This window comes from Phacochoerus africanus, chromosome 4 (genome assembly GCF_016906955.1).
Source record: "Phacochoerus africanus isolate WHEZ1 chromosome 4, ROS_Pafr_v1, whole genome shotgun sequence".
NCBI classification, from domain to species: Eukaryota; Metazoa; Chordata; class Mammalia; order Artiodactyla; family Suidae; genus Phacochoerus; species Phacochoerus africanus.
In genome coordinates, this window is record NC_062547.1 from 106,754,747 (window position 1) to 106,898,925 (window position 144,179).

Consider the following 144,179-nt stretch of genomic DNA (forward strand, 5'->3'; position numbering starts at 1 on the left):
GCACATGCCTCTCCTGCTGTCATGGCTCCTTCCTAATGCTTGCAACAGGCTCTCAGAAACCTGTGTGGTATGAAAATGATTTCACCAACTGTTTCTTGTTTTGGCTTTTCTTCTTACATAAACCTGTGGGGAAATAATTTGGGCTTCTTCACTTTTAGTTCTTCCTTGAATGTCAAACTTCATAACAGATTGGGTGTTGGTGATGGAAGGAGTGAAATAGACATAAGAAGAAAAAGTAAACAAGGGAATAGTTCTGAAAGATTGTTATCAGTCAGCACTTCAACAGATATCTGTAAAAAACAGCCCACCAAGGAAATACAATAATGAGAATGCAATGTCAAAATGATTGTAATTTTATGCCTAAATATACTCAACATGATAAGGAATTTTCTTAATCTTAATTAGAAGAGGTAGGGGCATTTAAGTTTTTCCCCACTAACGGCATAGTGCCTGGAACTAATTGCCTTCCAAGAGCAATAGATAATAGAGAAAACATGATTGCATCATATGTTCTTGAGAACATAAATAGCATCACACTGATTTCTTGACCCCCTGACTGGAGCAGTTTCTCCATCTAGCTGGTAGTAATTAAAATGCCATATATTGGAGTTCCCATTGTGGCATAGCAGAGACGAATCCAACTAGGACCCATGAGGTTGTGGGTTTGATCCCTGGCTTCGCTCAGTAGGCTAAAGATCCGGCTTTGCTGTGAGCTGTGGTGTAAGTTGCAGATGCGGCTCAGATCTGATGCTGCTGTGGCTGCGCTTCCAATTGGACCCCTAGCCTGGGAACCTCCATATGCCATGGGTGTGGCCCTAAAAATCAAACAAAACAAAACATATAGCCACCTATCTTAAGGGACAGTTTTACATTTTACATATATAACTGTATAATCACTTCCTATGAATGAATTCCATGTGCAAATGGCAAAGCAAATTTGAAGAACTGATTTGGATAATTTCTTTTCCATCTATATTATCCCTGAATGAAAGCTTCAATGAAATTGTGTGCAGCTTAACATTATAAGCATTTCTGTAAATTGGCAAAACAAATACATCTTCTTGTGTGGATATGCTTGTCTGGGACTAACCTATTGTAGTAAAACCTGCCTCCTGCCCTACTCCTGCGCTCCCTTTTTAATTGATTCACAGAACCACTTAGCATCCAGCCAGGGATGGCTGAGCAAGCTTGATTAAACTTAAACTCTTCTCCACTCACCTGAAACTCACAGAACTCCGGCCCCCACCTCAAAATCTCCTAGACCTTCCCTGAAACTAGGCCTTATATGAAGAAAATGTATTTTCTAGAAAAAAGTAAAAAAGTAAAATTCCCTTTCCTCTTCTTACTTGATTTTTCTCTATTCTAATATTTTTTCCTTATTCTTAATTTTTCAGTTACACACTGTAACTGAAATTCAATTGAGCCATGAAAATTATGTTCATAATCAGATCTGGTCGAAAACATTGAATTTTATCTATATTTGGTGAAAACATATGAAGGTCTTTGATAGCAAAATCTTAAAAATCCGGAGTAATAAGTTTAAAACTAGAAAAGAAGCATGGCCAAAAACCATCAGTGTGGGCAAGGTGTTATCTTCCAGATCTGAGAAGTACACCTATGTTCCACCCTTCAGTGGATGAATTATTTTATTTTGTTATTTTCTAAATTTATTTATTTTTTGGCTCCACCCATGGTGCATGGAAGATCCTGGGCCAGGGACTGAACGAACCTGCACCACAGCAGTGACCAGAGCTGCAGCAGTGACAACGATGGATCCTTAGCCCACTGGGCCATGTGGGAACTCCTAGAAAACCCATTATAAAAAGCAAAAAGACTTCTAAGTCTTAGGGCTTCTTAGAGGAGCATATCTGACATTATAAATGAGGGAAACATAGGCAATGCCAAGGTAAACAACTGTATTTGGTCTTATTTGCGTAGTGAAGTTCTGTAAGGTCAAAAAGTCTATGTTTCCTGTTTGTTGCTGTTTTATTTTAAAAGATGACCTATCATAAGCCTAACTGACTTATAGTGCCATAAAGTTGTTGAGAATGCTTGCCACAGAGGAAGAATTTTATAAACCTCTATTAATAGGGTAAACAAGTGAGTGAAAGATACCTTAAATTTAATGTATGATTATGGTATGAGAAATCTATGAAAATGAAAAGGGTGAGCTCAACCTTTAAAATTTACAGCTTTAGATACTTTTAAAAATCAATACTCATGGGAGTTTCCTAGTGGTCTAGTGGTTAGGATTCTGCCACTGCTGTGGTCCAGGTTCAAGCCCTGGTCTGGAAACTGAGATCCCATCAAACTGCTACATGCCGTGGCCAAAAAACCGAACAAATGAACTCAGTCCTCAGTTGCACAGAATTACATTGCACAAAATTATGTTTTATTCATAAATAATGGGTTTGTGGAATTAGACATAGGATGTTTTCCTACCTTAATCTCTTTTTGGCCATCAAATTATATGGTAACCACCTAGGTAATCCTGCATCTTCAAATATTTTTTCACTGTTTCTTTTTCTCAAAAACCATTTTGAACTCCAACTATGTGCCAGATACTGTCTTAAATGCTACGAATAGAGAAGGGAATAATCAAAGCAACACCAACATCTCAATGCTTTCTAGTAAAGGGAAGTAGGTGAGGTGTAAGAAGGAACATGTAGATGGTGGATGCTGATGTGTGTTGGAGAAAAAAATGAAACAGGAAAAGGAGATGGGTATGAATTAATATAATGTAACTAGGAAAAGGACACTGAGACTGTGACATTTGGAAAAAGAACAAATGATGAAGAAAAGTGCCATGGAGATATCCCAGGGGAGAGGGAACACTAGTACAGGAAGAGGGTGCATTAGTAGGAGGCTCAGCAGCAGAAACGCTCCTCATGATGTGCGGGGAGGTCAGTGTGACTGGCCTGAGTGAGGCACAGGAATGGTGTGTGTGAGAGATCAGTGCTGTAGATCGTGATGTGCCTCCGTTAGGCCTGGCTTGGCATCTGAGTGAGATGGGAAGATTGACACTGTCACTCTAAAATGTCCACTACTTAGGTATACACATTTTATTTTAGCTTCAAGCTTGATTTGAGAGTTACTCTTTTGGAACCTGAGTTCAAAACAAGACGAATCCCCAGGGCTTCAGCTTTCTCCCAGAGTTAGGAAGGCAGGTTTTGTATTTTTTTCACATAATTGTCCATGTTGTCAAGTTCTATAGGAGTGAACATTTGACACAAGGAAGTGGGATTAAAGCAAGGTATTTTAGGTCTAAATTGGACCCAAAAGACCTAGATGCATTTCCCATAGTGATGATCATCCTGAAAATCCCAAGACAGATTCCTTGGTGCAGGGGACTCACCACAAGGATGGGGTAAAGAAGAGGGCAGGAGTCATGTCCCTGTGTCCAGGCCTTCTTCCCAGAGCCAAGATCAGGGCTCATCACCTGCTATCTGACTTTTCAGAATTGTCTGGAGTCCAAGGGAAGGAGCACTTGCTTGGCTCTGACAGCACAGAACAAAGAGACCAGCACCTCCTGCCCTCTGAGCCCTGGAGGTCTGTATTCTAGAACAAGGCACTGACAGGGTCCACTGTGTCCTGGTACAGCTACAAAGTCATATGGGCAAGCAGTTTGTGCCTCAAAAAGAGTATATACCTCCTTCCCTTCAGATGCAATGATATTCATGCTGGAGCAGTTGCAGGTAGTTTCTAGTGCATTTCTTACTCATAATTGCAAATAAGAGTTGAAGTTTAAGCACACAGTGAAACATTTTCTGTCCTTTCTGACAGAAAGACAGACTATTTAAAGCCTGAGAGTTGGAGAAAATGCTGGATTACTCAATAAGAAGACAGCCAGTCTCATGGAAACACATTTTTTTTTTAAGGATTGGATAACTGATTTAAAAAAATATCAACTCATCTTGGAGACTTATCTTAATTTTTTCATATTTTTTTATTATATAGTAGTGTTTCTATTTTTGTTTATTCGTTTGTTTTTTAGTGCCATACCCTGGGCATATGGAATTGGAGCTGCAGCTGCCTGCCTACACCACAGCCACAGCAATGCCAGATCCAAGTCATGTCTGAGCTATACCACAGCTCATGGCAAAGCTGGCTCCTTAACCCAATGAGGAAGGCCAGGGATCGAGCCCTCATCGTCATGGATACCAGTTGGTTTTGTAACCCACTGAGACACAATGGTAACTCTTCTATTTTTTATTCTATATGGAAGGACACCATACATTTTTTTAGTGTTAGGTTCTATAAAGAATGTATCTCCCGCCTGGCAAGAGCTAATGCCTGCAGTTTTGAGCTGCAGCAAGTTGCTGGTATGAGAAGAAGCTAATGCTGTATGAAAGAAAGAGTTAAGTTGAGAATGCAAAGGTGACAGTAAGGATCTGGTCAACAATGATGGATGGCTAATAATTAACTCATTTTTACATTACTAGTGTCCTTACTATTTATTAAATGTCAAACTCTACAGTGAGAAGATAATTTCAAACTTCTAGCATTTCCATCATTAACTATCATTTTTTTTTTTTTTTTTGTAGAATCAAATACATCCTCAATTGTAAGACTACAGTTTTAGGTGAAGTTAAAATAAAACAAAACTTACAATTAATCTATAAACACCACAAATGCTAAAAAAATACTCTGACTTCAGAGATGTTAAAATATTAAAATAAGCATGACTTGGAATCAAGGAAACATAGTAATTAAATTATTTGTCCAACTCAAAGTATCAATGAACCTACTCTGTGCCAGGTACTGGGAGAGGCACTCTAGTCGTATCACACAGAACTAATACCAGACAATCTCTGCCCCCAATCTGTCAACAGTTTAGCAAATTCAATAAGTAATAACAATAAAATTTGGAGAGTACTTGGATATGGGAAATAGAGTTTGAGCTGTGACCCAAATGATAAATAGATGCTAGTCAGATAGTATGTAGTTGGAGCCAGGAAGGGGGTTCTAGCTAAGAGGATTAAACCAGAGCAAACTGAAAAGAAGATGGTGCTGAGAAAATTCAGTATGGCTAAAACATATGTTTGGCCCATAAAGTTTAAGTATCAGGAATGTGGTTAAAGAGACAAGTTCGTGAAGGAGTGATAAGGAAAGAGTAATGGAAAATCACATTTAGATCTGTAATAGCTATCATTTAATACAATCAGGATCCTAGTCACTGTGCATGTACCTTCTCTTTGAGATACTTTTTTCCCTTTGGGTTGAATGGAATTAAATGTTTGTGGTCAGGGAAATATTTACATGGAGGATTAACCTGTAATTAACACAACTTTTTTTTTTGGAAGTTCCAAGGCCAGGGATCAAACCTGCACCACAGCAGTGGCATGAGCCACTTCAGTGACAAAGTGACAATGCTGAATCCTTAACCTGCCATACCACAAGGGAACTCGATTAACAGAAGTTTTTGACTTGAGACTTATGGGTGTGCAGGTGGCGTACATCTTGACACATGCAGGGAAATTTCAGCTTTGTACCTGGAAAGCTAGAGGCAGGATGTCATCTGAAAACTATTCTTTCATTGGAGTATTCCAATAGAATATTTTAAAATTTACATTCATACAATATAGAATACTAAGTAGTGGAAAATAGCTGAAATAATGCTACATGTATCAACATAAATATAACCCAAATATATCATGCTTAGAGAAAAATCTGTGGGTAAAATGATATGTAAAGTATGATTCTACTTTTACTGAGAGTAAAACCATGCACAACAAATTATTTATGATTCAATGATATAAACATGGTAAAATTATCATGGAAAATCAAGGGTTTGATATTCTTTTTTTAATGACTGTATGTTAATATATATGTTAAGTTTTCTATTAACAAATAAGGTCTACTAGAATAATAATAGTATTCTATTCCATTATACTATCTCTTTCTAATATCTAATGCCCTCAGTGCACAGTACCCCACAAATTATTTTCGCCATTACAATTATTTTCTAGTAATTATCACATCCTTACATATCTAAGTATCATACTCTATGAGGGTGTTATCCTCTCTAGTTAACAGGTAGTTTGAAAATCAGAGATTTCATAGCAAATAAGCTCAGGAGAGGCAGGACAGACCAAGCCTTTGTCTGTAGCCCTGGGATCCTTCCTGCAGAGACACAACCTGATTATTGACTGTGAAAGTCCGCTAGGATTTATCAAAGAAGAACGCTCTGGAGCTGTGCTCTCCATGTCAATAGTCATTAGCTCTACTTGCTATTAAATACTTTAAAAATGGTTCAGGAAAATCTATAAGTTCAATATTTGGGAAGTGTTAGCTATTTATTCCTAACCAGCAACCTCATTTTGAAAAAAAAAAAAATGCTTCCTTCGAGTTTTACTTTCTTTGGAGCTGGCCTATTCAGATGATAAGTTTTGGGGCTGGTCATCAACTTTCTCACTTCAAAGGAAAAATGTATCTGCATTAGTTCATAGGGAGTCCCTTTCTTTATCTTTCCCTGTCAACTGCTTCTAAAGAAGTGTTGTTTCTTTCTCAGCTCACATCGATGGCCTTCCAGGGGATTCCTTGTAACCAAGTGACAAAGAGGGAAAACTCTGGTCTGGTCAGTTTAAACATCTGATGTAAGCTGAAAATGTACACCTGCTATACTTCTGCCCAATCTAGGTATGCTCCTACAAGACAGTGATGAGAGAAAGCTGTCCCAGTGAGAAGAGTTGGGCATTATATCCTTGGCCATTCATTTTGTTGAATTGGGACTTAGACAAAGGTTGGAAGACAGGAAAAAGGAAGTCTGGAGTATTATATGCAGATAGATTTGGGAGAAGGCATAAAGTTTGTGGCCTACTCTGCATCTCATATTCATGCCTGCCAGAGACAGAAAACCTCTATCACAGAAGAGAATTGTGACTTTTAGGTAGACAATGTAGCCCATCCTGTTGATGTCAGTCAGCTCATTTCCTAGCCAGCATGATGTTTCTGCAATGGGGAGTTGAAGAGATTGTCCATGGTGGCTGGGATATAATTATGCATGGACCCAACAGTGTGGGTTCCCTCTCACCAAGGCAGATGAGCTATTGCTATGGCTGAATGGATAACCTGTCAATGGCAGCATCAAGTGCAGGTCCTCAACATGGTACCAACTCAAGTTGAACAATTTGGAGACATGTTGAAATTAGACCCTTTCAACCTTGGAGGCAGCAATTTAATCTCACCAGAATTTCTGTAATTCTGGATAAGGATTTGCTTTCCCACACATGGTATATCTGCCAAACTTACCATCCAGGCTCTCACAAAATCCTTATTGGAATGGGATTCTACGCATTTCCTCAGACCAACAAGACAATTTCATGGCAAAAAAGTTGAGGCAACAGGTGACTTGACATTTCCATGGAATCTATTTGTCTCATTACATACCTTATCACCACAAAGTGCTAAACTAATATGATAATGGAACTACTTCTTGATTGTTCACTAAAATGACAGCTCAGAACCAGGACACCATGCAGATTTGGTAAGCTGTCCCTTAAGATGTGCAATATCCACCAAACTAATGGCCAATATATTGTGCTGTGTTCCTAATGTCTAGAACATCAGTTCCATAACCAACTAATAAAAGTACCATTGGCTCCTCTTTCCATTACCCTTGTCAATACATTTTGGACGTTGTGTTTAGGTACTCACAATTTAGACTCTGTTGGATTGTAAGTTCATTTCTACTGAGGGAGTGTTCTTCCAGAGAACACAATAAAGATCTCACTAAACTGGAAGCTAAAATGACCACCTTATCAAACTGGGCTGCTCATGCCAATGATCCCACAAGAAGGAAAGAGATTATGATGCTGGCAGGGTATTGACACTGATCATGAAAAAGAGAGTGGGAGCTATTTGATGGGAAAGAGGAGGGCATGTCTATGTGTGTCTTGGTACTTCAGGGCCCAGAAATAAATCTTAGTAGACCACTGCAGCAATAAAGGCCACCACAGACAAGTCGACTAATTCCTTGAAGACTTGAGTTGCCCCTTAGGCAAGAAACCACACTAGCTGAAGTGAAGAAGTTCTAAAAGGAGATGATGAATACCAATTATGACTTTGAATGATACAATGATGGAACCATAGTTGTCAAACTAATCTCATACTACGTAGGTTCCATTCCTGGCCTGGCTCAGTGGGTTAAGGATCCAGCACTGCTGCAAGCTGCAGTGTAGTTCGCAGATGCATCACGGAACCAGTGTGGCCATGGCTGTGGCATAGTCCTGCTGCTGCAGCTCTAATTCAACCCCTTGCATAGGAACTTCCATTTACTGCAGGTACAGCTGTAAAAAGAAAAAAAAAAGCAAACAACTTGGAGAGTGGTTATGGAGTAGAATTAAACCCATGCAGATGTTGCACTGGAAGAAATATATTAAATACCTTGAGATTAATATAAAAGCCCTTATTAAATCCCATTTCTTCTCTACATCTCCTCTCATTCCAATCACTAATTCACCAAACAATATTGCACAGACCCGTCAAATGTACATTGCCCCTCTTGTGTACTGCTTGGGTGCTTTTCTGACATATGCTTTGGGACACTTGTGGAAGCCAGCTTAGAATTCCTATGTGCAACTCAGAAGTTCAGGGGGTTTATGACTCATAAAGAAACTCTCAATGGGAGACAGGATCAGATGGGTAATTACTTCCTCTTTACTCCCCTTGAATCCTGAGATTCTTATCATAAATTTTGTCCAAGTAGGATTGCACACTCAGTATTCAGAGAAGCAGTCAATTTGAAAACATATCTTTATATAGGCTTTCTCTCCTTTACCATTACACTTTACCTCATCTTAGCCCACTCAATCTTCTGTAACAAAATAATGGACAAGGTGGCTTATAAACAAACAAACAAAAAATTATTTCTCATATATTGTTGCTTTAGGGCACCAGTTCTGGAAACTGGGAAGTCCAAGATCTAACCACCAGCAAAGTCGTGTCTGGAGAGGGCCTGCTTGCTGGTTCAAAGACAACCCATCTTCTTGCTGTGTCCTCACATGATGCGGGAGGTGAGGAATGTCTCTGGGGTTGCTTCTGTTGGGGCACTAATCTCCTTCATGAGGGCTCCACTCTCATGACCTGACTACCTCCTAAAGGCCTTCCAAATACCATGACATTGGTGATTGAATTTCAACAGAGAAATTTTGGAGGGACGCAAACATTCAGTCTATGGCACCCTTGTTCCTCACTTCTACTTCCTAGGAGTATTTGCTCAAGAGACTTTGCATTAAAATCCCTTTGAGCTGTGTTTTAAAGAGAACCTACACTATGAATATGACATAAAAATGAGCAATTTTCTATGAATGTATTCCTTTGTTGTAATATCTCCACATACTCATACATCTGCCATTTTAGGAAGCATCAAAATAGATAAGAACTCTAGAGGCGAGAAAATGAAAGAAGACAAGAAAAATCCTACTGAAACACATTTTAGATAAGGACATCAAAAGGAGAGCCCATCAGGAAGAGAGAAGGTACAGTCCTTGAATGAGAAGTAATATTTGAAGGTCCCCACATCCCACATCTTGAAAAGTTTGGGTAAAAGGACTTTGAAATTCTGGGTTCATCCCAAAATCAAACTTAAAAGTCATGGTAATTTGGAAACATGTACTGAAGCGACAAAAATAAGTCATTTTAAAAAGTCATTACTTGGAAGCAAGCACAAGATGCTTTATTTATGTGCCTTCAAGTTGGAAACACAAAGTATATATGAATAGAGACATTTGGAAATGGAGGGTCTTCTATAGTGGATAATTTCAAGAGGTCTGCAGTTACTTAGTTTTGATGTATTTAGGGTGTATTTCAGCTTTATTTAAACTTGTAATTCAACAGTGACCCTGGGCGGAAGTATGGTCAGGAGCAGGGGTGGAAATTGTGCAATTTCTAGAAGCAGAGATGGTTGCATATTGCAGTTTTTTAGAATTATGGTTTCTCAAACCCTATAGTTTACTAAAAAATAAAAACAAAACAACACATAAACAAAATCACAGTTAGCTTCTGTTCTTTGGGTCTTCTGTTTTAATGGTGTATTGCTTCTCTTGATTTGACCACCTGACTGCAACTCATGCCCCAAAGAGCCTGTGTCCTCTGCCTGGCTTCTTCTATGCTCCCCTGAGGCTCTGGGCAATTTAGGAGTCAAATACTTGCCACCAAAGTATATACTTTTTTCTTGTTTGTCATTTTCATGTTAATTTTGAAAAGCATGAGGAAAGGCATTCCTTGTGTTTCATAGAATGCCTAATAGGTAGTATTACTTTATAAATATGGAAAGAATGTAACAGTTTATAAGATAAATTATTTTTAGATGTTACGTATCATCAAGATTTGCAAATATACACATATTCAGAGTTTATAAACTCACATAAGAAAAACATGCCATCAATATGTAGAGGATTAAATAAAATTACCCCATAAATGAATGACTAAAATACTGATAAAAAGTAGGACTGAGAACTATGAATAGAAACAATTATTCTAACAACTCATAAGAACATTAATAACAATTACAACAATAGCCACAGAAAAGCAAAATGTATACTTGCTTTTCTTCTACTAAGCCTATGTTTTAACTTTAAGAGCTCAGCAAATAAGGTCTTAAAAGCCCATGTTTTAAAAAAGCAAAATCTTGACTTATTAGGAGAGACTTCAGAAATAGTGCTTCACACATGGATGTGGTAAACATCAAACACTGGAGCCAACATCTACCCTGTTTTTATTCTTACCTGAGAAACAGATGATCTTTATAAACACAATGACCTTTTGCCCAATCACGATCAATTAACATAGAATCCAAAGCAGGACAGCTCCAGGGGTAGCGATTTTTCCTGGAAAACATCTTCTACCAGCTGAGTGTGTTTACATTTTGGCAGCACAGGCAGATGTGCTCAGAGACAGCCCACCTGTGTGGTGATGGAGGCTGGAACGAGGAAGGAAGCTGGGCTGGACAGACAGCAGATAGAGAGTTTACTGTGGTACACTGAGTTGTTCTAGGAAATGCAAATTAGCAACTCATAGCATTTTTTTTTAACATCCTGTGCTGTTAATGTTTTAAAGCTAACTAATTTGTGCATTGCCCAGAAAGAGCAATTTAGGTTTGGGACTGCTCTTAGGAATGTAGTCATTGTATGACTACTATTTAGGAAAGAGTTACTGCTATTGTTAAAATTAATATAAAAATTTAATGAATAAATATATATTTAAAATATTTTCCTATTTGGAAATATTATTCAAAAATATTGTGGCCTATGGTTAAAGTAACAGTGAGTAAGGTGAGCATAAACTGTTCCAACTGAAGCTCTTACCTGTTCTCTCCTTTTGTATTGTTCATTACATTCAGGAGTGTCATCCAAAATCTACTCTGAAGAACACAATTTCATACTTAATAGAAGTTATATGCAAAATTATCTATAATTTTTTAAACAATAGCAATTTCTTTTCTTTCTCTTTTCTTTCTTTTGTTCTTTCTTCCTTCCTTCTTTTCTTTCTTTCTTCTCTCTTCCTTCCTTCCTCCCTCCCTTCCTTCCTTTCTTCTCTCTCTTCCTTCCTTTCTTCCTCCTTTCCTTCCACCTTCCTTCCTTCCATCTCTTTTCCTTTCTCCCTTTCTTTATCACTTGCTTCCTTGCTGCTCCTGTGGCATATGGAAGTCCCCAGCCTGGGGGTTTAATTAATGCCACAGTTGCCAGCCTACACCACAGCCACAGCAATGCCATATTTGACCTGCCTGTCCATGACCTACACCACAGCTCACAGTAATGCCAGATCCTCAACTCACTGAGTGAGGCCAGGGATTGAACCCGCATCCTCATGGATACTAGCCAGATTCAATTCCACTGAGCCACAAAGAGAACTCCTGCAATTTCTTTCTTTATTGTAAGATTTCTCCAATCATTTTTCCATGCTAACATATTTTTCCGGGATCTCCAAGGAAGGGGATATATGGAGTTGTTACCCATTGAGCACATTTTTGTGGAGCATGTCCTGGACCAGTGTTTTCCTATGTTTACTTGAGAAATTATACTCTGGGGATTGAGTCAGAAATCAGCAATCTGGAAACAAAAATATTTTTAAAAGAGAGATGTTTCTCTTGGCATTCAGTTCTTTCACATAACTCGTTGATTGATATTCCAGTAATTATAGCACTTAAAAGACTGAAATCCATATTTTAAGAATGGATTGAACAATACTTACATTTTTATATCTGAGGTTATTTATTTATTTATTTATTTATTTATTGCTTGTATGAGTTCATGCATGATGAGCTAGTATATAGGGGAAATCACTCAGCTTCTCCTTAATATGGAGATTATGCTATTTCCATTTTCAGAAAGAGAAGTGATTAAAAAAACCCACATAATATAAAATGGATGAAATTAGCCACCTGCAGAATTTCAACCTTAAGATATTTCTGTAAATAGTTGCTAATGGAGAGGAATGAAACACCCAAATTCAATCCAAGTGTTTGTTTAGGAACTGCATAATTAGACTTTAACTGTAGTGCAATAAGTGAATTTTGTGATACATAAATTCAGATTCTATCATAAGAGTAAACCAGCTTAAATGAAAAACAAAAACAAAACAAAACAAAAAAAGCCCACAGGAAGAGTCTGGATCAAGAATCAGCAGTGCTAATGCAGTACCATCCAGGAGACACTGCTCTGAAAGAGTGGTTTTTCTTGTCATTAGAAATGATCATTCTTTTTCATTCATTAGTCTTCCCCAAAGTCTAAATTATATACCCTGACTATGTACTTACCTCAACTTTTGATCATGCTCATTAAATAATGACTTACTTGTGAACCAAGTTTCCCAGGGTACTTCCTACCAGTGAAAAAGTATTGGCATCAAAACCTGAGGGTTAAGAAGGTGGACACTGAAGTCAAGCAGACCACTTGGATTCCAATCCTTGTTTTCCCACTTCTGAGCTTTGTGACCTTCAGCAAATCGCATGCTCTCAGCTAATTTCATCTGTGATACTAAGATTTGCAATACACATTGCACAGGCTCATGATGAGGTCTGAATAGCCCCAGAATATATAGGGATTGTTCATTGTATGTGAATCTTTGAAATTAAAAGCTAATTATGCATATACAAATAAAATCCATATTCATCAACCACTGTTAATGTTTCATTATTGATCTCTAGCAAATGTTTCAAACAGACAGAAGGCTAAAAGTGACCTCCTGAAAATAAAGTTAATTTCTGGAGAAAAGAGGGCAGCCTGAAACATAGTCTAGCCAATTCTAGAAAGCACGGAAGAAGACTTAAGTATGAGGTTTTCAGAATCATCCCCTGAAAGGTGAACTGCAAACAGGGTGTAATAGCAGTTGAAATCACAAGGACAACCGTAAGAATATGTAGTGTTTAAGGAGCCACTGGCCTTTGCATCCATGAAGGTGGAGTGAATAGAAATTGGATATAAATGATTGTAACTTGTGTAACACTCCATTACCTCAACCACAAACAGAATGACCCTACAGAAAACTGTTAAGGATTTCCTGATGTTCACAAGGATTTTGATATCGCCCATATTGCCACATACACACTTTAAAATAAATGATTTCCCAAATTGCCAATGGTTAGGGCTGAGAGGCAGGGGAAACAAAAGCATTAGTTAAAGCTTTGTATCACCTTATGTTGCCATGTAAAGCGGAACAGAGGTCTTGGACATAAGAGATAAGAGAAAAAGTGAAAAAAATGGGGTTTTAATTTATTGTATAATTTTATAAATGATAAAACAATAACATCCAATTGCTATACATAAACAATAGGGAAACAGTGTTGAACAGAATGAACTTGACAGAATAAACCTTTCACTTCCACAAAGGATATAAGAAATACTCAGTAGCAATTATCCTGTGCAGCAATGCTATCTCTGTAAACTCTTTTTTTTCCTGCTATATACAGTTGAAACACTTGTGCTTTTGCCTACACAAAGAAACAGTATTTATTAAAAGGTGCTACTTAAATGGGGAGACACAGGGTCTGGAGCCACAATCTGAAAACTATAATTCAAATACATTGCCAGCTTGAAGACTTTTTTTTAAATTTTCACATTTTTTTTTTTAAGATCTGGATAATATACTAGACCCTTACTGTAATTCTAGGTATGAACAACGTAGGATTCAGTTATAAAGTAGATCCTTTTAAAGCAGGTTAGTAACTGAAGTCTCAGAAGAACTTCTTTATTCTAAAATGGTCTTATCTCCGAGGGCTCCACAGGGAAGCTCCTGAAGATGTTAGCATAACACAAATCTAGTGTGTGTATATTAGAGACTCACTGTGTATACACATAGACTCACATATATAACATTGTATATATGCATCACACTTGTCTATCTGTACTATGTAGATATATCTATAGCACATATATAATAAAATATCTATTTCTAGGTGGGCCTTATTTGGATTTTCTTTCATCAGATATGAACAATAACCCTCTCTCACTCAATTTGTAAAACATTGGTATATTGATAATGTCTGATGGGGAAACTCTCAAACCTGTAGAGGTAACAACTAACTATACATAACTCTTCCTACACCCCTTCCACGGTTATAGAAACTCCCAACAACAGCCACATGAAAACAACTCTTTTAAGAACCAAATACCACACTGTGTGCATTGTGACTAACTGGCGCAAATGATTACTTTGTTCACTTTTTTTTCCTGTGTAGTAGCTTAATAACTAGTTGGTATGTACACTGCCTTTAGCATTATTTAAATAAATTGCTTCTGTGAGCATACATGTAGAAATTCCCATTAGCAACTGATATACATTTCATATGATGTACAATACATAAAGACATTTGAATGTCCAACACCTTCTTTCAGACAGAAAAGCTTCCACAGTCATTTCATCAGTCCTGTAGGCTGAATCATTAGATTTGCCCAGAAAAATCTGGTTCCAATTTATTTTTTCTTTCTAGCAATTTTATATTAAGTATAGAACAGGCTGGGTAATAAAGATGAAAATGTGTCCATGGCCTATTCATGTTAACAGCACAGTAACAGCCCTGTTCAAAGGACAGGTGTATTTCACAATCAGCTGCCTGAACAGTGCCAGGTACAGGTTTCAATCGTGAAAAAGAAATAAAATATTAAAGCTATGAACATATGATAGTCTCAAAAGAAAAAAACCCTAGATATTTCCATTAGGTATGAATAATTTGATTTCTTCATTATGCCTTTTTGCCCCCTTAGTGGTTAAATCTCAATTCTTTTTCTTTTTCTTGCTGTTAGCCTTCTGTGATCTCCTTGCCCTATCCCTATGAGGAGGCCACAGTGGATCGTGAAGGGGGAGGGAAGATGAAAAGGAATACAATAGGGAATGAATTGGTCTTGTACAGTTTGTCTTCTTTGAACACTAAATGCCTTTAATTGAATTCATTCTTGAGTATTGAAAGTTCCCTGAGATGAACAAAAGTAGTCTCAGTCGATGCTGAAGCCCTTTTTATATGCTGAGCATTTGCAGAACTGGGCAATGTATTTAGAGAACACAAAGCATAGGGTAACAAAGCAATGTGAAGCTAAAAAGGCACTACTCAATGCATCCATGGGATAAACAGCAATGTGCAGAACAGTGAATGTCTGGGATGCTTTTGCTGTGGCCTTAAAATTGGTTAAATATGTTTGTTGCAAATGCAGTGAAAACGGCAAGGTACCTTGCTGCTGCTTTTTAAGACATACTTTCAATGAATTCTGCAGTGGATTTTATCTAGGAGAATTTACTTGTGACTTCAAAATTTCTATTGAATTCAAATTAAAGGCTACTCAAACAACTTGTCTGCGAATAGTTGAAATTAAGTAATTACCTACTTTTGATTCATTAAGTAAATCACTTTTCCACTTTAAATTCAAAATATGTACCTAACCCTTGAAAAACTTCCAATAAATAAGAGGTTCAATGATAAAAGTACATCATGCTCTATCCGTTTTTAGCTATGCATCTCTTTTATGGATTCTATTTTGTTTTCTTAGAGATACATGAATTCTCAGAAAATAAAATCTTCTGTATCCCAAAGATCTATCATATTTTTAAAAGAATACCATATATTATTAATATATTGAGAACTGTACTACTGTGAATATCCTTTTCCTTGATTATATATATATATTCTCCATGCTAACATATACATACATACATATATATGTATATATTCTCCATGCTATTTATTCTTTCTTCAGACTGTCTTCCTTAAGAACCAAAACACATATTCCTCACACAATTTCTTCTTTCCTCAGACTGGCTTCCCTAAGAAACAAGAAGTAATCTATGTTGTTTCAGGTTAAGAGTAGAAGTGGGAACACAGAACTTCTGCTTTCTAAAGAAACAATTTATCATCAGAATTACCTACCAGCCTAGTAGTAATTACCAGAAATTGGCCTATTGGTCAATTCTGTGATATGTTAAAATTAAAAAAAATCAGTATTAATTATTTCATGTGCTTCCTTGAAAACACATTGTGATAACATGAATAAATTTAACTACAGAAAAAATATTGCTCAATTTAATTAATTTGAAGTGCAAAATACTGGTATATATTTTTGTTGTTAAACCACTTAATTTTTTTTCAGCATCTCTGTGATGAAAACAACACTGTAGTAATTGTATTTTTTTCTGCACTAAGAAAACTGAACAACAATCTAGAGAGCATGCCAATCTTCCCATTTGAATAACAAGAACTGGAAGTCACGTTTCAGCCCTACCAGTCAAACATTTATTCTAAAGGGCAAAATGCTTCCACAAATTATGAAATTCAAAAGCTATGGAATCTTCCCTCAAATAAAAACAAAGTTAGAATTTGGAAAATTTAAAATACCTAGAGATAACTTTCATATTAGTAGCATATTTTCATGAAAGGAGAATGGTCTATTGTGTAGAGATATCAATATAATCTTTGGTACCAAAAGTACTTTTTTTTTTTCCTGTTAATTTTACCATCTTAGATTACAAAGAGTAATCCTATAGAATGGCTCAAGATTACTGAGTGATACAGTTTAGTTGGTACCTTCTACATCAGTGGGATAAAATCTAGAGGTTTAGAGTTGTGCAAAATAAAACTTTTTAAAAAAGTCATTCTGTGGTAACCCGTAAAAAATAGAACTTTAAAAATGATCATTTGAATGTTATTTATCTCATTCATATTTATCTCAGAAAGGATTTCTAAGCACCCCAACACCCAAAGCAAAAGCGATTCCAAAAGGCAAATGAGAACAGAAACAAAAACATAATGTTCATGATCACACTCGGAGTCCTGACTGAAGGCATTTACTTGAGTTGTTTCATCTTATGGATTTCACTGCTCAAACTGTTTCCATCTTGATCTCTGCTGACAGGACAGTTAACTTTCCCCAAGGGCTGAGCTGTGTTCCCGGGTTGCTCTTCTCATGTGCTTGGCGTTGCAGGGGCAGCCCAACAGTGATGAACATATTTGCTTGGTTAACTAATGATGAGGGCATTGTTGGATCTTGTAAACACTACTGATTATACATTCAAACTGTGTTCTTAGTGGAAGTGGCACTTACTAGGACCCTTGAAGTCAAAATACGTAATTTTTTAGAGCACTTCGCAGGTATTTCATCGGCTGGTAGTGGATTTCTCATGAATGTCCTTTATCACCTTTCAGATAAGTGGTGGATGCTGAAACCCAGTCTTGTTTTGGATCCTATTTTCAAATCTTAGGAAGCATCTTCAGAAAAGAAGTGCATATCCAGTTTGTATGTTTCGGATGTGCTTTATTGCTTTACGCACTTTCCTGTTGTCAGTTTCAGAGCGCCTCTATTATGCAGCACATTTAATGTTTTGAATTCTAATGGCATTCTATGAGGACTTGCATTGGAAAAGTACCTGTATTTTAAGTCATCATAGTAATGATATTTGACAGCTTTTCCATTCAAATCCTTAGGGAACGGCCAGAATCCATACAGGTGAATTTCATCACAGAATCTCGTGGCAAGTGTATACATGAGCAGACCGGTGCTGGGTCGTTTGATAGGAACTTTGTTTGTCAACCAGTAACTGGGGAAAAAAAAAACACACACACACACAAGAGAAGAACTTAGAGAAACATTCAACATGCCCTGTAGCAAGTATACTACGTATTATTAAAGTAAATGAAATTTGAAAAGTAATTATACGAATGACATTCAAAAGATTGCTGAATAAATATCTCATAAGCACTTAGAAAACTGCATGCATTTATCCTTTATTTTTGTGCTTATTTTTGAGGTCATATGAATGTCCAAGGGACCTGGATCATAGATAAATATTACTGAGGAATCTCTCATTCAAAATGAACTAGCAGCAAACATTTATATAATCTACAGAGTAGAATCTTCTAAGAAAGTGTTAAATATAATTGCAAGAGGGACACTAATTGGACAGAGATTAAGTAATTTTCCTAGAAAAAGAGGATTTGAAACTATGCCTATAGGTTTTTAAAATCTTTAATATTTCAAATAAAAATATAAATAAATGCTTTGCCTATATTATGCTGACTGATTCAACTCCAAATTCCAAATCACATTTATTAAAGCTAATTAAGAATATTGCCTCAACCCACAGAACAACAACATAAAACAAATAATGTACATTTGGTAAATAGTTCACCATTTACGCAGTTTAAAATTCTGTTAAACAGGTAAAATATATTTCAATGCTGGTAAATATGTTCTACTATTCAGTAAAAAGGCAAAAAATTACTCCAAAATGTTCGCTTCACCATTACTGCCAAACTTTGGGGAAAACTCACACACACACACACACATGCTTTTTCACCTGAAAAGCACGCACACTCACAAGTTAATCATCACTTTTGGCAAGGAAGGAGGTTTCCAATACTTCTTGCCATATTCATTATCTTAAGTGGAATCAGCTAAAAGATGAAGAATGTGGACTCTGTCTTACCTTCAGAGTTGTCCAATTGTAAATAAAGTCAGTGAACTGGATTTTTATTTTTTTATTATTATCTCCTATTCAGGGAAATATATGCCTAACTATACAAATACGGGGTGGCGGGGGAAGATTGTTAGACTCTGGTCATTCTGTATTTAAACACTTGCCTTAGATTTTGCACTATATTATTTCCTTTTTCTTTATTAAAAAAAATTTTTGTGAACCTTTCTAGGGTAGATCATATACTTCTTGACTACTGAATATGCAAAAAAAAATTGTTTTATTTCATTTGGTTAAAGAACAATTAGTCTTTCAAACTTCACTGCAAACATCCACAACAGGGAAAATATACTTAGCCATCATTAGTGTTTTTTTTCCTTCTTTTTTCCCCCCTCCTTTAAACCAGGATTGACCTTTCACATTTTTTTATTTTTCTTGTTGAGTGAAGGCTACATGCTGAATGTTGACAGCAATGTGAAGTGCATCATAAACCTTTTGTTATTACAAGTGTTTGGAGAAAGCATATTCTCAGTAAAGAAGATTCATAAGAAATTTTCAGAGAAGAACATCTAAGAATTTTCTTATAACCCAAAGATATGAGCAAAAACTATAGCACGAATATCATGAAGAAACCACAGACAAGGATTTCATGCAAGGACCATAGTTAAACTACAGTTTGAAGGCTTTGAAGAAACTCTGGTATAGACTGAAGCTCTTGCAGCTCTGAGAAAGCAGGTGTTCTTAACATGATTATTATAGGAAAGTTTTGTGAGCACAATCTGTGTGTGGTTACAAATGTCAGCTGATACAGTTGGTTAGTTTAAAAACTGTTTTTATTTATAAATATTTTTTGGCCACACCCGCAGCATGCAGAATTTCCTGGCCAGGGATCAACCCATGCCACAGTTGTAACCAGAACCACAGCATTGACGACGAGGGAACTCCAATTTATTTATAAATTAACGTGGGTGAAGCCAATTCAAACTCAGTCAAAAGAATGATTATTTCCATTAGGAATGACAATTATCGGGAATAGTCATGAAGGTCATGCTGAATTATCTTGTTTCTAAAATGAGGTGAAAAATAGCTAGAAGAAAATAATATCATGCTATATTATTTTATGGCATTCCAAGGTCACATTATTTATAATTACAAAATGACATTATAAAGAAGTTTTGTGATGTTTGGCTTAAAATAATTTGAATAATTTCACAGGGAAATAAACTACCCATTCGTCAGGATATTTTTGGAGAAACAATGCAACATAAATGGGTCATTAATTTCTAAAAAGAAATCACAAGAAAACAGGCCTTAATAAATGGTATCAATATGTAACGGGTAAATTAAAACAAAACCTTAAAGCAGGTCAAGAACTAAGGCCACAAGTAGTAACATTCTATGAAATTAAGAGAGACAGGAGCTAATCCAAATACAACCAGTAAGAGCTTACTATGTGCTTTCTATAACTCTTATGTCACGCTTGAAATTTTTAGGCCAACCTATCAAGATTCAGTATGCCCAGGAACATACGTTTCTTTCATTCATTCATTCATTCATTTATTTATTTATTTATTTATTTATTTATCTTTTTGCCTTTTCTAGGGCTGCTCCTGCGGCACATGGAGATTCCCAGGCTAGGGGTCCAATCAGGGCTGTGGCCACCGATCTGTGCCACAGCCACAGCAACGCGGGATCCGAGCCACGTCTGGGACCTACACCACAGCTCATGGCAACGCCGGATCGTTAACCCACTGAGCAAGGCCAGGGATTGAACCCGCAACCTCATGGTTCCCAGTTGGATTCGTTAACCACTGAGCCACGATGGGAACTCAGAACAATTTTAAAGTATCTGAAAATATCTTCTTATATACAAGCTGATATTTAAAAATGACAAATTTCTTGTTAAGGGTTTATCAAAAATATACTAATAAGGAGTTCCCTTACATCGCGGTGGGTTAAGGATCCAGCATTATCACTGCAGTAGCTTGGGTCACTGCTGTGGTGCAAGTTTGATCCCTGGCCCAGGGGAATTTCTACATGCTGAGAGGGGATGGCAAAAAACAACAACAACAAAAAAAATAGACTATTATTAACCCTGATTAGGAAAAGAAAAATAATGCACTGATAAAATAGTGAACTATTCATACTCTAATTCAGTATCAATTGCTGTAATTTTTATCTCAAATTCATATATTCATAAAATTCAGCAATGTTTTCAATTTAGAAAATAATCTAGTTTCCACGTTTGTATTTCTTCTTATGGAAATTGATTTTTTTAAATTATAAAATCAATGCAGGCTCTTTGAAGAAGATTTGAAGGAAAAAAATAGGGAATAAAAATATTGCCTATAATCCAACCACATAGAGATAATTAGTGCCATAATGTGCAGTTTCCTCTTGTTTCCCTAGTAGTTTTGGATCTTAATATAAATATTTCAATCATTCACAAATATACCTATAATATTTTCCATCAGCTAGGCTAAATTTTTTTTCAGTATTATTAATTTCCTCTCCCCTTCCCTTCCTTTCTACTTCAGTATTCTAATACTCTGTCTTGTATGAAACAAACTCACCTTGGATTTGCTATATACGTTTTCAAATATTTCTAATTTTTTTTAACAGATGCAGTACTCTCCACGAGTCTCACTACTTCTCATATGGAAACTCTGTTCTTGCTAATGAGCAAGGCGTCTTACCTACGCCTCCTCCAACATATCTGTCCCATTTCTTACTTCAAACACACTCAACTTGGAATGCCTTTACTCACCAAATCAGTGTGCTATAGAAGGCCATATTTACGATCATACAAGGTGAGTGTGAATCTGTCATATAATGCTTATGAGTCCTTGGGAAAGCTACTTCACCTCTTTGGACCTTGGGGTTAATAATATTTCACATACAAGATTGTTATGATAAAGTAAAAGAGGTAGTAAGTATGTAAGAACACAGTGTAAGTCTCGACATATAGTGAGTAAGTAACAGCAGATCAATTTTAACATATCCCACGCAATCCATTCTTCAGTCCCATTCACACATCCTACTTTTCTCCTGGCACTTTCTGTAACTGCATATTGGCTGGACAATTGTGGTCATGTCATTATACCTCAGTGGTATGTTTCCTTAGTTTAGAAACAAAACCGCCTGACTGTTTGGCTTTGGGGTTTCCTCTAAGATTCTACTGCTCTTTCAAATCCAGTACAAAGGACCCATTTTTCCTACAAACACTCTCAAAACTGTTTGAAGCTAGAAAATGATTTTGTAGTTTCGATATGTAACTTACTTAACCACATTACAAATGCCAAAGGCAGTGACATTGAATCAAAGGGTAGGGATTCCCATGCAGATGTGAATAAGGCTTCTTAAGGTATTTTGAAGTGTCACTAAAGTGAAAGCAGAAATTTGTAACCTCAAGAGGTCAAATTTATCAATACTTTTTTTCTGTCTGTCCTTTATCTGCAGAGCTCTGTATTAAGTAGGTGATAAAAAGAAAATAGAAAATTCTTTCTGCTGAGGCCCTTCATAGTATACATATAGAAAATGTTTTATCCACCTTCATAAGCCTAATTCATTAGAGGCATAGAGGACTCAAGGCATGGGAAAAGGATCTAGTGATCTCTACAGTCTCCCTGATGTCTACTCTAGGAATCAGAGTTTGACCTTAACTGAATTTTACCCTTGTTTTCATCTGGCCAGGTACATAGTCAGGTTGAGTGCAAATACATTGTTAAGAAACTCTAGATCTGTTTACGCTACATTGCTTTTGCTGAGAGTCTCATATTTTACAATTGAATATATAACTCTCACTATTGTGATATTAGGAATTTCACTCATACTCACAATTTCAAAATACTGTTACATAATCTTCATACAATCCTGTGATGTATGCCCTAGTAAATATTACCATCTCTACTTCATGGAAGGTACAGTTAATAGCTCAAGAAGTAAAATAACTTGTCCAGTTTTGCTCAGGCAATGTTGGTGTTGTAAATTGGTGTGTTAGTGTGTAAGTAAATGTTTCAAAGCAGACACTGGCTTGGGGAAAGAGAAAGTCGCATTTTTGTAGCATTTGCCAATTTCTATAGTGTAAACATTTCCATCAGGGCTGATTTAGAATGACTAACTTGACAGTAAGCACTGAGCTTGAGGAGAGAAGGCAAAATCAGCTCTGTCAAGCAAACACAACCCAACTTCAATACATCACTGGCTATAGAACAGAAAATATTCCTTTTGACCTGCAGCCCCATTCAGTGTGTACAATAAAACTCAACATTAAAGAACTTTGCCTTAGAAATATTCCCAGGTAGCTTATTCACATCTTATTTGCAAAGGGAGAAGGGGGTATAACTTGTGTCTGTGTAAAGATAACTTCACTACATACTAAGAGAGAAGTTTAATATTATGTAATGAAAATAGAGAAGAATGTTGCTTCGATTTTTGTCATAAAATTTACCTCAGTGCTAGATACCCAGTAGGTATTTAATAAGTACTTATTTAATTTATTCTTGCTGGCATCTTAGAGATTTGTAGTGATAATGAGGCGGTTCATGGCTTAGCAATCTCTGAGGGACAAGTCAACAGTGGCAAAGCACTAGATAAGCTGGAGTCTTGACTGTGCTTTACCTTTAGTGAACTATGTGGTCTTGGCCAAACCACTTAAAATTATTCAGCCTCAGTTTATTCATCAATAAAATGGGATTCTAAATATGGTTTCTACTATACTTAAAACTGTCATTTATAAAAGCTCGCAAAGAATCTGAATTCAGGTGAGTATTTATCCAGTTGTAGCAGTGGTCCAATTTTGATGTTTTGTGACTATTAAACACTTCCACTTTTATAATGTATCATCTAACATAACATGCAGCCTTCCTCTTCAATAACATTACAGAGCTGTTTGATAAAAACCACTGCTGATGAAAAATATCATTTCTAGCTTCTCCTAATAGTTGTGACTATTACATAAGATTGTTTCATAAGATTTTCCTTATGTTAAAAATCATAACAAACTGATAATTGGTTATCTAAAATTATAAAAAAAACTTCATAATTTCAAAGATATAGCTAATCAAAAAGAATGATATCACAGGAAAAATAAAATCTTGTGGAGAAGTGAGAACAATTGAACAGAAAGAAATAGAGGGAATCCCTCTGACTTTATCTACTATAGCAGAAACCTGAGTTTCACTCCACATATACATCATCATACAACATACATCAAAAGTGGGTTAGATTTTGGCAACAGAATTTAAAAAATAATTATGTAGGTGGATTCTACCTGGATTTAATAAAATCTCTTTGGGGACTTCCTGAAAAAACTTGTACTGGTGCCTGGAGGCTCTCACATACACACGAATAAATAAAGTAGATGCAATGCCATAGACTTTATTGAGTTTCTCATTTAACCTCACTGAATTCTGAAAGACAACTGAAGTTTATAATCTGTAGCATGATAATGAAGAAGTGGTGACCTCCAAAAGGTGAAATACTGGAAATAAAGTAGGGGGATGGTCCCTTAAAGAATGATGGAGGAATTAGATGAGGTTAACACTGAAGTACCTTGTGAATGATCCTTTTTATGAGATCGGGTTACTTTTTGAAAATAAAAAATTATGGAACCATTACATTTTTCTTCCTAAGGTTAAAAGAAAGTAGTGAAAATCATTTATCGTAAGACATGGAGTCCTACAAAAGAAGAAAGAAGAATTAAGGTAGGATATCAAAAAATGACTTAGATATTGGAAGATGATAGCAGTGTTTTATCCTTGCAGTTTTTTTTTTCCTTTACATAAACATTTATTCTAAGGAGGCACTTACATGATATTCTTTCACATTCCCCAGCCAACATAAGGACAGTTTCCCAATAAAAGTCCATTTTACTATAGTAACAAAATGTAAACAACTCTTCTAATGGCCTGATGATCTTATTTTAGCTTCTTTTGGACTATTTACAAATGGATATGCCCAGTTTACATCAATAAGTCAAGTTACATTAACTTTCCAGATCGGAGTTGTGCTAAAAATCTATTTCATGAGGAGCAGGACCAGCAAATGCAATCTATAATCCATTCAATAACAATGTGATCTACAACCCATTCAATAATGAAAAATGCTTGCTAGCAAAGAGTACAAACTAAACATCAGTCAAAGATCAGAGTTCTTCTCAGAGCCCAGTGAAGACACAGAATCAAGGCAGTCAGAAGTAAATTAAAAATAGTTCTTTTATGCTTTCTCAGCAAGTATTAAAACAATAACATTTGGGGAAGTTAGTCACATATAGATCATTATTCTCCATTTTTATTCTTGTCATAAAGTGTGTGATGCTGAAGATACTGCCCATTTAGAAAGTAGCTTTGTCCTTGGTGTGAATTTAAAACTCAATAAAGGGCTCTCTGAGCAGAGAAGTTGAGAAAGGGGAGCAAAGGAGTTGAGAAATGGCTTTAAGCTGAGAGAAAAGCCTCACGAAGAAATATCCCTGAGGCAGCCAGGGATGCAGGTTTTGGGATCTAGATCATATGATAAAGCTGTCACTAGAAATACTATTGGTGTAATTCTATTCCACAGAATTACAATTAAGGGATAATTTAATTTTTTTTAATCTTTAAAACATGGAAAGACCATAAGGTGATAAATAATATTTTTCACTATGTCAAATGTTAATATATAATTGTTCTTTTTCCCCTTCCAGATGTCAATCTCCAGTTGATGAAAGACCAACCTAATGGAATCAATGTTAATTTTCCTGCCTTTTCTTTTTCTTAGCCTCACCTAATGCTGATACTCTCAATATATTTGTAGGCAGAATCATTTAATTTATGTGATTTATTCACATTTATTAAGTAGTTGCTGAATGGAAGATGATTAGTAGATATTAAAAAAATAATATTCTTCTGAGGAGACAAAACAATAAAAAGCTAGCTATAAAACAATTACATTATGTAAATACTATTCTTTATTATGGACAATATGAAGGTAAAACAGTATTACAAAATCAGACTACTGTGTAACAAATTATACTTTGCCTAAGATTTTCCCCTACTATGATGTTTATCATAATATTCAGTTAAAGTGCAATGTTGACAAAATGAAGTTGGACCTCTCCATTTTCATCAACCAATTAATGGATAAGTAAAAATGTGGGTATATCCATACAATGATAATTAAATGAAATGCTAGTACATGGCACAAGGATGAACCTTGAACACATTATAGTAAGTGAGATAAGCTAGTCAAATAAGAGCAAATGTTACATGATTCCATTTATATGAAAGGTCTAGAATAGACTAATCCACAAGGACAGGAAGTAGATGAGTGGTTGCCAAGACCCAGAGGTGAGGGCTTGGGGGGGCGAATAAGGAGTGACTGCTGATGAATAAGGGGCTTCTTCTTGGGTAAAGAAAATATTCCAAAATTGATGGTGATAAAAGCTGCCCAACTCTGTCAATATACTGATTTAACTGTATACTTTAAAGAGTGCATTCTATGGTAGGTGACTTATGTAGCAGTAAAGTTGTTACATGTTAAAAAATGTAATACTGAACGTTTATACCTCACATTGGTAAGAAGATAAATTCCTAAGCCAAACATATTATTTTCTTTTAACATTATACATTATTGACGACTCTTAAAAATTAGAGAGAATTATAACTCTATAGAAACCAAACAAATAATTTTAAAATTAGGATATCTCTCATCTAATTATCTATCCATATAATCTATTATATACATAGTTGTATGAATTACTTTAATATTGATATTTCTCCAAAAAAGAAATGGAAAAAAATAATTCAGAAGCAAGTTTGAAATTGGCTTTACCATGATGTACAACTGAGCAGTTTAGGTACAATGGAAAATCCTAGGATTTAGAGTAGAGTCAGCTATCAGAGTGAGCTCTGCTCAAATTAGAATTTGCTTTGTGAGACTTGGCTGCTCCTCCTCACATCTGTGTTTAGTTTCCTGATCTATAAACGTGAACTGAAACATCTTATCTTCTGGGAGGAATTTAAAGATGTGATACAAATAAGAGTTCACTGTGAACTAATGAATTTACACACAAATAAAATTTAATGTATTATGTTGATGCAATTGTATTAGGTAAGGTCAATCACATTACCTATGCACATGCCTATATAATACTCAACTGGTGAATTTGAGTTCAGTTTAGTTCTTTTTTTTTTCTTGTTGAAAGAACTTGTTGAATTATTGCCTGCATTACACAAGTAGGGCTTAAAAATCATCTAACAAAACAAAACAAAAAACAAGTGAACAAACAAAAAACCCAGTAGTTACTTCTTTTAAACTTGATAAATTTTAAGAGGCAGAGAGAAATGATCATTAGGTTTTCATCTAGAATATAAACTATACAATTCAACTGAATACAGCAATCATGAAATTCACATAAATTTAGAGGCACTAAGACAAACATTTATTTCATAAGATTTGTTTTCTTTTACCCATACTGATATAATACAAATTAAAAAATGAGCCACAAAACTTTCTTTCCAGACTCTTTGAACAAGAATATAAGTTGATGGAGATAATTAGCTCAGACTTCATAACAATAAACTTATCAAGAGGGTGAAACATAACTCTCTTTAAAATGAAAATGTAATTGAGATGGCTTTTTGTTGCTGTTGTTGTTCAAGAGGAATATTTCCATAATAAAGCATCTCAAATCACTTGCCTGATGATTGATTCTACTTGGGGAAAAAAAGTCTGAAGATAAGCAATCTGTGGGAGTTGGCTTACAAAGCATGTGTACCGTATTCTTGACCATCTGTTTCTCTTTGTGTTAGTATATTCACGTTATTATTGTTTTGTATGCTGACTCATATAAACTTCCTTAATGCGTGAAACACATACAGAGTGCAGAAAGCAAGAGATGGATCTGGGGGATACAGAGGTTCAGAAAGGGACTATACCCTGCTGGAGAATAAATTACATTTAAATTTTGGAATAAGAGTGGCCAGGCTTAAAATATTGAGAAATCTCACACTGAATCTCTAATGGTCTTGCTTAACATCTCTGAAATGTCTCAGCTGCTATCTTACTATTCATCCTTTCAAATATAGAGGCTAAGTGAAATGCAATACCAAAAAGGCTGAAAATCATTAAAATTCATGGGCACTCTGTAAGAGCTGTCCAGAGGGTCCTTCATTTTGTACAGACATGAAAACAAACCTTTTCGTCTCTGGCCTAACAACTGTGTATGAAAGCAAACTCAGGAACTCAGGGACTGAGTGGTGTATCTGAGGAACGTTAAATTATAAACGCTAAGAGAAAAAAAGAAGTCAACAGAGGCTATTCTGGAGACTTCCTCAATTAAATAAGAAAAAATAACTACTGAGTTTTTCAAAATGGCTGCCTACATGAGACACTTGGCAAATAAGATCTCTAACCAGCTTATTAGAACCAGTGATTGTTCACTGAGGAAGGGGAAACAGGTAGATTTCGGGAGTGAAGTAGAAATAGAAGATTAATAAATATTATTGTTGATTTGATTGGGTTTAAGTCACACTATTTTGAAATTCCACATATAATTAAAGAGGCGCATGAAATATGATGATTTTCACGAGGGGACATGGTTTAAAAATGCTTTGAGATGGCTTATAAATTCTACTTAAACATATTTAATAACATTAAACTTTCTAAGTCAGTGATGCTGAAGTGTAATAAGCACGGACACAAAAAAAGCACTGATAACTGTCTTTCATAGTTACATTTTGGTTATTAAATTCTGTCACATATGGAGTTCCCAAATTCTTAAGTGTTTCAGTATTCTTAATTCTGAATTTTCTAATCTAGGACAACTGCTAATTAATTTAGTCTCACAGGCCTTCAAAAAAGCTAAATATACTCATTATGATTGTTCTTCCTGTGGCAAGAATTATCAGGTCAGAGACAGGCTCTGGAAGTACATGGCAGTGACTAAAGACATTAAAATAACTTTTTAAGCCTGGCAACTGATATGGTAAGAAAATTAAGTTGCATTGTTTGCAAATAGATTATTAATGTATAGATAAACATGCATTTTATTATTTATTTATTTATTTTTTGCCTCTTTAGGGCCACACCTGTAGCTATAGAGGTTCCCAGGCTAGGGGTTGAATTGGAGCTACAGCCACTGGCCCACACCACAGCCCAGCAATGTGGGATCTGAGCTGCTCCTGAGACCCCTACCACAGCACACCACAACGCTGGATCCTTAACCCACTGAGCAAGGCCAGGGATCAAACCTGTGTCCTCATGGATACTAGTCAGATTCTTTTCCACTGAGTCATGACGGGAACTCCTAACATGCGTTTTATAGCTATAGAATTAAGATCTACTTGTCTTAGGTAGATTTTTGAATGTAATGTTTTAAAAACAAAAGTGTATTTAACTAATTTACAGTTTGTAGATAGCTTTCCCTGAAACTTAATTGTCTGTAATTGCCAATTTAAATTGACTATATTAAGGTCAAAAATATAATTTTAATTTGTACAATTTACATCAATATAATTTGTCAGAACAAATCCTTGCCAGAATAATTCATTTCCTTTTCTCTTAACATTTCATCAGCACTTTCTGCATTTCTAGAACTCTAGTTCTTTGAAGAGTATTTTGTCCAGAGAGCAAAACAGTCAATCAGATAATTACACTAGTTAAAAACCCTCTATTCAAAATGTAATGGAGGAGTTCCTGTTATAGCTCCAGTGTAAAAATCCTGACTAGTATCCATGAGAATGTGGGTTTGATCCCTGGCCTGGCTCAATGGGTTAAGGATTTGGCATTGCTGCGGCTGTGGCAGAGGCCAGCAGCTGCTGCTCCAATTCAACCCCTACACTGGGAACTTCTATATGCCACAAGTGTGGCCCCAAAAAGCAAAAAAAAAAAAAAAAAATTTAAAAAGGTAATGGAAGTTTGTTTGGTTCAGAATGACCTAAAACTACATTTTACATGTGGTTCTACTGACTAAAGAAATTGGGACTGCAATGTAATGTTGAGTGATGATCTTGCAGGGTTTATTGTCAGATGCTCTGGCCAGTTTCTGACTGTCTGTTCTCTTGTCCATATTTAAGAAATGACTACATATTTTGATGTGGGAAAACATTACTCCTTTTCAAACTGAAGTTCTATGTAAGTTTCAATTTCTAGTTGATTCATCAAAACAAAGCTGGTTCAAAAAGGAAAAAAAATATAATTTGGTTACATCTGTCCATTATTCATAATTTGAAGCTGATGATGGCTAAGCCATTGGGGAACATGATGGATATTTGGGGGGGAAAAATCTGTCACAGTGCAATGAAGAAAGAACAAGTGTGAAAGTTTCAGTGTTAGTTCAGTGATAGTTTTCAAGAATTTTGAAAAGACAAGTTCTGAATTTTTATACCTACAAACTACAAACATTTATCTACTAAATAATTGTACATAGTAAACACTGGAATACTGGTTAAATAAAACAATGAGTTATTGGATGCAAGAGTTTCTGGAATAAACAAAAGAAATGACTACAGGTTATGATTAGAAAATAAAACATTTCATTCTAATTAATAAAGTGAATCTCTATATGAGATTAAGTATGTCTCTATAACATGTAGTAATATGTTACATACCACATTTATATATGTAGTTATATATATTAATATGTAGAAATATATATTTGAACACATATAATGTATATGTTATCACTAATTTGCTATGCAAATATATAGACACACAAATATCTCACAGACTTGGTCAATATCAGAATACACAGTTGACAAAATTGCCTTAAAATCTCAAAAATAGTTTGGGATAGCAAGATTTTTTTAACTGTAGTGTTAGTTGAATCAAATGTTTTTCTCATTTCCTTTTTGCTATTAGAATGAAGTTTTGGGTTGACAATGAAGATCTGTATAATTCATGATAAAACTCTACCTAAAATGAGGCTGTTTTGTTATAAGACTTATTTCAGCTAGTTTGATCAAGAACGTACCAAATTCACCTGATCCTATTTCCTACTTTTCAAAAACTTTAAAAATGAAATTAAAAAGAAATTTGCTCTAAAACTGATTTACTGCCAGTCTATTTGTCATACCTGAGGGACTCTATATGTTAATTTCTCTATTAGGAAAATGCTTATATAATCACTAATCTCATTCACCGAACTTCTCTTGACATTAATAGTATAAGTCAGAAGTTTTCAAACTCAATTATAAATTTTGGTTTTAGTGCTATAAATTGATAAAAAATGACTAGAATAAGTTAGTATCAAGGAAGAAATATGAAATAATTCTTTTAAATCTGCGTTATGGAACCATCTTTTCTTCAAACACCTTAAAAAATACCTTGGGGATCTTATAAATTTTGCCTTCATCAAAGAAAGAGAAGGCCAATGTTTCATGTTTAAAATCTTTCTGGCTTCCATACAGCCCCTACCCCTCTCAAATATGGACCAAGAGAAATACTGAACAAGTGTGCCTTCAGAAAATGCTCAGCAATCAAAAACGAGAAGAGGTACTGGGGTCACTTCTCCGTTATTTAGTGTAGACCTTCCTGTTGTGGAAAAAAAAAAAATCACACACACACACATATTCAAATGTGACTGGTGCTGTGCATTTGTATTCATTCCACCATGGAAACAGCTTGAATGCCTTTCTCTGGAGACTTATGTATCTCACTGACAGCTGCATCGCCACAATATGCTGAAGTGGCTCATCTTGACAGGTCATATCCTGGATTTCACATTCTGAATGGCAGCTGGGATACCAGAGAGCTTTCTCACAGTGGGGAGGCCCTGTATTTAATCAGGCTCTGCCGGGCTTCAGAGGCAAGCTGCACGTGTGACTACAGGCCATTCTAAGAAGTTCAAGATGTACCTTTGTCACTTCTTAAATACCAGTGACATTCACGGCAGCAATTTCTGCGGCTCTGTAAGAACAGTGCTAAGTGCCTTTTCAGATCACAGATTTCCTGTGTCCTGTTGTGGCACTTTTCCCTGATTCCACCACATGCAACATCAGCCTCATGGACACTGTTGGTAAACACCGGATGAATGATTCAAGTTTCAAACTGAAATCTATATTGACATCATTTATCTGTGTCGGTACAGATGTATGAACAGAAATGAAAAATAAAACAACTTAATCTAGTTCTGGGACATCTCGTCTGTGATTGTAACAACAAAACATGAGTCCCCTCCCCTTTCACCCCTGCTCGGGGTGAATTTTCACTCCTTGAACCCATTATCAACTGGAGCCTCCATAAACCAGCCACTTTCTGCAAAATCCTACACTTAATATGTGCTGACATAAGGTGTATTTCCCTCGGCTTTTTAGTCCCTTCTTTGTGCCAGACAAGCAGCTTTCCAGGGCATTCGCCCAGAGCACCCGAGAGGGCAGCTCTCTGCTACTCCTTTTGCAAACCCAGAGCTTCACTTTTTACTTCCTGAGACCTCAAAAAGAAGTGCCTCTTTGACAACTTTCCTGAAAGTGGCTTGTAATGGAGTAAAAAAAATTTGTGTTCAATGGGAACATAGGTTGAACGGCGGATTTCGAAGCACATCTTCGCAACAGGACTCCTGTCAAGCCAAAAGCCTATATTGTGCCCTAGAATTTCTTACCTCTGGGACTCCAGAGACATCTAGGGCCATGCTTCAAGATTAAGCATGTGGTTTGCCTGTGGAAAACCTAGGTAGAAAGTATTCTAAGAGAGGAGGATCAGCGGTTTGCATGGGGTGTGGAAGATCCTTAATTCACAGTTGTCAGTTCAAGTCAGAAGAGGAAGAGGCCTTCTGTTAAATATGACTCCCTCCTTGAGGAAGGGCTGAGAGCTTGGGAACCAACAGCTCTGGAACAGGACTGTCTCTTCCCCTCTCAAAACAGTTACTTTAGACCAGATGCCTTTCCTGTCTGTTTTTCCTCTTACAGCTTAGAAATTAAACCTTCATCTTTTTTCAAATACAAGCACATATATCCTTTTTGATCCATTTTCCTTAACTCCTCCCAGATATTGCCTAAATGCTTTGATAAATCTTTTCATGTACATCATTTTTTCTTTGCCTTAATGCTATTGTAGAGTAATAAAGAAAAGGTTGAAAAACAAAGGACACTGAAAGTGATACATCTCTAATAGGGAAAGTCAAGTCATAAGTTCAATAGAAAACGGACATAATAAATCACTTGTACTCCTAACCTCTAAAACATTAACTCAAACACATCTTTTAGAATCACTGCAGTGTTTCTATCTAGCAATCTATTCTCTTCTAAGCAAAAGTGATTTTTCTGAAGTACTATAAATAGCATAAAGAGATATAAAATCTTATTATTTATGCTGTACTATTACGAGTGCACTAGTGATATTTTTGCATTCTTTGGCCATGCATGTGCTACATTAAAGATAAGGGCTTGTGTGGTTCAATCTGAGTGCTTGGTTCTTTATAAAAATTTTAAAAACATCTAAAACCTGTTCCAAGGAACAAACAAGTGAAAGGCAGTAGAGTTTAGCAAGAGGTATCACTGTGCAGTAGTTATGGGCACACTGGAGCCAGACTGATGGGGTTCAATACCCATTGCTACCACTTGCCTTGTGAGCCTGTATAAGTTATTTAACTTTGTTATGCCTCACTCTGTCATCCATTAAATGGGAAAAATATTTATCTTATGATTTGTTATAGAGACTAAAAGAAGTTAAATAATTTGTAAAGTAGTGCAAACAATGGCTGGCACATAGTACTATACCATTTATCATTTAATATAACATCCAATAAGAAAGCAATTTCTTAAAGCTCAATCCATTCTAAGTTTGAAACTGTGACTATGCAGCAAATATCTATATAAAAGAAAGACTTGATTCTTCTGAAAGTAAGGAACCTCTTCAAAGCCTCAACAGACCTATTTTATGTCTTATAATATCTCTGGGTGGTAATATAATAATGCTTGTGAGTTTAGGCAAAGAGTCAAGGACAGTTCACCAAGAATGATATGGCAAAACTGCTATGTTATTTAGACAAAGATACCCTTTAGAATGGTTGTGCCATATTTGTCTAGGTATGTGTACATGTGTGTGTGCATATGTGTATAGACATGCAGAAAGCATATGTGTCCAATACAACTACAATGAATTTTAAACAACGATACAGATCAATGATTTCTACAAAGTACACAGTCATATCTTTTTATATAACTATACTTGCATGTCTTCAAATCTAAATATTATTATTATTATTATTATTTTTTGTCTTTTGTCTTTTTTGTTGTGTTGTTGTTGTTGTTGTTGTTGTTGCTGTTTCTTGGGCCGCTCCCGTGGCATATGGAGGTTCCCAGGCTAGGGGTCGAATTGGAGCTGTAGCCACCGGCCTACGCCAGAGCCACAGCAACACGGGATCCGAGCCGCGTCTGCAACCTACACCACAGCTCCCGGCAACGCCAGATCGTTAACCCACTGAGCAAGGGCAGGGACCGAACCCGCAACCTCATGGTTCCTAGTCAGATTCGTTAACCACTGCGCCACGACGGGAACTCCTAAATATTATTTTTATTACATTTGCTTAGGTTGTAATTCTAAGTACAGTATTTTAATAACAAATTGCTAAAATCTACTATGACCAACACAGTAATTCTTAAAATGTAGACCCACAGTTTCTCAGAATAGGTATTACTGTGAATACATATAGGACTTGCTTTGAGGATCCACAGACAACTTTCTTAAATAATATAAACTGAAATTGAGGTTGCCGATTTTACCAGTGGATCATTAGTTACATTATATAATTATATTTATCTACATAAAGTACTTCTGGAAAAGTTACTGTTTTTTTGCATTTATGCTCCACTTCTTCAGCAATCACCTAGTTTTGAGGGACTACTATCTGCCAGGCATTCTGCTGGGGAACAAGTGCAGAATAGGACATGCTCTTGTCTTTAAAAGAGACTTGTAACACCCATCTATTATGAGGATTCAATGAGAAAATACATGCTCATTAAGTGGAGTTATTCTTTTTGCCTTTGTCCTTCCTCCCATGCAGAGACATACAACTCTTCTCAAGCGTATTTCCTCATCTCCATCCTGCTTCACTGTATTCATATTTCCTTTATTCTCCACTACTTCTGTTTTACCACTTAACCTTTCATTGGAGGTGGAGTCCAGTTCTTAGCTAGGTGAAGTGCTCCTAGATGGGTCAGGTGGGATACTTTATGAAGGGACCTCCAAAATAATTTTATTTAAAAATTTTTCATCTGACATTTTTTTTTTTTGGAAGCACCTGTGACATATGCAAGTTCCCAGGCCAAGGATCGAATCTGAGCCACAGCTGCAATCTATGCCACAGCTGCAGCAATGCTGGATCCTTAACCCACTGTACCACAGCAGGAACTCCTCATTGATCTATTGATTTAACTTTTCTACATTTTTTTTGGAGGGGGGTATGGATGGGTGACATAGAAACTGAGATATAGTAGGGATCTACAGGTGCAAGTGAAAAATATTTGAGTTCATTCTCAGGATCTAGAACCATAATTTTATTTAAAACGTTGATTCTTGAAAAGACAGAATTTATCTATGGGTTCTAAACAGAAACTACTTTGGCTTAAACACATTACTTATATTGGTGTAAGTAGATACTAAGTTTCAATAACAGAGAATTCCTATGTAGATAAGTTAAATGTGCTGTGTTCATTTATAGTTAGAGCAAGAGTTCTGATACAAATCAGTCCATGCTTTGGGTTTTATCATTTTTTTCTACTTAACTCCACATGGACCTAAAATGTGCTACTGTATATCTGGGACATATGCCTGAGGGAAGCCTTCCCAACTCTTAAAAAATATTGAGGATATTTCTGTATCACAGATGTTTCATTATTGAAGATATTTCAGTATCACAGATGTTTCATTTTCAAACATGCTTCGGACCATGGCAACTATAAAAATAAGAAGAAAGATTTGCTATTCCCATCAATGAAGTGAAGGAAATTGTTCTTATTTTCAAAGTATGACTCTCCTTCTTCCAGTTAATGTAGGTTAGTGCACTAAAACTTGTCACAACATTCTAAAAATGCAATATACCCTAACTTCCATGTCTTTCGGCTTCCTTCTCGTCTTGTTTTTATTTGCCTGCTTTAGACCATCAGTAACTTGCACACAGTCTAACAAATCAACTTTTAAGATATTCTTATAGGCTCTGGTTACCTAATACAAGACTAATACAAATACAGTTCTGATCTTATCACTTCTTGTTCACAGACCTCTCTTGATACTTCACTTTCAAAAGAATAAAGTTCCTTGTTACATCACTCAAGGCATTCTAGAATCTTACACTAGTCAAACGCTTTAGGAAATTGTCTCAGTCTCTTAATTGTTCTCTGTTTTAAATGAGTTATTTCTCCTCTAATGATGTTGTTCATCTTCTCTGAATTGCCCTGGCGATCAATGGGACGACAGATGTCAGAGCCAGACTGCCCTCACATCCTCATCTTCTCCTCTCCGTGTCAAGCAAGTTTCTTTTACCCAGTTAATCTGCTATCTTCGATTACGGAAATCCAATCCACATTTCACAGCTCCAAATGCCCCTCTAAATGAAACAACTCACAATTTATACTGATGAAAGTAATTCTTCCCTTTATAACATACTGTTATATTCGTTCATTCCATGTTAAACAATCATTAGTCACGGCCCAATGAAATCAAAGATGAACAAGAAAAATTCTTTATGCTCATATCACAGAGGCGATTATTTGGTTGTATTTGTTGTAAGTTTTACATACTGTTTTTGGTTAACATCTCACCTCAACAGCAAAATTGAGAACCCCTCGAGGGGAGAAATTAAACTAATTGATTTTTATGTCCATGGGTTCCAGCAGGGAACTTTGCATGTAGAGGAAGACAGCTAATCTTTGTTGCATTGCAGTGAATTTCTGGTCTGTTGTGGACTTCGGATTCATGGTAAATGACATGCAGGGTTTCTGGTGAGCCATGTTATTTCAGCTATTGTGAGTTTGTCTCTAAAATTATTTTACTTTTATTAGACTCCAAAATGAATACCTAGCATAATAAAATTTTACATGAATACATTTCCAATGTAAAAGGCACTAAAGAGTACTGATTATGGAATCAATATGCATGGCTTTGATTCTGTCTTTGTCTTTCTCTAGTTGTATAAACTTGGGCAAGTTACTTACTTCCTCAGTTTCTTTATGTGGAAAATAAAAGTAGCAACAGAACTAGCTCACCGGGTCATTCACATAGTGTGAAAATCACTTGTAATAATGACTGGCACACAGTGTTACATGAGTGTTGTAATACTATACAATGAAATGACGACAAAAAGGCATCTGTCTTTACACATGCCATTTTGTCTGCCAGAAACACTTCTTCCCCATTCTTTGCATTAACTAAAACACCAATTTCTCTAGCAGGTCTTTTTCTTTAAATCAAGCAACCATTCTCACTTCTTTTAGAAGTCTCCTCAGCATTCTTTCCTCCCCCATCATAGCACTTGTTAAACTGTCTTATAATTTCCTACTATTAACATAATCAACCAGTGAAAGTGATAACTGTGTCTATTTAATCCTAGTTTGCACCCCAGACATAGCAAAGTGCCTGGCACATGGCGTATGTTCAAGAAAAGCTGAATGAATAGATGAAATTACTAAAGAAAACTGAAGCTTAGGGAATTATCGTCAGTAAAACTGTAAGTCACGATAGTATAAAATGCAATCTAAGTGTATAAACATACATAAAATCTATGTGTGTATATGATATTGAGGCCTATTTTTCATAGAATTAGAAAAGGAAAAAAAAGAATAATAAAAAATAAAACATGAAATCCTACAGTGACAAGGGAGCAATTGTTAATTTGTGAGGTACACAAAGAGAAGAACAATTTAGGACTTAGCATTTCTTAAAAGTTTATCTGGATAGTAAAGACAGTGACCTCATGGTTATCCATCTTACATTAAAAAAGTCTTTACTATTTTTTTGGCTACACCTGTAGCATGCAGAAGTTTTCAGGCCAGGGAATGAACCCATGCCGCAACAGTGACCCAAGGCTCAACAGTGACAAATTCAGATCCTTAACCTACTGGGCCACAAGGGAACTCTGGAATGTCCTTATTTTTGATGATGCTTATAATCTGGTACCTAACAGGGACATTAAAACATATTTGCTGGAAGAAATTATTGTGTGACTGACTTTAATTTCATGGTTTTGAATTTCTGAATGCTTAAAAAACTTTTTTTTTCTTATTCTCAGGTTGTCACTCCTGATGAAATTGACCTATTCTCTCTCTCTTTTTTGTTTGGTCTTTTTGTCTTTTTTTAGGGCCACACCTGCGGCATATGGAGATTCTTAGGCTAGGGATCCAATTGGTACTGTAGCCGCTGACCTACACCACAGCTCACAGCAACGCCGAATCCTTAACCGATTAAGCAAGGCCAGGGATCAAATCTGCCTCCTCATGGATGCTAGTCAGGTTCGCTAACTGCTGAGCCACAACAGGAACTCTGACCTATTCTTCTTGAATTAATTTTTTCAAAGCCATAAATAAAGAAAAAATGGGAAGAAGTCTTCCAGTTTATATTCTTACATTTATAGCTTCTGCATCCTCAAAGTGATACTAATGATACTAATTCAGACTTTTCAATTTGTACACAAAGTTCTCATCACATATTCTAAAGAGACCCAGAGATTCAGCTCTATTAGCAAGAGGTCATTTCATTAACTACAAAGTGACATCTCTCCCTTTGATTATATAGCACAATAAGAAATATATTTGGTCTCTGCCTCCCAGTTCCAGGTATAGAGCTCCTAACCTTTGGAATTTCCTCAGTGATAGGAGTGTCTTTTGTTCTTCATGAGGTTCCTATCCAATAACACCTAACTTTATACGAATGAGGTGACTAGTGCTGGTGATGAGAAAGATCAACTGATTACAGGGTGAAAACTTTCAGCTCACTCCCAGTCTCCAGAAAGGGGAGGGAGACCGCCAACTAGGGTAAAAGGCCCCTCTTCAGAGAGCTCCCTGACTGATATACTCCAAGGTGCTGAAAGCTTCCAGTTGTCCCAGTTTCCCCGATCCCCACTTCATGCCTTGCATGTGTATCTCTTCCATTGAGCAGTTCCTGAGTTATATCCCTTACAGTAAACCAGGAATAGTAAGTAAAGTGCTTTCCTGAGCTACATGAGTTGTTCGAGCAAATTATTAAACCCAAGGAAGGGGTTGTGGGACCTCTTGATTTACAGTGAGTCTGTCAGAAATACACCTGCCCAGGGACTTGCACTTGATGGCTATAGTGGGGCAGGCATATGGAACTGAGCCCTTCAACTTGAGGGATTTGATGCTAATTCCAGGTAGGTGTGGTCAAAATTGAATTAAATTGTTGGACATATAGTTGGTGTCTAGAGAATTAGAGAACTGGCTATTGGGATCAGAAAATAGTACAAAGATTATCATGTGGGAAGTTAACAAATTGTTTATGGAAATGTTAGATATTTGACAGCTAAGTGTGGTTCTCTAGTTATCTTGAAAGATGTTTCCATTTCCCCAAACATAACGAGAAATAGGAAAATCCATGGGAAAAGCATTAATTAAAAAAATTTTTTTTTTCAGTCACAAAAATGTGGCCACCTGAAATTGAAACATGTATGATGTTCCTGAAGGGAAACAGTGGACAATTTGTTTCCTGCAGTATTTAAATTACTGGCAGTTGAAGTATGTTTCATATTGATTCTTACAAATTTCTCATCAGAAGTTGTACTTGTCACTCATGTGAAATGTTTAGGATGAAGTTTAGCATGGAAAAAGACATTATGGACGCTGTGGTTGCCAATTAGTATTTCAGCAATAACATAGTAAAATATAACAGAGATTTACTAACAACTAATGCAGATCTGTTTCATCTGCCAAGTTTAGAATAGACATATTTCCCATTTTAGTGATGCAGGAGACATATTCATCCATTATTAATATTGACCAGTATGGAAAGATAAACATCAGTTGACTTCAAACCAAATTGAGGGAGATGGCATAGTGGAGAGGAAGATAAACTCAGACATCTGGAGTAGAGTACATTCCGTGATCTGAGTAAGGCATAAGGTCTAACTACTGCTCTCCCATTAATTTTTCTAGCCAAAGTTTTTATTTATTTCAATATATCTTACTAGAAGTAATGTCTATTAATTTAAACCAGCTGAAAGAAGGGGAAGTTGAAAGAGAAATATCTGAAGAAAGAAATGGTTTTTTTTAATTACCCAAAGCATAAGTTATTGAACCTGTTTTTCAATGATGCATTAATTCAGCTCAGCTTTGTTTAGCCCTTACGCTTTTCCTATAACTCAAATGATCCTCTCAGCAACCCTACGAAGTGTATATTCTTTTGTTGTTGTTGCTTGTTTTTGTTTTTTAGGGCGGCATCCGAGGCATGTGGAGGTTCCCAGGCTACGGGTTGAATTTGGAGCTACAGCTGCCAGCCTACACCACAGCAAAGCGGGATGCCAGCCATGTCTGTGACCTACACCAAAGCTCAAGGAATTGCCACATCCCCCACCCACTGAATAAGTCCAGGGATGGAACCTGCATCCTCATGGATCCTAGTTAGGTTCATTAACCACTGAGCCGCGAAGATAACTTCTGAAGGGTATATTCTTAATAATCCCATTGTACAGATCAGAAACCTAAAACATGATGAGAAAAAAGTGGCCTAAAGTCAAAGAGTTGGTAAATTGTAGAACTGGGAAATAATAAAGGATCTTCTCCAGGGTATATGCCCTAAAAATTATGCTGAACTGAATCTCAGTAATGCTATTAATTTGGCAATGTCATTTTAGTTGGAATTACATCAATCAATTTCAAATTAAAAAATCAAATTACTAAAAAGTAAAATGCAACCAAGGGTCCAATAATCCATGTTATAACTTTCTCGGGTATTATTCTGAGATTAGTTATTAGGCATGTTGTATTAACTGGAAAAAAATGCAGATAAATAGAAATACTTCTAAAATCTAATGTAGAAAATAGCGTTAGCATGCTTTTCTCAATTAAATATCTGGTACTCCTTATTAAGTGTAACCTGAAATTAAGCAGCTTCCACTTTTCTATGGCAATCATTAAATCCCAAGCTGACTTCTGAACTTGTCATATCAAAGTTATTATTCTATATCTATGAAGGGAACAAATCATTTTAGGAATAAAAAATAATTTAGAGGAGGGGCGGACTGGGAATTTGGGGTTAGCAGGTGCAAACTAGTGTATACAGGTTAGATAAACATCAACTTATTGTATAGCACAGGGAATTATAGCCAATATCCTATAATAAACCATAATGGAAAAGAATATGGAAAATAACATATATGTATAACTGAATCACTTTGTTCTACAGCAGAAATTAACACATCATATGTAAATTATACTTCAATAAAATATAAAAATAAACAATTTGAACTATGCACAATTAGAAAAAAATTCTAGAAAAATATTTTATCATCTCTGGATTCTATTTTTACTTACATTTGGCAGAAATAACACTGATACTTGGAAAAGAATAACACCATCAGAGTAAATTGCTACTGTTCTGTGCTGACATTAAAATGGAATACTTTGGAGATTTAGTTTCCAATTCCCAGGTAAAAATACTTCCATGTTCGTTATTATCACTATTGATTTTACTCACAGGAGCTCTAATGGAAGTTTTGGGAATTTTCTTATTAGTTCTAAAACATACACGCGTGCACACACACACATACACACACACACACACACCAATTGTATCTGAGGGAAATAAGGGGCCATTCTGATTATCAGCTCTACTTTCATTTGTAAAATCTGAGTCACTATAAATCTCAGAGGTACTTCAGGGAGTCAATGTTGAATTGGTTTACAAAGAGAGAAAGAAAAAGATAAAGACAGGATAGGATAGATAGATTCCTGCAGTTTATTTTCCATATTTTCTTTAATATGTAATGGGGAGAATGGATAAAATATAATCATAAGCCAATTTATATTTTAGTCGTATGTAACCACTTCTGTACCCAAAGTGTCTTGAAGATAGTTCTAGAATATTAGAACACAGGCAGTTTTACTTTTCTCTTAATTTTTTTATTATTTTTTTATAATTCTTTCACACAGAGCTCATCCCAAACTCAAAATCCTCACCTATTCTAAACCATCGGGCAAAAGAGATGGTTTCCTTTATGTGATAGATGAAGAACTATAAACAGAGGATAGATTTCAATAAGCATGCCAAGTGATGTGATTCTCTCAACACAACACCCATTCCCCCCACCCCAACCACACACACTCTCTTCCATTTTGCCAGTCTTCTCATGGACAAACTAAGATATATGGTATTCACAGATTCTATAAGCAGCAGGAACCTTCTACTAAGATTTAAATGTTCATCCTCATATCTTAAATTTCTTGCTTTTCCCAAATCAAATGCTAATTTGCTTGTTTCTTATTGCTTCTCTCACCCAGGTAAGACAATTAATGGAAACAAATGGCATGGATTTGCTGTCTGTAACACTTACTGGTTCTGTGGCATTGGGCAATTTAATTCCTTGCACAAGGGGTGAAAGAGTGTATGAGCAATGGTTAAAATGGAAAAATATTCAACCATGGAATGAATTTAAGAGATAATAAATGAAATATACACTGTATTATTTTGCCAGTAGAGCTCTATAAAATCATTTTTCTTGAAAAAAAATCATCCTGTTCAATTATAAGGTTAAAAGTGCTATAAAACAGATTAATGATGAACTATTAATGTATGATCTGAAGTACCACTGTAAAAGATTTCATTCTAATTCTCTTTGCTGAGACACTTTTATTACGGAATGAGAAGGAAATGATATTTCAGCTTCTTAATCTAAAATATCTCTGAAATAAATAAGAGTTATAGTAAAATACAGGTTACATTTTTTCCTACAAATCTGAAGTGCTACAGTACATACTTATTTTTTCCTATTTAAAAATAAATCTGTATTAACAATTAGTTTACTTAGTTCAACAGGTAGGTTATTACCATTTTTATACTTATTATCTTGCTTTTTAGGTTATGTTGTTAAGAAATCAAAATTTTCTAATTATGTGAGGAAACATTTTGAGAATTAATTAATATCTCTGAGAATTAATATCAAAGTTACCAAGTCGCTAGGATAAAAAAGAAAATTTTAACTCCTGCCAAAATACTTTCAATCATTTATAACAGAGAAATTAGAATATAAGAATTTTCCCATATCACTAACTCTCATCAATAAGATTAGGAGTTCTTACATTTTAGAAAAAAGAATAATACATAGGTAAATAATCATATATTTAGAGTAAAAAGCCACTGCTAACAAACATCATAAAATTGAAAGCCATTCAGATGCATCGGGCCAGAACAAACTCAATAGCAGGGTAAAGAATTTGAGTATTTCTCCTTCAGTCAACAATATTCAGAGACTCCCTGTTAGGGACTATGACATAAATTATCCATTATGCATGCTTATATTTGATTAGAATAATAAACCAAAGGGATAAATTATATAAAAGTGATTGATTTTGCTTTTATATATATATTAGTCCTGTCAGTGTGTTTGCATTAGGTGATCTAAACTCTAATGACAGATATAATTTAAAAAACATTCTAATAAGCTAGAGATATTTATGATAGAATTGCTAGTGTGATAGTAAGGATTTTGTTTAACAAGCATATTAACAGTTTGAATTTCTCTGTAATATGCACAAGAATCTCCTTGAATCATACATGTATTCTGGGGGGTTGGAGCTGGCTCTTAATCATTCACAAGAGCCACTGTTAAATTTTCTTGAATTTTATAATTCATTTTATGACATCTCATCAGTAACTTGAAATTGGACATGGTGGGAGTGTTTACACTATATGGAAATCGGCAAATACTATAATCCAGGTTTGTTTGTTTTCCTAAAGAACCGATTATTAAACACTTATTAGCACATACTGCCTGAAAAATAACCTCCACTAGTGAAATGCTGAGTAATTTTCTGCAACTATTTCACAACCAGTTTCTCAAAACAGTGAAAGGAACATGACATCTGGTATCAGAAGATGGATAATTGAGACTAAGCCACTGTATATAGTCTTAGAAAGTCACTTAACCTGCCCAAATATGCCTTAATGTAATTATTTTCAATGAGACCTTTGATTAGATGATATGCAAAGTTTTCTCCAGTTCTAAGACTGTTTGAACCAATTACGATATGTGTTCATACTTCACTGTCCTCCCCCAAAGTAGAATAATGAAACTAATGGTTAAGAACTGGATAAAGCAGAAAACCAGGATGAGTGAATCAGGCTAATTACCAGGAAAGAAAAGACAGAGGGGTGTGTGGCTGGTGAAGGACTGGATAATGATGCTTAGACCTAGAAGACAGAACAACTCAGCTCTGTTCACAGTTCTCTTGAAGAAATGAAGGTCCAGGATCACCAGATCTTCAATTTTTTTTAAAAATAGAACCCACAAAAATTAGAAAATTTATTTGAAATCTCTTAAATATTCTTAAATATGGAAAACAAATTTCATTTTCAAATATCTGGGCTGTTAAAACAGGACATTGACCTGGAATCAAATTGTTTGTCATCAGTTTCATAGCCCTGTTCTGTAATCAGGGAAGAGAAACAGAAACAGCCATAGGGTGTTTCTACCAGAGAAATGAAAGAAATAAGGTATTTTAATGAAAACCAACATTATATTACCTGTACTACCATCAGAAACGTGCCAAATAGCCACTGAAAACAATGCATTTTAAAAATCTGTCCTGATTTACCAGAAATTATATCTAAATTATCCTTCTCTCATTTTAGTCCAAACATTAGTAACTAATTACATATGGAACACTACAGGGAGCACTAGAGAAAAAAAACCTGTTAAATTAAACATTGAAAAGTCATGGTACAACAAGTTGTTTGCTTATTTACTATAAGAATACAATTAGTTTAATCTGAATTTAAAATACTTAGAATAAAGAATTGACTCCAGAGAGTCAAGGATAAGTCATCAACATTGTAGGTACTTAGAATCTATTTTCTGGCATTTTCTCAGGTATATTTTCATGAACATTTGCTTTGTATGGAATGATATATGTCTACAATAGAAAACGCAATTGTCACTAGATAATTTCAGTCAATTGTAAAACAGTGATATTCTGATTCTAGCCCTGGGTCATCCACATCAAACTTCTCAGCGAAATTGTTTAAACTATGTTGACAAAGCTAGTTTTAAAAACAAGATTATTTTCTATTCTTTTAAGCTTTCACCAATTTTGAATGAGGAGGAATTAATACTTTGTTATGATACAAATTTCACTTGTTCTCTGGTCAAGTAACTTTAGAGTTCCTTATCTTGTTTCAAATTTGACTTAAAATATTTCAAATTTAAATGGTTTGAGCTTTACAAATAACATGGCACACCATCAATCAATTTTTTAGAAGAGATCTTGATTTTGTTCTGCAGATGTCAGCTGAAAGCCTGAGTAGATAAATGAACTGAAATTTAATGAAATGCTTCAGAACCCAGCTACAGGATTTGTGTTATCTCTTTTAGAGTTGGAAAAAAAAATGAAATTCTATTTTAGAATTACTTAAAAACTTGTGTCTGAAGTTTGGGGTATAAATCCTTAGCTATATAGGCAGTTTATTTAGTTGTTTCCTCTTCTTGTCTATGAAAAATAATCTTCTTTTATCTCTGGCCAGGAAACTCAAACCAGAAACAGCTCAAGATCTGTGATAACTTATAAAAATAGGAATGCATTCACATTCTGAATATTATTTTGGCAAAGAGTACAAAGCTGCATAAGATAATAGTTTTATTATACTGAAAAATCATACATCCAAAAGGAATGATAAAATGGCACAAAAACTGTCATCCTAATATAAAGCCCCACTCTTTAGAGATATGATAGAAAGTGAGCTTCTGGAATCAGCAGTTCTGGCTCTGTTGAAATTAAACTGAATGTCTAGTTTTGAAAGAGACTAGGCTTTAACGGCCTAAACTGAGGAGGTTAGCTTTATCACATCAAAGGATCACTAACGTCTCTTCTATATACTTTAATTAGCTATGCATAATATATTTGCATATTTTTAAAATCACATCATTTAAATGTTTCCTTATATCTCAAATCTTTTTTTAACTATTCCTGATCCTGAATTCTTGTATTATATACAGTTTTATCAATGAGACATAGCAAAATTTTCTAATGTACACAATCTTCAATGCTTTTCAAATGGGTTAAAATTTTTAAACAGTTATGAATTTCCTTCACACCTTTTTCAACATTTAAAAATATTTTCTACTTATTTTAGGGAGAAATACAGTGCTATTTATATATTAAAAAAAAAATCCAAAGCGGAGGATACAGTTGTTTGATGAACATATATCAATACATGACAATTTTAGAGCTTGCTTTAGGGCAAAAGATGGGGAAGTTCAATGAAACTATAAAACATATTTTCAATATATTAGTATAATGGGATAAAGAACAAGCTATGAAAATGTTTCTTAATCTCATCAACCCTCAGCTTGTTCAGAAAGTCCCCAGTCAAAGGTAAGTGTTAAAAGGTCCAGAACATCGAGTGAGGATGCCAAATTCCCCAGACAGTTCATGTCATTGTGAGTCACAAGGCTTAGGCAATGCAGAGTCATTTCCTCACTGCTGGAGAGGAAACTGCTTGCCTCCATCATCTCCTGGCCAGTCGGGGCAGCATCACATTTGAATAGTTTAGTCTACCTTTTAGTCTCCTTCCCAGGAGCCTATGCTTGCTCTTGTAACTTTCCAGTCCTCAGATTTCTTAAGGATATAAGAAAACCAATCTCCAAAGTTTTCTATTACATAGATCCAAAAGAATAAAGTGAATGAAAACAGTTTGTCCAGTGGTGTGTCACATTTTTGGGGTAACTGTTTCTTCCTCTTTTATTGTCCAGTAAATCCCTGCCCCTCACTTAATCTCTTTGCAGTCCTGTATGCCTCGTCATCATTGTATTCAGTGTCTCATACACTGTTAGAAATCCAGGGACTTCGTTCCTGTGCACACCAAACAAAGTGAGAAAACTGGAACAAGGAAAATGTCAAACCCACCATGTATCACGGTGAAGAAAGGAGAGAGATTTATAAATCTAGTTGAATATAATTTTGTTCTGTCACCTTGAATTATTTCTAAACAGGTTTACTCATTTTCAGTAGTTATGTAATAGTTTCCTTTTACCAACTTTCACACCTTTCTAGAAGAAATTTTAGGATGTAGAATCACTGGGATCCTGAAACTTTTTGTAAATTGGGAGTCTGATTGATATTCTTTTATTAAAAGTTAGGCCCATAATATATCAAAGCCATTCTATTCAGTTCTTTCACAAAAGGACTATTATGCAGTATTTAGCTATGATGCAACCTGCAAATAGGCCCTACTGTGGATTATTGGTCTATATTAGCTAACCTTTAATCCTGCTTGAAAACTCTTGAACATCTCTGCTCACACTGGAGGTATTCCAGGCATTTGGTAAATCCTTTGGACTACCATTCCCAAAATACCTTGTCTCTTCCTTATATGAATCTCTGGATTATAAAGGAGGGGATTACATTACTGGAGGAAGCCCACGTTTTTGTTACCTTCTTTGCAACTTCTGATCTAGCCCAGATCCTAGCACAAGAAATATCTAGAAGGGTTGAAGGAGTAAACATGCAGAAACATATCTATTCATATTTTCCAAGTGTGGGATTATGTGATTTAAAGTATTCTCAGACAAAAAAAAAAAAAAAAAGTTAAAGTCTTTGGCGCTCCTGTCATGGCTCAGTGGTTAACAAATCTGACTAGGAACCATGAGGTTGTAGGTTCGGTCCCTGGCCTCGCTCAGTGGGTTAAAGATCTGGCGTGGCCGTGAGCTGTGGTGTAGGTCGCAGACACAGCTTGGATCTGGTGTTTCTGTGGCTCTGGTGCAGGCTGGTGGCTACAGTTCCGACTGGACCCCTAGCCTGGGAACCTCCACATGCCACGGGTGTGGCCCTAGAAAAGACAAAAGATAAAAAAAAAGTTAAAGTATTCTTGCCACTTTAATATAAACTTTTTTAATGAAAAATTTTATATTTCATTTTTTTTATCCAGTTTGACAGAAATGTCATGCTTTCTACACTACTAAAATATTTGTTTGAAATATATTCTGTGTTAATTGCTTCCCATAAAATGATCAGCTTACTAACTTTGAAACTGACAGCAATTCTGTTGTAGGCATCTGCTTTAGGGGAAAAAAGAAAGAGAGAATATATTTGCCAGCTGAATAAACTACAAAAGGTGCTCAGCAGCATTAATTCTTCCCACTAGTGACTTTAATTATTAATGGAGACTTGCTGATGGGTTATCTGATTACACTATGAATTCTACAAAGTATCAATGTCTTTTTTTAATGGTGATCACCAAGAAATAAAAACGAAGGTGGGAGTTTGGGAAAGTGGTCACCTTCTACTCCAATACTATTTGTTTAATTTTTATTACTTTAAAATATTTACTGTCAATTTGTATGACTGTACAATTTTCCCAAACAGTACCAATAAACAGATATCTTAATGTAAGACCATGCTGTCATATTGTGAAAATTTTATATATGGCTGTAAAATAATTTCTGAGAAAGTTTATAGAATTCTATTGAGAGGAGTAAGATGATCAATGGAATGAAATGCAGAATTATGAATTTAGCTACATAGGAATGTTACTTTAATTAAGATCCACTGAAGCAAAGAAAAATATGAAGTTAGATCCTATTATATTAATTATTGAAAATATTAATAGTGTAATATAGAATCCCTTGCACTGTAGATTATGTCAGAATATCCAGATGTCGCATGACTGTTTTAGCTACTTAATTCCATCCAAGTTTGAAACAGGTGGAACTATCACTGGATATCTGAAACAAGGAAGCTCTAAATCTAAACTCAGATGCTTGGTACTAAAGCTTAATTAATTTTGGCAAATTTCTCTAATTTTGTTACTGAGGCCAAGGAACTCAGTCCATATGGAATCTATACAAGCTAAGCACCTATGAAGTCCTTATTACTTTATTATCACTTTATTACATTTTATTTTTTTTACAGAAGGAGAAAGGAATTCTTTCACTGACTTGCCTCTCCAGAGTGACATCAAAAGGTGATATTTTTCTTCAAAAGCTTGCTTTAAATGAGTAATTAGAGAATGGGATAAGCAATATGATCTATACTTTCATTATGAAAACAATTTGGTTTTGACAATGAAAATGTATACTGCATGAAACAAAATTTATTTTTGGTAAGAAATTAATGATCAGATATCAACTGCCAGCCCAATCTCTCTGCAACACATCACTTGACTGCCAACATGGCCGCTGGATGATGGTTTGGAGGATAAAAGTTAAAGCAGGGCAGGAAATGATGACTGATTGTACAGAGTTTTTGTTTTTTTTTTTCTCCTTTTGGCCATGCCTATGGCATGCAAATTGAACCCAAGCCCCAACAGTGACAATGCTGAATCCTCTAATGTAGGCCACCAGGGAAATTTAATCAGGGAATACAGGTAAATGATAACATTGTTGAGGTAATGAGATCTTGTGGTGAAATCTACTACAGTTAGAATGGATAAGCAATAAGGACCTACTTACAGCACAGGGAACTATATATAATCTCTTGGGATAGAAGATGATGGAAGATAATATGAGAAAAAGAATGTATATATGCATATGTACTACTAGGTCACTTTGCTGTACAGCAGAAATTGGCACAACACTGTAAATCAACTATACTTTAACTTTAAAAAATTAAGAAAGCTCATGTAGAAGCAAGAAGCAGCAGGCATTTACCCAATACAGAGCCATGACTTGTCACCTAGAGTTTTTTGGTACTGACCTTAACTACGAGACCTAAGTTGATGATCCAGTTGGATAAGGATGTATAGGGTACGAGCAACATGAGTACAGAAACTAGCACTACTGCCGCTCCCAATGCATAGTCATTGGGTTTTTAAGATTGCTTTCCTTTAATCCTGACAACTTATGTGCCATTAAGTAAAAATTAGCTATCAGTTATATATATCTCACTGTTTATCTAAGTTACTCATTCTCCTGAATATTTGAGGTCTAGGTGTCTATTTCTCATTGTGACAAAAACCAGTTCAAATTATATAAAGGTACAGTCTTTTGAGGAATGAAGAATCCTACATGGCATATACAAAAATTTAACTGTATACATGGAACTGTATACTGTATACTACTTATGGACAAGTAGTAACAATGGTGCATTAGAAGCTTAAAGTTCTTAACATATGACAAAATCTACACTTCCTTAAGAATTGAGAAAATACTTTCAGATTTTACTTTCGCTTAGGCCCATGAAGTGAGAGCCCTAGCACAAAAACCGTTGCAGAAAGTGATTGTGACAATGAACACTGATCAGAAAAAAATAAGTCTAAGAATTTGCAGCTTATGTAATGTGATTTGACTGGTTCCCAAAATAAACTATTGAACAATATTTCTCAAATATATTAACAAACAAACAGTGTGTTTAAATACTGTATTAAGAATACCATATTTAACCACAAATGTCCTATCTTGAAGGGAGAGTACATTCACTTACTAATACATAGGAAGGAATACCATTCAGCATATTAGTGGAGAACAAAGAATGGCCCTGGCTTTTGGGGATGCACAGTGATGAGGACAAACCGGCAGAGGGATCAGACTCAGACCATTGCAATTTGGTTTCCCTTCCTGCCACTGAAGATGAGTTTTTACTAGAGTTCTATAATTTTGATTCTTCTCTTGGCTGAATATTTCTCTTTGCTTATGTCAATGTCATGTCCGAGAAGTCAATCCAAGGTATTTGGCTCCAACTGGAACCCACAGGAAACAGCGTCCAGACAGCCCTTGGCCAATGTGCTTTCCAATTCTTGGTTGATATTTAAACACAAAACTAGAAGGAACTGTTGAAGGGACTTTAAAAATATTTCATAGTCAAAAGTCCTTATTCTCATACAATATCCTTACTTATTCAGATTTTTAAATGATTTGAGGATAAAGCTGTTGAGAAGAAGACAGGCAAAGAAGAGACGCTTTTTCCTAAATCTCTTGCCAATAGGAATAACAGTGTGCTGGCACTTGAGCCACTGAAAAGTAGAGCAGATTCTATCAACAACTTGTTTCCTACATGACCATTTTAGTAGTCAAGCCCCAAGTCATCCACCTTATTCTTTTCGTATATACTACTGTTACCTGGAATTGGCGCTTCAAATATCAATAGCCATAAATTTGTAAGTTGTGGTCTAGACTCTGATCATGCTGATTGACTATGACCAAACAAATGGAAAAAAAAAAAGCCAAGTTAAAATTATTCTCTTTAAGCTAAATCATATCTAAATTATTCTAAGAAGTTAAGAAATGGTGAACTTTTAAAGACTTATGAGATAATTGATTCAATACCTTCCTCAGCAAACTCAGACAGTATTTGGTCATAACCACTGTTCAAATATTTATTATTAAAAATTTGCCTTTTATTTTAAATTCACAAATAATTGTTTTAATGTATATAAATCTCTGAAAACAGTAGTTGCCAGGTCACTTGGACTTAAATTAGAATAGCTTTATGGAGATTAATTCAAGACATATTTTGCATATTAGTCAGTTTTTCTCTTTTTTCCTTAAAGGTCAGAGAAACAATGGAATTTCTAAGGCTATTTATGTACTTTCTACCACTTGGTTCTTAAGGGTAGAAAGGCAATAAAGCAACCCAAAACATGTAATGAATTTAATCCATGAAATAAATTCATGAATTTTTCTTGCAGTCTTTAAATATAGCAGTATAAACCTTTGTTGTGAACACTAAATGTCAGTATTAGAATTTTTTAAAATGATAAAAATAAATTTCTTTCCTTTGGCTAAAGTTGTTTTTTTTTTTTAAATAATCATCTTCTTCTAGAAAGCATCTTAATAAATATTATTTTTTAAAAATTAATATATTCTATATTTTGTGTAAAGATACACAGATTTTGAAAGATAACAATCAAGTGATAATGCTAAGTTACTATGTTATGGAACTAAGGCCATTTTCCCAGGTGGCCAGGATAAATCTGCAAGATATTCAGTGCGGATGTTCCCAAGTGGCACACTTCATTATTATGATCCATTTACTTTTTAATTGGAACTTATTCTCATATTTTTCTTCTAACAATACCTTAGGCAGGTAAAATTTAGTAAGCCTTGCTTTCACAATTTTGTGAATACTGGGCACAAGTTGGTTCTTTATGGGTCAGTTGATTAATTAATTGCTGGAAAGACAAATTATCCACATTCTATCCTTGTCATTTGATATTCAAACTCTCCTAATTGGCATGTTTTCCTTCTGTTTCAACATAAGCTGAATGGTTACTATGATTTCCAGTGGTATCCAGATTTACAGAAAAAAAACCCTTTCCTACTTGGACAGCTTCATATAAATCAATGAAGTTAGAATACACCCTTGTACCATATTCAAAAATAAACTCAAAACAGCTTAAAGACTTGAACGTTAGACATAACACCATAAAACTCCTAGAAGAAAACACAGGCAAAACATTTATAGGCAAAACATTCTCTGACATAAATTGTACCAATGCTTTCTTAGGTCGGTCTCCTAAGACAACAGAAATAAAAGTAAAATAATCAAACTTAGAAGCTTTTGCAGAGCAAAGGAAATCTTATACAGAAGCAATGGAATGGGTGAAAATATTTGCATATGATGTGACAATAGGGCTTAATCACCAAAATATACAAACAACTCACACCACTCAACAACAACAAAAGTCCCAATTGAACAATGGGCAAAAGAACTAAATAGACATTTCTCCAAGACAAACAGATGGTCAATAGGCACATTAAAAATTGCTCAACAGCATTAGTATTAGAGAAATCTAAGGCAAAACTACAATGAGGTACCGTCTCACGGCAGTCAGAATAGCCATCATTTAAAAAGTCTGTATTTTCTCAAATTATCATGCTCCATTTGGGTCACCATGCTGCATAGCAGAAAAAAAATCGTATTGGGGAAATAACTATTAAAAAGTAATAATAATTTTTTTTAAATTGCTTTAAAAATTTAAAAAATTTTTAAAAAGTCTGCAAATAACAAATGCTGGGGAGGGTTTGGAGAAAAAGGAACTGTCCTACACTGTTGGTGGGAATATAAATTGGTACAGCCATTATAGAAAACAGTATGAAATTTCCTCACAAAACTAAAAATGGAGTTGTCATATGATCCAGTAATCCAAATCCTGGGCATATATCCAAAGAAAACCATAGTTCAAAAAGATACATACACCCCAATGTTCATTGCAGCGCTATTCACAATAACCAAGACATGGAAACAACATAAATGTCCATAGATAGATGAGTGGCTAAAGAAGATGTGGTACATATAAACATATATATGGTACATATATACAATGGAATACTACTCAGCCATAAGAAGAATGAAATAATGCCACCTGCAGTAACATAGATAGACCTAGAGATTATCTTACTAAATGAAGTCAAAAAGACAAAGACAAATACCATATGATATCACATACATATGGAATCTAAACTATAACACAAAAGAATTAAGCTACAAAACAGAAAGAGAGTCATAGACATAGAGAACAGACTTACAGTTGCCAAGGGGAAGAAGGGTAGAGGAGGAATGGAGTGGGAGTCTGGGGTTAGCAGATGCAAACTATTATATATAGAATGGTAACAAGGTCCTACTGTATAGTACAGGGAACTATAGTCAAAAATCCTATGATAAACCATAATGGAATACTGAATGAAGTATGTATATATATATGGAAAACTGCATCACTTTGCTGTACAGCAGAAATTAACACAAAATTGTAAATCAACTATACTTCAATACAAACAATAAAGTATCTTTAAAAAAAAATACCTTCCTTCCATTCTGTTTGCTGCCCTGCTTCTTTGATTGCTCTAAAAACTAACCCTGGAGTTCCCATCGTGGCTCAGTGGTTAACAAATCCAACTAGGAACCATGAGGTTGCGGGTTCGATCCATGACCTTGCTCAGTGGGTTAAGGATCGGTGTTGCCCTGAGCTGTGGTGTAGGTCGCAGACGTGGCTTGGATCCTGCGTTGCTGTGGCTCTGGCGTAGGCCGCCGGCTACAGCTTCAATTAGACCCCTAGCCTGGGCGTCTCCATATGCCACGGGAGTAGCCCTAGAAAAGGCAAAAAGACAAATAAATAAATAAAGAAATAAATGAAACTAACCCTACCAAGCTTCCAAGTCTTTTTTCATCAGAACGTTGCCCTTTTTTCATGACTTCATTCTCCACCCCCTTCCACCTGGGCCCGAGCCCTTACCCTAACAAGTACCAGGTTTTCATACTTTATTCTTAGGTATATAAAAGGATGAATAAATCTACCTTTTTTTTCTCAAGAAATTTACAATATAAAAAGACAAAATAAAATGAACAACAATCATACATTATGATGACTGTTCTATTCAAAACACATCCCTTGTGAAGAGAATATAGAGAATGTATGTTCACAAGGGATATATGTTCTATTCAAATCATGTATCACTTGTGGAAGTCAATTTCATAGAAAGGGGCAAGAGTGAGCAATTGTATCCAACTGGAGCTTAGCTTTAAATGGAAGAAGGAGTAGAAACGATCCAGGTGGAGAAGAGGAAAAAAATGCACATCAAGGAGAAAATCCAGGTTATGTCAATGTCAACTGAATGCCATGAAGTCTTCCCCACTCCTCAAAAGATACTCTAGATACTTAAAGGTTTTTAGTCTCAATGAGAGAAAACCAAGAATTGTAAAACATGTTGGCTAAAGGCAGGCTGGCAGCTCTGTTTCCCATGAGGTCCTATTTGAGTCATACATCTGTGAATGACTTCTCAGCTATAAGCCATTTATATTTTCACATTCTAGAATGAAATATGAATGATAGGAGCTGCTAGGAAATACTACTATGACTCAAGGTTAACTGGATTAAGATATCTAGAAAAAGTGCAATGCAGAAAGATATCAGAGCCCCCGGTAAGGGAAGAAATATTCCATCATGGAAATATCATGAGGTTTAGAATACCTATTATGCAGTGTCTAGCTACTCAAAAGCATTAAAGAGGGACACATGTTTTATAAAGAAATATTACAGCTGTGTTGCTCATTAGTCAAAATGGAAACCATATGGGAATGTTTTTGGCATAAGACTAAATTTAAAACAAGTAAGCCATTTTCAGAAAGCATTTGGAGTGAATTTGTTCATTTTCAAAGTTGTTCTTTAAAATTGTTTTTCCTTCTGCAACTTTAGTTGATTCAATACTCCAAAACAACCCGTTTGAATAACAGAGATAAACTCAAATTTCCTGAAGTCTATGAGTGGTCTATTTCAGCCTATACTTTTACTGGGGATTCTGTTTGGAGCCTGGTCTTATGCAACCTCTTCTGCAAGCAAATTCCATTCACATGAATTCAGCTTGCAGAGGATCACCTTAATTTTTATAATTCACACTCATTTAAAATTGACAAACTTTCATACCTGCAAGATGAGTCAATTAACTGAGTTCTGAAATATGGTATTTTTGTATTAACCTTAAAACTGGGGGAAAGGCTGATGCTGGAAATGTATGAAAGTAGTCTATTTATTTGTAAGAATCACATGAAAAATTATGTGTCTTTTCTTTTAATAGAAAGATATACTTGACCAATGAAATATTTTACAACAGGCTGACAGTACAGATATAAGAGGTGAGCTAGTGATGTCACTTGATACAATTTCTGTAAGGCTTGGCATTCATTCGTGCATGGAAATACACAACTAGGAATTATGACCTTGATCATGACATTGTGAATTAAGCATACAGCTAGTTTACAGGCTGCATGGCAAAAGAAAACGTCAATGATTCAGCAAAACCTTGGGAAACTTAGGGGGACATAATAAGTGCTATCTTCATTGTTAAGCATAATTTTACTTAGTGACAAAAACGAAAAAAATAAGTATATTGAGCATGAACTACATAGATTAGAGTGTATTATATTTTGAATAAGAGAAAATATTACAAAGGTTACTTAGTCACAGTAATAGTGTAAAGGAATAGTCTCCAAACACAAGATGAAATTACTAGAACCAAATCCAAAATAGCAAAATAAAGTGGGAGAGTTCTGCTGTACAGTAAGCATGGCAAATTTGATTTTTGAAAATCCAAATGAGGACAAGTTGAATATAAATCAACAATGTATCAACATTATAAGTCAATATATTATTGGTATTGTGTTTGACGTGCAAAAGGTCTAGCAAAGCCATTTGCCAACTTGCATTGAATAAATTGTTAAGCATATAATAACAGTGTATTATATTACATTATATTATTTATATATGTGTATTTTACCTTATATAGTTTATAAATATAGATTAGGGTATTAACAGCATAGTAAATGCTGTGTTTTGAGAGTATATATAGCATATATATACACTACTTTTATTTTTCATATATGCAACAAACTACCCCAGAAATAATTTTACATAATTTGCATTTATAGAAAAATCTATGCTATTTAAAAATTTAATAATTATAGAAATACAAAGAAAGAATAATTCAATAGAATAAATCACCCCATGATATATATACTTATCACTTCTATATATCTTTCTATGTTTGTAAAAGTAATATACACATGCAATACACATATTTGTGTGTTTGCATTGAGTGTCTTCTCCTATGAATAGGAAACATTTAGATGAGGGTGGGTTAGCTTAATAATGGTCTTGAAGTATATTGAAATTCCCAGACAAATGGCTTTCAAGCAGGAATATTTTAGTTAGCTGCCTCAGTTATCATGATGATCAAAAGTTAAATGAACCTACTTTAGGTTATAGAAAAGATATTCCTGAGGATGTTTATGAAAATTAAGTAAAAATATTTGTTGTGATGTTTTGAATATTTATGTAAGAACAATTATAGTACAGAATCAGTGAAACTCAGAGTCCAAAGGAATCTAAATGACTATTTATGTCAATACCCACATTCTAAAGGATACAAATCTGGGACTCAAGGATGTAAACAGTCTTGTCTATGGTCAGAATAAGAGGAGTTTGTTTTTACCTTTGACCTTTGTAAGCCAGTGTTCTCAGTTTGGATCAATATAAAAACACATTTTAAAGAAAATAAGAATACTTTTTCTCAGTATCTGCAAAATACATCTGTGACCTCCAGTTTGAGAAACACTGTTATAGGTCATAAGGGTACCGAGCATTTCAACTGAAACTTCTTAATTCCAAGCAAATTTAAAGCAGCCATATATAGTCAATTAATCACAGTCTTGCACATTTCTTTTGCAGCCATTAAATTATCCTTCAAATAAAAAACACTTCAGAAGATCTGTGAAATACAAGGGTAGCATATGCATTCTCAACTAAAAGATAAAGTCAAAAGAAGGACTCAAAAATTTTTAAAACCTATATGAACTGAACTTATATTTCCCTTAAAAATCATTTTGGTGAAAATGTTTGTTTATAAGATTGTTGGATAACTTTAGAATTATTAACTATGAAGGTAATATCACAGAATGCTACAGTAAATCCTCAATCCATGTATATATCCTTATTAATACAAAGTTTATTAGATCATCAATTAAATGAGCATAGTCCCTATTATATGAATATTTATATTAAAAGAAATTAATAATTAGAGTGTGATGACAAACTAGGGAAAATACATCATTTTTGTTAAAGTAGAATTAAAATAATAAAACTAATGGATCATAAAAATTTATAAAATGATTAAGGCAGATAGTTTATTTTTGGTTTCAGTACTTTAAGAGTAGTTTATTATATTTGCCAAGAGGCAAAGGATTCAATATAAGTGTTTGAATATTTTTTCCAGAGCTAATTACAAACAAATATGAAGTTTAAACCAATTAAGCTCTTGAGTATAAATATTGGGATGGAGAAAAGAGTGCTAGAACATAGATGAGAACTATGAGAACAAAGCCCCCAAAGTATAAACTTCAAAAAAGCATGCATTCTGTGACAAAAGAAGGTACCAATTCAAAGGAAAATGTCAATGGTTTCATTTTAAAATATTACTTTCTATTTTCCTAAATTGATTGTCATTTTTTTTGATTGACAAGTAGTTCACCCTAATCAAAATGTTAAGTGAGAATACAAGCTGATAAATCAGCCACCCATGAATGCACACTCCTGCAAGCTGCGGTTCTATATGTACACAGTCTACAGAGATTTTGGTGTAACACACCACACTCAGGGAAAGGCACAATCTAGCTCCCACTCACTGAGTCCAAAGACTGGCTTAGAACCAAGAGAGGGTTATGAGATTACTGGGTTGAGGTTGAAATGTAAGAATCAACATTTAGAGTTTTATGCTTTTCTCTCATTCCAACCCCCTGTAATGCTGATACTCAGCATAAGCAGAGTGAATGACAGGTACTGACAGAATTCAACATTAAGGTGCAAATAGCCTGTTGTTTCTTGCCAAGGAACAATAAAACCCTGAGAAATAAAATCAGAATCAAGGTTTAGTAATGACCCCAGTACTCTCTAGAAAGCTTGATATGCTCTGCTCCAAAATACTCTTTCAGGAAAAGGATTCATCAATAAGGTAAGAAAAATCAAGGCCAGTTAAGACAAAATGCTGCGATTTTCAAACTCTCAGATAAACATCAGTTTGGGAGATAGGTCTTCAGGTATTTGAGATAGAGTCTCATGAAAAACCTGAATTCCAGTGATCTTGGGCTAGGTTACCAAAGAAAAAACTAGAGAAGAAAAAAAAATTAAAGCTTAAATTCCGTCTTTCTTGAGCTCTTGGATTGTAACTATATAATGATCTTGTTGACTTTCATTTCTGTATCCTGGTTCATTTAGAATTTAGTGCCTGCCTTCCCTTGTTCCATTTGGATCCAAAATTCTCTTCCTCCTGTTCAACTATGTTAGAAGCTTGTTTCCCCATGTCTGTGGCACCTTATTCTGCTCTTCTTTTCCCTTCCTGTCTTTTAGTTCCTTATCCCATATATTTAGTTAGTTAAATTTTCCTAGCCTTCCTGATGCAGTGAGCAGTGCTGTGCCGTGGATGTGGATATAGATACCAACCAGAAGTTGTGAAACTTGATGGAGGCCTTAAGCACATTTTGAGGAGCAGTTAGTTGTCCCACTGGAATTTCTATGAGGCTGGGAAAGGGCTATCTGATACTACCAATAAAGCTACAGAATTTTAGGTGCCATCTCTAATCTATGTTGGAGGAACACTCAGCTCCATGTTGCCCACAAAGAGAATCCTCTGTGTCCACCAGGGAATTAGAGATTAAGATTTCTTCATTTCTTTTAGCCTATGGGGCATTGGTTTTGATTCTAGCCACAGGGTGTTCCTTGCAAAAGCTGGAGGAGAGGTGGCCAGGAGTATACTTCCATGTTATTTAATGTTGATCTTGCCTCTCCAGCTTTTTCTTTCAGAAGATATATCTAAAGATACAAAGTCTGCCTTTGACATAAGGCCCTAATTATTGGGTCTACAATTAATGTTGACTGTTTTTGATTAAGCTCCAGGGGAGCAGTTCTGGTGTAGCAGGAATGTTTTAACAGTGTCATGTGCAAAAAAAAATCAATAAATATTTTGACTTTGTGATTCTAAAAAAAAAAAAGCATTGTTTTTCAGATTCTTTTCCCATGCTGTACACCTGAAATTAACATGACATTGTAAATCAACCATATGCCATAAATAAATATTGTAAAAAGGAAAGGAAAAAATACATAAGAGTACATGGTTCTAATCTAATTGGTAGTGGAACTGAAGATCTACCTGGTGTGCTCTTTAAATTTTTTTTACTCCATGTTAAAAAAAATGGGAAAATAAAATATAACCATCCCATTATGAAAAATAGCAATGGCTATTAGGAATCAAATTACAGTAATTATAAAAAGAGGGTTTTGCATAACACTATATTTTATAAAAATATATTTAATACATCTTAATATAATAATTTAAAATTGTTTATTAAATTGCCATGTATTAAATTTTTTTCAGATTTTAGATTATACATTGATAATTTTGTTACTAATGTATAAAGAATAAATATTCATTTTTATATCCTGTAGTTACATTTTTAAAGTTTCAGCAAGTCATTTTAAAGTTCCAAAATTCCATCTTCATTCTTAAAGTCTTATGAATTTTTTTATTTTTCACAAGGAAATTTAAAAAATAATAATAATATTAGACATGCGAGACTTCTGAATAAATACCAACTAAAAGCTAACAATCGCAAGCCAGTGTAATACATTCATGTATTCACTTTAATTTGTAACTATACATTTTATTTGTCCCTGTTAGATTACCTTCTGATTATTTACTAAGATTGTTTTAGAAGTAGAATTAGCAATATTTTTCCCTCTTGTTTTACTTAATATGGTTTGGGAAGAATGACCATATACTAAAACATAATTGAGTTTTGTGTTTGATGGTTATATTTTTAGAGTTTAAAAAAACCTACAATTAAATGGATGCTTTAAGTTGGTAAGCCGCCATAATTTTCAGGAGGAAAAACTTTAAATAATGAAGCTTTAGGATATGAAAACTAAAGTATTCTTGTTGTGTTCAAGGACATTTTTGCTCTCCAAATCATTTAAACTTTCTACCTCTAACTGCAGTATTTGGAAAGGTCTTCACATTTTAACAGTGTGATTATCTGCACCCTAAAACACATGGATTCCATGAAAGCCCTTTCGTGATAGACAACAAACTCTAGTAATCAACAGAGGAGAAGAAATTTTCTAAACTATTTTCCTGAATTGTATTAACCACAGGGTTTCAGAGATATGTAAAAAAGACACTTAAAGAATAGATCTTTGGGGAGTTTGCTTTTGCTTTCATATCTTATGAATCTTTGTTTCATCAACATTCCCACTTCCTTATTTTCTTTCTGAGTTGTAGTAGCTTTGTACAGTACAAACATTATGTCAAAATGCTACATTTGCATGCATTACTGTATTAATTTCATTAGTTGCATACATGAAATTACCTTCCACATACACTATGTGTAAAAATTTCCAACATATTTGAAAGGGGAAAGGCAAATCTAGAGCTACTTTTATATCCCGGGCCACAGTTGAGAACTTAATCACTTGACCTTGAGGGGAAATATGTAGAAAACATGGAAAGTAGCAAGTTAAGTTCTCTCTGGAGAATTCAAAGTAAATCTTGTCAAAAACACCTAAAGTACAGTAATCAAGAGAAAGCATATCACTACCCTCACCAGTAGTCAGAAGTTTGGCTTTGCTCTTTGGAATAAAATGCTTAGGAAAGAGTAAAGTTGTTTATATTTATAAAGGTCATGGAAAAAAAGACAAAAAAAAATAAAAGGAGAATATTGATAAACTAATTAGTAAAAGCTTCCGGACTTTCTCTGTTTAAAATAAATGTGAAAAGCCTATATGAGTTCACATATAATCCTATCTGGATTCTCATTTATTGAAAATCCTCTATTTCAGCCATGCTTCTTACTACATGTTTTGCTATTGTTAGTGAATGGAGAAATATAAACCAGAGTCTAAGGAACAAAAGTACTAATTCCAAAGTTTACATAGAGATATAAAGATCCAGAATAATTAACACAATATTGATGGACAGGAACAAAGAGGACCGACATTACTCAACTTCGAGACTTAGTATAAGGCTACAGTAATCAGGACAATATGGTGTTGGCAGAGAACAGACAAACAGATCAAACAGACAAACAGATCAAACAGATAAAGAGCTCAGAAATAAACCCACATAATGAGTCAACTAATATCTGAGAAAGAAGCAAAGGCAATATAATGCAGCAAAGAGTCTTTTCAACAATTGGTGCAGGAACTACTGGTCACTCCCATTAAAAAAAAACAAAAAAAAACTAGGCACAGATAGTTCATAAACCTTAACTCAGAATGGATCACAGATCTAAGTGTAGAATGCAAAACTATACAACACTTAGAAGGCAACATATGAGACACTCAAAACTTTGGATTTGGTGATGACTTTTTAGATAGAATATCTCAAAGGCACAATCAATGAAAGAAGAAATTGATAAGCTGGGCTTCATTAAGATAATGTCAACAGAATGAAAAGACAAGCCACAGTCTGGGAGAAAATCTTTGCAGAAGACATATCTGTAAATGACAGTTATCCAAAATATACAAAAAAAACCTCTCTCCAATATGAAAATCAACAACATGATTAAAAAAAAAAATGAGCCAAAGACTTCAATAGACATCTCACTAAAGAGCTAAAAACGGCAAATAAGCATATTAAAAGATGCTCCAGATCATGTCATCAGAGAAATAAAAAAAAAACCATTAAATATCACTATATAAGTATTAGAAGGATCAAAATCCAGAACACTGAAAACCCCAAATGCTGCTGCTGATGTGGAACAATAAGAACTCTTATTCATTACTAGCGGGAATGTAAAATGTTACAGGCACTTTGGAAAATAATTTAATTTCTTACAAAACTAAATATACACTTATCATAGGATCCAGCCATCATATTCCTTGGTATTTACCCAAATAAGCTGAAAACTCCATCCGCCACTAAACATCCACACAGATGTTTCTAGCGGCTTTATTCCTAACTGCCAAAACTTGGAAGAAATACGTGAGTGAATAAACTTGTACACCCAAACAATGAAATATTATTCAATTCAACACTAAAAAAGGGAATAGTTCTAAAATATACATGAAGGAAATGAGAAAGAAATTCAAATGTTTCAGCACACACACACATGCACGAAAACCTAAAAAAAAAAATAATAATAATATAAGAACAGGAGTGGTTAGACTAACGTCAAACAAAATAAAACATAAATGGAAAAATACTATAAGAAATAATGAAGGACATTATAACAAGTGAAATAAGCCAATCATAAAAAGATAAATACTGTATGATTCCACTTATATAAAGTACTTAGAGTAGTCAAAACCATAAAGACAGTAGAATGAGGATTGCCAGCGACCTGGGGAAGAAGGGAATGGGGAGTGATTGTTTAATAGGTAGAGAGTTTTGGTTTTTCAAGAGGAAAGAGTTGTGGATATGCATGGAAGTCAATGAGTGGTAGTTAATACCACTAAATTGTACACTAAAAAAAAAATGGTTGAGATGGTAAATTTTATATTAGGTGTGCTTCGCCACAATTTTTAAACATTGAAGAAAAATAGTGACTAATTAGATTTTTTTTAAAATTAAACTCATGCTTATCCAAAGACACCATTAAGAGAGTGAAAAGCAAACTACAGATTAAGAAAAATATTTGCAATACATGTAGTCAAAAAAGAACTAAAAATAAATGAAAAATAAGATGCGTTCCTAGCACAACATGTTATGAAGTTATACTCTAATAAGAATATATCTTTCTTTTTTCAGACTCAAATTGTAATTATCAGGAATCTGTAACTTACAAAATTGTTTATCCCCCAAATGAATATTTTTATCTTGCTTTGTTGAAACTTCATGTTAAATGTCAAGAAAATGAATGTTGAATAACCATGATTTAATTATTAGAATGAAATTTGTGTATAGAATAACAGTCCAAAAAACTGTCTCAAGGCTTAAACAAAGAAATGGTAAAATCCCTGAAGGAAAATACCTCAATAACAAAACAAAACAAAATGAAAATATATTAGCCCAGTCCCACTTACAGTATAAGAAGCAAACTATTTATAAGTCTGGGTTTGGAAAGCTTTTTCTTTTAGGACTTCAAGCCATTGTATTTAATCGGTCCCCTTAACGTGCCCATCCTTTCCATATCCACTGATTTTGCTCTATATCTTTATCATTTTATGAGTTAATTAATCAAAAAGCCCAAATGGTCTTCGTATCTCTAGACCTCTCCTTTGTCAATACTATCTGTATTTATAAGATTTACTCTCCTAAATCCACATATCTAATTGTGCTTCATAAAGGACAAAATTGATTATCTTCCTAACCAGATCACAAATTATTTTTTCCCGTGCTCCACAGTGGACTCCATTATTCCACAAATTCACAGTGTACTTAATTATGTCCTTGCCTCAGTTTGCTCTAATGAGGCAAAAACATTTCCTTCTGGTTTCCCCTGTCCCTCTTTTCCCCGACAATCTCTTTGAAATTTTAAAAAATGGCTTTCTGCTTTTAGAGTTTAGTTCAAATATTAGGTTTTTAACATTTCTTTGCCAACCTAAGGGACCAATTTTACACTTCAGGCTATATCCCCTTATCATTTATTTATGCCTTAGCTAGCTGTTCATGCCTCAGTTTCGATCATAAAGCTTGGGCATTCCTTTAAGGCAATGATCAGCTCGGCTTGGTTTGTGAACCTATAGTATCGACAGTCAGTAGATACTTAATAAATATACATTATTGCTTACCTTCGTGTTATGTATTTTACATGTTTATATGTATTCATGATGGAATTTGGCGTTTTAGTCACTGCCACTTTTTAAATAAGAGTCTATTTCTTAGGTCGTCTCCTTTTTTTTTTTCTTTTTTTCTTTTTAGGGCTATACCTGTAGCACGTGGAAGTCCCCAGGCTAGGGGTTGAGTCGGACTTGTAGCTGTCAGCCTACACCACAGCCACATTATCGTGGGATCCAAGCCACATCTGGGACCTAGGCTGCAGCTTGTGGAAATGCTAGATCCTTAACCCAGTTAGTGAAGCCAGGGATTGAACCCCCATTCTCATGGATATTAGTCAGGTTCTTAACCTGCTGAGCCAAGACTGGAAGTTCTCTTACATAGGCCTTACTTCTGAGTTTGTTTTAATTTCAGAGAAATGTTAACTTAATCAAAAATGGCACCTGTGGCTCTGTGGGGGAAACATTAAGGATTCTTCCTCAGTCAGCCTTTTCTATCACTAGGAGGCCTCCCAACTACATTAACATTTAATCTTCCATGATATTGTCCAGTAGCCATTAATACTTCTATGGGTAGTGTCCTCATCCCAAATTCATCAATTTTACTATAAATTCTTACTATTCTTTAACACAGCAAAATATAAAAATCAGGAGTTCATTCCTGAGCAGACATAAGTACCAAGTTCAAATCAAATATTTGCTTAAGAAAGAGAATGAGCTAAAGTAATACAGCACATAAACAAAATTCAAGTTAATGAACAGAGTAGCCATTATAAAGCAACAGAAACATATATCCATTGGGAAGTTGCACCGAAGCTTCTCCCTGTCTAAGGAAAATTGTTATGTGTTCCACTGTGCCAAGGACAGACTGGTCCTTTCCAGACACTTACCCTCTGACAGCATGAATAAGTCTCAGTGATGGATAGGCAGTTCGCACTTTCAGTTTATTCTTAAGGATTAATGCATTAACCCACTCCACGTGCTTCTCTCCTCCTTTGACCATGAAAGCAGGGATCCAAAGGACACTGTCATTCAGCATGGAAAGTCTGTGCACAAATTTTTCTCTGTCACTTTCATTCCGAAAGCCTCCAAATGCTCTTTGTACAACTGATGGATTCATGGTAATAAAATCTGATTTAGTTCCCACATCTGCAGCAAACTCCACCACAGGGGCTAGATTACACCTAAAGAGGAAAAAATGAATAGACAAAGGAAAAGTAAATATGAAACATTCACTCCTAACATGGTGTGCATGAAAAAAAAAAGAACAGAGAATGAACATTTTCTTGTATTTTGTTTTTTTCACCAAGTAGGGGGAAAAAAAGGATAATGTGCCTGGTAAAATTACACTTTCTTTTTACTTTTACTTTTTAGGCCTGCACCTGTGGCATATCGAAGATCCTGGGCTAGGGGTCAAATAGGAACCATAGCTGAGGCATGGCCACAGCAGTGCGGGATCTGAGCTGCATCTGCAACCAACGCCACAGCTTGCAGCAAGGCCAGATCCTTAACCCACTGAACAAGGCCAGGATCTAACCCATTTCCTCATGAAGACTACGTTGGGTTCTTAACCTGCTGAGCTACAACAGGAACTCCGGAAAATTACGTTTTCAGTAAGTCACCACACATTCAGGAATACTGTCTTCAATAAGGATGTACACTCCTAGGAATGGAGCTCAAATTGGCATTTATATTAATTCAACCTGTTGTCTAAGAATATTCATAGCTGTTATCTTCATAAAAGCACATGATATGAAGTCCTAATAGGTGAATTTATGATGGTAAATTCACAAGAACTCTGCCATGCAGTAAGCAGTCTAAACCACATGCTGTCTTAAAGTAAAACACATTACACCTGATACTCTAATCCACACCACTTGTCAAGCTTAAGTCATTTTGACAAGTTTATAAACATAAGTAAGTGGAGATGGCTTTTTTGTACCCTGAGGTTAAGGGGAAAATAGAATCCATTATAACATTTTCCATTAACATATTTGTAACTGCTTTCCATAATCCTAAACGGGAAAGAAAAGTAAGAAAAGGGAGTTATCAAATTTAATATGCCTCTTTGAGATGCTAACTAATGCATAGAAGCCTTTACCATAGGATCAGATATCTTTCTGTTCCTTTTGAAGACATCCTCGAAAATGCCTGTTTTCCCTATCAATAGGCCATGTGCCCTCTGTGGTGTGGGGGACAGAATTTGTTGCCCTGTTCTTGCCACTGAAGCTCCAGGGCCTTCCAAAGTACCTGGGTCTGATTTTATTCTTGTAATTTGATTTCATTTCTGTATCGCAAGAAAGCTTTGGAAAGCACCTTGAATTTTATCTTCAACTAACTTGTGACACTTCTCAAATTCTGTCACATAGACCTTTGGGTTTGACATATAAATAGCTTTTTCATTTTACAATATTTTAATTTGCTAAAAGGCAAATTTAAATTAGTTGATAGGTGAAAATGAGATTTTTAATAAACAATAATTTGCTAATTTGGAAAAAAAATGATTTGAATCTTTTCAATCTATACATTGCTGAAAACACTCACACACACAAGCAGGCACACGCATAGAATTTTTTCTTTTCTTTCTCCTTGTCTGAATCAGCCTTTCAAGGGAGGGAAAATAAACCAGTTGCCTCTTTCTGCATTTTTGCAGGTTTGACTGCATTATGAAAGTTTCTCACATTTCTCTTCCTTGTGTATTTTGCCATATTAAATTCTCAAACAAGTTAAATTAGAAAGTAAATGTGCCTTGCTATTAAAATTGCTGGCTTAAATATCCTTTCTTATCTCTCTTAATATATCTTATTGCTTCCTAGATCTCTGACAACATTTATCTAACACAACAAATATCTTTCATCTCACACAATTAGGCAAAGTCTATGTTATCGAAGATGAGAAAACAAAAATTAACACATCATATTATTGAGAAATGAATAATATCGTTATAGGACTTTAATAACACCCACTATATTATATGATAGATTATTTACTTGTCTATATTCATGATCCATGCACTGATGGAGATTAGTTATTACTCATGCCCCTCATGGTAAGACTATTAGGAACAGTACTGCCCTGGGAAAGAACAGCTACATGTGAACAGAAGCAAAGTGAACATCTGACAGTGGAACACGTGGATGATTGAGGATATAATCATCTTTAAAGTCCTAAAATGTGCTCCACATCACCTTCCAAAAGAGTCTGCAATTATAACCCAGCTGATCACAGGATGAATTTGGATTCTGTGAGAAAATGCATTCTGACCAACATTAGTACAGACACTTCTTCCTTAGGTAAAAAATAGATAACACTTGTTAACATGACAGTTAACATATTCCTTTCATGGGAGACGGTTTCAGATTCATCTCCCAGCTGTAACAATTCCTCAGCAATTCTTTCAGAGGATTTCCACCATAGAAAAACAGTATTTAGGCTTCATTTTCTCTATAACTTCAAAAATAATCAGAGCCAACTCTGTTAAAGAAAGCCAAAATAACATCCTACTGAATATTCTTTTCAGGGAAGAAAACCACTTCATTACTTTATGCATTTTGTCACTTTTCCTTATCACATATTTAAAAGCCCCTCCACACCCATGTTTGCTAACATTTAGGACTGATTCAGCATGCTTCTGAGACAGGGCTGTCTGGCCACATGTCATTTAAGAGCTAATAAGATAGCCATCAATAATGCTGGGTATTGAAATTCAGGGACTTTCCACCTCAGAAGCAAAAGGAAACTAAGAGACTAACAATATATTTCTGGAGAATAGGGTTGATCCAGGGGAGGAACCAACATATTTGGGGCAAAGCATGTTAAATGCCTGTGATGCAAACTGAAAGAGCACTAGGAGATCAAAGAGTAATCGATCCATCTGAGATTTACTGTAAAGTTTCTATGATATGACCTAAGCATAGCCCAACTAGGCTTTGTGAGGGACAGAAATAGAGGTACTGAAAATAGCACAACAGAAGGACACACTATAAAATATAAACTATGCTGGTTCCACAAGCCTCCCTGTTCATTTTCCTTGGAGTGACTATGTCTACTTTTTCACTAGAAGGAAAGATTAACATCATGTCCACATGTGGCCAGTAAATTAACTTCTCTGTGGTTGAGTTAGATATTTAGTCATATAATTAGCTGAATGTCACATAATCAGGGCAAGCATTAAGGAAGCCAAAATAGCCAACCAGCTGTGTTGCACTCCAGCAATTCAGTAAGTTTGTTGTGAACTTCATAGCATTACTAGCAGCAATAGTGCTGATTGAGCAAGATTATGAATAGATTTGCAATCACATATTCTTCATCTTCCTTTAAAAAAATCTTCTGAAGGATTATAATATGCAAAAGTAGCCACAATGTGTAGCAAGAATTTATGAAGTAATACATTATTTCACATGTTATTCTAAAATCTCATAAAATTGAAGACTGCTCAGCTTTTAAATGGTGGATTTTTATGAGACAAAACTTCAGAGCACATGAGAATATTTAATATACTCAAGTTTTGCTTCTTCAGCCAAATTAAATTTTTCGTACTGTCCAACTATTTTGACATATCAAAAACATGAAAACATATACACAGAATTAAGCATGTTGGCCAAACTTCCTGTCTACTCTGAGTTGCTCGATTTTCAGTTTGTGTTTATTTTCCATCGCTGATTAAAAACCTTTGGGACTGCAGCTAGCTCTGCTCCGCTTGCACTCTAGACCTCTGAAATGTCTTCTCTGTTCTCAAACCAGCTGCAGTTGCCTCTCAACATTCTTGTTATGCAGAACTGACGGTACTTACATTTACTTCACAGCTGTATACAATGGGGTTTTTTGGAAAAAAAAAAAAAACCTTCAATTTTATTTAATTTTTAAGGAGAGAAGTGTCTATTATCTATGTAAAATACCTCAAGATCACTGAATTCCTCAGTAAGACATACCCCTTAGATTTGCCAACATTCTCCACATTTCCCTAAAGTTATGGCTCAATAGTCCAAGAAACTAGGAGGACCCTCTTTGAGTAGCTCAGCAGATATGCCTTCAGAGTTCATTGTTTAAATATGACACTAAGTGCTCAGAACATTTTTCCAGCTATCTTACTATGTGCTATTTTACAGTGATACAATAAGACCAGACTATAATCTTGACGGTTATTATCAGTAACAGAAATAATGCCCTTTCAATTAACCACGTGGTTATTCACGTCATGGTGTGTGTTATATGGTGTGTGTTTTACATTTGTGCTATCTATGGAACATCTGTGCTACTACGGTTAAAGAGCATGTATTATGATACAGGAGGTTATTGATAACTTCTTTACACATATAACATAGATTAAATGAAAAGGAAACAACACCGAGTGGATTATAGACTAACCACTGTTCTTTCTCACCATTAATGTTCCGACAAGTTCCAATCACATGATTTTTCCAAACACGTCCTTTCTCTTCATGTATTTTTCTGTACTAACGCTGAAATCCCTCAGTCCAAACCATCATTACCAATGGAACCACATTTGTCAACTGACCATGAAATAGCAGATAACCTCTTTTCTGCCTCCAGAGGAAGCTCATGGATGCTATCTGCTCCTCTCTTGTTTTTGAGCTTGAAAAGCCGAGAGAGCAAAGAATCTCTAATACCTGGGTTTGCCTTAGGCTTTGTGGTTACCCTCACAAAATTTCTAGGGGAAGCTGAGACATGCAACCTCTCAGTCTCTCTGACTTTCTTGAGGCGAGGACAGCAGGCCCCAAACAGACCTGAAACCAATAACTTTTGCAATACTTTGAGATAAACAGTAGCATTATCTCCACTTAGAGGTGAGAAACTAGGTCAAACTTTTTAATAAACATGTCCAAGGACATAGTGCATATAAAAGAAAAGCACAACTATTTTGGAATGACTCCAAGAGTTTGAATTGACACTATGTATACATTGATTTCTTTCAGAATCAGAGAAAATGTCTATGTTCTTCCTTCACCCCAGCATTCCTGTAGGAGAAAGGATGCCTTATCCTTTGGTCTTAAGCGTTATTAATACAGGGCCACTCAGCGATGACACCCCCAAATTCTGAGAAGTAATTAAACAAAGAGTTTTAAATGCCTAAAATATAAAAATAATACTTACACCTCAGATCTCTTGAGGGAAATGGTTTTCCAAATGCTGGTAAAAGGATTAAACAGATAATTGATAGGACTTTTTGAAATATGAAGGACAGGGTTAAGCTGATTTATATGTGGTATACCAGTATGTAGTAAAGTATAAAAATAGAGATGAAGCATCATGTTGAAGATCTGCATTTTTAGTAAGGCACATGAACACAAAAATACACAAACACACATCTTTTCTGCTTGCTGATAACAATAAGATCCTCAACTTGATAGAAATAAATACAAATGACACACGCCATGAAAAAACTAAGTGACTAAACAGAAGAGAGAGGTTTTTTTTTTTTTTTTTTTTTTTTCCACAAACCCATTTTTTTTTCTTTACTGGCAAGGCTGGAAAGAACAGTGTCATATTATTTCTAGGGAAATCACAGAATGAAAAAAAAAAAAAAAAAACTCATTCTAGAACACAAAGATCTGAATAACAAGAAATATGCTAGACTATGTCATTCCCACACTTCAGTCAAAATCAAAATACAGTCATTGGGTAAAATTTGCTACAACTGCACAAATATTATTCAGTAACTTAATTTGGAGGGGGAAGTAGGGGAAGATATGCTGAGGAATGGATATATTGTGCTTAAATCAAATAAACTTGCATGCATGTGACTTTTCTTTCTCACAAAAAGTGAATATATATAGTAGCAAGACTAATATTTATGTGAGTTATTATAAATGTTAAGTTCCTTGAAAATGCATAGAGAATGAACATTATTAAACAGACCCTCTAAATCCTTCCTTTACAGTTACAAAAAGGATCATTGTAACTTTTCTGAAGGGTGTGTGAAGAAAAAATAATAGCAACTGTTTAGAAATTCCCTGTTTATTCTTTTGGTGTAAAAATTCATTGCTAGGGTATTTAAGATAAGTGGGTGGGAAAACAAGCAAGATTCTTAGAATGTATTTTCAAGTACTCTTGTCCTAATCAGGGTACTGGATGACTCCACTGATCAGGGCTTGCTGAGCAGTTACTACTCTCTTATGGGGAAAGAACTGATTCAGCATGGAATTTATGTTCTTAAAAATTATGTTCTGCATTAAAAGAAAAGAAACAGCATTCATGTAATATTTTGGCTTATACCTTAATCTCCCATGCCAGGAAACCAAGGCAGAGAAACCTTAACTTTTTCTCTTTGCAATTCATGGTGTTAATAAACTATGTACGATGTGGTCATTACAGTGGCTGTGGGAAACATGTGAGTTTTCTAACTTTTAGTGATTATATAATCAAACTTTTCACAGCAACAATGCATTGACATTGAATTATCTTGTTTAATAAAACAAAAATATTTTGATTTATTAACTATAAATATATTTTCTCTTAATTTTTTGGAAGTACAATGCAAGGCTGAAAAATGATTTTTATCTTAGTATATGTGATTTATTTGACATTTGGTCTTGGAAAGACAGTTGGCATAATGCTCAGAAGAGTTAGGTATTCTGATACCCATCAAGCATTCAGAAAAGTATCATATGATGAGTAAATAAAAATGAATGTTTTATCTTCTAGTATTATAAGGTAGGCCAAGGGCAACTTCACATTCATTATATCATATTTATTCTAAGTGGATCTATCTCATAATCTATTTGACACAAAGTCACATTTTGACTTGACTGAAAAGCTTGATCTCCATAATTCTTTTATCCTCTATATTTGATCCATCACACAGCGCTGAAAATTCATCTCAGAAAATTTCTCCCAAATGTATTCTCTCTTTTTTATTTCTATTGATGTTTTCTCAGCTTAGCCACAACCTTTTTTTTTTTTTGAGCTACCATTGCAATAATTTCATAATTGATTATTTTTCAAACTGTTAGCTAAAACAATTGCTGGATCATAAATTTGGGGACACATCAGCAATTTTTAAAGAATGAAAAAGAATAGATTATAACAGAAAATGAATGCAGTGTTCCATACACAAATTTTTATAGGAACTTATTTCAAATTTACATGAGTGTGTAGTAATGGTAGCTGGGGAAGAAATGGTAGGAGTATATCATGATGTAAGTCATATTTCTTGCTGTGCATCTTTATTCAATAGCATTGAGGAACATTGCTCTAACCAGTTCTGTGACACAAGGACTCTGGGTTGATCCTTCTGATTCAAGGATAGTATCATTCTGTTAATATTCATATTTGATCACATTATTATTCTAACTAACCAAATCTTCAGTGATATCAGGCCAACTTGCCCCTACCCTTACATTCTTAAATTTTTCTCTACACATGTGCCTGTCTTAGATCCCAGTGGCATCAGACAATTCCATGTACTTTGCTATGTTTCTTTATTTATGATGATGATGCCTCTGCCTGAAATGACCTCCCCAAGACATCCTAGCCTCCAACATTAAAAAGTCATATTTTTCCCTTAAAACTTAAAGGTTAATACCCACTGCAATGCTTTACATGATTTTTTGGGCAGAACGAATTACCTCTGCTGCAATGTTTTAAATATTTACTTAGATCTTTATTCTAACAGGAATGGAACTTGAGTATATTTAGTTTCTTGTATGGGGCTGATACTTTAATGCAAGCAAACCATAATCATAATGATGGTTACTCTGTGTATGTGAACTGAGGACCTGTTTTAAATGGTACTTGATCTCTCAGTCTTCTTGGGATGCTGCTTAGGCTTCAAAACAAGTCCTAAAAACACATAGGCCTCTAGGCCAGATGTTAACTTAACTCTGAAAAATGGATAATTTTGCCTGGCTATTTCCTCGTTAGAAGGAACAGGCTCTCCTGGGCTTGTGATGATAAATATCAAAGAAAAAAAACAAATCTACCACCTGATTTGGGCCCCCAGGTAGTCAGTTTGTGAGCTCTTCCCCAAATCTTCTCATTCCCTGTACAATCACCTCAATTTTTATTTTTAACATGTTCATTCTGTTAAACATATTAAAGCTGTATCACTAGAAAGTGGATGTAGTGTGTGCTTTAAATGAAAGAGAAGCGTTACTAATAAATACATGTTAAATTAAAAACAGCATTTAAAGCGTAGCTGTTAGAATGTTTAACTCTCAGAAGGTAATTACATCAAAATAAAAAAAATCATCCTAAAAGTTAAAAAGTTGGAATTATTTAAATTAAAAGAAGAAATACAATCTGTTTCAATGATGTCCCTATTGTAGGTTACCAGTACTTTCTGTGAGCAGAGACATGCTCATTTAAAACAAATTAGGGAAGATTAGAGAAGTTTTCATTTGGATTTTTTTGGTCACACTCAAGGCATATGGAAGTTCCTGGGCCAGGGGATGAAACTTTGCCACACCAGAGACCTGAGTCACTGCAGTGACCATACCAGAGACCTGAGTCACTGCAGTGACCATACCAGATTCTTAGCCTGCTGAGCCACATGGGGACTCCTCGTTCTGATTTTTAAAACCACCCATAAGTCAAAAGTCACCCATAAAAGTATTGGTACACCATAAAAGTATGATAAGTAGAAAAAAAGATATAACACTGTTTAGCATTCTTCTAATTGGTAGAAACCCTCCCCTGTTTATGTTACCAAAGTATTACAGTTTCAGTTTGTGGTTTGTATAAATGAAACTCCCAGTTCTTCCTTAACCAAGACAATGTTCTATTTTTGGTCAAACATCATATAAAATATTGAGATATGCTGAAAAGTTTCTTACATATTAAAATTATGACAGAAATCTTCTCAGCAGATAATTAAAGAATAGATCAGAAATATCTTTGTATTGAAGGAACCAAATTAAGTATTCCAAACATTAAAAGTTTTCTTAAATTACCTATAGAGGATCATGTCTAGGAAAATTAGAGTGAGGAGCAAGGTATGTGTAGTTACATGTTTAAAAGTGAAGTGAGATTATTATAAAGGATTGCAATCACTGAGGCTAAAAAGCATGAAAAACACTTCCTCACAATACCATGGTAAGATGATGTAGGCAAAGAATAAGGGTAAAAATATCAGTTAAAAATTCAACAATCCTGGAAAGGGAATTATTTTCCCATCCCAAAATGAACTGCCTTAAAAGTTAGTTCCATTCATTTGAATACTTAATTCCTTCTGTCTTACTGGCAGTAATGCTTTGTTCTTGGTTCTATTATTGTTGTTAATGTACTATTTTGTTGTTACTGTACTGTTTTGTTGCTCCTCTCTCCATGTTTATCTTCTCCATCAGAATGCAAACTCCAAAAACAACAGGCCATGTCATTTATCTTTACATCCTAATATCTACTAAAGCCCCTCAGAACTTGTCATGTAGGGGCTCTTCGATAAATGTTTGCTGAATGAAAAAACACCTGTTGAATTAATGTGACAACAAATTAATGGAACCACTGCTTCTATTTCCACTTTTAAGTTCCAAATAAGTGTTCTTTTATTTTTAAAATAATAATATTTAGGAGACATACATTTATGCCAAACGTGATACCAATACTCAACAAATAGTTATGAGACCCTAATTTTGAACTTCTTTCCTAAATAATTTTTAATCATAATAGAAAAATTCCTCTCAGTTCTTTAGAGGATAACCATGCTTTTGATTTGAGACTGTGGTTTTTCAGACTGATCATTTATATAATTCACTAAGTATAATTAGAGCTATCAGTTACTACCTTATGCCAGATACTATACATATCTAACTTATTCAAACTTTAAAGAACATCTATATAATTAATCACAAGTAATCATATTTTACAAATGAGGAAAAAAAAGTTTCAGCTTGGACACAAATCTTCGGAGCTGGAATTTAATTCAACTTTGAATCTAAAGCACTAAGAATCCAAGATTTACTTCCCAAAACGGCAGGTTCAAATGATTTTGATTATCCAAAATACATATTCATTGCCCCCACACACAGTACACCTGACACTAACGGCAGAATACTCTGAACTCTAGACTACAAAACTCTATAAGTTGCATTTTTATGTGTTTGTTAAGAAAACATATTTCATTCTAAATGTCATGTAGGTAGTGCTGGAGCTATAATCTGACCTCACTGTATCACTCTTCCCATTTATACTCCAGATTTTTACTATAACTTTCAAAGCTGAAATTGTTTTCATTCCCAATTTAACAACGGTATGTGTGTTCACTTCAAGGGGAAATACACACACACACACACACACACACACGCACTCACACACACACACACACTGAAATAGTAAGAAAAACGGAAGTTAAGCTCCTTTTCAAATATAAAACACTTGTAAGCCTCCCTCTAAAAAATAATCACTATTAACATTTGGTACTATACTGAATTTCTACATTCTTAAAAAAACGTTTCCAGCAATGGCATAAGTCAACATGTGGTTCCAAGAATTTAGATCGATGCCAGTGAAGTAGCTATGGGAAGTGGGAGGTCTTTTCTTCCAGAAAAATGTCAGAGTCCCTTCCCCAAAACTACTAAATGAGGTTTATGTAAAACGATTTCTCTCCCTTTCGATAATGCTTGTATTCACTAGTTCTTCTTTACATGTTTTATACATACCAAGGTCTTGACATCATCACACTTACAATAATTTGTAAGAGTCATTAAAATTTTATTTTATTTTTCTTTGGCTAAGAAGTGACACTTTTCCCCTAATTTTAAGACTTAACACCAGCTTGCATACCTCAGGAGGAAAGTCAATGCTCCAGGACTGAAGGAAATAAAAACCATATTAGAAGATACAGTATTAAGTGGAAAATATTATTTCCACAAGTTGACTGATGAGAAGGAAGTTTATTCATACAAGAAGGCAACCAGAAGGAAAAAAATAATTCAAACAATAATGCAAGTTGACAGGATCTATTCTAAAGTTGTCTACTGAATCATAAGAAAATAGAATTATAGAGTTTCAGAACCAGATAAGAGTTTGAGTCCATCTAGTTCAATAACTACATTGGGCACATCAGGAAACTGACACCCAAAATGGTTTATATTACTTGTTCAAAATCACACAGCTCTACTTAGTGGCACAGGCCAGCAAGACGACCCCAGTTTCTAAATTCTCGGATGAGTATTATATTTTTTTAAGGCCACACCCACGGCACATGGAAGTTCCCAGGCTAGGGTCAAATTGGAGCTGTAAACCACTAGCCTGCGCCATAACCACAGCCACACTGTGGGATCCAAGCCGTGTCTGTGACCTACATCATGGCTCACAGCAATGCCAGTTCCTTTAACCCACTGAGCAAGGCCAGGGATCGAATCCATGTCCTCAGTGATACTAGTCGGGTTTGTTACTGCTGAACCATGATAGGAACTCCCTCTGATGAGTATTATTTCAATTACACTTCAGGGGAGAATACATACTGCTTAGCCAGAAAGACAATTTAATTCCAAATATTATATATTCTGTGTACCTGGATCACAAGACATAATTTTATCACCATGAATGTACTACCAATACATTAATTCCAAGCCATCAAAAGGAAGAAAGATTTACAATTTACTGGATAACTGATTTGTGTTTGGGTTTATTTCAGACAACTTCACACATACTATTTCTATACCCACAGAAAAGGGAAGCTTGAGATTATTTTCCTTGTGTTACATGTAAAGAAACTGGAGATTAGAGAAGTTAATCACTTAAGAATTAATATATACTAGGTGGAAAAGGTGGAACTTGAAATCAGATTTACCTGACTTAAAAGCTTATTCATATTGGATTAAGATATCAGGTCTCATTAGGGAAAAGATCGCAAGTATCCTGCTTGTTTACCTGTCTTTAGAATATTTTGACATATTTTTGGCACATAATAAGTGCTTAATAAAAGAAAGTTCTCACAGGATGGTCCAAGAACCACAACTGGAGAAAATGCTAAACATCATAAAGTCAGCTTGGTGTTTGCTTGATTTTTTAAATTGTTTTTTCCTTTTAGCTTTATTAAGATATAATTGACAAGTAACAGTGGGTACGTTTAAGGTATACAGCATGGCTATTTATATATGTACATATTATGAAATGTTTGCCATGACACAGTTACCATTCACATAGTTACCACTGTGTGTTTGTGATTTTGTTATTCAGTTTGCTTTGTTGGTCTGTAGTTTGAAGAATGGCTGTTACCTTGTAGAAATGTCACACATTGAAATGGCATTCTCTCTTTGGTCTTTCATGCTAAGTCATCAAAATTGGAAATGTACCCTAGTTAGACCATTTCTCACTGGTCTTCATGTTTCAGAGTAAACATACAACAACAACAAAAAAAGAGGAGTTCCTGGCGTGGTTCAGTGGTTAACAAATCCAACTAGGAACCATGAGGTTGCGGGTTTGATCCCTGGACTCATTTAGTGGGTTAAGGATCAGGCGTTGCCATGAGCTGTGGTGTAGGTTGCAGATGCCTCCGGATCCCGCATTGCTGTGGTTCTGGCGTAGGCCAGTGGCTACAGCTCTTATTAGACCCCTAGCCTGGGAACCTCCATATGCCACATGTGCGGCCCTAGAAAAGACAAAAAAGACAAAAAAAGAAAACAACAACAACAACAAAACCTCAAGCTCAAGTACAGTACTGATTCTTATTTCTCATCGAAAAAGTTATGTGTTTCCAACCTTCATTTGAAAAATATAGTATTAGAGTTTTGAGTATGCAAGAAAAAAAGCTCTGTTGGTGCTTCCTTCTTCAACTTACTGTTTACACTCAGCAAAGTCACTCAGACTCTGTTCTATAGAAAACAGTGTTTGTTCATTGAAGGCTTAACATCCTCAGAGGGACCAACTGGAACCAATCTGAATTATTCAAGATTCATTTTCCATCATCCAAAAACTGCTACATTTTAAAACATGGCGTATTCACATTCATTATCATTTTCCTTTCCATGAATTATACAGTTCATATATTCCTTTATTTTCTCAGACTGCCTTCCATCATCTATCCCCCCATAACTATCTTCATTATCTTTATCTTTAGACTATTTTCAGTATTACCATCTTTGCCCCTGTAATTTATCACCTAGCAATCTTCCTGAAATCGAAATTTGATCATGCCATTCCTCTACTGAGTGGCTCTATGGACTACCTGCTAAATTAAGTCTGATCTCCTTAGCAAGATACAATGGACTCTGCATAACCTGTCAACCTCCGTCTCCAGCCTCACCTGCTTCCATTGACCCACACAACCTTATCTCCAAGCATACTGAATCTACTCACACATCCATAAAAGCCACTCATTCCTCTGCCCAGGTTCTTTGGCACATCATAGGTCCAGTTTGGACTAGGTCTCACTCTCTTTTCTCTCCCTGCTATACTTACCTCTTTAGTTGTTATTAAAACTTAACTCAAGTGTTGCTTCTTTTAGGAAATCATCCTTTATCATCCAGCCTATGTCTCTTATCTGCCTCATTATCAGTGCCTGCTTCTCTGAGTACTTCTAATACAGCATTTTGAATTATCAGTTCATTACTTTATTTCCTTTACTAGACTATAATCATCTCAATATAAAGAATTGCTCTCTATTTCTCTATCTTCCTGAAAAAAACAGGTGAATAAGAAAGTGAAGGAGTTAATAAATAAACTATAAGAAAGATCAAAGCTCTGTTATGCATCACTTGGAAACAATAAATACTGAAAAGTTTAGTTGTGTATGGCTCTGGAGTACATATTTTGGGCCAATGTCCACTTACAGATGAATAGTAAAAAAATTACAAATGATTTGAATCTCAAAATAAAGCCGTAGTTTGAAAATCTATGGAATGACCAATTACTGTTGGCTAATGCTCCTTTGATGTCAGGGGAGAATGATTGCTGTAATATTTTATATTAACATGAACCTTATCATTAAAGCTTGGTTTATCATCTTATTCTGTCCTATGATTTGGATGTCATTGCATTTTGCCTCTTCTAGTATCTTCTTTATTGAGGGCTTTTTCTTCTTTTTATCTTTGATTTATTTATTATCATGGTCCTCCCATCTGCAATATGTTCATACTTCTATACCACTATGTTCCTTTCCTGCTTATAATAGGAACAACAACAAAAACCCAACATGGAAAAACAAACCAACAAACTAAAAGGACCTCTCTTGAATTACAGGATACCATGTAAATCTTTAACATGGAGAAATGATCCTTCATTATTTAATGTCAACATATGTTGCCCTTTCCCCTTCCACATTGTCCCTTGTTATGAATCTAATGGTAGAGTAGTCACAAACTCTGTCTCATCCGAAGACCATTGGAAGAATTTTTTAACAGCATATGATATCACTTATATGTGGAATCTAAAACATGGCACACATGAACCTATCTACAAAACAGAAACAGACTCACAGACATAGAGAATTTGTTGCCAGGGTGGGGCGTTGGGGAGGAGTAGGATAGACTAGGAGTTTGGGCTTATAGATACAAATTACTACATTTAGAATGGATAAGCAATGAAGTCTTACTGTACAGCACAGGAAGCTATGTCCAGTTTCCTGGGATAGACAATGATGGGATATGGTCTAAGAGAGGAAATGTAAAAAAATTAAATTAAATTAAAAATTTTTTGTCCCTAAAAACAAAACAAAACAAAAACAATAAAGAAAGTATTTGTCTCTGTGTTTACTGGTCCCTTTGCCTGAGATTCCTCTTTCCCATGTGTTGAATGACTGATCGTCCAGATGTGCAGTGATTTACTCATCCTTTCTTGCTGTGTGTTATAAAATGCAATTGTACTTAAACAATTGTTCACATTTGGACAGATTCCTAGAACTGGAAATGGTGAATAAAAGAATCCACTATGTTTAAGGTTTGGTGGACATTATCAAGTTAATTTTTAGAAAAGTTATGTCAATTTACATTTTTTAAAAAGCATTTAACGGGAGTGCCAATTATCAATATAACTTTGCACTGAATATTAAGGATTTTAAATATCCTTGTTAAATTGATAAATGAGAAGTTGCATTTGCTTATAATACTGCATTTTTAGCAAATGAAGCAGGTATTTTAAAATAATGTTTTAAAATTTAAAATACTTTGTTAAGTCATTGCCATTTCCGTTAAATAAAAGTTTCTTGTAGATAAAATCTTTTTAACCAAGAAGTGATAGTTTTGGAAAATAAAAAGTTAGAGCCTTACCTCACATCACAATCCATAACAAATCCTCTATTTGGTTTTAAGTTAAATTTTAAAAATCATAAATAATTAGAATGAAATAGAAATTCTGATTTCTACCCAGAACATGAATTTTTATGGTTAAAATCAACAGAAGTCACAAAGATAATTGTTTTCTAAAAGCTATAAAATTTCAAAGTTCCAGCAGTGGTGCAGTGATTTAAGAATCCCACTGCAGTTGGTTGGGTCCCTGTGGAGGTGCCGGTTCAATACCTGGCCTGGCACAATGGGTTAAAGGATCCAGTATTGCTGTAGCTGAGGCACAGGTCGCAGTTGTGGCTTGAATTCAGTCCCTGGCCTGGGAATTTCTATATGCCATGGGTGCAGCCACAAAATAGGAAAGAAAAAAAATGCACAAAATTTTCATAGATCAAAAATATGAATAAAATACTAAGTAAAAATAAGGTACAAACTACATGCAGCACATATCACATAAGCAATGTTGCTATTTCTAAAATATAAGATGATTATTTTAATCAATAAGATCTAAAAAAATGTTTCTAATGCACTGCTCCAGGCTCCATACCAGAAATGTAGTTGTTTTCAGTTAAAACATTTGAGTTAAGGACAAATAATCTCAGTGAGAATGCAAAGGAAAAAAAAATAAGGCCATTTTTTTGTGAACACATAGAAAAGTAAGCATTTTTCTCTCCCAGAAAAGAGTATATTTTGCTATAAAAATTTAGCATAAAAGGTCAAAGAGGATGATTTAAAGTTAAAAATTATCCACCAGTGGAGAATCAAGCATTGACTGAGTTATAAAAATGCATTGTATCAGTCAAAGTAAGTCAATTCTTTCATTTTTTTCTTTTATGAAATATCTCTTCCCTTCTCTTAGGAAGCTATGTTATCATAAAGTAAAACATTTTTATCTTATTATTTTAGTTTCCTGAAGAAATATATCTCTTCACTACAATTATTTCTAATTTTATATACTTAGATATTATAGACACTCCTATCTGAGGCATGTTCCTGTGTCTTCACATTTCATACTATCTAATATGTTATTCAGGGTCAACTATATGCATATTTGATAAATTTGGGGAAGGTTTTTCTTCTTGTTTATATAAGACAATGAGAATTAGCATTTTGCATTTCTCACCAATGGTCATGGCTATCAAAAAATGTGTTAACAAATTAACTTCCAACTACAACATTTCAAGCAAGATATGCTTTAGTATTTTTCATCATTAGTTTCAATTTACAGTTTACGCATTTCTTTACTGTATTTTCCATGTGATATTTAGAGAATCACTTCAAAATGATAGACCTATTATTATTATTATCACTGGATATTTGGAATATATTTAAAAACTAAGCTATTCATCCAACAATGTACTTCCTGGCTTCATATTTTTCATTTTATTTTTTATCAGTATATAGTTGAATTACAATAGTATATTCGTTTCAGCTCTACAACACAGTGATCCTAGTAATTGTCAGGAATCCAGCTTTTCTGATTCCCAATATCTAGGACACTCCTCTATACTATTCAGCATAGTATATCATGCAGTATATCATCACAGTCCATATATCATCTGTATTTTCTTTTCAAATGTTAAGGGTTTAAGTGCTATAAATGACCTTACATATGACTCCTCTTACATATTCATCTTGGGCTTCAATGTTGTGTAAATTTTAAGAAAACAATACATGAACACAAACTAAAACTTTCTGAAATCCTGCGTTATTTCATTCAATAAATAAATAGCTCATACTTCAATGTATCAATTTTGATGCTAGCTCCTGAGATACAGACTAAATAAGTGAGACATGTTGGGGAGTTCTGGCTTCTCTAGAGCATTCATTCTGAGAAGTCCTGTACTTAGCAAACCTTAAGAATCACCTGGGTACTGTGATTAAATGCACTTTCTGACTCGGCAGGTCTGGTCCAATTTCTGACATTCTGTATTTCTTTCTAACAAGCTTCCAGGTGATGCCAATGCTGGTAATTCACAAACAATCTGAGTAGCAAGCAAATACACACACACACACACACACACACACACACACATACATACATACACATATATACATATATATTTAAATGTATATTTTAAGTGATCATTCATTGCTGTTCCTGTATTATTTGGGAAAAAATATGAACCACGAGGAAATTAGAAGGGTATTCATCAAGCATGCCAGGAACTAAGGAGGTTAACTAACAAAGAAAAAAATGAGCAAATAGAATATAGTTGTCTTGGCTAGAGGAAGATGAGGAAAAGATAGAATGGAGAAAAGGAAGGTAGAAAGAAATTAACAAAATTAAATTTGAAATTCCAACCAGCCAAAACAATGACCAAAAGTGTTTTATAGCTCTTAATTAACCATTTCTGAATCACTCAAGTCATATTCATTATGTCTAGTATCTCTGTTTAAGCACAGTGGGAAGTGGCATTTGATGGTCAAAAACATCAGTTACCAATTGCAACTGTTAATTCCTCTCCCAGTGTCCTCTGTATAATATCAAAGAGAGTACACTGTGGGACCAGGTTGACTTTAGGATCAGGCTGGACATGGTCTTTCTTCTACAGAAAACCAGTACTGACAGGCTGCTTGACACTTCTTACAATTCCCAGTTAGCTCAAAGAATGGAAAGAATGTACTATCACTTTTGCACACCAAGGTGTGGGGAAGAGAAGACCAGGGAAGACGGAATGAGGACTTGTTTCTCCACCACCTTTCAGCATTAATATCAGGAAATATCTTACTTTTTTTTTGTTTTCATTAGAAAAGCACTACTGTTAAGTTTATGAAATTTCTGGAGTTCCCATGGTGGCTCAGCGGAAACAAATCTGACTAGGAACCATGAGGTTGTGGGTTTGATCCCTGGCCTCACTCGGTGAGTTAAGGATCCAGCATTGCCAAGAGCTGTGGTGTAAGTTGCAGATGCAGCTTGGATCTGGCATTGCTATGGCTGTGGCATAGGCCAGCAGCTGTAGCTCCAATTAGACCCCGAGCCTGGGGATCTCCTTATGCTGCAGGTGAGGCCCTATAAACCAAAAAGAAACGAAGAAAAAAAATTCTGAGTATTGAGAATACAAATATTAGAACATACATTTTTCTTGTAAATACACATGGGACTAAATTATTCAAAAAACTTAAAAAATAAATGTGGGAAAATTTAAGAGAAATTTCAATATCATTTTGCAAAATCCAAAAAATTTTCACCACTAGTTTTATTATTTAATGTAAGATATACACTGTTACAATAATTTTATTCCTAACAGAAAATTTTATAAAAGGCTCAAGTAAGGATTCAGAGATAGTTTTAAAAAGATTGCACGAAAGGAGCTTTCTAACCCTGTGTTATTTTACTTATAGTGATATATAATTTATCTTCCAAACTCTAAATTCTTGAAATTTTACAGCATACCGTTAGATAAATAATTATATATTGGGTAAACTTAGGGCTGAGATTTCATAAAGGCAATTCTATCACTCTGTGGGTTCTGTGAGTAGGTAAACTGTCACATTCTAGGAATAGAGAAAGAATTCATACAATAATCTTAGTTTCTAAAGAAACCTAGAAAACTAAAACAGAAAAAGGCATTCAACTTTTACTCCAATATCACCTACAATGAACTCTGCTTGGACCCTATACTGGGTAATGGTTTTCTTCTGCAGCACTGACACTTTCTTTCCAATATTTAACATACATCAGGCCATCCAACTATCAAATATAGAATTTAGTATCAATAGGACAGTGTCTCATATGTTTATCAGATTAGGCAAGGTTTATAACATATCAGTACCAGGTTAAATTAAAATCTTGCTTATCTGGAGCTATATGACAAGATCTTTAACATCGCCAGAACTTTATCATCTTTTATGAATTTTCCCTATCAGAAGGATACCAAGTCAAGAGAACCAAGATATCTTCAATCTGAGTGACAGACCACCTGTGTTTCTCTATCCTGACCTCCTCGCAACACGTAACTCACAGATTGAGGAAATACGACTAGGTGTCTTGAGGACTGAACGTACAAAGGATACGGATCGAGTGGACATAACACTACTATTTGAAGTATCATTTTGGGCATTATTTACTAAGAAATAAAAATATTTCTCTTAGGTTCATTTTTCTGTTACTTTGACAAATATGAAACCTAGACTCTACAAATCAGTTCAATATTTAGTCAGTGATTAGAGGATCAAAGAGAGCCTTTAATTGATTTTCTTTTTCCCCTTTATACATCATGTAATGAATGATACTGATCAGGGCTCCTATTTTGTGTAATATCCTATCAAACCCAGCATTTATTTTAATTGATTAACTTATGATACAAACAGCTACTGGGGGAGAATCTCTTTAGGAGAAAAAATGTATGACCGTGTGTGTGTGTTGCTACCATCATATGTGCACTCATACAACATGAACACTTTCCACAGGCTTATTTAAAAACATTGCAAAATATTAAAAATAACATTCTCCAAAACTACACTTCAGAACAATAATGCCATGTATCTGTGCCTTGCCCTTCTCAATAGGGTAACTGTTTGAAGCAAAAGATTCCTGTTTGCATGTAACAATGCAGTCCTCACATCATTAAACAAAGAAGACAGCATTTTATTTCCTTATAGCACTTTAAAAAAATAAAGTAAAAGTTTACATATAACCAAGGCTGAATGAAGATTTTATCTAAAAATGATGCTTTGCTTAATAAAGTTAGCGGTCAACTTGAATGCTAATACCTGGGTAAATCTGATCCTTGAGGGGTCAAGGAACTAATAGTGCACTCTGTGAGCAGACAGGCTTAAGGATATCTTTCCCATAATAAACATACTATCCAACCAGAAAAACAGGAAGCAAACTGGGAACCATAGGCTATTCATGCAAACAACCAAAACTCTGTATAGTACGCATACACACAATACAGCTCTGGGAAGGTTAGAAAGTTGAAAGATTTTAAAGACTGTTACTAAAATTTGTAACAATTTTAACCATTTTGATGTAGAAGAAAAATATTTCAAGGAATGGGGCTTTGAGTTTTAAAGCAAAAATCCTTTTTTTATGGTCTAAAGTAGAGGAGACATTTGAACAGTTTTTTTTTTTTTTTTAAAGGCCACATATACTCAGGGAAAGAAAAGATATTTGGCACACAAACGAAAGCCAGATGCCATGAGAGATGAGAGTTTTAGAAAGGATGGAAGTCTGGTATAATGATATGTCATTGAAGTCTCCTGTGTCCACGAGACTCAAAGGAATGAGTTCACCAAGTAGATATTATTACAAAAAAAAAGTTTTTCTGCAGGGATTATTTGGTTTTAATCCTAAAGATGTTCTTGTCAAAGTTTTTTGTGGAAAATCGAAACCTAATCCTAAACAGCACTTCCCTAGTATATATTTTAAGCTAGAACATTTCAACTTCTACTTTTGGAAACCAGTAAAAAGAGAAAAAAACAAAATAATTCTGGCAGTAATTTTCATACCTTCATTAATATGCTTATCCCTCAATGTCTTTAATACTTCTTGGTGTTATAAACTCTTAGGATTGGTCACTAATATGTTCCTGTTAAGTAAGTTTTTAAAATAACCATAGCTTAGGAAAGTATAAAGGACCTCTTGGCTTTCTACTGCTAAAAACACTACACTTGCATGCTCAAACACCAGTGAAGGACTGGTAGATAAATAAGTTCTAAAGATCTAACGCATAGCATAGTGATTACAGTCAAAGACACTGTACTGTCAACTTCAAAATTTGATGAAATGCTAGATTTTAACTGTCCTCACCACAGGAAAAAGAAGAGAGAATTCTGTGATCTGACTGGTGTGTTAACTGACACAACAGTCTTAATTTCAGAGTCAGAGGTGAGGCTGAAACAAATGGGTTCTGTAAATCCCAGTGCTAAAGCTTAAAGGGGTACAGGAACAGAATCAGATCACATTTGGATCCTGTATCCCTCCAGCACTAATCAACTTCACTAATTCTCTCCTTTACATTGCAACTATTTCTACTATGTTCTAAAATGTTTCCTTCTTTATTTCACTGGCCCTCTAATTTTAGTCTCTTCAGAAATTCCAGAAGCCTAACTTTTTCTCCACAACCATACTTCACACAGACCTCAATGTCTGAAGCTCATTACTTCCACTATCATTCTCTTACCAAATATCTTTGCTTCCTTTTTGCACACAATTTTGTTGGTATATCTCTATGCTGACAGGGTCTTTCTCTCAGTTCAATCAATTTAAAAGTTGAGGTTTTCAAAGCCTCAACTGATGTCAAATCAATCTCTGACCCCATATCCAACTGAGAACAAGGCAAAATGTTTGTAATTATATTCATTATTATGAACTGTATTCCCTGAGAGTGTTCTCTTATAATTTTTTTTGTGGTTACACCATTTTATAAAAAGCTGTTGCCTGTTTATGATTAATACTTATATAATTAATTATATTTATTTTTTAAGATTACATTTCAAAAGATTTCTTTAAGATCTATACTTTCCCAGAATAGATTCCAGAATATCTTCAAGATTTAAAATTATTTATCAGCCTGAAAAATCAGTGTGTTTTCATATCTATTTTTATATCATAGTATTCCATATTTCAGTATATATGTTTAATATATTCAGTAACTTTTTTGGATAACTAAATTAAGGCAAAAAAACTACTCAGATAGAAGAATTGAGAATTTAAAGGTGCCAACTAATACCTACATTAGTTGCAGTCATCATAGTCATCATAATCCTATGTTTGTGTTTCTTACAGTTAATTAAAATTACCCAAACACATGACTCATCAAATATCTGCTGACCATCAGTGAAAATCAACAGGTATGTTTAATTATGTGAGAAAATTAAAAAACTAATATATACTAATATATACAAATACCATGTATAAAGAGTAATGAAGGCAATTTGACCCAATATCAAATAAAAACCTATTAAACTGTGTTCTTAATAATATGCTAAGTAGCTGTCATTCCAAAAGTAAACTTACATGTTATATCATTATACAGCAATGCTCATAATTTTATTAATAAATTAGCATAATTTATTGCATATAAATAGGGTTGTTAATATAATTAATTACATGAATTCACTCACCAATAGAAAAAAAATAATTCTTTCTTTTAGCGAATAAAATAGCTTTTCTGTGTATTAAATTTAATAAAATTGTCATTTGGCCAAAAAAAAAAAAAAAAGCTGGTGCAAATCTTATTGCCCCAAGATCACCTTTTTTTTTTCAATGATACAATAATTTTAATTTTATATTCCAGGGTAAATGTAAATTTGGATACTATACATATAAATATATTATAGAAAAATATTTGAGCTTTCAGTAATTCTTGATATTAATATTAGATTTAAACATTTCTGCTAGTTTTCTACTCTTAAGTATAAAGTCTTTGACAAAATTACAATCCCCAGGAATAGAAGAAAGCTCACCTTATTACAAAATTGTGACTGTCAATTTCTTTTCCACATTCACTATCTAGCAGAATGCCAGAATTCCCAACAACTGCGCAGGTCTTAAATCTGCGATTTTTCATTGGTGAAACTTCAGGTAGGAGGCTGTGCAGATCCTGAGAAATATTTAGCGTCCGGCGCCTATCCAGAACATAGTGTATGACATCACCAGGCTTAAAACTGCTCTTGACCACAGAGACATCGCGTTCTGCATCAAGGAAACGAAGAATGTTCTTCCTATATATGAAATACAAGCAAAGTTTTTCATTAACGAGAACATATTCAAGGACTGGTGATATCATTTACAAACTATTCACGATAAAATGCAAGTTTGTAAATCTAATGTTTAATTTCAGGTGATAGGTAAACCAATCAATTAAGTATATTCTACAGGAAATATATTTTAAAAAATCATTTGCACATAGTTTCTCAATGGTTTTGTAAACAAATACAGAGCATACATACCAACTTGCAGAATGAAAAAAACCCATCTATCAAAAATATAGAGAGAAGTTCATTTATTAAATAAAATTGCCACAACTTGACTTTGCTTAATTGGATAGTGTTCTGCTAGCCTTAATTATCCATAGTCATCTATCTAGTTAGTTTCCTGTTGTCTAGTTAAGGTGAAAAGAAAAAAAAACTTGAAATTGTTTGGAATTACACCTTAGTTATAACTCTATTAAAAAGACTGAATTTCCCAATAAAATTAACACACTCAAATCATGTATATGTTATAATTATTTGAAAAAAAGTTAAAACTACAGCATGACTTATATGAAGGTTTTCTTCCAAGCCCAAGAACCCTGCATGTAAGACAGATACATTAGAGGAAAAGATGGACAGATAGAACACTGGGCCAAGCATGGCAGAGATAACTAATTGTTCCTCAATGTCCTTTCCTCCCTCCTTTGTTTTCATATTTGAATCTTCTAAGTTTTACCTGGGCACATGGATGCTCAGCTAGAACATTTCCAAATTTCCAAACCCAAGTGCAGCTGCATTTGGTCATGTGCATTCGTTTTCTTAAATAGGATATGAGTGGATCAAGGGCATCGCCATATGAAAAAGAATGAAACTTCCAACTTGTTTAACCTAATGTATTTTATTTTTTTATGGAGAACTTACAAATATTAGGCACTATTTTTTAAAATTTTATTATAGTTGATATACAATGTTGCATTAGTTTCAGACATACAATAAAGTGAATCAATTATACATATATATCCATTCTATTTTCCCTATATAGGTTATTACAGAACACTGAATAGACTTCCCTGTGCTATATGGTAGGTCCTTGTTAATTATCTATTTTATATACATTGGTATGAGTTAATCCCATCTTCCCAATTTATCCCCCCCACCACTGTTTCCTCTTTGGCAACCATAAGTTTGATTTCAAAATCTGTGAGTTTGTTTCTGATTTATTTATTTATTTATTTGTCTTTTGTCCTTTTAGGACTGCACCTGTGGATATGGAGGTTCCCAGGCTAGGGGTCCAATTGAAGCTGTTACTTCCAGCCTAAGCCAGAGCCACAGCAATGCCAGATCCGAGCCACGTCTGTGACCTACATTACAGCTCACAGCAACGCTGGATCCTTAATCCACTGAGCGAGGTCAGGGATCGAACCCCCAACCTCATCGTTCCTAGTTGGATTCGTTTCCGCTGCACCATGACGGCATCAGTTTTATTACTCTTCACATATAATTAATATCGTATGATATTTGTCTTTCTCTGTCTTACTTCACTTAGTATGATATAGGTCCATCCATGTTGCTTCAAATAGCATTATTTCATTCTTTTTTTATGGCTTAATAAGATTTCCATTGTATAGATATATATCACATCTTCTTTATCCATTCATCTGTCAATGGATATTTAGGTTGTTCCTATGTCTTGACTATTGGGAATAGTGCTACTATAATCACAGGGGTAGATGTATCTTTTGGAATTATAGTTTTGTCTGGATATATGCCCAGGACTGGGATTGCTAGATCATATGGCAACTCTATTCTTAGCTTCCTAAGGAGCCTCCATACTGTTTCCCATAGTGGTTACACCAACTTACATTCCCATCGATACTGTATGAGAGTTCTTTCTCCACACCATCTCCAGCATTTATTATTTATAGACATTTTAATGATGGCCATCCTGGCTGGTGTGACATGGTACTTCATGCTGTTTCATTTTTCTAATAATTAGTGCTCTTGAGCATCTTTTCACATACCTTTGGCCATCTGTATGTCTTCTTTGGTGATATGTCTATTTAATTTTTCCGACCATTTTTCAATCGGGCTATATATATATATATATATATATATATATATATATATATATATATATATAAAGCTGTGTAAGATGTTTGTATATTTGGAGATTAATCCTATGTTGGTTGCTTCATTTGCAAAGATTTTTCTCCTATTCTGTGAGACTCACTTAATTTTAAAGTCTCAATGGAAGCTTAGCCTTTTTCATAACTAATAAATTTATACAAGATATGAGATACTATAAATATACATCCATATGCTAAGTTAGATAATGGAAAATAAGAAAATTTCTACACTATTTATCTACTATATATAGATATATATATATCAGATAGATAGGCTAGAAAACTAGTGACCCTTGGCTAGGTCACTTTTTCTAGCCTATCTGATATATATGTATGTATATCAGATGGGCTAGAAAACTAGTGACCCTTGGCATGACGTGGGATAACAAAGATAACACCTAATAAAACTGTTGCCTATAATAATTTGAGAGTCATATCCTATATGTTTAAGCCTATTGTTCTTTGGAAAACTTGCTGACAAGTGCTTGTATGTTGTTTTATGTTGGTTGCCCCTTTTATCAACATCCTAAAAGAGGCAAAGTCAAGCATGAAACAGCCAAGTTAGAACCTGAGATGGAGAAAAATATCTCTGGCAACAGCCTATAATTTAAACTGTGTGAAAGTCCAGTAATTGGCACTCAAATGTTTCCAATAACCCAATTAGCAAGAGATACAACTATAAATCAGAGTCATCTAGGTGCCTTCTCCTTTAGGTCTACAGATTCAAATGACTTAAGAGTAGCTGTCAATAAATTGAGGGGAAAGAGGAATAGACTAGAATAATTAGGGGAGAATCAGAAGGCTAAAGAATTGTATTCAGAGTTCCTGTTGTGGTGCAGCGGAAACGAATCCCACTAGTATTCATGGGGATATGCATTCGATCCCTGGCATCACTCATTGGATCGGTGTTGGGGATCTGGTGTTGCCATGTATTATGGTGTGGCTCGCAGATGAGGCTTGGATCCTGTGTTGCTATGGCTGTGGTGTAGGCTGGTAGCTATAGCTCTGATTTGACCCTCAGCCTGGGAACCTCCATATGCCACGGGTGCAGCCCTAAAAAAAAAAAAGAGGAACTGTATTCAGAAGGAACTTTGGGTGGGTATTTATGTCAAGAACTAACTACAAGGAAATAGTTCAGGAGCCTAGTTAGGTTTTTGAGAGAATTATATTGATATTAACATGTAAATCTATGACCTGCCTTACAAAAAGTCTGGGACTGCTTGGTTCTCAAGCTAGTAAATATATATCACCTAGAGGCAATCCGAGAAAGTACTCTTCTGGGTTGAAAGTTGGATATTATTTATTGAAGTGCTTTTACTACAAGCTTGTATTTTCAGAGTGCTAAAAACAATGTCATTATTAAACATTCAAGATGTGATAGACATTTTTCTTCTAATGCCATTATTATTTAAGCGTCACCACTATTTGTAAATTTCATCACTGAGCACAAACTATCATCTCGTCCCATCACTCCACCAAAAGTGTAATTCCCCAAATCATACTTAGAAGCCAGAATTATGACTAGCTAGGAGGGATGTAAAATAACTATATCTTTCCTTTTTTTTTTTAATTTCGGTTTGCTTTAAATAGGTCCCAGTTTAACATGTGAACTAATTAGAAAACCAGATGACTGAAAATTAATTTGATCAGATTTTATACACAAGGAATATGCCCATCAGCCTTCTGAAAAAGAGAATATTTTTTGAAATTTTTTTCTCAAATATCTGGAGTATCAGGTTTGCAAGGAGGGCAATTTATACAGGAAAATCTATATAAATGCCCTAGAAATGAAAGTTTAAAATTAATACAGGAGTTCCCACTGTGGCACAGCAGGTTAAGGATCTTTCAGTTGTCTTTGGTGGTGTGGGTTCTATCCTTGGCCCTGCACAGTGGGTTAAGGATTTGGCATTGTTGTAGCTGCAGCTTGGATTCCATCCCTCACCCATATGCCCTGGGGGACAGTCAAAAAATATACAAATAATCAGACAATGTAATAGTCATCTCAACAAAGTACAGACTACATAAGCAGAGAATTGCTTGTGAAATTAGCAAACATATAGTATGAAATGCAGAAAACAGAAGTCTTTCATTATGTTAAACACAGAGGTTGGTCACAAAAGTTAACAAGTAGCAAGAGCAGCAATCAACTTTTGTATATATTAACTACCGTTTAGTTGTTTGGTGAAAAAATTAAGCAGTGCCTGACATCTGTATTTCAAAAATTTATTTTCCATTTCCTGTGAAAATGACAAGCCTGACTCTAAAATAAAGACTGCACGGATGTGGTCAAATCACCAAACTAGATGGTGTTATCATTTTGAACATGTAACTCACAAGTAGTGGCATGTTTGCAAGCATGAAGCAAAGATATTAGAGGTCCAGATTTGAAAGAACTCTTTAGTTTAGAATCCAAAGGGAAAATCCTGTTATTCATAAAAAAGTTAATACTTAAATGCTTGTCAACTGATAGCAAGAGGGACATTCCAATACAGCACCTTTGCTGTGTTATAGAAAGTTAGCACCAAAAATATTTACAAACATAAGTCCTCTAAATCCCTGAGTGTAATAGTACACCTTTAATTTATTCATTGTTAGGAAAGACTGATATAGCAAAGTGTACTATAAGAGTTCAACAAGAATATAATGCTTTATGAGATAAATAATCATTAAGTGTACATGATACTATTGTATGTATTCTTCCAATGCTGCGTTATAAGCTCAATAGTACTTTATTTTTTATTTTTAATTTTTGAAATATTTGGCCATGCCCATAGCATGCTGCTGTAGATCCCAGGCCAGGGATTGAACCCACACCACAGCAGTGACCAGAGCCACAGCAGTGACAACATTGGGTCCTTAACCCACTAGTCCACCAGGGAACTCTATGAGTAGTTTATTTTTTAAATGGAAGCTGTAAAGATAGTAAAAACCTTTCCAAGACAGAATACAAAATACCAATTCACAGAGACTAATCACAACATAAAAAATGTGAGTTCCTTAGGCAAAACTTAGAACAATTTTTAGTGTAGAATTGCCTTTTTAAACTAAAAGAGGGGGAGGGGGGAAGGAAACCTTGAATGTCTCTAGTGTGATCTTTTTCTTACATTTAACCACACTTTTAGTTTCTATTTTAGGGCCTAGATCTAGGCATGGAAAATTATCTGAGCTAAGATTCCTGGGGTAGGATGTAAGAACAACTGTAAACAATTACTATGAGTGAATAATATTGTGACTTCAATGCTTAATATTTTTCTTTGGAAACAGTAAAGTTAGTTTTATTTTTGTTTTTGTTTTTTTCCTCTAGAGCAGGCTGTAGGCATTTTTTAGATTATTGGAATAAAGGACTATAAAAGTTCTATGGATTTGTTTAGTTGTTGTCCAGACTATAAATCTATGAGAAAAAAAACAAAACAAAACTCTAGTGCTTAAATATAATTAACTAAATGTCATTGGAAGCATGAAAAAAATCTTATGTTGAACTGAAACCACATGTATCTCTAAGGAGCACATACTCATTTTGCTCAGATGATAACTGACACGAATGAAAAGAGTAGGTTAAACAAGATTACTTTACAATGAGAGAGAGAAAAAAAGGAATTTATGGGCTCTCAAGAAACATGAATCAACCAAAGCCAATGCTTTATACAAAGACTACCAGCATAAGTTTTTCCACTATGTGGTCGTTATTACCAGATATTTAAAGCAGGGGATTTTATTTTGTGTGCGTGACTTAAAAGAACAAATCTGAGATTCTTTACAGGTCTTAACTGTCATTTTGTAAGCGTAAGTGAACTTTTTGAAACCCTATCAGGAAAACAAACACCCATATTCAGCAACTGTTTTAAAGATAAAGATAACTGAAAGAATCAGAAAAAAAGCTTCACTTTTAGTAAGACTAAAAAACTTAGTCATAAAGATTATTTTTTGTTAGGCAATGTCAGCTTAAACTGAAAGGTTGGTTTAGACTGTTAAACTGACAGGAACAGATTCTAAATAGAAACTTTTCAACTGAATTTTCAAGTAGAACTTCCCTTTCAACATTGCCCATCCCTTGAAAGAGCAGCTGCAGAGTCCTGGAGAATTAATTTACTAAACATTGTTTTCACTTGTGAAATGTTAAATATAGCTAACCTATCACCAGGTGCCACTCTTTCTTCTCTGTAGGTTTCCTGTCAACAACAAGCACACGTGCAGTGGCAACTAAAACTTAATCTAAATGACATTGTTGACTCCATCAGCAAGTATTATGAGGCAAATTTTATAGCTGGAATGTATCACAAGTTGAGAAACAAATTAGGTAATGATACAGATATTAGGAATCAATTTTTATAAACTTTTGACTCGACAAAAATCACTGAATCAATTCAATTGTTATTGACATAATTTGTTTAAAAAAAAAAAACAGCTTAAGAAATGCCAAGTGTTTCATTATGGCTATAAAAAGCAGAAAGAACACACAATTTTTTGCCTCAAAAGATTATTTCTACAAGGCAATGTACCTCAAAACACTGGGGGAGAAAAATAAAAAGCCTGTAGTCTTGTTAGGGCTTCTGACCTTAGAATGTTAGCTATTATAAGAAAGATATTCTAGTTAGTATCAAAATAAAAATCGTAAAGACAACCAAATGAAAAGGCCAAACTGCCTCAAAAAGCTTGAAGAAAAGCACTTTTTGGTTTAATTTACACTTCAGATGGCCATTTGATATTTAGCCCATTTGGTAATATTAGAGAAATACTACCTTACATTTTCATTAGAGCAAAAAAAATACAACCCCTGTGTACTTCATAAAGACGCATTTTAACAGTATGCTTTTTTAGGATTAAAAGATAGTCTTCCAAAAAATTTGTCTAATAAGAGCTTTCGTTCTACAGTCAGACAGGCCTGGCTTTGAGGCCTGACTTTAGGAAAATCAAGCCGTGTGACCCAAGATGTGCTCCACTGAACAAAGTAAGCAGAAGAACTGTTAAGCAGATCTTTTCTAAAGTAAATCAATGCATGCAACAGCAAATTGTTTTTGACAGGGGAAGTACATATAAATTTGCAATTATGTTTAGTCAACCTGCAAACCTTATTTAAGGACTTTAATATATGATGACACTAAGAGTTAAAAATATGTTTACTGACTAATTAATTATGATGTGCTTAATCTTTCCTTATGAGTAGCTGAGCTCCCATATTTCTATACATCCATATCTGATATTGTCGTTCTTTAGGTTTCTATTTAATATATTAAAAATGAGAAAAAAAAGACCCAAAGATAAAAAATGTCAAGTCACAACTGTTACACATGACTAGATAATCTCTCAGTACAAGGTTCACAAATACACTCACATCTCATGCGTCTTAAATGTGTCTTTTTTTAGCTTACAATAATAAAAACAAACTACTACCTATAAAATTAAGGCTTTAACCAAGCTAATTAGTTTAATTGTGAAGTTAGCTGTGGAATGCATAAAGTTTCCTAAATCTTTTTTTTTTTTCTTTTTAGGGCTAAGTTTCCTAAATCTTGATGAATTTTCAAAGTGCAATGAGCTAACACATAGAACTCTCTCTCAAACAACTCCCCAGAGGTACAGGTGTTGGATGAATACATATGAATCAATTCTTGATGTGATTGTGAAAGCAGCAGAATGCATACAGGGCTGGAAGAATTAACAATAAGAAAGAAAATCATTTCTACAAATGGAGGGAAAAATAATTTATCTTCAGGGACTGTTTCACATTTTAATGCAAATAGATAAACAATTTATTAAGAATGTCACAAGAGCATCATAAGTTTAATGCTCATTTTAAAAATGAGAGATTTGTAAGTGTAGTTCAATCATGTAAGATCAAAACTGATTAGTTGTAATGTCTTAATCAAAACTTCAAAGTAGAATTTTGAAAACACTTGTAAAATACACCCATACCCACTCAGTAAAATGCTTCTTAATAAATGCTATAGACATATGGGAAAAACAAAGGAAAATAATAACCTGAAATACTTTATGACTAATTTCAAATATAACTTTAAAAAAGGCCAAGCCAGAAGTTCTCTTGTCACTCAGTGGGTTAAGAACCTGGCATTGTCACTATAGCAGTTTGGGTTCCTAATATGGCACAGGTTTGATCTCTGGCCCAGGAATTTTTGCATGCCTGAGCATAGACGAAAAAAATAAGCTAAGCCAATAATCAGATATTCTTATATTCTAATTTTTTTATTATAAGTGTCAAATGGATTGATACTTACTGGTCACTACTGCTATAGGCAGTAATAATTTTTATGAACTGTTTGTACATTTTACAATGATTGTTTTAGAAATTGTTATTTCCTTGTAAAGAAGTGGCCACTTTGGATGTATTATTCAGTATTTGCTCACTATTTTATTGTTTACTTCTTTGTCTGTTAAGGAGAACCATACGAAAGGAGTACCAACATTTCATTCATATATATTAGCTATCATAATTGAAAATCAATCACCCTCAAAGATATGAATGCAACCTTCATCAATCTGTGAATGTGCAATAATGAATTCTCTGTGTCAATTTATGTTAAATACACTTAGCTTGAATAGCTTAATAATAGCAGCAGATGTAGCCTCACACACATCTACAATATTCATTTTTTCATAGATACTAGGAAGGCATGGCTAGTTATATTAATTAAACAATTATCAATTATGTATTTATTTATTAAACTTTATCTAATATATTACCTAGCATAGCTAGATATATTAAACTATTACAACTTCTTATTTGACATTGCTTTCTTGCATTACTTTCCTTTACTTGATCTATGCAGCCTTAACTGACACCTTTTTTGCCAAATCATTCAAACTTGAATATTCTCTTTCTAGGCATCCTTATAGATCTAATATTTTCTTTCTTAATCATCCATATTTCTCTTTTTCCAATCTACTTCTAAGAAATAGTAATCCTGACTCTGTTCTAATCTTAACCATACTGCATTTAACACCATCTAGTCCTACCTTCTGTAGTTTTTTTCCTGATAATTATCTCATCTCTGACAGGGTTTCTAAATTCAACTGTGGGTATAAGAGGTTGAGATACTGAGGAAGATAACAGGTAAGTATCATGAGAAAAGGGAGCCCAGGTGTAAAACTGTCAAACTGGAGAGATCATGGTTAGTGCTGGCAACAGCCATCGAGTTCTCAGGCAGAATCTGGATCCAGAGTTGTCATGTTTTTCAATTTCTCAAGAGCATATAAAATCTGTACTTTTATAAGGACGCTCCTAATTTTTACATACTGCTTTAAGTCTCTTTTTGCCCAGTTGAAATAAATATTGTTTGCTGACCATATTCTACTCAGATGATATCAATGTATAAACTCCTTCAGAGGTGCACTACATTGTATGTTACTCTTCTCCTTGTTCTTGTACTCTGCCTACAAGTATACAAAGTTAACCCTAAACTAAAAACAACCATACTCCACCTGATATTGCCATGGTTTGATTTCTGTTTCCATTCCAGACACCTGGAAAGCTTTAAAACAAAGTAGTCTAACCATTCCTGCAGTTCCATGGCACCATTCCTTTTTTTTATTTACATTTTTTTAATTAAAAAAAATTATAGTTGAATTACAATGTGCCAATTTCTACCATACAGCAAAGTAACTCAGTCATATATATATGTTCTTTTTTATATTATTTTTCCACCTCTTTAATTTCCAGACATTCTTTCAAGTATATTTCAACATGCATTTTGCTGCAATGCCTACTATGAATTGCTATGCACACTTTAAAAGTTAGAGATAATTCTCAAAATATATGTCTATCCTGAGTAACAAGGGTAAAGTATGTTAAATATTAGGACTCTGTGGAATATTTTACTCCATTAGTACAAAGATAGTATATTTAAATTCACATACTCATCCTTAAATTTCTGACTATATAATGATTTCAGTTTTATGATTTCACATCCTTCAGTGAGCAGTATTATTCATACTTAAACTATAAATCAAGCATTCAATATATTTGCCAAGCCCAACATATTCTAGAACATAATGTGAAATTTATTATGCCTTATTAAAGAAACTTACCTTATCTCCAGGACCAAAGAGGAATTGATTTTCCAACCTTCTACAGAATGCTGGAAGATTGAAGAGCCAGCCTTTCGAATGATTTTATCTGAACTATTGACAAGTGATCGACTCAAACACAGCTCGCCATCTCTGAAACAAAGCAAAAATGCCAGGTTTGTGAAAGTAAGAAGCATTCTGTATAAGTAGCATAATGCATAACTTGATTGAGATTACTGGTGACAAACTGTAGATACAACTTTTTCCACATGTTGGAAGGAGAAGTATGAGCATGATGAAAGGTATTATAAAGATTAGGTAAATACAACTTTATCAGGACAATCATTTGCACTTACTATATTTGAAAAAAACTATTTTCATATAAAGAAAAGACCTTTGTGTTATTTGAAGAAAAAAAAAAAACTCTTCAAAGTTCTGTACCCCTTTAGTCCCTCCCTCCCTACTGTGTTTGGACAATAGAGACAGGATGTTTGGTCAATTCTCCTGCATCTGTATAACAGTGACTCCTAAGATTGTAATGTTATTTGCACAGAAAAGGTAGAGAAACAATGGAGATAGCTTTTGTTCTGGAGTAAGAAGACTTTGGATATCAGGTGATCTGGGCAGGTTTGGGATTCTGTCACTTGCTAGCCTACATGTCCTTAGACAGTATTCTCTTTCTGGGCCACCGTGGCCTTATCCTTAGCTTGAAAATTACAAACAAAACAAAACAAAACACCCCAAAACAAAAAACAAATTTATCTAATATGCTTTGACTTTGTGAGGATTACTTGAGACTCTGCATGTAAAAGTAATTTATAAAGCACAACTGAGGGCTAATTTCTAAAATTACATTGGTTTTAAAACATCTCAATTGCACAAGATGCTTTCCTGACAGTGATAGTGGTGAGATAGAGATAGGAATGGGGAGAAAACTTAGGCAGTAGCCATTATTACTGGTATTTCCTATTATAAAAAAAAAAATTAACTGTGCTACCCCCACCAATCAATATCATCAGGCATGTATATCACGTGGCATCCTAATAGCAGGGGTGCTAGTGGTAGACAGATACCTATGACAGCATTTAGACCATTAGGACCTTTATACAGGAAAGTATTTATTGTTTAACAGACTATTTCTTGGTTTATGGCATTGCACTTTGAATATCTAGATTTCTTTACATACCACCTTTTAATTTTTTAGACTCTCAAAAACATAGTTAAAAAGTAACTTAGCTATTTGCTCAGTCACAAAGTCTAAATCTATGTCTATTATGTAGGCAATCTTCCTCTACTATCAATGGGAACATTGCCTGTGAAACAGCTGCTAGATGAATTCTGTAATTGGAGGGTTATTGTTTGGTATTTTGGTTTGCATTCGTTTTTAAACATATAGTTCCAATTTGAAGCAATTTAAAGCATCAAATGCAACTACTCCCTGTGAAATTTAGAACTGTATAAAAATTAATACGCTTTAAGCTGCCTACTGATGAAAATGATATACTTGCATACCTATGCATGGTTAATAACAGTCATTTTAGAGAGGTCATTTAGGATGCAAAGAAACATAGGATGCACTTACTACTCAGTGGCCCAGGGTCAATTTTTATACTACATGTCTAATGGTAATAACTACATGTGAATGAAAATGTGGACATACACAAAGTTAACCTTCACACTTTTGGAGATGTGTCTTCAAGGATATGGACCCAAACACTCATCCTTTCTAGGGGTAGGGATCTTTCCAATTTTCATCTCACTAATTACTGCCCTGTCAATATTATCTTTTTCTAACACATTGTGATAATTATAATAATTATTTTCACCAACAATAAACTCCAATAGGAGAAATAAACTGGCATTTTAAATATGTGCGGAAGATTGCTTTACTGATAGGTAGATAAAGATACATTTTTATAAGGCAGAATGATTGCTATGATGTTGTATAGAGTGTTTTTAGAAACTCTAAGATTAAAAAAAAAACAGTGGTTTAAAAGTTTAAATCAGTTTTATATTAATGAAATACTACCATATTACTCTTCTGCTCTTTGAATTATTTTCATTGAACTGGTGATAAGTCAAATTTCAGACTTTTATCACTGGAAATAATTTTGAATGAAAATAGCTACAACTAGTCACACATCTCCTTGAAGTCAATGGAATTTACATTTACGTGTGAGAAGGCCAGGCTTCCTGAAATCTGAGGCTCTGGGCAAACTTATTTGTACAGAGTTAAAGGGGTCCCAAGGGATCTTTCCCTTGTGACCTTGGTAGTATTCAGTCTTAGAAAAGGTTTTTCCTTCCTGTGAACTCAAGGCATGAAGGATGTTGCCACCGCCTACCAGTTTCTCATTCCAGATCAGACAGGACTGCTCAACAGCTGCACTGAAAAACATTTCTGGCATGAGACTATATGCACAGGAAGATTCAATACATACTTCTAAAGGAAAAATTATAGCACATAAAATAAATAATGCAGTATATAGCAATATATAAATTATTGCTGCTTGTGTGGAACTAAGAAAAACCCCACTTAAGTGGTCATCTATGTGATATCAGTAACAGAAGCTAATCAGAAGTTATGTTACTAGTCTTCACATGTATTTTTCCCTTTGAAATGAGTTGCAAGTCATCACTAAATTTCTTCTATTAATTCTGCAGTATATAACATATATGATATAGTTTTGTTTCATGAAATCAGGTCCCCCAAAGCCCAGCATTCAACCCTACTGCAAACTCTTCTTGACTTGGCTTGGGAATGTAAGTGTTCCCTTAGGTTAAATTTCCTCTTTAATATAAAAATTGAAGTCATTTAAATGAAAAGAACTTACATCAACCTGAGCCAGAACACAAACAGCAGGCAATTTCGTGTTTCATTATCTAAGTGCCAAACAACTAAAAATAAAGATGAGATGTACTACCTTTACTGCCTATGGCTTTTAGTAGAATTCCAAATTTCACCTATGAAATAACATGCAGATTCTGGTTTCCTGAGTTTCAAGAGTGGATTCTACCTTAGAACAAACTGGAACTAACTGCTGACAATGAAATACTCTTAAGTATAGTGCTTATCCCCACTGTCAATTCTATCATAAGTTTCAGAACTAATACTGGTGATCATCTAGTGAGGCAACCGAAGTACACAGTCAAATTAAAAAAGATCTCCAGATGATAAGAAAAGTAAGTTGAAGACTCATTTATGGTCAACCAGGAAAAGAGTATGTGGCAAGTTTTAAGGAATAACAAAGCAAATATCTGTATGATATTAAAGTTTATGTTACACTTTCACAGACATTATTTCATTACATGAGAATACCCACATATTTTTATCTATAGGTTATCTGAAGGACTCTTAAATTAATACAATTCTAATTATGCCCACACAGAGCCAGTTAAAAATACAGGCCAGTGGTGAGGCAAGTGCCATTCTTTCCATTAAGAAAAAAACATCAGCTATGAATAGACCACTTTACACCCCCACTGACCTTTGAGTTAAAATTTATTAACCAGATTAGTCAATCTAATTAATAGGTTTGCTTCAAAGGAAATAATTTTAAACGTCCAATAATTACTTGACCTATTACTATTCTCCAGTAATTCTTTATTTAAAAAAATTAAAAAAAAAAAACAAAAACAAAAAAACATGCCGTTAGTATTCCTCTAGAGAAATGAGATTGTGGATGATTGGTCGGAAAGTTGTGTTGTTCTTTTTTTTCCTTCCGTGTTGAATGACTGCTCAATGCTGGAGATAAGAACTCTGTTCTACTGACTCTAGACTGGACCTCCAGTGTTAAATAAGGAGAGAGGTCGCATAGTTGAAGAAACTGCCTGCCTACTGCAAATGGTAGCCAGAAGTTAAATATGAATCTAGGGAGATGCTGTAAGATGCAAGGACTAGGGAAGGCGTCCCCTTAACAGAATCTACTGCCCAGTCACAAGGCACGCAGTGCCCCCCAAAGGTCAGAGACTGCCGATTACTGGCCTGGGTTCTTGGGGCCAAACTGCCACTCTAGTTTACTCATCTCAAAACAAGCCCCTCCACGTGTGGCTATGGCAGAAAGAGAGTCGCTGAGAAGACGATCGTTTGATGAGTCAATTCCTCCACCAGAAGCACTATTCGGGAGTTGAAACGAAATCATAAACTGGTATCACAAGCTTCTCTCAATGCTTCATCTGAGGGCAGGGGACGGACCAAGTGTCCTCACGTTGCCCCCGGCAGCGCCAACTCCCCAGTCCCAGGGAAGAGCCGGCGGCGGCCACAGCAGCCAGGACTCTGCGGGGCACCCAGGGGGCGCGCGACGCCGGCAGCCGCTTCTCCGCCTTGCCCCGCACGGCCGTAATTGCGGGTTTTAATTATGGAGGAGGAGCCCGGTTGCAGACTGAGCAGTAAAAGTTAGTAGGATTATTATTTGAAAAGGGCCCTGATTCCTGCAATAAAGGCTTCCCCCGTCTCCTCACTCATTCTTCCACCCTGTGGGCCACCTCTCGCGGAGCAGGGGGTAGCCCCGCGCGCACCTCTCTTCCTGTTTGATGAACTCCGGCGTCCGCCGCGCGCAATCTCAGAGAAGGAAAAGCTGGCTCAGCCCGAAAAGGGTGCGAGGAACCTCGCCGGGCTAGCCCGATCGCTGCCGCGCCCCGCCTCTTTCCTCCACGCCTGGGGCAGCCCCCACCGGCCGGCTGGCGTCCAGGAAAGGCCACAGAAGAATTGTTACCCAGGAAATGGGGAGCATCCCAGTCTGTTAATTCCCCCGGAGGACTGGGGGTGCGTTCCTCCTCCCGGCCGGCGGTTTAGGGACGCTCGGCCGCATGTGGCGCCTCCTCTCGCCTCTCTCGTCCCGCCCACTCTCGCTCTCCAGGGTTGCCAGCCAAGGGCCGGAACCTAAGAGTCCTGGCGAGGCTTGGCCGCTTTGTCCTGGCTCGCGCTTATCTTAGGAGCCCACTAGCCCAGAAGGGAACAAAGAACCTCGACCCCCGCGCCCCAACCTCCGCCTCTCCCCCACGCGCCGGTTCACCACCTTCCTAAAGACCCCTTTGTCTGCCTGGGAAGCACAGATCTACAGGGTATGCCCACTCCCCCACCCAGAGTCCTTCTTTTCTGACAATCGAGCTAAGCTGAATTTTCAACCCACCCACTCCCTGTGTTAACGACCTCATACAGTTCGGCATTTTCCCTCGAAAATAGACCATTTAGAGATTTGTTGATGCATACCAACCATCCCATACCGTATTACCTTCTTCATTCTCCTTTCGATTGTCCTAACTTAATCTTCTATAAAATAACAATTTCTTCTGTAAGGATGAGCCAAGAGTCTTGCTCACCTAAATTCTCATTACTCAGGGAGGAGCAGGAATATTAAGAAATGGAGTGCCTGAAGTTTGTGTGTGTGTGTGTGCACGCGCACACACGTTTTGGCAGTCCTCTGCCCACCCCCACACCCCAGAACACAATGGCAAGGGTTCTATCTCCGTTTTCATAAATGTCATCTTTGCCAGCGTGCAGTTTCTGATGGCGATAGCGGACGCCTCGGGATGAGGGAGGATTTCCGAAACAGGACTTTGTACAGAGTTGACAACCGGGTTCACATCCTCAGAAAACGCTTCCAAGCTATGTAAGCAACACAGAGTTACAGCCACCTCCTGGGTAAACTTCAAAGATACAGAGGCCAAAGGGAGGGAGGAAGGAAGTGTGATATTTAGAGAACTTACTGAGGTGGAGGAAGAGTCTGAACTCATCTAGACAAACTAAAGAAAGAGCAGAAATACAGTCTGTGTGAAGCTACAGTTCCCAGTTTCCAAAACTGTAACCATGACGCCCATGCGTTTTACCCACGGAGAGCAAATAAGGAAGTATGGTTGCTTGTGTCGGAGTTTCTAATTCGAATTATGATACACAGATCTACCCAACGCCAAAGAATTGTAAAGAAACAGAGACACATTTCCTGCTTTCTGGGCTTTAATTAACTTCAGCCTTTCAGGAAGCCAGCTTTTTCTAGTTATCTCCCTACAGTGATGGGGCAGGAAAGAAGGAAGGACAATCAGATGGTGAATAAAGACATCTCGATTGAGTTTTGCCTTGGGATTAAAAGGGCAAGGACACCCGTTCTTTGTTGACACTTCTGCAATGACTTGGGCTTATGAGCCCCGGCACCAATACAACCGCCACTATCGCCGCACAGGGCAAGTTGAACTCATACTGGGAACCCACGTAGAGAGCATACACACCTCAACCACAGCCTTTGTTATTTAATTCACGAGACTAAACATTCACAAGCTGACCCCAACGCACATACTACCCCAACCCTCACTCTATCGTCTATATTCACATTTCATTTATGGCTTGACTTTTTGACATATCCTAAAATGAAGCTTTGCATTTACCCGATGAGTTGCGTCTCCTGGTGCTCCTCAGTTCTTGCTATTTCTTTTGTCTTATAAAAGATCAGGAGCAGACTTATCGTGCAGATCGTCCACCTCTTCCTAATGGAGCGCATCTTGGGTGACCGGGAAAGTCCTGGTTGCCCCAGCTCCCTCACCTTCTCTTCATATAAAGGCTCCGTTTTGGGGAGATGTAGTCACGGGGAAGGGGAATCTGTAAAACGCGAGGAGAGCGTGGAGCTGGGATCTCAGGGGCAGGTCTCGAGGGTCCTCTGCAGCCCAGCCGAGCTCCCGCTGGTCCTCGAGCAGTGCCCAGCGCACTCCCTCGCGGTTCCCGCCAGCCCTGCCCGGGTCGCTCCGCGCCGCCTCCCTGGGGCTCAGGTTTCTTTTCCGAAGAGACACCTTGTGCATGGGAGGTGGCGGCCGCTTCTGCAGCTGGGTTCGGGGGCGTCACTGGCCCTTCCCTTTTTCTAGCAGGGAAATGATGAGCAAAACCAGCCAATCACGGGACTGAGGGGGCGGAGGCTGCTGCTGCCTTGCGTTGCTGGCTGCTGCTAGGAGAGTAACGTCGCTGGCGTTGTCTGCACTGTGCTGGGAGAGGAAGCTCACAAGCTCACAGTCGTGTGTATACACACACACACACACACACACACACACACACACACTCGCACGCATCAGGACTCGCATACCGTGGGAAGAGAGCAGAGCAGTAGGAAGAAGTCAGGTCGCTCTCTCGGGACACCAAAGCGTTAGCTCTGCGCACAAGGAAGCGCCGAGATAGTCCGTCCGCACCAGCGTAGAGAGGATACCTCTGCTGGTGACAGATCGGAGACGCGTCCTGCTCAGATAGAGCTTGGAGTGGGTAGCAAGAGGTGTAGCTTCTTCCACGCGTCTTTGCTAAATATACAGACACTCGCACAAACAGGCGCGTGCACACACGCAAATGCGCGCCCTCCCAAGTAGAATGAATGGGGGAGGGAGGGAGGAGGAGTTGGAGAACGTTTTATATTCCGTGCACAGCTTAATATGGAAAGTACAAATACACACATGAGCGGATTAGTCGATCGCCCACTCGGTGTGGGTGGTGGATGACCACCCGACTCAGAATCTTGCAGGAAACAAGTGATAACAGAGGTGTCATTAGGAACTTTGTGGATATTTATGTGACTCTCATTCATTGCCATTTGGAAACTCCTCACGCAGGAGTCAAGGAAACTCCAACCCTACTTAAACTTCACTGAAGAGAGAGAGGATTCTGAGAAAAGCAGGACCTTGTTTTTAAACCCAAGTACACCTATACTCAGGAAGGAAGGAGGGAGGGAAGAAAGAAGGAAAGAAGGAGGAGCAAGCTGTTCTACAAAGTCTCAATGTGTCTTTAATCTGATTCTCACTCTCTTCTTCCCTCTCCTGTTTCTGTTTGGTTGGTTGGTTGGTTTTTATTTTTACCTCTACTGTATTGAATGGGAGGGACACTTTGCCAGTCTTAGAGTCTTGATCAGAATACCTCTCCATGTCTATGGTCCTCACTCTCCTCACCCAGAGTGCTTGCTGCACTGGGTTGTACCAGTCCTGGTTTGACTTTTACCTCTGAGCTGATGGAGGCACCGCTCAGGAGAAATAATGCCTGGAAGCCAGGAGTTTCCCCCATCAATTTGAGCAGGTCCCACGTTCTCTGCCTCCCCCTTCCTCACAGAGATTCTCTAAATTACATCACTTGTTCCTTCAGGTTGAGCAGTGTCTGCAGCTGTGGACCCCTGAGGTTTACACCTCCCTGAGCCCAGTAATGTAAGGGTGAGGCTCACTATCAACTCTCTGCTGGAGGGAGAAAAAGGTGGTTATTCTGAGTTTCTAGTCCTTTGACAGCTTAAAATAGCAAGGATAATAGCCAAATCCTCTCCTTAAAAACCCAAGATGCCTGGCAATATTTGCCATTCTTCCCCTAAGATTTAGAAAGTGAAGAACCTCTCTGGTCTCCAGTCTCCTATTCGCAGTGGAGCAAATAGGAGGTTGGGTTTAAAATGCTCAAAGGAGCAAGTAATTATGAACCTTTATTGACACTACAAGTGGCCCACCGGGAGCCTTTCGAGTTTATTGATATCTAGGCAAATCCTGCCTGCATTAATGCATATCTATCACACAGACTTCTCAACAGGCAGAAACTCCGAGAATAAAACAGCTTCTTATTTATGTTAAAAGGGACTGGGATGCGGAGGGGGTGGGCAGTACATGGTTAGTATGCTAACTTCTCTAGGTTAACTTTTTATTTTATTATTTTTTTTATTTTTGTCTTTTGTCTTTTTAGGGCTGCACACACAGCATATGGAGGTTCCCAGACTAGGGGTCAAATCTGACCTGTAGCTGCCGTCCTACGCCACAGCAACAGCAACATAGGATCCAAGCTGTGTCACAACCTACACCACAGCTCACAGCAACACCAGAACCTTAACCCACTGAGCGAGACAAGGGATCGAACCAGCATCCTCATGAATCCTAGTCGGGTTCATTAACTGCTGAGCCACAAAGGGAACTCCCCCTTAACTTTTTATTGTTAAGCAGAAAACAAAAACATTCTGGATTTCAGATAAACACTACTCACTGATGATGACTGAATAATATGTATCACCTACTTAAATTTACCCAACATTTTTTAAGCAATTACTGCGGGCCAGTATGTAAGGCTTTGGGAAGACAGAAATGAATAAAATACAGCATCTGACCAAACAGGGAGATCACTTACTTAGAGGTGGACAGATATGAAAAATAAATAATAAAAACAAATTGCAATATGGCACCATGAACTAACAGCACCATTTGAACTATGTACCTTGTATTTGGGTGAGCTGCTGGTTGGAAGCAGATAGCTTGTTTAAATATCTGGGAGCAATAAGGTGAGCTTCCTAGGAGCGGCACACAGAATAAACTGGGGTTTGCAAAACTAAGGGGCAAACCAGGCAGAGGGAGAGTAGAAGGGTGGAAGCAGAGGAAAGAGTAGGTGTGACTCCAGAGAGGAGTAAAATGCTGCTGCTCTGGGGAATTCTGAAGTAGTCTGTACTGTTGGAACAGGAAGTGGGAAGGGGGAGTATGGACATAAGTCCTCAGTGTGATCATAATAATCTAAAGCTCCACAATGCCAAACTCTCTTCTCTAATGGGCAGGTTGAAATATGAAAATCTTCAAGAGGAAAATGGTTTTAATTCATGTGTTAAGCCTCGGGTTAAATTTGGGGACACCATTCACCTGGCCCAAACAAGACAAAACAAACCCACGGACAGCAAAACTAAAGCATACCAAGAACCAGTCATGGCAACACATAAGACAAATGTCTGAACTCTCAAGAGTGTAATGCTGCTGTTTTGGAATTTGTTAAGCATAGTACTTTTTAGATTGAGGTGAACACTTCTGAATGATTGATAATGGTTCAGTGAAGCTCAAGAAATTCCCCTCTCCATATTTAAACAATTCAGCATTTAGAGTGTAACTTAATGTCATTTGTTTGATATTATTAGATTCATGAAATATGTATCCAAAACAACTTGCCAAGTTAAAATAAACATATAGGCCAATACTAAGGCCAAAATTGAGGACAGTCTGGTTTTTCGTAATATGCTATAAGGTATAAGAACTATAAATATAAATGTTGGGTAAAAAGTCTTATCCATGGAAGAGTCTTTTGAACTTAACCCCCTCCATTAGAATGCCTGTTTTAATGATCCTGAAAAATTAAAGTTGTTCCTAAATTTCCATTCTATCTTTGGACTGTAAGTTCTTCAATAAAGAGAACACATTTGTCTTTATTCAGCACAAATCTGCAATTACACAGTACCCTATGAATAAATAATGCAAGTAATGGCAGTTGGCTTTAAAATGCTACTTTATCCTTTAACTTAATGTAAATCATGATTTAATTGCTGGCTGTGCCATCAACTTCAGCTAGAAAGAAATTAATAGATACTTGCAATCTCATAGTGGGTCTTTTAATAACCCATAATATTTTAATAGACTATTTTTTTTAGAGCAGTTTTAGGTTTTATAGCAATATTAAGTATAGAGTATAGACTTTCCATATACCCAGTTGGGAAGTTGAGATATTGAATAAAATCCTCTGAACTGAGAAGGAACTTTGAAACCAAAAAAACAAAGCAGGCAACTCCATAATATGCAATTATGAAGTTTGTGTGGGTACTTAACATATAGGCAGGAAGGATCCCACACACAGATGATCCAGGGGCATCCACATCCGCACTCGGCACCACAGAGGGTACAGGGGGATTTAAAGAGGCCAAAGCTAAAAACAAAATCTGAAAACCAAGTGAGGAACACATCTGAGGCAGCTAGAACCAGGGGGTTTTCTGTCCCCGAAGGTCTCATGACCATTAAGCACCTGCATTAGCAAAAGGCATTCTTCCAGTTTTCATATCAGATGAAGGCAAGGGTAAAGTGGACGGGGAATCCATCTGGCTTGGATGCATTCCTTATGAGTAGATTAAAGTTCAGTCATGAGGCATGGGGGGTGGGTAGGACTGTGGACCTAACATGCAGCTGACAGATGGAGACAGGTTGGGTCAGACAGGTATACCCTTACCCTCAAATGTTCACAGCCTCCCTGACTACCAGAGTCCCACACCAGAGTAGTATATATGCTAAAGTCAATGAAACTACACTACCACATTATTGTCATCCACAGTCTATAGTTTATATCAGGGATCACTCTTGGTGTTGAACAGTCTATGTGCTTTGACAGACAATAAGGTCCACCACTATAATGGTGGTATAAATATCCAACATTATAGTATCATACAGAGTAGTTTCACTGCCTTAAAAATCCTCTGTGCTCTAGCTATTTATGCCTTTCTAACCCCAGCTAGTGCCAGGCAGCCACTGATATTTTTACTGTTTCTATAGGTTTGCTTTTCCCAGAAGTCATAGAGTTGGAATAATACAATATGTAGCCCTTTCATATTGGCCTTTTACTTAGTAATATACTTTAAAGATTCTCCCATTTTGTTTCATGGCTTGAAAGCTCATTTCCTTTTAAACTGAATGATATTCCATTATCTGGATATACCATACTTTATTTATCTGAAATCCAGCATCTTAGTTGCATCCGAGTTTTGGCAATCATGAAGCTGCTATAAACGTGTAGGTTTTTGCGTTAGTGAGTGGACATGTTTTCAACACTTGGTTAAGTACCAAGAAGCTCTGTTGCTGGTAAGATTGATGGTAAAACTAGGGTTAGCTTTCTGAGAAATCTGAAGTGACTTCCAAGTGGCTGTACTAGTTTCCATCCCACCAGCAAAGAATGAAAGTTCCTGAGGCTCTACATCCTTGCTAGCATTTAGTGTTTTCAGTGTTTTGAATTTTGGTTTGTGCTGGTATCTCAGTGTTTTAATTTGCATTTCTTCAGTGACATACAAGATGCTTATCTGTCATTTGCATATCTTCTTTTGTGAGATATCTGTTCAGATCTTTTTTCCTTTTTAAAATCATTTTCTAGTTGCTGGGTTTAAGAGTTCTTTGTATATTTTAGATAACAATCCATTATCACATAAATCTTTTGCAAATATTTTCTTCCAGTTCAAGGCTTGTCTTCTCATTCTCTTGACCTTTACAGAGCAGTTTTAAATTTTGATTAAGTCAGGTCCAACTGTTTCATACATTGATCATGCCTTTGATGCTGTTTATCTAAAAAGTCATCATCAAACCCAAGGTCATTAAGATTTTCTCATGTGTTATCTTCTAGGAGTTTTATAGTTACATCTAGGTATATTATCTACTTAAGTTACTTTTTGTGAAGAGCATACATAAGGTATGTGCACATATATATATATATATTATGTATATATTATATTTTTGCATGTGGATATCTACTTGTTTTAAAATTTAGTGAAATAACTATCTTTTCAGAATTTTGTTGCTTTACTTCCTAGTCAAAGATCAGTTGACTACATTTGTATGGGTCTATTTCTTGGTACTTTATTTCTTCTATTGATCTGTTTGTCTATTCTTTCACCAATATCACATCATCTTAATTATTACAATTTCATTGTAAGTCTTGAAGTCTGAGAGTGTCACTCCTCCAACTTTGTTCTCCATCAATATTGTTTTGGCTATTTTGGGTTTTCTTTCTCTTCATATAAACTTTAGAATCAGTTTGTCAATATCCTTGGAATAACTTGCTTTGATTTTGAATCTGTAGAAAATTGGGAAGAATTGACATCTTGACAATACTGACTTTTCCTACCTGTAAACATGGATCATGTCTTCATTTATTTAGTTCTTTTGTAATTTCTTTCATCAGAATTTGGTAGTTTTCCTCTTATAGATCTTGTACAAACTTAGATACATACCTAAGTACTTCTTTTTATAAAAAAAAAAAGTTTTATATCACACCTATGGCATATGAAAGTTCTCAGGTCAGGGACTGAATATGAGCCACAACTGTGACCTACACCACAGCTAAAGCAACGGAGAATCCTTTAACCCACTGTGGTGGGCTAGGGATTGAACCCACACCTCCACAGTGACCCAAACCACTGCAGTTGGATTCTTAACCTGCTGAGCCATAGCAGGAACCCCAGTACTTCTTTTTTTGAATGCTAATATAATTTTTTTTTTCATTTTGAATTCCAATTGTTCCTTGTTAGTACTCATGATATTTGGATAATGGGAATGCTGGTGTAGTAGTCAGGAATCTCCAGAGAAAAAGAACCAATAGAATATGTGTGTATACAGAGATAATAAGATTTAACAAATTAATCACACGATTGTGGAGGCAGGCAATTTCCAAATCTGTTGGATAAGCTGGCAGGCTGGAGACTCAGGAAAAGGGAAGAATTGATGTTGCAGCTCATGTCCGAGGCTGCCTTCCCTCTTCCTTGGGGCGAGATCAGTCTGTTTTCCCTTAAGGTCTTCAGCTTACTGAATAAGCCTTCCTCACAGTATGGAGGGTAATTTGCTTTACCCATAGTTTATTGATTTAAATGTTACTCTTATTAAAAAAATACCTTCGCAGCAACATCTAGACTGGTGTTTGATCAACTGTATGGGTGTCATGACCTAATCAGGTTGGCACATAAAATTAACCATCACAGACAAGTTCTTGTTAATGACCTTTGCAATATAGTTAGAATCATTCACCCAAAGTCTTTTAACCTGTGAATCAATGATCAAGAAAAACAAGAATCATATTAATGAGAAAATTCATCTATTCACCACTGGACAATTCAATATCTTTATTTGTTTCAGACAAATTATCTAGTTTTTAAAAATGTATTCTAAATTAGGAGTTCCCATTGTGGTGCAGAGGAAATGAATCTGACTAGCATCCATGAGGACATGGCTTCAATCCCTGGCCTCACTCATTTGGCGTTGCCATGAGCTGTGGTATAGGTGGCAGAGGCAGCTCAGATCCCATGTTGCTGTGGCTGTGGTATAGGCTGGAAGCTACAGCTCCAATTGGACCTCTAGCCTGGGAACTTCCATATGCCACGGGTGCTGTCCTAAAAAACAAAAATAAAATACAAAATAAAAATAAAATACCTAGATTGCAATGCAGTTAAAAAAAGATGGGTTCTAAATTAATTCATTTTGCCCATGTTAAAATTCATAAAAGCTTCACAGATTTTTTTTTCTGTATTGTATATTCATTGTCCTTCTGTTACTTTTATTTTTTTTTCTTCATCCATAATAACCAAATATAGTAAGCTTATAGCAGAAGGGTGATTTTGATTTAGGTACAAGATACCATCATGAATCTAATATAATTTCAGGAACAACAGGACAAATCCCATCATTGCCACTCTCAATTCTTCCCTGTTATTTAACTAACCTACATCACTTACATTATCCTTTGCATTTAATACTTAATCTCTATTTAAACATAAATGTCCTTAGAAGAGACAATCCTTATGTACTTTTAGTCAAATATCTTTTAATTTGTGATATCCAGTTGAAATGTTTCTGACATCTTTTAACTACTGCTAGTCAAATATGCCTCAATTTGGAATAAGCACTTCAATTCCTCATAGTCCACATTTTAATTGTTTATAAACTCTTATATCTTCTAGTTCTATGGACCTAGGTCTTGCTGTTTTATTTCCTACTGCACAGATCCCTGCAATGTTAAAACAGTCATACTATCCTGTACATGTTTTGGCAAGTCCTAGATGCCCTACCTTACTGTCTAGTAATATTTTTGTGTTCTCCTTTTGCTGTTTTTCTGTGCTTAATGGTGAAGGGCAAAATTATCTAGGAGGAAGAGAGTAACCACCAGGCTAAGTATTACTCCAAACTGCTCAGCTATTGTGTAGTGGTCACTTAACAGACAATTTTGTGTATCACTCTCTAGGGAATTTGTTTGGGGCTGTGATTTCCTTAATCTTTGTGTACCTTCTAAAAATCTCTCTTGTATATAATTTAACCAATTTCTTTTGACTCCTTTTATTTATTTTCTTACATTGATTGCCCAATCTAATCACCCACTTGATATCTTTTTTTAATGTAACTTTCCTTCCTTTTATATTATTTTCAATCCATCACCATAAAAGCAAAGGAGAGATAGTAGTAAATATTATTCAAGGCTAAAAAATCATTTGCGTAAGTCTATCTCTTTCTAAATAACTTTATTTATGTAATTGATTTTTTTCTTGGCCATGCCCATGGCATGCTGAAGTTCCCAGGCCAGGGATCAAACCTGTGTCATAGCTGTGAATGACCTGAGCCAGTTTTGAAAATGCTGGATCCTTAACCAGGGAACATACCAGGGAACTCCTGTGTAATTGCTTTTATAGTTATAATAGTAGACAACAAACATCTATGGAAAATATTGCTTTGATGTACATATTACAACATGGGACAGTTCTGTGTAAATTAAATTTGTGAAGCAGACATTTAAAATGATTTTTATTTTTAATGTTTCTTATTTGAAGATTTTAAAGAAAAATAATCTTGAAGTTGTTACTAAGTGGCAAACTGGGTGATGTGTGTAGCCTGTAGAAGACTTTTGTTTTCTTGCAAAATGGATTGAAATAAACACAACACACACGCATACACAATTAGTTTTCAATATTTCAAATTTCATTTCAAAAATATAAAACATGTTAATACCAAATCCACATACTCTGATAGTAACAGTTAAGTGGAGTTAAGTAGCAGCTGTTTCATCTCTCTCTCTAATTTGTATTTATTCTAGGATTTTTTTTTATTCCCTTAAGCTTTAACTTCTTGGCCTTTGCCATTTGAGTTTGCAATATTTCAAGTAAAAATTTTATTAAAAGATATACACTTCATGATTTACCGAATATATTGAAATTTAGATAATATCAGCTGTTGTAAAGTGAATAGTCGATCAAATAACTAAATAAAACCCTTATGAACTAAGATTTTGGATTCCAAATCAGATATGCCTAATCTGTGAGCAGGAGAAAGTTGCTCTAGGAGAATGAATCAATAGAGAGATCTTCTGGGAATAAAGGAAAAATAATGAGTCTAATTCACATATGACATGTGCCCCATAATATGAATAATTGATCTGGTCTTATGCATTACCATAATCATATTCCCCTACATTCCACAAGAAAGCTTTATGTAAAGAACTGTGGATATCATTATGGTATTATGGCTAGCCACATGCTCGCAAATACACAGCTTATGCAAACTGCGAGAGTTTATTTTAGTTATAATTGTGATCTTCTCATTAGAAAAAAATTTAAATGTGTTTTAAAATTCTACTGAGAAGAACAAAAATATCTGGAGATTTTACACCTCTTGTATGACCCAAATGTAAAACTATTTTCCTTTTGACCACGTGTTAGAAATATAAAGAAGAAAGTAGACTGGATTTATCCTCATAATCTTTTTGAAGAGTAAATTTACAGGGAATCCTCAAGAGTGAGCGGATTATGATTATAACATTTATGATGTGTAAAATTCCTGTGGAGGCTATCCTAAAACCTATGAAGATTTTGAATGTGTATCCTTGGTATTAAGGACACCTGTCATATCTCTGTTGAGGGGAGCAGAGGTGTTCGGGAAGTTGATGATTCTTGTCTACAGATGTTGAGATCCCCTTTAAGGTGAAGTCACCTACAGGAAGCATTAAAATTAGCCTTATATATAATTTCTCTAGTGACAATCAGTAGAACCGGCACAAAAACACATGTCAAACTAGGAGATGATTCAATTACCCACTTAATCCCATGATACAGTTATTCACAGCTTACAATTAAGGGGTTAAAGGGATGACTACAGGAGACTTCGTAAGCCATGTACTTTTAGGTTCTCACTTTACAGATTTAAAAAATGAATTAAACTATTATCAAGTGATTTATATATGGTTATTCATTTATTTATTCATTAGTCAAAGTATTTATTGAATAATTATGTACTGTGATTAGTTGTGAAGGAGTTGACAGGGCAATGTAGCAAAGTGTAATAAAGGAATTCGTCTTTGAATAAGATGGTCAGGGATGAGCTCTCTGAGGAGATGACATTTGAAGTGAGGCTTGCAGAATATGAGGGATATTGCAATACAAAGAACTGGATAAGAACATTATAGGATAAGAGAATAGCAAATCCAAAGGTTAGGAAGTAGACAATGGCTAAGTAGAAATGTCAGAAAATAAAGTATACAATGGGAGCCATTATATTGTGCGTAGTATATTAAGTGAAATAGAAGATACCATTTTAGAAGGCATTTGAGGAAAGAAAATTTCTGACATATTTACCAAAGCCTGTGAAAATAAATGTATTTAGGATCTGTTGTATTATCTTTAGGCCATGCTATTCTCTATTTGCGACCTGAGCTCATGAATTTAAGTAGACCTGTCAGTATGGTTATATGGCTATTTCCACTTGAGTTGAGTTACACAGGTTTCAGACACGGAATGTGTGTGCTTGAGGTCATCAAGGTTGAGGTTCTGCCTGACAAGTGTGGCAGAGGGAGAAAGGTGATGGTGCTTAACAAGAGTTGAAAGGGCCATCAAATCTAGCATAGGAAAAAGAGAGTCAAAACAGAAGGGCACAGAGGCATAAAGATAAAATCTACAACCTAATGGGATAAAATTTCAATATAATTAAATAATTTTAAGGGACTATAGAAAAAAGCTGAAAAGGTGAGAAGTCGTATTTAGAGTGAGATACTTGCAACTAGGATTTCAGGGGAAAATAAGTTAATGGCCACACAAGATAGAGAATTTCTATGGAAACGGGAGACTATTGGAAAATTAAATGGCAGTAAACCAAATTTTGCTACAGATGAGGAAAAAACTGCAAAGAAAGACTAGGATTTTGAATGGATCATCTATGTGATTATTTGAAAGCACCAAGAATGACAGCAGGATTAACTGAGTTGAGCAGGCCTTTAGTTACTGGGAGTACAAAGGTGGTTTGCAGATGACAGCATGACGGTAGAAGAGGATACTACTGAGGGCATAATCTTCAAGGAGATGAAGAGAGATCTTGTATATGTAATGGAGATCCAAAAAGGATATCTTTTGTATCACTGGGCATGGTTCCTATGTCACATCGAAGAAGAACAGCCTTCACTTGTGAGGGCTTGTTGGAGAAGGAGAGATCTCTCCTCAAATACTCAGAAGTGATCATTAAGTGATGAGAAGACTAGTTACTTAACCTTAAATTATTATAACCAAAGACAAAGTATTCTGAAGGTAATTCTGGATTGCAGCTACTTCCATATGTAAATTTTTTAAAATTATTTGTATTAATGTAATTTTAAAGTAATATTTATTTTTGTTTAAGCCATGTTTTCTTCCCTCTCATTTGATACATCAGCTAAAATGAATTCAAATTTGCTGTTAAAATATTTCATTTTGTTCATTTATTAATGAGCATATTAATCTTATTAGCTTTATTAAAAACAAATGACCCCCCCCATCACAGTGGCTTAACAATAGCACACATTTATTTCTTGTTCATGATAGATGTCACTGGCCTTTGATCAGCTTCTGTGGCTCTGCTCCATGTGTCTTCTCATTCCAGATTCCAGCCTCAGAGAGCTGGCCCTATTTGGGACATCCGGAAAGACAGCTGGCAGGAACTCTTGCTGCCTCCTCAAGTTCCTTTTCAGATATTTCTGTACATTATGTTCCCTCACAGTCCTTTGGCTATAGCTTGTACTGTAGCCAAGACCCAAATCAGTGAGATATAGTACTATAAGGCCCTGCATGCCATGTGTCCATAAGGAGGCCAGGTAAATTCCTGACTAGGAAGAGAGTTAAAATTTAGCGGCAAAAGTAAGATATACCACTGGAAGGTGTCACTAGTATGTTACACAAGATATAATAGATGAACCATTAAGAGAGAAATACTCTGGAGATAAATCCACACTGGGCAGATAGAGTATCTGTTGTGGATAGAAATCCAAGCAGACAAAGTCGGTAGTGTCTGAAGGGACAGGTGATTTAAGGACAGAATAAATGTCAACAATATTTTTTTTTCTGTAAAAATCACGGAAAATAAAAACACGCAAGCAATGGGAATTATACTGTTAGAAAAGAAAGGTTAGCTAGTCCAAATATTACCAACCCTCACAAAATGGCAATTCTGCCATGGTAAATTTTCCATGATCCAACATCTTAACACCAAATTTACTGACTCTGATGTTTAATTTTTGTCACCACACCACAAGTGCTCCATTATTAAGGCCTTGAAGCTAATAACTTGTTCCACTCATCTCAACATAGGGAGGGTTTTGCCAGTGGGCTAAATGTGTCCCAAGGGTGATAGCCAAAGCTCTCTTTTCATAAGACTATGCTTGGGTAACTTGAATCTTCAAGTTTCTTTTCTATAGTGTTTCTGGTTTAATTTTGACCCTTTCTGAATGGTATCTTTATCATTTAGCATTCTTATTCTGTTCAGGTTCCATTTATGTATTCACAGCTATGTAGCTATCCTGTAATTCCAGAACTAACATGATATACACATATTCATAAATCTTAAACTTGGAGAAGGTTTTCCATTTATTATTATATTACCTTACTAGATTAATAATGTTTATCATTGAAAGACAGACTTCAAAACCCTGGAATAGCAAGAGAAAACCCCAAATAGTTATCTTATCAAGGCAGAAAGACTTAAACAAAGGAGCAATTAGCTATAAGAACTGAGGTGTTCAGGAGCTCCCTCTATGGTGCAATGGGTTAAGGATTCATTGTTGTCTGTGCAGTGGCCTGGGTTCAATCCCCGGCCTGGCTCAGTGGGTTAAAGATCTGGCCTTGCCTCAGCTGTGGCATAGGTCACAGTTGAGGCTCAGAGTCAATCCCTGGCCTGGAATCTCCCATGTGCTGCAAGCGCAGCTGAAAAAAAAAAAAAAAAAGGAAAAGAAAACCCTGAAATGTTCACAGAGGCATAAGAATGAGTTAGCTATTCTTTCTCATGGTCCACTGTGGGCTTTGCCAACACTCATTTTAATTTCACTATCAACAAATATATCATAATAATGACATTCAGTGAGATGTACTATATGAAGGTTGGATTTGAAGAGTTTGGTAAAGTCTCTAAGCAGTAACCATCACTCTGACCAGAGCATAGAACATTTCCATCATCCTGGAAATTGTCTTCATTCCTCTCTCCATCTACCATGAGCGATGATTCTTTACAATTTATCTCACCGTACATAAGTTTATCTTATTTTTGAGCCCCATAGGGATGGACTTATGCAGTACATACTCTTTCATGACTTTGTTTTGAGAGTTTTCAATGTTGCATTACAGCAGACTGTATTCTGTTGGGCTTTTAAATTCCTGCATTTTAATCCAGAAAGCAGCATGCATTTAGAAACCTGTGTGAACATGAGGCTCACCTCAAGCATTTCCCTTCTCTTAGGGATCACATATGGGTTAGTTCATTTCCTTTGAGAAGTAGAAGCCAAGACAGGATTAGACATGCCAAAGATGTACTGGAGGAAGGGACTATGAAGAATATAGGAGGCAGCCGGAGGAGGCTGGGAGATTCATCAGACTGTCATGCAAGTGCTACCCCTGTGAAAGAAGAAGGAAGGATGGAGGGCTGTGTGGGAAAATAAATGTCAGCTTTTAATACAATTCTATAAGCATTTCAATCAAGCATATGGAGAATCCTTAAAATGAAGTTTCCCATTGGAAGGAATTAGTAGTTCTGCCATAATCATTCATTAGCTGGAAGCAGTTCATTGGGAGTGTGGTCTTGGCAGGAATGTGGCAGTGAGGGCAGAGTGTAGCACCTGAGGTCTTCTATTATTTATCCTTTCTGCAGCGGGACGTGTTAGGGAGTTATTTTCAGGGATACCCACCTCTACCCATCTTTATCTATGACTCTGTCCTATATTTACTTCTCAATACATGTTCAAGAAGCAGTTTTTCTATGATTCTCATGAACCTCCCTTTCTGAGGGGAATCTCAGAAGATAGTGCTTTGTTGAACAAATACAGCCCAACACTGCTGCTGATCACAGGCCCATATCCTCTACTCATTGTTTCCCTCCTCCTCTCATTCTTAGCAGGCACCTATCAAAGTCCTGGTGGCTTACCCAGAGGTTTGAATCAAACCTCCCTTAATGAGAGTTCCAAACCCTTGGTGATCATAATCTTCCTAGGACAGGGTTGTTGCATGTGTCTCTTCACAATTACATCAGAAGAAAAGAACAACAGAACTGTCCAAGTGGGTCCCATGAATTCCACATTTACTCCTCCCTGCCCCCAACAGGTATATTATCACACCTGCAAAGGTATTCTCTTTGGCCAATTTTGCAGATCACCACTGGTGAAATTCTTAGGAATTGGACCATAGCTTGCACCCATGTCCCAACTTCCATTCACAATTGCATTTCCTTTGTTTGCTGCGTAGCAAGTGAGCCACTTCTAAGTCTTGGTCTTATCATGTGGTTTTTGGACTAATATCAGTACCACTTACATTATTTCACATTGTCTGAGAAGTAGTGCCTGGGGGAGCCACTCCAACATGCTCCTCATTGTGGCAACTGTGTACAAGTTGCTTCGGACAGTTAGGTGCTACTTTTGACCTCTATACTTGCAGGGGTCCATCATCCTTCTCACCCCAGAAGACACAATCTTATAACAGCATTCATTGCCATGAACCCTACCAAAGGACAACAGCTGCCCTTGAGCCTCTCAAGGATGGTGTTCCTCTCACTAGCTTATTGCTATTGCTTTTGTAACTGAAGTATATCCTAGACTCTCATAGTTAACTTGTGAGTTTTCTGGCCTTATATCCAGCAGCTTGCCCACTTTTGGGGCTAAAAGGGGAGCTACAGCCAGGTGCCAAGGGGTGTTCATGTTGCCTTCTGAGGTAGTGATCACTTACTGTTTTTAAGCAATGGATACATTCTAGCCCTATCTAGGAAGGAGAATTCTTCTTCATCAAGGCCAGAGGAGTCAAGGGATCTGGAGATATAGTGAGTTCATCAACCCAAATGTCTCCAAATCAAGCCTCAGAATCTCGCTTTTTCCAACAAAGAGTTCCTTGCTGTAAAGACTGACAATTCAACCTTCTGGGGAAGGAAGGTTCTCTGCTATTACCGTAATTAATTCCTGGGCCAAATTCTCAAGTTTTTTCCTTTTTCCAGCTGCAGGATATGAGTCTCTTTATAAGCTGCCACAGAGGTCCTCTGATTTTTATACTTTACCTTCAATTGGTGGTTAATCACCCACAACCTTTTATTGGTCGTCTCTGATACATCAGAGTCATTGAGTAAAAGACATCTGATGTGATTTCCTTATAACTAATATTTCTCTCAGCCACTCAAAAGCCTGTGAGTGTGTTCATTTGCATCAGCATACCAAGCCAGTTCACCCCAGGTGAGAGTTTTGACAAATGCACCGCTATAATTGTAGGGCTGCACTTACTACCAGTGATGGAGTCCTTCTTTCCAACTTGCTAGCAGGACATCAGCTTCAATATCCCAAATTAAGAACTATTTACTTAGACCACTGCTGAAACTAGTTGCCTTAAGTCAGGATCTCTGGCAAACAGACTCTGAGTTGGAGATTGGCAGGTAGAAAGTGTTTTAGTTAGTACCCTCAGCACTAACATTCGCAGAAGTAAAGATATTAGAACGAGACAGAGAGAGAAGCTGCATTTCAATGAAGTTATGAAGGATGAAACTCATATAGTTTTTAGGGATGCGCTAGAGTTGGGATGGCCCTTGAGAGTGGCCTTGCCTTGAGACCACTTTAGGAAGGGACCTGACCTGAGTATAGATGCTCTCTTGAATTAAAGGAAATTTCTAGAGAGAATGCTGTAGGCATTCCCAAAAGGTGGAGGGATGAGTGTCTCAGGTCCTGCAGGGAGATTCTGGACACAATCATATTATCCACTACAGACAGGGACTGAGAATGACATTGCATTGGTCACTCCTTCTTGGTTTTGCATTCATAAGAATGTTAGGGCCTTTATTACTTCCTGTTTTTACTGCAATTTCTGGAATTATTACATAAGTTTATTTGGGTTTCATTAGATTTATTCTGTATCATTAATATTGACTCATATAACAGCTATTTTAAGTTATACATGTTAGAATTTTGTTATTTAACATTCTCTGCAAATGACAATAGAATTCTTAACAGAAACCCAGGATTTTAGAGCAAAAAGGCAGCTTATGTATGACACTTCTTACAAAGGCTAACTTCAGCAAGCGCAATAACTCTGCAGGCTTTATAAAAAAGGGCTGTTGATAAATTCATGGAGGCTCAAAGGAAAATAAAAAGAAGTGAAGAAAAAAAAATACCATCTACAGTTTTAAGTGGATTTTGTTCATCTTGCTATTTGAAGTAGCCCATTGTTAATTTTGAAAATGCTTTACAATATTTAACTTTCAGCTCACCCTTAATGCCACTGAGATTTGTCTAAATGAAACAAAATAAGAGATAGTTATGTAAGTGACAAGCACCTCTGCTCTACTTCTCTCTGCAGTAAAATAGAGCTAAGGTCCACCAATTGAGGCACCAATGTACAGGAGCTTCCCACAAAATTCCAAAGATAATATGTGCAGAATTACACTCTAATATGATATTAAAAGTCCTGTGGTAAAGTAATATATACCATTATGGTTTGAAGAAAGAGTATTTTTTTGGTGAGAGATTGCACATTCAAACATTGCTCAATGTGGCATTTATTTGGATGGGCAATGAAAGATTCATACAAATGTTCCTGAATGATCACATGGTTGCACAAAATGTTCAGCAACACTTACCTAAATGTTTTCATATTGCTGAGGGAGAGATTCACATATAAAGCCTGAAAGTGCACATTTGAATGTATGATTAATAAAAACAGATCTATTTGATATTACTCCAGCATCACCTACTCACTCTAATGTTTACACAGGTCTTTGCATTGTTTCCAAATATCAAAATAAAATGTTGTATGAGAGCTGAAAGAATACTTTATAGGTTATTCTTAAAAATAAAGAAATTAAACTACAAATGAATTGGGAGCTATTTTGCTATATTTTCATAGATTCAAGAGAGAGTTTCTGAATGAGTGTTTAGAGCCTTGTGATAATGGAGGGGGCTCAATTATCCTTGCTTTCTTGGGACAGTCCTGTGTTTGTGCTTAACACAAAAGGTACAAGACTCTGTTTCTTTATTCCCTACTTCAGTCAGTGTGACCGCAGGGTTGAACCGAAATATTCCTAATCACTGGACAGAGCACTTATCTTTGACAGTGGAGGTTAAGAATTAAGGGAGCATAGGATTTTTACACATTCTAAGTATCCTGGGAGAAGAAAAAAATAAAGGAGCCAGGGGAACTTCCTCACAAATCAGTAAGAAACACATTAATTATGGGGTGCCTGCCATAGGACCAACAAGAGAGGTTCAAGAAAGTCAAAAAAGAAAAATCAATCTGATTGCTATGGATTGGGAGACAGACTAGGAACTCCTTTAACAAAGTTTATTTAATTATTGCTTTGTATAATATTGCTTTCTCTTTAGAAATGTTTACACTAAAGGCTAAGGTTAAAAAAAATCTCATAGCCCTTATGTGATTAAAACTACTAATTAATTATCACATGAATTAATTGTAGGGTTTTCACTTATGACACTTTGAAGTACCTAGTCATTAGTGCTCATGAGTCTTCACAGCTCTCTATATGCCACTGGAATGTAAGGCTTTGGGACAACAGTAGATAATTTAGAGATTCAGTAATTGAATACAAAAAATATACCACTTTTTCCTTTATCCTCAACTTTATTTCCACCTCTTGAGTACTTCCCATTCCCTTAAACCACATCTCTTTCTCCTCCTCACAACACTTCTCCACTTCATCCTATAAAATGAGCATGTCTTACATGAAAAGATGCTCAATATTCCTGACAATTAGAGAAATGCAAATCAAAACCTCACACTGACCAGAATGACCATCATTAATAAGTCTACAAATAACAAATGCTGGAGAGGGTGTTCAGAAAAGGGAACCCTCTGACACTGTTGGTGGGACTATAAGCTGGTGCAACCAATGTGGAGAACAATATGAAGTTCCCTCAAAAAACTAAATATAGAACTATCATATGAACCAGGAAACCCACTCCTGGGCTTCTATCTGGAGAAAAACAATTCAAAATCATAGCTGCACCCCAATGTCCACTGCTGCACTATTTACAATAGCCATGGAGGCAACCTAAATGTCCATCAGTGGAGGACTGAATAAAGAAGGTGTGGTATATTGTACATTGGAATTCTATATGTTGGAATATTATTCAGCCATAAAAATGAATGAACTATTGCCATTTGCAGCAATGTGGATAGATCTAGAAATTATAATACTAAGTGAACTAAGTCAAACAGAGAAAGACAAATATGAGATCACAAATATGTGGAATCTAACAAAAACTGACACAAAAGAACTTCTAAAACAGAAACAAATTCAAAGATTTTGAAACCAAATTTATGATTACCAAAGGGGAAATGCAGGGTGGGAGGGATAAAATAGGGTGTTGGGATTGACATATACACACAACTATATATGAAATAGGTAAAAAGGACCTACTGAATAGCACAGGATAAACCACCCTATAATGTGTAACAACCTACATGGAAAAAGAATCTGAAAAGGAACTGATATATGTACCTGTTTAACTAATTTACTTTGCTTTACATGTGAAAATAACAAAACTTTCTAAGTCAACTAACTCCAATAAAATTTATTTAAAAATAAGCATGTTTTTATTTGCTTATCAAACATTTCACTGTAAGTTGTCTCCATTCCATTGGCATTTTAATAAAGCCTAAAAGATTAGTATAAATGTTATTGTAATGGCTACTATTATGTGTCAACTTGGAAGGTGTTTGGACAAAATTAACACATCAGCTAATAAACTTTGGGTGAATCAGACTGTCCTCTATAATGTGGGTGGGCCTCATCAAAATCACTGATGCCCTGAATAGAGTAAAAAGGTCAATCTCCCTGAGCAGGAAGGAGCTATTTAACAGACTGCCTTTGGACTTGATCCATACCACTGGTTTGCCTATGTCTTGAGCCTGCTGGTGCACATAGCAGATTTTGCACTCACCAGCCTCCATAATTGTGTCAACCAATTGCTCACCATGAGTCAACCCCTTCCCCAACCCTGGACATACACATCTTATTTGTTCTGTTTTTCTGGAGAACTCTGACTGATAACAGCTATCATATTAAATTTGAATATTCTAATTTAGGTAAAATGATATTTCAGAAATTTAACCATGATTACATTGTTAGCTTCTCTCTATGGTTATATATAGGTCCTTAAATACTGTATGCTTGGATAGCAGAGCTCACTTAATGGGAAGATTATATCACTCACTGCACTGTCAGGGCAGGCTTAGGAGTGTACACCGGCTATCTGTCTTAAGAAAGTGACAAAAAAAGCAATTAGCTTAATATCTGAACTCCCCCCAAACAGCAGCAGTAAACAGAAAAGGAAAAAAAAAAAAAAGGAAATTAGAGAAAGAGTGCTAGAACTCTGCAGAAGGATCTCTTGTCATCTTAGGCTGAACACCTATCTGCATGTGTACAGGGAAACTCCATGAAAGCAGGCAAAGAAAAAAATCCAGAGAAAATAATTGCCAGGTACCTATAAGCCAGACAACAGCTATACCTTAAAGAGGGTCACAGATCCTTCCAACAACCAGCAACCAAAGTGAAGAAACCTCATTAGGTACATGAGGCATTTAGTAGAGATCCAAGAAAGGCCACACTTTTAGTAACTGGCCTGAACTATTTCTACAGAATACTCTAGAACAGGGGTTAGGAAACAAAGAACCGTATCTGACCTACTGCCCTATTTAGTAAAGTTGTATTGGAACACAAATCTTCCCATTCAATTACATACTATTACGGAGGGTTCTGTGTTTCAAAAACAGATTTTTTTCAGCTGAGACAGAGACCATAGGGTCTGCAAAGCTTAGAATAGATGCCATCCTGCCCTGTACAGAAAGTTTGCTGATTGATTCTTCCTCTAGACGCACTCTGATCAAAAGAATTTTCATGCAACTCGGCCTTTGAGAACAAAGTCCAACATTGTTAAAAGTGAGACAACAAAATTCAATAACCAGAAATTTGAAATTTATAATGCCTGTCATCCTGTTAAATTTGTTTACAGGTGTTGACAAAGTTGGCAACACGAGAAGCTCTGTCCTCCCATGGATGAATGAGGAAAAAACACCACAATAGGTAGGAAAGACTGAGACATACTCTTGCCATAAACGCCACCCCGGCAGAGCCTATACAATCAGGAAGGAACTCTCAACTCCCAGTTTCACTGAGGGTTGTGTCCCACGAAGCCCATGAGACTATAGCAAAAAAGGGAGCAGCTGGTAATGAAGGGAAAGGCACTCCCATCCAGTGCTCTTCCTGATCTAACCATGGCTCACTGCCCATCTCCCAGTCTTTTCCTAAAAGGGGTCCATGTGCATACTTCGAAAGCACTACCCAAGGTTTGGGCTTCTAATTTGCAATACATCTAGAGATATAGACATGTTTTGTTTCCTATTTTTATGTTTAGATGTCAAGGATTTTGTGATTTTTATTCTTATATGTTCCATAGTGACTTTTAAATGGAATTTGGAATATAGAGGATGAAATACTTTTAGGTGAGTATTTTACTATATACCTTATATTTGAGAGGTTTTGCTATACATATGTATATATATGTATGAGAATTGTTTTATTGGCATCATCACAGGTTTAATGGTTACAGTGTTATATTCATCTCACTAAGAACTGTTTTCAAGTTAATTGATAAGGCCAGTCCCATTAAATAGAACATTTTAGATTTTTTCCCATTTTCCCATGATGTGTTGGAAAGGTAATCTGCATATTCTGGTTGAATATTATTATTAGAATTTCACCCTCGGATAGTTTTATATACTTAGGATTACTTGTATTATGTTTATATTTAATATGACATTCTACATTCTAATTTGCCCTAGATTATATGAGTCATGTATTCTTTCTGGAAAGATTAGCCATATATATATATATATATATATATATATATATATATATATATATATAGACTTTCACCATGATTTTACTAACTCGGTGCTATCTTTAAAAATTACATAGCTGGAGTTCCTGTTGTGGTTCAGCAGGTTAAGAACCCATCATAGTATCCATGAGGGTGTGGGTTAAAGATCTGTCATTGCTCCAAGCTGCAGCATAGGTCCAGATGCAGCTCGGATCTAGTATTGCTGTGGCTGTGGTGTAGGTTGGCAGCTATAGCTCCAATTCGACCTCTAGCCTGGAAACTTCCATGTGTGCAGGTGTGGCTCTAAAAAGGAAAGAAAAGAAAAATTTCTATGGCACCCAATTGGTAGATGATACATTAAATGACCTCAGACCCTAGTATGGAAAACATTTTTTTTGAATCAAGTTCTAGCATTTTGTTTGAGCTATAACAATGCAAATTATAACACTGTACCACAATCCTTAGATATACTAAAAAAATAAGAGGCATAACAGTAATTGTGCCAGGTGGTGCATTTCATTTGCAATGACAAAGCTTATTACTGTACAAAATGAGTCTGCTATAAAAAATGTTAAAAATTCTATCTAGTGCATCATCAATTTCTTTAATTGTCTCCTGTTAATGTGCCCTCAATAGCACATTCTTGGTGCAGACAAGCCATCAAGAATTAAATATTTAAATGATATTGTGCATTTTTTATTAAAGGGAGTATTTAAATAAAGCAAAAGCAACTTTACATCCAATAATCTCCACTTATGTGAATGAAGAATAAAGCAGTGCATTATCTCTCTTAGGGAACTTGATAGTAATCACTGAGTTTCCTTAATAATGAAAAATTGGATTCAACAAAATTTAAACAATACAAATAATCATATATTTCACTGGTTCAACATTTCAGTGTGTTAATTACCTTCAAAGATATATTCTGCCTCAAAGCCTCTTTACACACTGAGGAACATATTGAAGAATTATAAATGTGTCGTGTAAAATATGCTGTCATGTATTCTGCAGTAACTGGGTTTCAGAAAAATCTGCCCAAGGCTTAAGGAAAAAAAAATAAGAGTTTAAACTATTATCCATCTACGACAAAAGCAATAGTTTATCAGTTAAATGTATTATGGTAATTTTGTGAAATGTAGATATTAAGGTACATCTGTTTAAAAGAATGTGTAACCAGTAGAACAATAGTAAATACATGAAGTTATTAAAATGTTCATACTATACTAAATAAAATGCAGTTGTTATAAAACAATATATACATTATGGTAAAAATAATACAGGTAAGTGTAATATAGTGTATATATGTACATTTTTAGTGTGTAGAAAATGAAAGGTTTCCCAGCAATGTTTGCTGAAAATAGTGTCTTTTTCCCATTTTATACTCTTGCCTCCTTTGTCAAAGATTAACTCGCCATAGGTATCTGGGTTTATTTCTGGGTTCTCTATTCTGTTCCATTGGTCTGTATGTATGTTTTGGTACCAGTACCACACTGTCTTGATTACCATGGCTTTGTAATATTGCCTGGCGTCTAGGAGAGTTATGCCTCCTGCTTGGTTTTTGTTCCTCAGAATTGCTTTGGCAATTCTGGGTCTTTTGTGGTTCCATATAAATTTTTGGGTTGTTTGTTCTAGTTCTGTGAAAAATGTTGTGGGCAATTTGATAGGGATTGCATTGAATCTGCAGATTGCTTTGGGCAGTATGGCCATTTTTCGAAGATAGCTAGTTAGCATTTTGAAAGAATTATAAATGAACGGTAACGAAGCATCATCTGCGTAGTGGGATATATTCTTATTTTTCTTCATGTGTTTTTAAAACATTTTTAAAGTATTCACTATGAATGTGTATGATGATTATAATAATATAGTGATAAATCCAAGAAAGTATTCGGTAATGATTATAAAATATTTATTATTTAATACATACTATAGTAATAATTGCTTATTTCAACCAAGAAAACTTTGTTTTTTCCTAAGATCAGACACAAGTATTAACCAATTATTATTAGTAGTATACCTCCTAGACTTGGTAATATGATATTATATCTTATAATTATTGTAACTCCTAGATCCATCCGCTCCATTTTATACTCATTCTTCTATTTACCTCCAAGAAAGGTAAGGAATCCTATTCTTTCTTGTATATCTAATTTCATTTATCTTCTCTTGCCAACCCCATAAATGAGCATGAATTTGAGGTGGATGTTGGGGTGCCCCAGGAGACTCGATCCAGGGTCTGGAAACCAAGGGTGTTGCATGATGATGGCTGGAAGCTGAGTACTTCTCTCATTTGAAGGGAGTTGAGCCACCTGAGATTTGACAATCCCTCCCTTGGAGTGGCCAGTGCATAATGATGGCTAATGTGGGGCCACAGCTGGCTCATCCCCATGCTTTGATTCAGGTCTTTGCCGAAGGGCCACCCCTATCTCAGGTCTCCAGAGCGGTTGTCCAAAGCCTCTGTTCCTACTGCATCCAGCTGCTCCCTCTTCTCTTCCCATCCCTACTTCACGCATTTTCTCACAAAAGTTGTCCCTGAGAATATGGACCAGTACACTGCCTGCATACACATCTCTGTTTCTGGGTCTGTTCTGCACAGAATAAGTCAACCTGATGATACAAAATTGTTTCCAGGGATTATTTACTGGGAAATGTAGGGCCCTGTATAAGAAGGAGAGCCCATTTTCAGTTCACACCGTGTATGAGACACCTCTTTCTCTTGCCCTCACACTTAACATAGCAAAGAACCCTGAAGTTAAGCAGGAGATTTTAGAAGAGAGACCTGCAGCCAAAGCCGCTAGACAGACACTATTCCTGTGGAAAACAAGTCAGCACATTGCAGAACATCACAGTGAAATCTCTGTGGAAATCAAGTGATGTAGATTCTACTTAAAGTTAACTGTGGTCGTTTATGATTTCAAAGGCTAAGTATTTAGTGGTAATGGCTCATAAAATCATTGTCAGAAGGAAAGGGATCAGCAGAGTTGAGATAATTGAATTCAATTAAATAAATACTTATTAAATTCTTACTCTATTTTTCTAGCGCTGTTCTGATGTAGCCAAGCACATAGATTTTTTTTTTAACTACTTCATTACTGATGATGAGTATTAAGGCGAAAAACAAAGCCAGCAAGAGAAACACGTAGTGCTGGGTAGAGTGTGGGATTTAAATAGGATGAGGAAAGAAGAGGTAGGTGAAATTTGAATTAACACCTGCATAAGTTGACAGAGAGCCATCTAGTTATCTGGGAGAAGAAAATGTGATTTAGAAAAGATTGTAATAGAGATTTTATGGGGAAAAACATTTCTTTGCTTCCATGGTGAGGTGAAATGCAGAGCTTCTAACCTGTCCATGCCTCACTCACTTCTCAACATTCAAACCCCTTACTTGCTTAGCTTGCATTGTATCTGGCACTCCTGTCAGTCCCGTCAGGTCAGTCCCGTCCTATATCCCCACAATTCTTAAAGTCTTATAGCTAAATTTAAATATTACTCACCCTTGAAAAAAGAAACACATCCTGCCATTTCTGACAATGTGGATGAACTTGGAGGACATTATGCCAAGTGAAGTAAACCAAACAGAGAGGTATTAAATGTTATCACTAGTATGCGGAATCTAAAGAAATTAAACTTAGAGAAACAGAGTCTAGAATGTTGGTTGCTAAGGGCTGCGGTGAGTGGGGGGGAAATGGTGAGGTGTTGGTCATAAGGTAAACTTTTACTTATAAAATGGTTAAGTTCCAGAGATCTAATATAGACTATGGTAACTATAGTTAATTACTATATATTCGAAATTCACTAAGAGTAGACACACATACATACTCATAAACAGGTCTGAAATCTTCCTTTCTGTTCAACAGGCTGATGCCCACTCATGTTCAGGTACAGCACGAATGTCAGTTGCCTTAAGTGACATTTCCTTGCTCTAAGAATAAGATGTCCCCATTGATAAATGTGTCCTTAGCATCCTCGGTCTTCTATAATACTATGTAATTTAATTACTCTATTAGGCAGTGGCTCAATTGGGGTTAAGTCATTAGAAAAGAGTCTAATGATTTACATCTCACATCTAAACGATGTAATTTAATAGAAGTTTTGGAAGAGCCGAGAAGATAGAGGATAGATAGATATTAGCAGCAATTGTAATTTTGAGGAACACAAAGAAAATGTGATGCAGTGAGAGTCCAAAATCCAGGATGATTAGTTGAGAGCTGAAAACATGCATAGGATGCTGCTATGAATCCATGTTCTCATATGGGACCATATTTACAGTGGCCATTTGGAAAAAGTGAGAACCACTTAAGAGTTGCAGTCATTGTCAAAAATGTGACCAGAGGTAGAGTAAGAGGTTAAAGAATGTGTTAGCTCTTTCTCTCCTTCCTATAACCAGCAGTTCTCTGTGGTGGGACCCAGACTGGAGCCTGGTGATGTGGGGGCCAGGAAGATGCTGTCTCTGAGCATCAGCCCCACTGCAGTGCAGAGTGAGAGGGAGAAGGGGGAGACATAGGATTAGCACCGACTGCATGTTTTAGGAGGAGAAAGACTGTGTTTTTCTTGTTTAATTTATTTTCAGAATATGGCCTTGTGCCTAGTACACAGCAGGTGCTCATAAATATTTATTTGAAGGATTAATGATACCAGTGTCCCCATATATGTGTTTGTTTTTTATCACACACATATTTCTAGGATTTCAGAAATTCTCCATAACCTTTTTTCTTCATAGCACTCTGTTTAAGATATTCCTCTAGACACAGTTCGATAGTTTCCTGCTCTATACTTGTCTAAGAACATTTCAAAATTCAGGTACGTGAAATGGATAAAACAAGAAAAGCACCACCCTTTCTATATGCCGTCTTCAGGTTTTTCTGCCTGAGTTCCTTATGTCTTCACAATTTTCTCCCTTCCTAATGCATCCTTCGCTTTCTTATTTCCTCTTTCATCTATTTCTTTGGGTAATTTTTGCATCCTTAGTGAAGGCCATCCTTGATACTTTCTTTCATAAGACCCGTATTGGCTTGTGGCCCAGGAGACAACAAGTTATACTGGGTTTTCTAGCATACTTCAAAAGCTCTGAATTGTATTTTGACATCAAAGAGGCACAGAATGATGGAATGACAGCCCTAGATTGTATTTGGAGAAATCATCTAGTTTAATCCCAGTCCTTCTAAAAGGTTTGTAACAGCAGTCTAGGCAGGTCTATTGTCTACATTTTCTTTTTTCCTTTTCCTTTTACTCAAGCCAACACAGATGGCATTTCTACCATCTCAAAAGACACCTTATTCCACTAATTACATATTGACAGAGAACTACTTTTTTTAAATCTTCCTCCTTCTTTAGGCATATTCGCAGAGGATTTTCTCTTGTCCGAACATTCTGAAAACATGAGGAACAACTTGTTAGTATTGCTGTCATATAATGGTACTAACTTTACAATATAAGATGCTCATTATTGTACTAAGAAGTCTTCATTGGTAGAACATGTACAAAGTTCATAGTCCGCAAAAACAAACTGCCAAAGTAAAACTTTTTTTCATAAATGCTTTTAGGTATTGCTTCCTGATTTCTGCTTTTATTAGAAAATTACTGTCCACTTAAGGTAAAAGCCTTCTCTCTGCCTCTGCCTTCTTCTCCCACCTGCACTTCCTCTTTCTATTCTAATGGTCAGATAATAGTCAATTCTGTATGTTCCCTTCTCTTCCATAATTTTTATCTCTCTTTTCTGAGTTCAGAAGGTGAGCAAGGTGGGCCGGGATTTACAGGCCAACAATTGAACTGTCTTCGCATCTGTTCCCCAGTCACCATGTCAGTGTGGTTACCTTTACCCAGTAGAGATGTCTCTTCATGCCTATTTTTTAATCTCAGCCACAGGTCCCGTAGATGTAAACTACTTGGAGGATGTTCTCTCATGCTATTTCAGACTCAAAAAAAAAAAAATGGTGATTGTATGAAGAGAGTGAATTTTAAAATTCCTGTGTTTTGCTTTATTTGCTTTTGTTGTAAGTTTTGTTTCCTCAAATTTCAGATGGTACATAAGACATCGTTTTTCTTTACACCAGAATCCTTAAAAATCATATAGATTTATCTCCTGACAACTACTTCCCTAAGAGCCCCATAAGACAGACGGAGATGCAAATTTGCTTTCTGTAGGAACATCCACTTGGAGCCTCAATCTTTTGCCACACTTCAAAATATTTTCTCTTTGGGGGTTGGAAAATGACCTCACATTACCATAAATTCTCCCTCAGGTTATGGTCTGGAGTTGAGAAAAAAACTCTGGGCTGAGTCACCCAGATCTGAGAGGGATATAAGTATTGGCTAAGTTTCTACTCCCAAGCACACTCCATATGGGTCCCACAGCCTCTGGTCGTGAGAGCTCCATGCCACCCTGAAAGTACTGTCTCTTCTAGTTTGCTCAAAGTCACCTAACTTACAATCTAAAATTGTTCTTTTAGTATTTCTTCTCTAAAGATTTTCTGTTCTCTTAGCCATTCACATTTTCAGACAGAAACTACACATCAGCAAGACTCAACTGTATACTTATCTCTGTGTATAGAGTTTTTGGTTTTATTTTCCTGCATCTTGTGGTGAAGTTATGCTTTGCATAGTAATCCCTTTGAAATCTACTGAGTTCCATTTATGTCACAGTTTACATCTTACAGTGAATTACAGTGGCACACACTGAGGTGTACAAAAATGTTGTATTCATTATTTCTATATAACTCAAATGATGGTTAATTATTAAGCCTTCATTTCCCCTAAAAGGAAGGGACTTTACTTTGCAAACAAACTGGGAAAACCGAAAGAGACAGTAGTTTGAGGAAACAATAACACATTTGAAAACTTATTTTATTAAAATTAAAAAACCTTTTCTCTTTATTAGGCAAAAAGCTTTTTGTCATGCCCCTTTATTTTCTAGCTTTGAAAACATTTATTTAACATGAATGATATGGACTTAGTACATTTTAGTTAAATAAATGTAATGCATATAGATTCATCTATCTCTTTCAGTCTCTCTGCTCTGAGTGTGTCTGACTCTGATGGAAAAGCTGCAATCACTTTAGTTCAGTCTTGAGTGGTGTTGTTGTCAAGAGAATGCCGGTCGGTTCAAAGTCATTTAAAAAACTTACATTCTTAATTTTCTTTTAATTTCTCAAACATGCTAGAGAAAAAAAAATGGTTCATGCTATTTATTCTCTTTTGTTTTTACTCCAAAGCTGTTCTCTGTCCTCCTACTTTTACACTTTTCCTTCCTCCCCAAAGAAGGAGATTCCAGCACCCACAACCCCAGCCTTGAGGGCTCAGTCTGAGGCCTTTGGGTTCTGTAGTCTGTGCTCATAGTATAACACCCTACTGTTTTTTTGTACACATTTAAAACTATATTTATAACAGTTTTACAAAGAAAGTCCAACTAATGAAATGCATTTTTCTTTTCTGACAAAGTAAGACTAGGACTGCAGGTTTAATTTTCAAAGAAAAATTTAATTTTGAAACAAAATAGTCTATTTAGCATATATTTGTAGGCAGATGACTTAATAATGACCATAGCTGGTCATTTGGTCCAGATTGTTTTATTCCAAGACAATTCTGGATTTCAATCTTATTTTCCTATGTGTAAGTTGCAGTCATGACTTACAGTGACATAACCTCTCACCAATGCCTCAGATAAAGTTCTGAATTAGAGTGAGAAAAGCCTGCAAACCACTTTTTTCCCCACAGGTAAAATAACTGAAAGAGAGGGAAACATGTAAAAATTTTGGCACAGAAAATAAGAGATAATTTATCTTAGCTCATTTTAGTAATTCTCTTCAGTTAGGTTGGTGTCAGTAGCTTGTCTATGTTGCAGCAAGATCTTGTAAAGATTTTTCTCTGATTTTTTTTTCCAATGAATTTTCTTGTGAACATTGCCAGGAAAAGTGTGTGTGTGTGTGTGTGTGTGTGTGTTTTCCTTATTCAATAGCATAGCATTTATAGGACTGTTCCTATCCCCTTAATATTTCTTCAAATATAATGGCTAGAGTTGGCATTCTGCCTACTTGTTTTCATTTTTATTACTTGTATAGCATCCCGGAACGTACAGAAAGAGTATTTGTATATTATTAATTATCCGTATAATTTAGTTTAATATTAATTTTTATTCAAAATTACTGCCAGGCACATCTTGATGTTCCAGGTCTTTCTTAAAAATAGTTTCATAATCTTCTAAGTTTTTTACACAACTGTCCCTACCTAAAAACACCTTTTCCTGCATCCCACACTTTGACGCTTCTCATCCTCATCTAGCAACTCTGCTAGGTTGACTGACAGTGTGATCAGACCTTCTCCCTCAGGTGTCTGAGAAATGACAAACTCATACCAAACCTGTTGTGCTTATCTATAGTAAAACTTGGACACGGAGGTAGAAGAATGTAGCCTGAAAGCTATTTTTCCCTGCACTCACTATGTGACAGCAGCCCAACATTCTCCAAAGGAGCTAAGATGGTGGCTCCTTTTCTTGCCAACTTGTTTCTTTGCACAGGAACCTGGAGTGACCAAGTAGTAACCATGGTTCAAATGTGGGAATCTTGCTGTCAACTGTTGAAAATATCCCCCCTATGGAAAACAGTATCTTTAAATCCATAAAAGCGAAATGTTTAGCGACAAGAAGCACAAAACAAGTCACCGGGAGTGATGCTAAGCACATCACAGAAGCAGTATTGTGGCCTCCATAATCTTCACCCCCTAGGATTATACCAGGAGTGATTTGCAAAGCAGAGGGTAATTAAAGGTGCAGATGGAATTAAGGTTGATAATCTGCTGTCCTTAAAATAGAGAAGTTATGCTGGATAATACCAGTAAGTTTCATATAATCACAGGTGCCTTAAAAGCAAAAGAGGAAACTAGAAGAGTCAGTCGAGAAGGTGTGATGGTAGAAGAGGCAAGAGAGACTTGAAGCATGAGAGGGACTCAGTCCACTGTGGCTGGTTTTGAAGATGGAGGAAGGGGACCATGACCTAAGGAATGCTGGTGGCATCTGAAACCTGGGAATGACTCTCAGCTCTCAGTCAGCAAGGAAACAAAGACTTGAGTCTTACAATGGCAAGGGACCGAGTTCTGCCAACAATATAAACAAACAAGAAAATATATTATTCCCTAGAGCTTACCAAAAGGAATACAGCCCTGAGGACACTGATTTTAGTTCAGTGAGAATTTTATCAGGATTCTGACCTACAAAACTCTAAGATGATAAACTTGTGTGCACGTGTTTTGTTAGTTTTTTATTTCCCTTTCCATGTTAAAAATAAATAGTATCATTATATACTTCATTTTTCTTTTTTCAAACAAGGGATAGAAGCAGCCTCTATAAAGACATAAGCTAAGTACAAAGCATGGAGTCTTCCTTCAATGAGCATTTAAACATGCACAATTTAAAGCTAAGTACAAAGTTTTAATAAGTATTATTCTGATATAATCCACAAAGAAAAACTTAAAACTCAATAAAAACCCCCAAAATAAAAGTTTCAAATTATTACTTTCATGTCAAGAATTTTTATAAAAGGAAATATTATGCAAGTGTTAAAAAAGCCTTGCCAATTTATATAGATGGTGCTTTAGGAAGAATGAATGGCTAATAGAGCAAACATTTTTTAGTATGAGTTGATATGTATCTGAATGTTTATATACTTAGAAACTTTTTCATTTCGTTCTGTATTGTTTGAATGTTTTGCACTTATTATTTTATAATAGAATGAAAAATCAAGGTTCTATATAATTACACACAAGTGACAGAGATATGCACACTACTTTGAATGGGCTGTATATTGCCTACTCAAGCCACTTTTGCAAATTTTGACATGATATGCATATCTGATGAGTTTTAAGGCACAAAAAGCTAATTCCTAAGAGACGGATACAGTGAGAACTTGTCAGTAAATCTACATGGGAAATTTAGTCAAAGGGTGAGTGTGGAAAGAGAAAAATAAATAAATAAGGATCTTAGTAGCCACTACCACTGATGGTGCCGTCATCACTGAAGGGACAGACCTATCTTCCAGAAGGAATGTTTCTCAGAGTATCAATTCTACCAGGAGAACATAGAGACAAACTGTCATGTGCTGCTTTTAGATTCAAAATCACAGTTCTCACTCTTTCTTTATAAAGACTACAATGGAGTTATTAAATTTGGTTATTCTATTCATCTCAAGTGAGCAATGCAACCAATTATTACCAACATTTTTTTACTTTCAATTCATAAATTTTTCCTTGGAGAAGGTGATATCCATGAATAGATAGTATGCTTTTTTAATAGCTAGATCTCTATGAGCTACATACTTTCCCTATCTTAGTGGACACCCTTTATCGGACACTTTCAGACAAGCAGATTTTTAGAGAAGTGTACTTGTTATTTGTTAATCTCTTCATCTAATTGTTAACTTTACTTATGTTGGCCTAGTTAATGAAAAATACTTCATTTTTATATAACAATACTTTACTTTTATGGTTAGTACTTTTGGGGGAATTTGTAGGAAGATAAACATGAAGAAAAGCCATAGGTTTTGAGCAACAGACAGTTTAGCAAATATTTAGTACATCATTTGACCTGAATCCCATTATGAACACACACTTAAAATATGATAATTTTAAACAATCACCCACTTGGATGTGTGACAGCTGTTTGGTTTGTTTAAATATAAGTCTAAAAAAAAAAAATGGAGTTCCCGTCGTGGCGCAGTGGTTAACGAATCCGACTAGGAACCATGAGGTTGCGGGTTCGGTCCCTGGGTTCGGTCCCTGCCCTTGTTCAGTGGGTTAACGATCCGGCGTTGCCCTGAGCTGTGGTGTAGGTTGCAGACGCGGCTCGGATCCCGCGTTGCTGTGGCTCTAGCGTAGGCCAATGGCTACAGCTCCGATTGGACCCCTAGCATGGGAACCTCCATATGCCGCGGGAGCGGCCCAAAGAAAGAGCAAAAAGACAAAAATAAATAAATAAATAAATATAAGTCTAGATGTTTCTCTACATACATTTCAGAAAATATCAATACATGCAAAGTAAATAAAAATAGCTCCAAATATTGTTTTGTGTTTTGGATAGATGTCTATATCATGCTACATTTGTCTAGGACAAAAGTTAGTAAACAAGACAGGATTTTGGAATAACTGGTGAAAACTAGTAAGCCAGAACATATGGTCATGCTACCTTGAACAATATTCAAATTATTTCTGACTACATATATGATTGCTTTTCTGTGCTGTGTGTTTGTTTTCAGAACAGTCTATGAAATGTGGAGAATCAGTGGAAGAATTTAGCTAAAGACTCTCCAATTAGATCCTGTCTATGTGAAGGGTGGTATATGCTGGGCTCAACAATGACGGTGGTACTCTTGCTTGGTAAGCATTCCATGATTCAGAAGAATGTGAACTTATATATTATTCATTACTGAGAAGAGGTACCCAGCCTTCTCTTACTTATCAAAGCTTTTTGTGGTGTAATTTCTCAGCTTATTACTAGTACAGATGATATAAATCAGTAGATAATTCTTCTTGCCCATTCCTAACCAACACAGCAGTTTTTGAATTCCAGTGACAGAGATAAATAGGGAGGTGGAACAGTAGTCTTCAGAGCTGTTGTAAACAGTGAATGTAGCTCCTTTGCCCTGTCCAGTTCAGATTTGCTATTTTGTACCATTTAGTGAAAAAGGCTTGCTGTGAGCCTTAAAACAAATGTCTGAGAAAGTCATTAGAGAAAAAAAGTTCAGAGATTCTTGGTGTACAGATTGTTGGTGAGCAGCAAAAACTCACTCTCTTTAGGAAAATGTACACAAATAAATCACAATTAACTGTTCAAGAAGAGTTTTTTTTTTCTCTCCCCAATATTTGTTGTTTGGCAATTTGGTATAACTTGTAAAACATTTAAATATATCAGTTTTAGGTAACACTTTTTTATTTTTTGCCTTCACACAAAAAATAAACACACAAATATGTGTGTATTCATTTGCTTATAATTCAGCAGACTTTTAAGTCACTGAATTTGAGTAATAGCACCATTATGGGGTCTGCAAAACTCAATATAAATTCTCTAAAGAAGAGCTCACATTAATTTCACTGTTAAATCAATTCTTTTTTCTTTTTCTGGTTGAGTAGAGGGACATTCACGCAAAAGCATATCCACCCCAGAAATTCTATGATGTGGGAAAAATCAACATTATTTCAAAATCACTCTTGGAGTTTTAAGAAAAGCAAACAGTATCCCCTCAGTAAAAACATACAGCTTTAGACTTTGCTAATAGTTTAGTACAGCTGAGCTTTGGAGAGCAAGCTGTACAATTTCTCCGTGAGGTAGAAGTACTTAAATAATAAAGATAAGATAAAAAGTATTTAAACGTTTTCTGCTCATTTTTAACTTTTCAGCTTTATATATGTCATTTTATCAACCTTTTAATAGAAATGTTGTATGTATATATGCAAAAGTAGGATACTTAATATTTTTATGAAACTGCAATGAATTTTACCATTCTGCTTATACTTAAAAGATCTTTAATTCTCCAAGTTTTTACTAAAGTGAACTAACCTGACAATTAAGTTTGGTTAGTCTAAATCGTTAACTAATTAAGTTTTAGCTTTAGGATGTGTTCAATGCAAAATACCCTCATAAATTATTAGTGTAATTAAAGTTAATTCCATAACTTCCTAAATCTACAATTCATCCTATACTACTGAAAAACAACCTTAATGGTAAATACATGGTGTATGTTTGTGCAAAATGTCAAATGGAAGGAATATTCAAAGTTCTATTCTTATTGCACTATTATTTAATATAATTTCAAACTTGATGCTTATAAAAAATTTTAGTGATGGTCGATAATTTCATGTAGCTTTCATTGCTATTATGTTAATTCGAAATTTAGATGAATATTAATATATTTTCCTTTTATTATTCAAATTCATCTATTTCTTGTACAATTATACTTTTTTTTTTGTCTTTTTGCCTTTTCTTGAGCGGCTCCCGCAGCATATGGAGGTTCCCAGGTTAGGGGTCCAATCAGAGCTGTAGCCACCGGCCTACACCACCGCCACAGCAAGGCGGGATCCGAGCCGTGTCTGCGACCCACACCACAGCTCATGGCAAAGCTGGATCCCTAACCCACTGAGCAAGGGCAGGGACCGAACCCGCAACCTCATGGTTCCCAGTCGGATTCGTTAACCACTGCGCGACGACGATGGGAACTCCCAATTTAATTATACCTTTACTTAAAATTTTATTTCATAGGATGACCTCCACTCTGGAGTTTCATCTTATACTTTAATAAGCTAAAAAATATTTTGCACTGCTTACTTGTCTATAATACCCTTTTCCAGGAAAGTAGATTAGCATTATATTCCTTAATTTATAAGCTTCCTGCACTCCCCTCCCAAATACCACCACCAAGATTACTCTGCCAAGAAATCATAGCAAGGTAGAGATTTTAAATTACTTTCCTGAGTTTGGCAGCTGATCTTAGGAATAAAGGTAGAAAATAATTGGTAATAATCTGTACCAATTCCCTGCATGTGGTGTGTTCCACTTGGCATAGTCCCTTTTGTTGATGATGGTGGACACTGAAGAATATGAAGCAATCGTATAAAGAACTCACAAGTAATATTCAAACTAAAAGTTTTAGTATGGTCGTTAATATTTTTCATGCAGGTTTGTTTTTGGGAAAAACAGAGATGATATTTTTAAAAAAACACTATAATTTAAAAAAAAAAACTATTATGAATATTTTTTACATATACTTTTTATTTTTATTTTTGTCTTTTTAGGGCAGCATTCCTGGCATATGGAGATTCCCAGCCACAGCAACATGGGATCCAAGCCGTGTCTGCAACCTACACCACCACTCAAGACAGTGCTGGATCCTTAACCCACTGAGTGAGGCCAGGGATCAAACCCATGTCCTCATGAATACTAGCTGAGTTTGTTGACTACTGAGCCATGAAGGAGCTCCTGAATAATTTTTAAATCAAGTATCACATTCAAATACATTCTTAGTCAATGTGGAATTTGTTCCAGAGACTTTTGGCTCCAGAAGTTGGGTATGTCCTCTCTGCTTCTGTGATCATTATCCATTTTTCTGAGTTTGTTAATATGTGTCCACAGTGAAAAAAAAATGTTAAGCTATTAAAAATTAAAATTAGAAAAAAATTCACCATGCATGTTCTGCTATTAGTTGATCTAAAATTAAAAGTAAACATTAAGTTGTTAAGATAAACATCCCATAGATAATACATAAGACTACCTATTCTGTATGTAATGGGAATATTCACTGAATAAAAGGTAAAATTTTTAATTTATAATAAAAATATTAGTCTATTCCATAACTGAACATAGGATGATTATTTGCACTTAATAGTTACAAACTCAAAGAGGCCATTTAACAACTAAGCATAAATATAAATGTGATTCACTACAGCTAGGTCTGGCTGACCTTTGTGGACACATTAAAAATCACAAGTTCCAAAGATACACAACAGATTCTGGAAGAGTCAAATCACTGTCATTCCCTTTATTATCTAAAAAGTTCAGTGTACAGCAAAATGAAAAAATATAAACCACCTAGGAAAATCTTGCTTAATACACCTTTTATTTTTTATTTATTTTTATTTTTACTTTTTTGGTATTTTCTTTGGGCCGTTCCCGCGGCATATGGAGGTTCCCAGGCTAGGGGTCAAATCGGAGCTGTAGCCACTAGCCTACGCCAGAGCCACAGCAACGTGGGATCCGATCCGTGTCTGCAACCTACACCACAGCTCACGGCAACCCCGGATCCTTAACCCGCTGAGCAAGGGCAGGGACCGAACCCTCAACCTCATGGTTCCTCACGGATTCGTTAACCACTGCGCCACGACGGGAACTCCCAATACACCTTTTAAATGCTATAGAAATACATTGCTTTTTAGATGTCATTTCTTATTTTGAGAGAGATATTCAATCCCTTTACAATTAAAGGGCATGATTGCAACTGTAACCAAGATTTTTTGAATAGGCTCTGATTTTTAAATAAAAATTGATATTAAAGTAAACCTTTCATATTTTAACAGTTACACCCTTTTACCCTATTCTTAAAATATACATCTGTAAAGAAGTTACATACTTAAAAAAAATGACTGACCAAAATAGAAAATGGAAAAGGTAGTATTGCCGATATTTTGGTGTTTGATAGTATCTTTACTCTCTCTACGTAAGTTCTCAGAATATTCTCCTTTTCTCTAGAAGCATTTCACACCATGCTTAGGTATTACAAACGCGATGGGCAAGACTAACAGAAACTGCTGCAAACCCTGCCTTCTTTAAACTCAAATTCAAAATTTGGTGGGGGCAGTATGACCTCTCCAACAGACAGATTTGCCCAAGGCAGTTACAGGAAGTTCTCATTTTAACTTTTTATTTTCAAATAATTATAGATGTACATCAAGAAACTGAAACCATATCAGAGAGAAATTTCACACACTCTTTGCTCAGTTTCCTCCAATGTAGCTTCTGTTAAATAACAAACTGAGATACATTAAAATTTTCAAGAGTTTACTTGAGCACGCATCTATGTTGAACTGGGCAGCACAGAACTGAAAGTCGTCAGGAGTTCTTGGTTGGCAGGAGCTGGGGGAAAGACTTTTTTTATACAGCAGACAGGGAAGCAAAACAAAGAAATTATTTGATTGGCTTTAGCTCTTATAAAGTTACTTTCTTTGGGAAGGACTAGTTGGCTGTTTGTGATTGGCTGTTCTTAAATTTTGTTTTCTTGGGAATGAGTGCACAGGCTCTGGCTTCAGTTTTAGTTTTCTTACATGGACTATGAAGGTAATAGAACCATCTCAGTCCAATAGCCTCTTAATTACTTCAACACAACCTACATAATAATAGAACATTATCAACAATAGGAAATTAATAATACTGTTGTGCTATTAACTACAAAGCAGCCCTTTCTAAAATTTCACCAGTTTTTACATGCACTCATTTGTGTGTTTCTAAGCAATATTTTCACATGTATACATTTATCACCACAATCAAGATACTGAACTGTTCCATTACCAGATAAGAAATCCAGATTTGCTTACAACCAGGTCCTGAAGATTTTCTTTATATTAATGTCTATTCTCCATTACAGATTAATTTTTTTAAGAATTGAGGTTTACTTTTTTCCATGTAAACAGCTGTATTCCATCATTCATTTCCCATTTCCCCTTCTGAATTACTCTGGAAATGCTGGAAATCCATTTATTTTAAATGTATGGAGCAATTTTTGGACTCTGTTCCATTCCACTATCTATATGCATGTCATGAGGCTAATATCACATTATCTTGATTATGGAAGATTTATCCTGAAATTAAGCAGTTTGAATTGTACAAATATTTTTTACTTTATCAAACTGTTTTAGGTATACTATATTCTTTACAACTTACATAAAATTTTAGGTTCAGCTTGCCGATTTTTACAGAGAACCTGCTAGGATTCTGACTGGAATTTCATTAAGTCTGTTAGAAAATTTGGAGAGGATTAACAGTTTAACATTAAGTCCTACAATCCGTGAGCATGTTACATCTCTCCATTAACTTAGTTATTTAAAACATTCTATCAGCCATGTTTTGCAGTGGGATTTCACATATCTTGTGAAATACAGACTCAAGTATTTCATAATTTGGATACTACTGTAAATTATTATTTTATGTTTCACTTTCCAAATACTTGTCAAGTATATAGAAAAACAGCTGAGTTTTACAAATTGATCTTCTACTTTGTGACCTTGCTGAATTCATTAGTTCTAGTAACTTTTTAAATAGATGCATCAAGATTTTCAACATATGCAATCGCATGACTTATAAATAAAAACAACTACACTTCTTTCTTTCCAAAATGAAACATTTTTTCTTGCTTTTTGCAAATGGCCTCTAATAAACTATTGAAAAAAAATGGTGAGAGTAGATTTGTTGCTTTTTTCCTGATCCTAGATGGAAAATACTTATTATTTTATTAGTAAGTATGATGTTCCATCTAGACTGTTTTTAGATGTTCTTCATCAGAATGAGGAAATTCCCTTCTGTTTCTAATTTGCTGAGATTTTTTGTTTTTATGAATTGATGTTTAATTTTCTCAAGTTATTTTTCATTCATCTCTTTCTTTCTATCTATCTATCTATCTATCTACCTATCTATCTATCTATCTATCTATCTATCTATCTATTTTGCTTTTCAGGGTCTCATCTGTGGCATATAGAAATTCCCAGGCTAGAGGTCGAATTGGAGCTGCGGCGTCTGGTCTACACTACAGCCACAGCAACTCAGGATTCAAGCCTTGTCTCTGACCTACACCATATCTTCCGGCAACGCCAGATCCTTAACCCACTGATAGAGGCCAAGGATCAAACCCACATCCTCATGGATGCTAGTCACATTCGTAACCCGCTGAGCCACAGCAGGAACTCCACTCTCAAATTATTTTTATGCATCTATTAAGATATATAAATCTTTATGAATTATTTCTCTGCATCTGTTAAGCTACAGTTTTGATCAAAATTTGAAATCATTCACTTATTATTTTCTTTTCTGCTGTTTATATAGTGAATTGTATTCATTTATTCTCAGACGTCATATCAACCTTGAATTTCCAGGACAAATGTCACTTGGTTCTGATTTGGCATATTGATTATACTTTGCTAGACTCAACTGGATAAAATTTTGTTAATAATTTTTGCATATGTGTTCATGAAAGACACTGGCATGTAGTTATCTCCTTATAATGTATTTATTTAGCTATGATATTGGGGTGCTGGCCTCATAACATAAGTTAGCAAGTTGCAGGCATACACAGTTGATCTCAGCTTGCCTGCTACAACCTGTGCTTATCTCCTGGGCAACCTGAAGTCATAGTGCTAACCCTTGATTAAACTTGAAAGAAATGTACTATTAAGTGATTAATATAATCCTGTGTTAGGGTATGAAATAGATCAGGGACAATTTTATACCTTTTTATCAGCATTTAACTTATTGGTATTTTGAGCCAAGTTTGTTTTATGCATTCTTTTTTTTTAAAGGTACAGTTTATTTATTTATTTTTATGGCTGTACCTGTGGCATATGGAGGTTTCTGTGCCAGAGATCAAACCTACGCCTCCCCAGCAACCCAAGCTGCTGTTGTGCCACACTGGGAAC

At 35.6% G+C, this 144,179-nt stretch overlaps 1 protein-coding gene across 1 annotated transcript; it reads right to left on the reverse strand.

The window, feature by feature from the left end:
• Positions 1-17,118: 17,118 nt before the first annotated feature.
• Positions 17,119-105,046, reverse strand: ST8SIA4 (ST8 alpha-N-acetyl-neuraminide alpha-2,8-sialyltransferase 4). Its single transcript, XM_047778365.1, is given in 6 exon segments — positions 17,119-18,021; positions 65,112-65,405; positions 87,816-88,073; positions 98,210-98,341; positions 104,567-104,769; positions 104,771-105,046. Coding segments are annotated over 6 exon segments (1,374 nt in total). The 5' UTR covers positions 104,975-105,046; the 3' UTR covers positions 17,119-17,738.
• Between the last annotated feature and the right edge of the window lie 39,133 nt (positions 105,047-144,179).